Genomic DNA, 144179 nt, shown 5'->3' on the forward strand with positions numbered 1-144179 from the left:
TCTGGACAGACATGCCTCTTCTTCCTCTCATTTTTGACCTCAAGAAAACTCTGATTAGAATTCATGTGTGTTGTTGTTGTTGTTTTTTAATTAACACACTGACCCATCCCTAGGCTGTACAACTTGTGGCCCCCTCCTGGAAGGGAATACTGTAAAAGTTTGGAATGACCTTCCTTCTTTAATTAGAGTTCTCTCTCATCTACCCACTTTTCGTAAAGTACTGAAGACATATTTATTTCAGAATTTACTAATGATCCTTCTTTTTCTAATAATCAATCATAAATGATAAAATTCTGGTATAAATGATAAAGTTTTTGCTCTAATCTCCTGTATAATTTTATTAATATTTTGTTAACTGAGTCGAGCCCTCTTGTTAGGATGAATTGGTATAAAAAAAATAATCAAAGATTAGATAGTAAAATGTTTCAGTCCATTCTACATGCTCGACTATTCATATATGTGTCTTTGGCTAAGAGGAACACAGACCCCCCCATGATGCTTCCCAGTTATACTTCTTTAGTTAGGAGTTACAGAACCTATTAGAAAAAATGAGAAACACCTACCAAAGTCTCTACCTTATCCTCAGATGTTCTGCAAGCAATGTTTCCTTTAAGCTGCACAGGGGTCCACCATCTATGTTCTTACCATTGTGTGTGTTGCAAGAATTTGTGGTTTCAATTGCATAGTGCAGGCAGAACCTGCTTGCCATATGCAATCGAAACCAGAAGATTGCTGCTGCATGACTGGAGGTGAGGTAAGAAGCTCCTGAGCAGCATAGCAGGAACAATCCCTTCAAGTAAGATCATCACACCTCTTTTCTGGTCATTCTAATACCAACACTTTCAAATTCCCAGTTTGTACTCCTGATTTCTTGCTATCGTGTTATTATAAGCCTGCCATATGGATCCAGATCTACAGGACAGGGTTGATTCAGCCCTGGGCTTATCCCAGTGCTTGCTGGGTCTTGTAGTTTTGTTTTTCATAGGGAATGCAATGGGGAAATGCATGCAACGGGGCATGCAACAGGGCATACCCAGAACTGGATCAACCCTGTGCTGTGAATATGGATTCAGTTGGCAGCCTTATGTTAATATGAGATATGGATTGGTTTCTCTTATACTTTTAGGTTATAGAATGTATTATCTATGAAGCGTTTACTATTGGTTCATTTTGTAGAATCAAGTTGCATGTGGGGCAAAAATAATTACCTCAAAGGCCTGTTAAGATATTGCTAATCAAGCTCCCATGAAACTTAAGGCTTCTTTTACAAAGCTAAATTGAAGTGATTACCATAACAGCAGTCACTAGTGTAGCTTTGTAAAAAAGGGAGGGGGGGGGGTTATGTCATGTTTCACAGATGAGCAGCAATTGATCTAAATAACTTTTTTCTACTCCCTTTTTGATTACTCTATCCAATACTTGATAGAAAAAAAATTGAACTTCTCCAAGGTAGGACAGTATATCAAGTCCCAATAGATATAAACATAAAACAATATCAACCCTCTAAATCAGTCTATAAACTAAGATTAGAAGATTGTTTGAAAATGAGGCAACTAACATCTTAGGACTGCTTAGATTTCTAGGTTTTGCCAGCCTTCTGGAGGCCACAAGTGATTGCTTTATGCAGCAGCTGGTTCTAAGACTTATGAGAGGGGAAATTACTCTAGATCTATATCTCACTGTAGCACAGTATCTTGTGTAAAGGGTTTGGGAGGCCAGGGACTGTATGATAGCCATGATGGTCCCATAAGCAACCTTTGCGGTTTTAATGGTTGTGGGTCTGAGCACAGCACAGTGTAATTTAATATATTTTGTTAATTCATTTATTTCACCCTGTGTTTATTTTTGTTTGAACAAGTATTTGCCCAGGAAATTTTATAACTATACTCCCAATAATTTGGGGTCTCTTTTATCAAGCTGTGCTAGTGGCTTTTAGCACAGGCTGGCGAGGTAAGTGCTCCGACGCTCATAGGAATTCTATGAGAGTCGGAACATTTACCATGCTGGCTCATATTAAAAACCTATAGCACAGCTTAATATTATTAGGCAAGATAATAGTGCCAGAAACACACTTTGATGGTCATGTCTCAGAGGAACTGAAGCATATTTTGGGGAACCTGGAGCAAAATAACAAATTAAAGCATACCAAATCACCTTGAATAAGAAACATACACCCCAGAATTTTGATAGAACTGAAAAATAAAATTATAGACTTTTTACCAGCAATCTGTACTCCATCATTAAATTCAGTCTATGGTACCTGAGAATTGGAGGGTGACCAATGCAACATGAGTCTTTAAAATGTGTCAAGACAGAAGGTGGGGTGTGGACTGTGTCCCGGAAGATCATATTCCCACTGGTGTGGGAATGAATGCTGTAGTTATGTCTCTGCCTTCTTGCTGACACCGTCAGTGACCTAATTTGACCATTTATTTTCCAAAACACAAACTGCTCTCATCCTTCCCCTAATAGAGATTCTTAAGCAGAAACCAGGTTCATGTAGTTCCATTACTCTGATAAAACATTCCTAGGGGAGAATAGGAGATCTGGGTTGGTGCCTATACGAAGGAGTTGAAAATGGCTATGAGGCTTTCCTACAGGAGTTAGATGGTCGGTGAGAACCTGGAAAAACTGTGTGCCTGCCCCCAACATTGTCATCATCATCTGATGCCTTGGGAGAATGGAAGAAAATCTGTGCTGGTGACTATGTTAAGGGCTGAAAGCAGTTGTGAGGCTTTCATGGAGGAGTTATTGGTGAGAGCTCATAAGAATGGGTGACCACCCCCAATGGCTTTAATACCATTGCTGACTAGTGGCACACAGCCACAGGGGTAGTGGTTGGAGGTAACTGAGTGCCTTATGGGCAAAAGAAATATGAAGTCATGAACTGTAAATTCTATGTTTTCTACTCCCAATGTGGGCCCAGTGGATCCTCATATTCAAGCAGTAACCTGTACTCAACCTTTAAGTTCTCCTACAGTATTTGCCCAGAACTCTGGAGAAGAGAATGACACAGTGACAGAATTCATCATCATTCCCATCCCCACGGATAACCATGGAAAGCCATCCCATGTCATTCTTTAGTGTCTATCTCAACCTCAGTTCTTCTACACCAGCATTCTTCAATGCAAGGCTTGAAGATTAGTGGTTGTGCCCATTCATACACTGATTCTTCACTCTCTGCTTAAAGAATGATATGGGGATGGTTTCCAACAGTTATCCATGGGGACAAGAATGGTGATTAATTCTGTCACCGTGCCATTCTCTACTCTGGAGCTTCTTTGTCTCCAGTTTTGTGAACACCTCCACTTTTGTGAACACCTCCACTTTCACCAACTACAGGAGTCTCCATGCCTGAGTTGATTGCATGTGCTACTGTCCAGGATATTCCTGCTGATTCTTCAGTGGATAGTCTTAAAGTGGTACCTCTCCCTGAGATTACAGCTCCCATCTGGTTGGAGACAGCAGCAGAGGGTGTTAGATTTGAAGAGGATATAGAGGACTCTGTTGTTTTGATTGGTATCTAGAAGTCTGTAACTCACGCAGAAGCTTGTCTTCAAAGCTGTGGCTCTGAGACATGGAAAACCTCTCTTCTGAGACCATTGTAAAGTTAGAGGATCAAAATAAGAAGATATATTTGGTGGAATATCAGCTGATGGAAGCTGGAAATTTCAGTGGTGACTGAAAAATGTTAGTGTTTCTAGTATGAAATGGAAATGTCTGAAAACAGAGAGTTAGGAACCTTTGTTTTGTAAATTTTCATAAGTTTAGGTTACTTTGAGTTATACAATTGCTTAAAATATTTTTGAGGAGATTTTGCGTGTTTTGTCTAAAATCTTAACTAGATGCTTTTAGTGCCTGATGTAAATGTTCAAGATGTACAACCTGAGTGTTTGAAAAATAAAATTACAGACCTATTACTAGTCATCTGTACTCTTGTCATTAAATTTAGCTGTGGTACCTGAGAATTGAAGGTGACCAATGCAACAATGGCATTTGAAAAGTACTCAAGGCAGGAAGAGGAGTGTGGACTCAGTCACAGAAGAATGTATCCCTGAAACTCACTGGTATGAGAATGAATGCTGAATATTGTGTTTCTGGCATCATCAGTGAGTGACCTTTACCAACTATAAGTCATGACAGGTTCATGCCACACAGGTGAGAAAACCTTGCTTGTTTGAAGTGTTTGGAGTGTAAGAGCAGAAGAAGAAGTGTGCAGAGTGTCACAGAAGGACATATCCCTAATAAGTGCTTTTTGGGGAAAGAATGCTGATGTTGAGTCTCTGGGTCATCGATCGATGAGCAACTTACTAACTATATAAGTGCTACCAGTGGGAATGTGGCTACAGAGATATGGCCAAAGGGAATTATCTTTGGATATGGGGAAGAGAAGAATCAAAGCTAAATCTTTATATAAGTCATCTGTGGGCCCATTAGATAGGCATATTGTGATTCAACATTTGCCTATAATTGTAACAAGAGGCAATCAAACACATTGTAAGGAGTCTGAAGTGAAGTGATTTGGAGCTCAGAAGAATGAACTCTACAACCCACCTAACCTTTTGGCTTGAGTGTCAGAATGTATCTTCCATTTCTAGAGGGTGTGGGGTAGTGGTTAGTGTGGTAATTTCCCTTGGGGAGAATAGTTTTCTTGGGAGTTTGGGGATATCTGAATGCTCCTTTACCTGTGTCCCTACCAGCTTCTTGGCAAGGTCAGGGTCCTTTCTGAAATAGCCTGCTGAAGAGGCCACTGCTGGAGATTTGGGATATAGTCTTCAGGACAGAGTCTCTTCTCAAGGAAACTATCCCCAAATTATGTAATTTTACTTTATAGACCATTGAGAAGTAAATGAACAGGAAAAAATGCTTAACTCAATTTGAGTCAGGTGATGATCAAGTTGTAGTTGCAACTATTAAGGTCTCTCCGTTAAGATATAGAAAACTGGAAGCTTTGATGAATCTTGCTAGGACTTGCAATTTAAGGTTATTAAACTTCCCTCAATGTTGTTCACTGTCACCTTTGTGAATTGTTTAAAATGTACCTTAAGATGTTTTGAAATTATCTAACTGGGGATACTCGTATATCTAGAAATACCATTGTGGGGTCTGTGCAGGATAAAGGATCAGATGCATTGGCTCCTGGGGGTGATTTGCATTTATCTGAGGGTTTGTTTTTTTCATTCTTTTTCAATTACTTCATATTGCTACTCACTCCACCCTTCTTGGTTTTGTGACATCTATCAAAACTCCCTCCCAAATTAAAATCCATGACCTGATCCCTAACCAACCCTCCCCCAACCTCCAAGAGAAGCCCCAGGACCTACCCAGGAATGACATCCGTGGTGGGCTAATAGCTTGGGCAGGAGCAGTCCCCCTTTGCTCCTACCTGGTCTGGCTATGACTCCAAAATGGTGGTTGTTAACCCCTAACAGAAGTCTCACAGTTCTACTGCTAGGGGGGTCAACCTTCCATATAAGAATACTGTGTGTAGGTTTGGTTGCCCAGTTGGAAACAAAGATATATAATAAATGGACCAAATCCCAATGAGGAAAGGCTGAACTGATTAGAAGAGATTTGATAGGGGTCTAAAATTATGAGTCAGATGAAATGGGTAACTAATGAATAGCTCTTTACTTTTTCAATACTACTAACACTAGGGGACCTAACAAAAGGGAGTAGTCTAATGGTTAATGCAGTGTATTAAAAACCAGGGAAGCCAATGTTCAAAACCTACGTTTCCCAATAACATTCCATATGATCTTGGCCAGATCACATCACTAACTATTGCCTCAGGTGCATCTTAGATTTTAAATTCTTTTTGTGCAGGGAAGTGACTACAGTACTTGAACACAACACAACTTCAGCTTATTTTTAGGAAAGTACTAAAAATTCAGATTCAAAAGTTGGCATATTTAAAACAAATCAGAGAACGTATTTTTATCACAATTAAGCTGTGTAATTTGCTGGTAGAGATGGTGAAGGCAGTTAGTATTGGTAAGTTTACAAAGAGTTTAGACAATTTTGTGAAGGAAAATCCTAAACCATTAGTAGCCATGCATACTTGAGAAAACCCACCACTTATCTCTGAGTGTGAGCAACAGGGACCAGATCTACTCCCTTGGATCCTGGACAAGACCTTGTAAGTTTAAGTAGCCACCGTCCAAGACAGGATGCTGGGTTTGATGGACCTTTTTGCTTCCTTTTAAGCTGCTAAGATTAAAAAGTTAAAAATACAACCCAAAAAAAGCTATTTTGTGCTCTAAAATTCTCTGTCATAATTCAAGCAACAAAAATAACCCAGCAAATTACCAGATAAACAATGTAAAAAAATATCACTTTTTCAAAAATATCAGGCAAAGCACTTGAATCAAAAGCCAGAAAAATATCCCAGTTTGTATTGAGATACTCAAGATGAAAGCACATCATGCACATTTTGTAGAAATGGTTTATCAGCGTGTGCTATGTCCCTCTTTTTATTATTTTAAACTTTAAACAAACAAAAGGATGATTATGGTTAAAGATAACTCTATATAATATATTGACAGAAAAAAAGTGGCATTACTGCAAACCTGCTGGTATAACACAGTCCAACAGCATCTGAATACTGAGCATGCTTTCTGTGTATTTTCTGATGTGCTACTGCCATGAAAAGGTCTTTTATTTAATGTAGGACTTTAAGCGTCTATTCTCATGCATAAATGCATAAACCACATCACTTTTAGTGCAATGCTTATTTATAACAGTTATATAGTTCCATGTTGCTAACCATGAAATCGTAACAGAGTGGCGAGGATGAATTGAGGACGACAAGTCTGCAGGGCTTAAACATGGCAACACCCACTGAAAGGTGCACGGCAGTAGCTCAGTGGAATGTCAGAGTTTCACGAGACCAATACTGTAATGTTTTAAAGGCAAAACAGCACATTGAAGAGCATTCCTACTTTGTGATCAGTGAACAAACTGAACAATAAAACTAACATGTCAATGAGCTATGGCCATCAAATCAGCATTATGTACAACCTTTGGAAAGAAAGATTATCTGGAAAAAAAAAAAGAAATAATTACAAGTATTTTCATTGGAAAGCAGACAGACTACATTGGCTGACATTTACAATGGGAGTAGATATGTGCACATGTGCAAACCTATTAGGTAAATACCATGATGAAAGCATAAAGATGTTGTCCTCCCGGAAGTGGTCCCCAAATCCATCCTTGGGACCCGGCAGCCATTCGTGTTTCAGGCTATTCATGAGATTCTGTGCCTTTGCATATGTAAAGTCTCCAGCATATACAAACACATCTCATGCATATTCATTGTGCATATTCTGAACACCTCACTGGCTGCAGGCTCCCAAGGATAAATTTGTGAATTACCGCCAGCAGCATTAAGAAAGGAGTGTGCTTCATTGTATCTAACCACTGCTCAGCATCTTGTTTGCTTCGATATTGGCTTGTTCAATCCTGGTTGTGTTCGCCTCGGCCTGTAATAAAGAACAAGAGGACAGTGTAAATGATCACATCTGATGTCATCTTACCTGTCGAAAAAAAAAAACATGAGAGACTCAGTCTGTGTTGTTGTCAAAGTACATTATTGAGATGGCTTGAGGAAATTCATGGTTTATTCCTAGGATAAGCAGCATCAGTAAGGGAGGAATGGTACACCACGGGCACTGTTTTGGTGGTATACTGGCACCTGTCCTCACTCTCTGCCCCCTGCTCCTTCCCCGCCCCACTACTACATGCTCCCCTTCCCTCGCACCTCTTTAATGTTCGTGGCGTGAGCAGCAAACCCAACCTGCTGCTCGTGCCAGTACTGGCTCTTCTTGTGACATGACTTCCTGGACCTGCACTTAGGAAGTGGTGTCAGATGAAGAGCCAACTGCTGGCATAGACCAAAGCAGGATTTGAATTTTGTGGGAAATTCTATAACTTGGCATTTCCAGTGAGGTGTGCTAATTCCTTATACAGAGATCTCGATTCTATGGATGGCACCTGAAACTTAGGCACTGAGGCCCAGATAGGGCCAAATTAAAGGGTAGACTCGGTAGGCACGTACCTCAGGCCCAAAAACATCAGGGGGGCCCCAGGGCCAGCGTTAGGTGGAAGCAAAAAGGGCAGTTGCCCTGGGCCCCTTGGTTGCAGGGGGCCCCCCCGACTGCCTGGTGAAGTGAGGTCAGCTTCCTTCCCTTCCACTCCCTCACTGCCCTCTCACCCACTGTCCATAAATGAACTGAAACCAGGCTGCGAGCTACTTCCCTTCTCTTCCCTCCCCCTCATGACATAACTTCCTGTTTTGGAGGAGAAAGAAAGCCGGCACATGCAGTGTTAGAGCCCCTTGGCCTGGGTTCAGTTCGCTTACGGGAGGTGGGCGAGAGGGCAGCGAGGGAGTGGAAGAGAGGGAAGCTGATTTCACCTCAAAAGGCAGTCGGGGGCCCAGGAGGAAGAAAATAATTTGTGAGGGGAAAAGAGATGGGCCCAAAGGGGGCTCCTTACTATGGGCGGCTCCTTGAGCTCCGGGGCTTGCAGGCGGTCATGTTAGGAGCAGCCCATTCACTCCCGTAGCGACAGCTTCCAGCAGTGGCAACAGTCACAACTGGCTGCTCTAGCTGGCATTGGGCCTCCCTCTCTGCCAAGTTCCACCTACTTCCTGTTTCTGGCAGTGAGGAAGGCCCGAAGACAGCAAGAGCAGCGAGTTATGAAGGCTGTGCTGCTTTAGGGGGGAGGAAAAATGCTGCTGCACCCTATTGGGGAGAGAGAGAGAAGGAGGGAGAAGGAAGACCAGGGAAGGGAGAGGAGAAGAAAGAGAGATGCCAAAACCATAGGAGGGAAAGGAAAGAATGAAGATACCAGACTATGAAGGGAAAGGAAAGAGACAGATGCCAGACCAGAGGGAAAGGAGAATAGATAGGGAGTGAAGTTGAAATGAATCATGTACAAAGGAAAGAAGGGGCACAGAACAGACAGTTTATTGATGGATCATAGAAAGAGGGAAGATGCCATATGGAAGAGAGAGAGAGAGAGAGAGGGCAGACACTGGATGGAAAGGGCAGAGAGGAAAGACAGTAGATGGAAGGAGTAGAGAGAGGGGGACAGATGTTGAATGGAAGTGTGGGGAGGTGAGAGAGAGGGACAGATGCTGAATGGAAGTATGGTGGAGAGGAGGAGCAGACGCTGAATGGAAGTATGGGAGAGAGGGTGGGACAGACATTGAATGGAAGGGGATGAGAGAGAGGAGCAAATGCTGGAAGGAAGTGGGGAGGAGAAAGATAAAAGGGCACATGCTGGATTGGGGAAAGAGAATAGAGTTAGATACTGGAAGGGGTGAGGGAAAGAGATTTCAAGCTTTAGGAAGACACAATGAAAAAGGGAAATTGAGGACTGAATTGTAAGAAAGAATTTAGACAGAGGCAGAAAATAAATTGAGAAGGAAGACCAGGGAAGAACAGGAGGAAGGGAGAGAAGAGAGAGAGATTCCAGAGCAGGGGGGAAGGGGAAGAGACAGATACCAGACCAGGGAGGAGGAAAGGAGGAAGGAGACAGATATCAGATCTGAGAGGAGGAAAGGAGGAGAGAGAGAGATGCTAAAATCTGCTGGGAGGGAGGGAGAGATGGAACGGAAGAAGACAGATGCCATACCATGGGAGGAGCGGAGAGAAGTAGATGGATGCCTGACAGTTTAACTGTGCATTAACGTTGTGCCTTTGACTTTTTACTTTACATCATCACTTCAAGATTTGAATAAATAGTTCTGCATTTGCATATTTCATCAATACTTCCTTTTTGGACCCTTGATGAAGGCTTGTTTGCCGAAACATGGCCCATGTCGGGTCCGTTGAATCTGAATGTAATTAGTGTGGACAAGTTTTTATCATTGTTTGAAGATTTTTGCTAGAACACAGTATAGTTAGCCTACTGAAAAGTTCCTAAAACCTAGCCTAGAGTTGTGATCCCACATTAGACTTTGTTGGTGATCACCCATTTTGGATTTGTATCACCAATTTTGTGAGGATTTGTGTCCTGCTGACCACGGAGAACATCTGCAACAGGTAAGTAACTTGCTAATAACATGGGAAAAATTTCCCATGTCATTTCAAATAAATACACATCTGTAACTGAAACTTTTTGACTTATTTCTTCCTTTTACAAAAACTCATTAAGGCACTGTTGAGTTTAGTGTTTAGAATAGCAAGTTATAAATCAGGTTCAAATCCTGCTTCTCCTGACTGGGCAAGTCTCTTCATTTTTAATTGTCTTAGGCCCTTATTTACCAACCTGGAATAAAATCTGCACTGTTGTCTTGTGGAATTTACAAACCATATCTTAGCACAGCAGATTAGTGAATCCAACAGTTGCTGAAGCCATTAGTATCTCACACTTTCAATTACAACAATACCAAGATAGTGTGCCCCATGTGTGGTCTGCTATCTTTTTAAAGGCATCACAATTATATTACCATATAACTCCATTTCCATCCCACCCCTGCTTGATGCCTTGTAATAATAATGAATCCTCACAAATCCACGCATCACCTCCAATCACTTTTTAAAATTTTGAATCTCCTCAGATCCTATCCCCATCCTAGTGCCTTTTTAAAAAGCAAGCCCTCTCTCATGCCCACCTCCTATCCCTAATCCCTTTTATATATATTTCAGGTGTCACTGACTTTTCCACTTCTGTGGCACTTATGTTGGGATCTTGGGTTGTTGGGGGAGGGGGGAAGAGGGGAAGAGGGGAGAAGGCAAGAATGAATTCTGATCATGCCAGCCCCATTATCTGCATCTGAAAAAATGTCATCCTTCAGTCCCTAGTTAACAAGCATTTTCCCCATAGACACAAAGAGGAATACGGTATTTTCAGAGCACTTAGACTTACAAAGTTACATGAAGGGGCATGTATGATAAGACATTTAAGTCCAACTTTGGACATTTTTTCAAGGACATCCGAAAGTCAGGTCTATCTTCTTTTTTTGAAAATGACTTGTCTAGATGTTCTCGCCCTTAGAACGTCTATCTTTATTGGCCATCCAAAACAAGTCAATTTGGATGTAGAAGGGACCAACATTTTAATGGTCTGGCCACGTACATATGCCAGCAGAGCAATAAGGCACCTTAGGAGGCACTGCTGTGAACTTCACATAATGGGTGCCAGGTACACATTTCACCAGAACCCCTTTATAGTATATGGTGAGCTCTCCAAAACTCCCCCGAAACCTACTATACCAACCTGTCTACCATCCCAATAGCCCTTATAACTGCAGGTGTCACTTCTATGGCAGTACAGTAGGTTTTGAGTGGGTTTTGGTGGGCTCACACTTTCTAACATATATGTAGTGGGTAGGGTGGAATATTGGCCTGGGTCCTCCTTTCTATGATTCACTACACCAACCACCAGGCTATGCCAGACACCTGCTTACTGCTCTACTAGGATTTCCCATAATATCTACAGTTATTATAGAGGCTGGTATGTACTGTTTCTTTCAAATCTTTGGGGGTTGTGAGGGGGGTCAGTGACCACTGGGTCAGTGTGTGTGTGTGTGGGGGGGGGGGAGTCAGGCCTTCATAAATCTAGTGGTTATCTGGTCAGTTTGGGTACCTTTTTGACCTTATTCATTTTTAAAACAGGTCTAGCTCCGAACGTCTAAATGACACCCTGGAAAAATTTGTAAAGGTTTGATTATCGCTGTAAGACATCCAAGTCATAAGGCCACCCTAATCCTGCCCAAAACACACCTCTAACATGCCCCCTTAAGATTTAGAACAGGGCTGCCCAAGGCCGGTCCTCGAGATCTACTGGCAGGCCAGGTTTTCAGGATATCCACCATGAATATGCATGAGAGATTTGCCTGTACTGCCTTCTTGATATGCAAATCTCTCTCATGCATGTTCATCGTGGATATCCAGAAAACCTGGCCTGCCAGTAGATCTCGAGGACCAGATTTTGACAGCCCTGATTTAGACATACTGGAGGGAAAATGACCTGCAAGACATCCCCCCCCCAAAATCAGTATCGAAAATCAGCACTTGGACATTTTGGCGATTACAATGTCCAAGTGCCAGTTTATGTCATCTTTTGGATGTTTTTCTTTTTTCTTGAAAATGACCCCCATGGTAACCTATGGAACTTTGTATGTCTAATTGCTTTGAAAATAAGCCCCACAGTCTCCTATTGTTTCAGGAAGCCACTGTAGGGGTAGATATTCAAAGCAATTTAAACGGCCAGGAGAAGCTTCTTCTCATTTGAAACATTTGTCCAGAGTTAAGCAGGGATATTCAGTGGCATGTCATTGGACAGTGCTGCTGAAAGGTTTGCTAACTGGCCACCCCCTAACCAGCGAGGTTAGGGGCAGGCCTGGGGAGGCATAAGGGCAGACCAACAATTTAATCAGTTAGCAGCGATATTCGTTCATTAACTGGCTAACTGTATAAATTTATGACAGAACAAAATTGCCCTTATTTTATGTAGTGGGGTTAACCAGACACTGGTCTGAATTTTGGCCAGTGCCTGGTTAGCCTCCAGGTAGCAGCAGAGAAGACTTGAATCTGCCCATCTCCTATTACTACTATGAATCATTTCTATAGCGCTACTAGCCATACGCATCGCTGTACACACATTATATGCAGGTACTTTCTCTGTCTCTAGTGGGCTCAAAATCTTTTTTTTTTCACCAGGGGCAATGGAGGGTTAAGTGACTTGCCTAGGGTCACAAGAAGCTGCAGTGGGAATTGAACCCAATCTCCCAAGTTCACAGTCCCCTACACTAACCATTAGACTGCTCCTCCACTCCCTCCCTTCTTTCTGGAATAGCCCCCTCTTCTGATCCCCCCCTTCACAAGGTTATACCCCACCAGCCTACCTAAGATCCCTGATGGTGGTCCAGTGGAGATGATGGGGGCAAGAGCGAACTCTGCTTGCTCCTGCCTGTAGCAACTTCATCAGCAAAATGGCTGCCATGAAATCTCACAGCAGCTTCGCTTTACTACTGAGTACAGTGAGGCTGCCACAATAGGTCATCACAGACATCTGTCAGGGCAGCTGCTAAGGCCTGGAGTGAGTGGCATTCACTCCTGTTCCCATAGCCCCTGCTGGACCACAAGGGATCTTAGGCCCTGGGGGTTAATCCTTGCCAGGCGGGAGGGGGATTGGAAGGACATGATGTTTTGGGGAGTGGGAGATGGATCGGAGGGGCTAAGGACCCTCTTGAATTTTATATGGATCCTGGTCAATATTCAACCAGGGCTCACATAACTGTCATATGAAGGCCCTGGCTAGGGTTACCTTATGGCTCTAGAAAAAGGAGGATGGCTTGAGACATCCGGGTTTTACTTCCAATGCTTTCACTGTCTCAATCAGTCCTCCTTTTTCTTGAGCCATATGGTAACTCTAGCCCTGGCTGAATATTGCCCAAGACCTGAATATGGTCCAATGACTTGAAGGGGTCTGGTGAACCACTGTATTTAATGCTAGTGCCCAGACTTGGCAGTTAGATTGTAAATTTTCTAGGACAGCAATTTAAGATGCAATATAAATTTCAAAGCAAATAATTATATATCATAAAAAGGCATTCCATTTTAGCCTATTTCAATACTTGCATATATGTATGAAAATTGCTCACAACTTTATACCAAGTTCACTAGTGCAGGGCAGAATGTGATCTCCACAGTTCATTAACTAGTACAGACATTAGTGAAGGGCTTCTAAGGTAGCCTTTTGTACTACTGACACATATATTTTTCCCCATAGCTCTTACCATAAGCTGGATCCTGTCAATCTGGCGGTTTTGTGTGTCAATCTCATTGCCCATATCAACAGCCATGTGACGCAGATTTCCAATGATACTGCTGACTTGTTCAAGATTTTCATCCATTTCATTTTCTCGGGCATCATTTGTTACTCTAGGATCAATAACGGTAAAATGCTTTGAGCTTAGTGTCTACACTCTACATACAAGCTGAGTTTCAGACTGGGAAAAATGAAAGCTCTAGTTTTCTAGATAATCCCATAACTCGATATAAACTGGGAATAAGTATAATCAACCCAGCCAAAGAGGACATTCTTTAAGTCTATCTCCATACTCTTCATGACATAGGCCATTGGTAATGCTAGTAGCCTCCCTCTGGACCAACTCCATTCTATTTACATCTTTTTAAAAGTGTAGTCTCCAGAATTGTACATAATATTCTACATGAGGTCTCACCAGTCTCCTTTTTCCTACTGGCCATTCCTTTTTGTATGCACCAATGCATCCTTCTAGCCTTTACCTTTTCTACCTCTTTGGCCACTTCAATATCATCGCATACGATCACATCCAAATCTCGCTCTTCTTTTGTCTTGCTCCTCTTCACCCCTAAACTGTACTATTCCCTCTGGGTTTTGTAGCCCAAATGCACAACCCTTCCCTTTTTAGCATTAAATCTTAGCTGCCAAATTCCAAACCATTCTTCAAGCTTCCCTAAGTCTTTCCTACTTGTATGTTATATACCTCATAAAGGGTGAATAACAGGAGGACAACTGTGAACAACTATGCACTCCCCAGGTTAAGAACATATGACTTAGGTCGGACTCGTACTTATGAACCGGGGTCCTACCTATTCTTTCTTGTGCCAACGCATCCTCTCTTCCTCCTTTTTATGTGCCAACGTGCTCCTCATTGTCTTTCCCTCTGTTCTGCATCCCAAATTCGTTGCCTCCATCCCTCCTGCAGGTGTTTACCTCCTCTGGCTGGCTCCTTCCTCCCAGCCGCACTTTTTTTCACAAAGCTGCGAGCAGTGGCTTCTGCATGTGGCCTGTGGCTGACCCAGAAGCCTTCCCTCTGAAGTGAGAGGGAAGACTTCCAGGTCACCCACGGGCCGCATGTGGGTACTGTGGCCAAGGCTTTGCAAAGAGAAGTGTGGCTGGGAGGAGTGAGCCGATCAGAAGCATGTATATGGGACACAGCACAGAGGGATGGAAGGATGATGAAGGGCATGTTGGGACACAGAAGGGATGAAGAGGGGCACATTGGGACAGGAAGGGAGGAAGAGGGGTGCATTAGCACAGGAAGGAAGAAGCAGGGTTATGTTGGGACATAGAAGGAATGGAGGGAACACAAACTTTGGACACAATAATAATAATAATAATAACAGCTTATATACCGCAATACTGTGAAGTTCTATGCGGTTTACAAAGATTAAGCAAAGGTACAAATTGATTGACTTTAAGAGGGGAGGAAGAAAGAGGGTTAATAGGACAGGAAATCCATTTTTGAGGAGAGAGTGATCAATAGAACAAGTTAATCGCTATAGAGGGGAGAGAGAAGAGAGGATCAGTTGTCTAGATACTTTAGGAACAGGTGTGTTTTCAGACGTTTCCTAAATTCCTCATAAGTAGTGGGCGAAAGCAATTGTTCTAGGTCTTTACCCCATGATGCTGCTTGGTGCGAGAGAAGATGTTCATGGTGTTTTTTCAATTTACAACCTCTCACTGGGGGGGAAACAAAGTTGGAATGTGAGCTTCTCTTGTGTCTGTTGGCTGAGAAGACGAAAAGGTCAGTTATATATTTAGGGGCAAGTCCGTGTAGTGCTTTGAAGCAGAAGCAGGCAAATTTAAACTTTACGCGCGCCTCCATTGGCAGCCAATGCAGCTGCCGGTAGTAGGGTGTCACGTGGTCAAACTTCCTCAGCCCAAAGATCCAAGTTTCCAAGTTTATTAAATGTCTTGATTTATCGCCTATTCACATTTCTAGGCGATGTACAAATTGATTAATATATCATTTACAATAAATACAAATACAAAAAAGAAAAATTAAACCTTAAATGGGATTTAACTGACAATACTAAAACATAAGGAAAATTATTTAATTCGGGGGTTACATACAGTTATTATGTTTAAAAATTCAAGGAAAATACATTAGGATGGGTAAACAATAAATTCAAAGAATTAGCTTGACAAAGCAGAGAGATTTAGTCAGTAGTAGACTTAATCATTAAATGCATCTATAAATAAGAAGCTTTTAAGAAGAGCTTTAAATTTTCCTAAATTTTTTTCTAGTCTTAGGTAGAGTGGGAGGTTATTCCAGGACTGAGGGGCTGTTATAGAGAAGATTGTGGTACGTCTTGTATTGATGACTTTCAATGAGGGGATAGCTAAGAGATGTTGATCCTGTGATCTGAGAGATCTAGAAGAAGTATACGGTATTAATACTCTATAGATAAAGGCAGGAGTTTTAGATTCTAAAGTTTTATGTGTAAGTAGGCATTGTTTGTAAATGATACGGTGTACGACCGGAAGCCAATGTGCTTTCTTGAGTAAAGGTGACACATGGTCAAATTTTTTAGCATTATATATAATTTTAATGGAGGCGTTCTGTATTATCTGTAATCGTCTAATTTCTTTTTGTGGCAAACCAATAAATAGGGAATTACAATAGTCGAGTTTAGAAATTACAAGAGAATGAAGTAGGATATTCAGAGATTGAGTACATAAAAATTTTGATATAGATCGAATCTGACGGAGTCTGTAAAAGGTTGACTTGACCACTTGGCTTATATGGTCATGAAAAGATAATTTGTTGTCAAATATTACTCCTAGGATCCTAATGTTTTTGGCCATTTGCAAAGGAATACCCTTTATAGATATAGGAGAGGAAAGTGTTTCGTCTTCTTTCCATGGAAAGAACATAGTGTTAGTTTTCTGGATGTTTAAAGATAATTTATTATTTTCAAGCCAATATTGGATTTGATCCAGTTTGTCATTAATTATTACTATTTCATTTGGATTTTTGGTATTAATTGGGTGTAATAATTGTATATCATCTGCATACGCGAATACTGTAAATCCTATGGACTGACATAATGTCATCAGAGGAGCTAAGAAAATATTAAATAGAATAGGCGATAATATTGATCCTTGTGGGATTCCATAGGGAAGTGAATAGCTTTTTGATGTTGAATCGTTGAAGGAGACAGTTGAAGAACGGTTATTGAAGTACGATTGAAACCAGAGCAAAACTTGGTCGGTTAAACCGATTGTCTTAAGTCTATTTATTAAAAGACAGTGATCAATAGTGTCGAATGCAGATGATAAATCAAGGGAAATCAAGATTACAGATGAGTGGTGATCTAAGTGATAAATTAAAGACGTAGTCATACCAATTAGTGAGTGTTCCGTAGAATGATTTTGTCTAAAACCTGTTTGGTTTGGGTGCAAGATGTTGGTTTTTTCGATGTATTCTGTTAGTTGGTTAAATACAATTTTTTCAATTGTTTTAGCTAAAAATGGAATATTAGCAATTGGTCTGTAATTAGTTTTTATTTCTGATCCTATTTTTTGATCTTTGATAACTGGTCGTATCATAGATTTTTTCCAGTCTGAGGGCACTTTACTTTGTTGTAAACTGCATTTGATTAAAGTGTGTATATAGGGACCAAATATTGAAAAGTATTTCTTGAGAATGATGGGGGAAATTGATTCATTGAATGTTCCTTTATGATTAATGGTTTTGATGATCAATTCTAGTTCCTTAAGACTGGGAATTTTAAATTGAGAGCATTTTGAGGTGAGTGATAAACTAGATTCATGATCTAATGAGATTATAGATTGTTGTTGAGATGAAAAGCTATTTCTTATTTTTTTAATCTTATCCATGAAACTATCTGCTAATTCTTGCGCAGTTGGCTGAGATTTAATATCCTGTGAAAAATTTTTAGATTGATGATTAATTGATTTTAAAATATTATATAGAACTGATGTGTTTTTAGCCTGAGTGATTTGTTTAGAGTAATATTTCGATTTAGATCAGTTTGACCGCTGCATTTTGCATCAATTGTAAATGCTGCATGTTCTTTTGGGAAATTGCTAAATAGGCGATGGATGGAAGGAAAGAAAGAGAGGGAACATGAACTTGGGAAACAGAATGGAGGGAGGGAGGAAAGGGAGCATTAACCTGAGATATAGGATGGAAAGATGGAGAGAGTGAGGGAAAGAGATACTGAGGTTGGGGAGGGAATAGAAAGGGAGAATTGTTGGTCATGGGTGTCTGAGTGAGAGGGAAAGAGATGGTGCATATGGGGAAATGAAGAAAGAGGTGAATTGTTGGCCAAAGGGAGGGACAGAGAAATATTGGACATGGTGGTGGGAGAGGCATGAGGTACAGAAGCATGGGGAAGAGAGAGAGATGAGAGGGAGAAATGTTGGATGTGGTGGTGGAGAGGGAACAGTGGGATGGATGAAGAACAAAAGTAAGTGAAAACCTATCTTTTCTTTCCATTTAAAGTACAGTACTTTATTTTGAGAACTGTTTCTTTAATGTTTAATGTTCTTTAATGTTTTTATAGACTGTGTACTGTACAGGATCTAAGTTATATATAAATTCAACTTAAGAATGGTTTAAAAAACGGAACTCGTTCTTAACCTGGGGACTGCCTGTAATTACAAAAATGTAGCCAATAATAAACAAACTATAAAGAGCACTGAGATAAGTGGAGATGGGAGATCATTTCAGCAGCCAGAAGTCTAAAGATTTCATAATGCACTACAATGAATCTAGGAAAGGCATATCTAAATATGGAAGTAAAAGACAGGTAGAACTTATTTAGATTTTTATTGCCTTCTTGGAAATGTTTGACCAGGTATTTTACCAGACTTGGCTCCAGGATTTTGTTTTGGTAAAACTAATCTATATATATAAAATCGGAGGTATGTATGTGTGTATGTATGTATGTATGTATGTGTGTGTGTGTGTATGTGCCGCGATCACGCAAAAACGGCTTGACCGATTTGAACGAAACTTGGTATGCAGATCCCTCACTACCTGGGGTGATATGTTCTGGGGGTCTCGTGGCCCACCTGCACACATGGGCGGAGCTACAAACAGAAAATCAGATTTCACCCATTCATGTCAATGGAAAAAATGTTAAAAGCTGCCATTCTCACAGTAATTCAAAAACGGCTTGACCGATTTGACCGAAACTTGGTATGCTGATCCCTCACTACCTGGGCTGATATGTTCTGGGGGTCTCGTGGCCCACCTGCACACGTGGGCGGAGCTAAAAACAGAAAATCAGATTTCACCCATTCATGTCAATGGAAAAAATGTTAAAAGCTGCCATTCTCACAGTAATTCAAAAACGGCTTGACCGATTTGACCGAAACTTGGTATGCTGATCCCTCACTACCTGGGCTGATATGTTCTGGGGGTCTCGCGGCCCACCTGCACACGTGGGCGGAGCTAAAAACAGAAAATCAGATTTCACCCATTCATGTCAATGGAAATAATGTAAAAAGCTGCCATTCTCACTGTAATTCAAAAACGGCTTGACCGATTTGAACGAAACTTTGTATGCAGATCCCTCACTACCTGGGCTGATATGTTCTGGGGGTCTCGCGGCCGACCTGCACACATGGGCGGAGCTACAAACAGAAAATCAGATATCACCCATTCATGTCAATGGAAGAAATGTAAAAAGCTGCCATTCTCACAGTAATTCAAAAACGGCTTGACCGATTTGAACGAAACTTGGTATGCAGATCCCTCACTACCTGGGGTGATATGTTCTGGGGGTCTCGCGGCCCACCTGCACACGTGGGCAGAGCTACAAACAGAAAATCAGATTTCACCCATTCATGTCAATGGAAATAATGTAAAAAGCTGCCATTCTCACTGTAATTCAAAAACGGCTTGACCGATTTGAACGAAACTTTGTATGCAGATCCCTCACTACCTGGGCTGATATGTTCTGGGGGTCTCGCGGCCCACCTGCACACATGGGCGGAGCTACAAACAGAAAATCAGATATCACCCATTCATGTCAATGGAAAAAATGTAAAAAGCTGCCATTCTCACAGTAATTCAAAAACGGCTTGACCGATTTGAACGAAACTTGGTATGCAGATCCCTCACTATCTGGGGTGATATGTTCTGGGGGGTCTCTCGGCCCACAACTCTATGTTGCTTGCTCAAGGGTGGGTTCACCCAACAATTTATATGTTCTTGCTCCTGGAGGTGAAACTAAAAATGTTGTTTATAATCACGTTTTGCGTTAGTTGTATTGTATTCATTTTGTCAAATATTTCAGATTATAATTTGAATATTGTGCTTTTTATTAAGCTGTAAAAAAATAATTTCATTCACCACTATAAAGTATCTTTATTTGAATCCATTTACAGTGTTATTGCTATAATTAAATACCCGTGCAACGCCGGGGCATCAGCTAGTGCACTATAAAGAAGAGGAAACATAAAAGGCTAGAGATCTAGAGGGTGAGATAGGATAATCTTAAACTGATAGGACTCCGAAAGCCTATCTGCTAAACAATTTGAGGATAGTTTTGATGTTTAGTCCAAGTTTCAAGTTTCAAGTTTATTAGATGACTTGATTAACCGCTTAATCCAAGTTTCTAAGCGGTGTACACTTAAAATTTACATAAATTAGGGAACAAAACGGTCCATACAATTAATAAATAAGCTTAATATGCTAAAAGTTAACATTACTAAACATTAGGTAAGGAGGGATGAAATACAATTCGTAAAGAAAAGAAGAGACATCAAGGGAAAATACAAGAGGATAATAAGACATATGAGGGGAAAAAAATAAATCAAAGCAATAAGATAAAAGATTAACTTGCGAATGCAAGTAAAGTCCAAGAAATATCAGTGAATCTAGAAGATATACTGAGCCAAACTAACAAGTTTAAGAGTGATAAATCACCTGGACTGGATGGTAAACATCCCAGGGTATTAAAAGAACTCAAACATAAAATTGCTGATCTGTTAGTGATCTGTACTATCACCAAAATTGTCTATAGTACAGAAAGATTGGAGGGTGGCTAATGTTATACTGATTTTTAAAAAGGGATCCAGGGGTGATCCAGGAAATTACAGACCATTGAGTTGACTTCAATGCTGGGAAAATAGTTAAAACCATTATAGAAAATAAAATTATGGAACACAGACAAATATAGTTTAATGGGACAGAGTCAGCATGGGTTCAGCCAATGGAAGCCTTGCCTCACCAATTTGCTGCATTTCTTTGAAGGTGTGAATAAATGTGGATAAAGGAGAGCCAGTTAATATAGTATATCTAGATTTTCAGAAAGCTTTCGATAAAGTTCCTCAGGAGAGGCTCCTGAGAAAATTAAAGAATCGTGGGATAGGTGGCAATATTTTGTTGTGGCTTAGGACTTGGTTATTGGACAGAAAATAAAGGTTAGGGTTAAATAGCCATTTTTCTCAATGGAGAAGGGTAAATAGTGGAGCCCTGCAGGGATCTGAACTAGGACCGTTGCTATTTAACATATTTATAAATGATCTGGAAATTGAAATGACAAGTGAGGTGATTAAATTTGCAGATGACACTAAATTGTTCAAAGTGGTTAAAATACATGCACACAGACAAATTGCAGACAGACCTTAGGAAATTGGAAGGCGGCATCCAAATGGCAGATGAAATTTAATACAGACAAATGTAAAGTGATACACATTGGGAAGAATAATCCAAATCATAGTTACCGGACGCTAGGGTCCATCTTAGGGGTCAGTGCCTAAGAAAAAGATCTGGATGTCATCATAGACAATATGCTGAAACCTTCCACCCAATGTGCCGCAGCAGCCAAAAAAATCAAACAAGGTGCTAGGAATTATTAGATAAGGGATAGCGAATAAGACTATTATAATGCCTTTGTATCGCTCCATGGTTCGATCTCACCTTGATTATTACATTCAAATCTAGTCACCTTATCTCAAAAAAGATATAGTGTAATGAGAAAAGGTTCAAGGAAGAGCAACCAAGATGATAAAGGGGATAGAATTCCTCTCGTATGAGGAAAGACTAAAGAGGTTAGAGCTCTTCAGCTTGGAAAACTATGCCATCAGTAGTTTCACTACCAGCAGATTTCAGCAGAGATGTTAGACTAACGATGTACCACCCATCTGGGCCGCAGCAGATGGGCATTGTTAGAGGTGGAGAATCGCGTTTGATGCAACAACAGTGATAACATCGAATTTATACTGTCCAGAAGAAAGGCCCAGGAATCTACTTCTGTATTCTGCCATGAAAACTTGATATCATTATGAAGTCGCTAGGACTCGAACATGAGTCGATGGCACATAACAACAACAATAAAATCCTTAGTAGTACAAGTGAATCAATTTTTTTACTCCATTAAAACTGCAAAGACTAGAGGACACTCAATGAAGTTACAGGAAAATAGGAGGAAACATTTTTTTTACACAGAGGATAGTTAAGCCTTGGTTAACATAGATGGATTTAAAAAAGGTTTGGACAAGTTCCTGGAGGAAAAGTCCATAGTCTGCTATTGAAACAGACTGTTGGGGGGGGGGGGAGCCAATGCTTGCCCTAGGATCGGTAGCATAGAATATTGCCCTTTAACACCATCTTTCCCAGGGTAGTGGGGGCTGGGGGATACATTTCCCAAATTACAATTTGAAAAAATTGACATATTACAATTAGAAAAAAATACATTTATTGTCTGACTATTGCTTTGGTCCTAGTGTCTCTCTTCTGCATTTCTCAACTTGCTCCAGGGTCTCAACTCTCTCCAACAGAGCCTTTCTTCTGTGTATCATACCTCTTTGTTGCAACTTCCTGTGGGCAGGAAGCACAGAGAAAAGCTTTACTGGGCAGAGAGAAAGAGACAGCTTTCACCACTGCCTCTGCCAGTGACACACTGTAGCATTTGGAAGACCAGTAAGGGATGGGAGCTAGACACATGCTAGACCCAGGCACAGGGAGGATGGAGAGGAATAGTGGACCCTACCGTTGGGCATCCCTGGGCATTTTGCTGGGCTCATTCAATGGTAGTAAAGCCCATGGATCTAGACCAAAGAGGAGGGGGGAAATAAGAAGCAGTTGATGGACTGGAGGAGGAAACGAGGAAAGAGAGAGATATATGTTGGACCAACAGAGAGAGGAAGAGTGAGATGCCAGAACAGGGAGGCATGCCAAGGGTGGTAATGCAGAAGGAAAGGAAGACAGAGAAGAAAATCTGTTCATGTGGAGAGGCAAAGACACAGAAGAGATGCTAGCAGTGGATAGAACAAAGGAACACAGATGCAGAGGAGCAATAATGAACACAAAGAGGAGGGGCAGGGACACAGAGGCATATGCTGAACAGAGTAAGATAAGGACACATAGGATAGATGCTGAAAATGGGAGGGGGAGGGGGTGAAGATAAAGACAGGGACACAGAGGAAAGTCACTGGACAGGACAGATAGGGGCACAGGAAAGATGAATGGTGGACACAGAGAAGAAATTTCAAAAGGACAGGAGACCCTAGAGAGAGTTGAGAAAAAAAGAAGAGAGGCACTAGGACTAAGGTGATTGTTCATACAATAAAGGTAGGAGAAATGTATTTTTTCTCTAATTGTAATACATATATCAGGTTTGGAAATATATATATCATATATCTAATTGTATTACATATATATATATATATATATATCATATATCTAATTAAATACATAAATCAGGTTTGGGAAATATGCCCCGCCCCCTCCCCAGTTCCCACTACCTAGGGAATGATTGTGTTAAAAAAGGGGCCCATCTCAATTTTCTACCTACAACCCATTCATTCCTAGCCACACCACTGACTGGCTGGCCTGGGAAATAAAATTAAAATCACCTGGCTGCAGCTCTGACAACATGCACCCTGTTGTGTTTAATTGCTCAGGCATTACATTTTTGCAATTTGATAAAGAATGTCAATTATTTTTTTTTTAATGAAATCGTAATAACAAGTGTGTGAGAATAGCAGAAACTCACTTGCGGACAAAACCACCACTGATGGCCATCTGCTCACGTTCATCTACAACCCGGGCGGGCTGACTGGCTACGACTCCATCTTGATTATTGCCCCAGGTTTTTTTGTAAGCATCACTCGATTTAAATCTACGGAAAAAAAACAAAGTATAAGTGAAAGACACAACCCTGAAATAGCAACAGGAAATCACTTTCCTCAAGGTATGGATTGCATCAGGCAAATGAGATTCAAATGAGGACATTATCTTATACCGATATATCATACACCTGAACCACAGCAATAATTTTTCAGACTCATTATGAATTAGAGAGATCACAACTGGGAAGTCAGCAGCACTGTGCCCAAGGATTTGTTTAAGTTTTTCTGTTACTTTAAAGAGGAAACTGGACAACACTCAGTTTTATTTCAGTGACACTTTTGTATTTTCACATAAAACATAAATACGTAACATACTGTAAGACAGACATTAAACAAAACCACCAAGTATGGTGTGTACATCACATCACAGCAACACCCTAGCCAGATGTAAAATTTGGATTTAAAATAGTAGAAAGTGACTGTTTCTTACATGTGGCATAGACTACATCTCTGCCACCAGCATTTTGCAACTGCTATTTGCAGGATGCCATGTTTTTTTGTTTAAATAAAGTCATAGCTGTGGTCATTTTAGTAGATTTCAAAATAATATATCGGTACTTGAAAATAGTAGCCATACATTGAGAGCTGATGTACAAACCCTTGTCAGAGACAGAAAGTACAATAGGTGATAGTGAAATGAGTGCAGAAGAAAAAAAAAAGAAAGAAAGAATAGAAGCGACTTAGCATTAAAACAGGAATCCTATGCGCCTTCTTCATGCACCGGCTACAGGCATGAAAAAGAGAAGCATTCTCACCAAACACAACTGCTTCAGTGGTTCATCATTCCAGCAATTCATCAGCAGTAACAGCCTTCACAATGAGCTAAACACAGGTAAAATTGGATCATCTTCCTTGAGGTCCACCATGCCAAATGTTAAGAGAATATCTTGAGATGCTTAATTTGGCTAAACCAGTAGTGATCCAGTTTTGACTGAGTTATCATGGGGAAAAAAAAAAAAATTAAAATCCAGGCATGCCTGCAGATGCAGATGTTAACATGAGTGGCACAATTTTGTAGTTCTCTGATACCAGTATAGGTCAGTAGTGTAATGCTCTTAAATTTAAAAAAGAATGTGATATGCTTTTGAGTCTGCAGTAAAAGAATGTCACCATAGTCCATGACATTAAACCAGTTTCATGAGATTAACTACCCCTAGGTTATGTCATACATAGAACTGGTTTCCCCACTTCTTGGAGGACTAAGAAACACTGCAAACTACATTTTTGTCAGCTTATTTTTACATGAGGGTGAGTGTGCAAAGAAATAAATCTAGAACCCACAGTTGCATATATCTGAAGCCTTTGCAAATATCAGAACCTTTCATCTTCAATGATGCCAAAGGAAATGCAATAAATGTTCCTAAATAGTACAATGGAAGGTACTATTACTTTCTGTTGCTCTTCTTTCTTTTGGAAATTTAGGAAAACTTAACGCTGGCTTTTACTAAACCGTGATAGAGCTTCTTACCGCAGGCCGGCAAGATAAATCATCTATTATATGATATGTAATATGGTACTTAACGCAATGTAATAACTGAAATAGTGAATAGGAAGATATACACTCTGTACCATAAAGTATGTCATTTGGGGATAAGTTTGATTGTTATGGATAAATTTTGTTAATTGTTGTGTGTGTATGTACGTTTATTTGTTTTATTATGTATTTACATTTTGTAACCCATCTTGGATAAAGGCGGGCTAGAAATGATAATAAACTAAAATGAAACTAAAGGCTCCTTTTACAAAGCCATGCTAGCGGTTTTATCGCACGCACCAGAATAGCGCGTGCTATCCGGAAATCTACTGCCTGCTCAAAAGGAGATGGTAGCGGCTAGCACGTGTAGCAATTTAGTGCGCGCTATTCCACGCGTTAAGGCCCTAGCACGGCTTTGTAAAAGGAGCCCTAAATGCTGCGACACACAGAGGAATTGAATGAGCGTCGGAGCATTTACCTCACTGACCCACAGTAAGAAGCTGTACTACGGTTTAGTAATAGAAGCCTTAAAAGAGGGGGGGGGGACTGCAAGCCAGAAAATACACGAGACAAAATAATTCAATTATCCCCCCTTTTACTAAACCATGATAGCAGTTGATAACGCAGGGAGCCGCGCTGAATGCTCCGCACTGTTCCCAACGCTCATAGAGTAGTACAGCTCCCTGCACTAATAACCGCTAGCGGGGTTTAGTAAAAAAAAAAAAAAAAAAGGGGAGGGAGTTAGAGATTTCTAAGATGGATTAAGTGTCATGTCAAAAAGTGTTGAATGGCCTTTAGAAATTATTGGTGTCTTAGGGCTGATTTTACAAAGCTGAAGTAGCAGCTGCTGCTGTGGTAATTGCTCCAACTCCCCTAGGGATTTAATGGGCGTCGGAGTGTTTGCTGCGCAGCAGCTGCTGCCACGGCTTTGTAAAAGAGGGGAGGGGTTAGGGCATTTTTAGCGCTAGCTGAAAAATCACTGCCTGCTTAAAAGGAGGCAGTAGCGGCCAGCGCATGCGCGCACTAAAACCGCTAGCTAAGGGCTCCTTTGTAAAAGGAACCTGTGGTTTCCTGTTAGTATACTACTAAAATGATGGTCTGTAAGTAGCACCTCAGATATACTTTCACTACATCATCATCTCAAGATTTTTTTTGCAATACTGAAAGAAAGCAGGACATTTATATCCAAAAATGTTATTGATAATACATATTCGATAGGCTATTTTGAACAAATGAAAACATTATTCATGGGAAATTTTCATTTGCTTTGAATACTGGGGTCTGTAAATTCTCCATAGCAGGAAATAATAATAAAAAAAATACTTATTGAAATTTTTCTCAGTTCTTCTAGAAACTACTTGGGTTTTAAAATGTTGATTGCATTAGGCTGCCAATAACCATATTAGCTCTGGAGAAAGCTGGAGTCCCTATAGGTTGAAGTACCATTAAAATAATTAAGATGAAAGGTATAAGCTTTTGAGACTTCACAAACCTCTTCTTCATAACCCAAAGTCCTAAAAGCTCATATACTATACCACCTCTCTTTCTGGCCCATTAAAAAACACCACAGTACCATAGTAGATGATGGCAGATAAAGACATGCATGGTCCATCCAGTCTGCCTCGATCCAAGGCTTTTTAAAAATAATCTAGCACCTAATCTAATTTAAAGGCTTTTAAAATGCTCTTGAAGACATCATTTATTTGATACTTAATCACCTGTATCCCCTCCTTCCCCCTTCCCCCCTCTCCCTACCCCCTCCTACCCTCCTCTTCTCTTCTCCCTCCCCTCCCTTCTCCCTCCTCTCCCCTCCCTATAAGTCACCTTGAGCCTATCTAGGTATGAGCGACGCAGAAATAGATTAGATTAGATATTTTCTTTTTTAAATTAGCTTTTGGATGTGATATTCCCCCAAATGATCGTATTTATTGATCTTTTACTGTGACTTTCAAGGGTTGCCTGCAAATACGGCAAGTTACATATTTTATTGTCTTTATTTTTTAGTCAGGTTGCAAACTTTAAAAACATCATCAGCACCTTTTGTCATATCAGGTAGCATTATGGGGCAAGGATTTGGAAAATCTGATCGTGTCTTCGAGTTCTTATGTGAAATTTAGAAGAAACCTAAAGACATATTTGTTTCTTAAATATCTGAGTAATTAATTTCCATACTTACAGACATCATACTTTAGTAATTTATTCTGTTAGTTTTATTTTTTAAAGTTATATAATTTCCAATCTATTCCATTGTATATGCTATTACAATCTTTTGTTAACCGCATAGAACTTCACGGTCCTGCGGTATATAAGCTGACTGTTATGTTATGTCTTATTTTTTAATGGTGTTCTTTTAAGTATTTATTTTAGTATATGTCTTATTGTTAACTGTTGAGATCTATTATATGCTGCAGCGGTATATAAAATTTTAATAAATATAAATTCATAGCATAAGGTATGATGTGATACCACATATGCATACTTGATCTTTATATGTCGTTGCCATTTTTCATAGACCACAGAAGTCTTCCTGACTCTAGTCTTGTCCTCCAACTACTGAAGCTGTCATCAAAGCCCCACTCCAGCCCTTCCAAATCTCTCCAGGCATGGTCAGGGCACAGACCATAGGAGTCTGCCTGGCACTGGCCTTGTTCTCCAACTACTGAAGCTGAATCTGTCCAGCCATGATCAGGACACAGACCATAGAAGTCTTCCCAGCATTGTCTTTGCTTCGTAATTACTGGTGTTGCCATCTAAATCACCGCTACACTCAACAGACATTAATTAGTATAAGCAGCCCATGCTTTTTAAAAGGGAAATAACCATTTTCTCTAACTTGATGTTTCTTTTCTACCTCAAGAAGTTATCTGATCCTTGGTTTTATTATTCTTATTAGATTAGATCTATTAGCTCGATTAGATTAGATAAAAAGGACAAGAAGATTTTATAACTGGTTATAAACAAATCCTTTCAATATATTTAAAACAAATTATCTTGGGTTGGTGTTTACCTTAGTAGCTCACTCATGCATTAACATTAATCAATTCACAACTGTTCTAAATTAATGCAAAAACATGGCACATTTTAGTCCTAAATGAATAATCAGTTTTGAAGAATAAGGAGGACAGTTTTCTTTCTGTGATACTGATCCTATAAATATTAATTTCAACATTCTTGCTAGTGTACGAAGTACTTCATTTAAAGGCAACTACCACCAAGAGCCATCATCACTTAAAAATCTAATGAAACATTGGAAACTGTGACATGGTCAGACTGCATATGACTGATCAGATGATTTCTTTTGACATCTGGTCAAATGGAAATTCAATGAGCAAAATGTAAAGCTAGTCCTTATAAAGTTTTATCTGGATAATGGCAAGCCAACTTATTTGGACTATGCTTCCCAATAGACCGACTACTGGTTTCAGCCTCATTCTAAAATTACTTTTTTTCTGGAATTAGATAGTGAAGGACAAAACAAATGATTTTTGTTGTCTACACAATAGTAGGTTGCAGAACATGGTAAGCAAAATGTTGAAATATTGACCAGAATGGTGATTACCATGCAGCATGCACTGCGGTATGCCTGATTTTAATGTATATAGTTTCCACCTAGTTGTCTGCACTATGAAATGAATGCATTGGGACCAGTACTGAACTCTGCATGCCACATGCTCATCCTGCTCATATCATATTAAGGATGAGTTGCAACAAGGCTTAGATATCAGCCTTGGGTGCTCAAAGGTTCAGGCAGGCAGCACCTACTTGTTACAGGGACATGAACAAAGACCACAGAATTTTCCTAGGTCCGTCAAATTCTTTTCTGCTTCTTTCATATCCTTATTGATTTGTTCCAGTCCCTCCTCGATGCGTTCCAGTTGTTCTGATTAAACACAAGTATTTTATCCCCACAGAATGAAGCAGATGAAAAAAGGGGACAAAGAAGAAAGACAAAACTTCAGACATTCACTATGACAAAAACTGGACACCAGAGAGCAGTCGGCACCCAGTACCTACTTGTTACAAGGACATATGAAAAAGCCACAGCATTTCCCTAAATCTTTTAAATTTTTCTCGGCCTCCTTCATGTCTTGGTTGATATGGTTCATGCCTTCTTCAACACGATCGAGTTGTTCTGGTCAGGACAAAGGGATGACAGTATGGAATGAATTTTATTTGTCTTCAACAGAACGTGGAAAATGATCATGTCAGCTGAATTATATAAATATATGAAAAAAGATATATGACTGCATTATTCCAACTGAGGCATTGCAGCTGCGATGTATGCAGGCTCAGTGCTGAACTGGGATGCCTTCTATTAATATGGGTAGAGTAAAAAAAAAAAACCCAGAAAAAGATGTTCAAATATTGTAATTCAATGAAAATGTGATGAGTATTTGTAAGTCTCTTAATTGCCCATGTCTTGACCACAGCACATTAACTCAATACAACACAGAAGTTCAATACAAACAGTATAACACATTGTTCTCATGCCGACATATTTCACTAAAAATTTTCTGTTGCAAATCATAAAAATATGCTTTATAGTTCAATATGAAAAATTGTAATTTGTTTTAGAAAAAAAAAATAACTGTTGGAAAACATCAAATAGAGTTACTCTAGGATTTCCTACATATGCATAGAATAAGATTTTCCTTCCAGTGGGTTTAAAGTTATTCAGAGAAATATAAAATATATTTTGTTGCCTGAATAATTTTATGAAGATTTCAGCTACAGTTAAAATATGGTACACTGTAGTGACAGGAGTTTCTACCTTCTGCTTGTTACCCTAGACAACAGTTTAACCATCCTCTCTAACTGTAACCCCTACCCTGGTCTCCTGTTTGTTGTCTGTCTTCATTGTTTAGATTGTAAGCTCACTTGAACAGGGACAGTTTCCATTTTGACTCTATACAGTTTTGCGTACGTCTGGTAGTGCTCTAGGAATAATTAATAGTAGTAGTAGGATATACATACTACTTTTAATGGAAAATCATCAATTGACATTAGTCATTGGTGATCCAAAAGGGGCTAATTGTAAAACTTTAATCACATTTCTGCAGAATTTAGGACAGTAAAAATATATAAAATCAATCCTAACAATAAAAAAAAAAGATTTTAAAATGTGTTTTTGTTAATCATCTCTTAGAATTATATTGACTAAAAAGATCCAAGAGCTCAACAGAACTGACAGGAAAAAGAACTAGAAAACACAGAAATGGTAAATGGGGATAAAATGTAGAAATGGAATTAAACAACATAGTTCACAGTTAGAAAGACACACATTTTACAGGTTGTGGGTTTAGAAGTCTTCACGAGATTACTGCAACAGTTTTCTCGAGGTTTATTCATTGAGTTCATACTGATGAGTGTGGAAAACTGTAAAGAAACATTATCACCATTAAGGTAGCTAACACACTTTATATTATTATTGTGGTTTTATTTTACAAAAAAGAAAAGTGTGGAGTAATGAGGTAATTATTTAATCTCAAGTCCAATATGAAAGAGTCTTGGGCTCTGTGTGATTCCGCTGAGTTCTTACAAGGACCTTATGGACTTTCCTCTCCAACCAATGATGACATCTGGTTCAATATTTTTTCAGGCAGTACCAAAGTAGATGCTTTGTTCTGATGCTAACATATCCATTAGAACTTTTTTCTTCCTCCTTGATAGCATAATAAGCATAATTTTCTTTTATACATAACTAAGAGCCCCTTAATGCAGGAATTAATATACACTTATGGGCTGATTCTGTAAAGGGTGCCTAACTTAATTGGCAAAATACCCTTAACAGCCTCAATAATTGGCTTAAAAATGTAAATTGGGTGATAGGTGCCTATCTGATTCTATAAAAGATAGATGCCTATCGCAATGCGCTTAGCGGAGCCTAAGTGGGTGTTTCTATGGGCAGAGCGTGAGTTAGGCACAACTAAGCGCAATTTTCCAAAAACATAGGCACTTGAAATGTAGGCCTTTAAAACCCTTACCTACATTTCAGACACCCAAGCTTTTACATAGGCGCCGCTAGTCGTGATTCTGTAAACGACGCCTATGTGTGATTGATTCGCAACCGGTGCCATTTTTTTAAGACGCCGTTTATAGAATCAGCCCCTAACAGTTAAAGCAGCAAATTAAACTTAGAGCAAGCTAATTCCCGCATTAACTGTGACAGATAGGGAATAGGGTATGGACTGGGCAAGAACTGTATCCTATACCTACAGGGGAATGGTCCTTACAATTGAATGAGCCAATTAGCATCAATAATTGCCCATTAACAATCAATTATTGCTGATAATTGGAAACAATTGGCATGCATCAGTGCCTCTTCCTTGTCAGTATTTTACAGAAATGTGCATGTAAATATTTAAGCGTGGATTTGAAAAGTGGATTTGGCCGTGGGAGGGGCATGAACGGGTCAGGGGCATTCCTAGAATTCAGGTGTAGCATTAAAGAACATGGCAGATCTACGCCTGATTTAGGCACAAGGATTTATTTCAGGCTGGTGCAGATCTTTGTGCCCAAACTGGGCAAAGATCCCAGTGTTAACCACTATTCCATGAACAGCGCCCAACTAGGAGCACCAATTATAGGATAGCGCTTAATGCTAATTTTGTTGGGGCTACTCAGATCTGAGCACCATTTACGGAACTTAACCCTTAACATATAATACCTTATCATACTTTAAAGGCGGCAGAAAATGCAGAGCAGTTAATGCCACCTCAATAGGTTGCATTAAGGCAGTAATTCTACAGGGATCCGCCTAGTTTTAGGTGGCTGGAACACATGGCAATGGCGGTATTCTAGTCATTTGCATGCTTAAGTTGCCATATGCAAGGGAAAATACCTTTTATAGAATTCTAGCAGCAAAGTATGCATCATAATTTGCTGGTGTGTACTTTGCTGGTGTGCATCCAGGTGGATTTTGGGTGGAGTGCGGGCAGAGTGTAAAGGTACATGTTTAAAGTACAAAATATTATCATTTTCACATATGTGTGCCAACTCCAATCATAGGTATTTATACCAATTATAAAAACATACGAATTGCCATATTGGCCCAGCATCCTGCTTCCAACAGTGACTAATCCAGGCCACAAGTACCTGGCAGAATCCCGAAGAGTTACTAGATTTCATGCTACTGATACCTGATACTGACTTTCCATGTGTCAACCATGATAGCAGTTTATGAACTTTTCCTCCAAGAACTGTCCCAAACCTTTTCTGAAACTCAGACATGATAACTACCAGTATCACATCTTCTGGAAATGAGTTTCAAAGCTTAACTATTAGTGAAAAACTATTGCATCCTACTCATTTAAAAAGTATTACTATGTAACTTCATGGAGCGTCCTTTCATCTTTGTAATTTTTAAAAGAGTAAACAATTGATTGGCATCTACCTGCTCTACTCCACTCAGGATATTGTAGACCTCTATCATATCCTCCCTCAGCTGTCTCTTCTCCATGCTGAAGAGCCCTAACCTCTTAAGCCTTTCCTCATATATCTTTTTTGAGATACAACAGCCAGAATTGCATATAGTACTCAAGGTGAGGTTGAACTATGGAGAGATATAGATGCATTATAATGTTCCTTGTCACAATCTCTATACCTTTGCTAAAATTTCTAACATTCTATTTGGGGTTTTTTTTTGGCTGTTCCTGCACATCAAACATAAGATTTCAACGTACTGTCTGCCAGCTATAGGGCTGGTGTAAGAAATCATGCCTTAATGCCTCAATGTATGCATTTACATTTTCAGCCATTTGTGCTGAAAGAAAACTAGGAGCTTATGTTTCATTTTAGAATAGATGCCTTAACCAATGCCCATAGTGGATGCTCTGTTATCAAATTACCCTTTCAGGGTCCAATTCTATATATGTCACCTATAATATCAGCACTGACAGAATCATGTCTAGCGATGCCTAAGTGGTGTTAGGCACTGCTAGGCGTCAGAACGTTTAGGCACACCATATTTACGAGATCTGTTCAAAAATTTCCAGGACTTATTTTATAAAAATTTATTACCCCAACGGAAGAAAAAGCCTCAGGTTTGTTCTGGCAGAGCAAAAATGCTCAAACATCCTCCACCCACATCATCAGCGAAAAAACTTCCATAGAGAATATATCTTGGAAAATTGAAGTTGCCACTGTCCTTTAGAACCAATCTGGTATTACTATGGCTGAGTTGGTCAGCCAATGAGGAGAAACCAACACTCCCCATAGCAGTAACGTGGAGGTGAGTGATTGGTGAGTCTTCCTATAAGAAACACTGAGATGCCGCTATGAAAACAGGACGCTGGTGAGATCATGCGAGCAAACATTTCAGTGAGTAATATGGTTTAATTCCTTTTAAGAATACTATACTGTTTAAGAAAGATGAGAGATCTTTTCATGCAATTATTTTTATAGAACTGTGTGAAGAAAGTGGGAGTCTGGGAGCCCGGAAGCAACGGTCTGATACCGTGAAACGTTGGCTATTAATTAAGATGCCACTTAAAATCCTACAACGCAGTTTCCAGTATTGCTATTCAACATCTCAGTCTCACATTAAGATTAGCATAGTGGCAATTGTATATTTTCTACAGAAGTTTTTTCGCCGATGATGTGGGTGGAGGAGGTTTGAGCATTTATGCTCTGCCAGAACAAACCTGAGGCTTTTTCTTTCGTTGGGATAATACGCTTAGCCTAACAAGTGCAACAATTCTATTTATTGTTATTTATTTACCCACTTCCACCATTTTATATTGATTAGTAATAAAAATTTATTAAACAGTTTTACAACTTATTCCATTGGGTCCCCTTCAAAGTACTCCCATTCCCTACGTAAATACTTTTCCCAATGTCATTTCGACTTCTGGAAACAGTCCTTAAATACATCTTCAGGAATCGCCAAGAGTTGCTGCGTCAAATTTTGCTTTATGTCTTCAATGGTATCAAATCGCTTTCCTTTCAGCGTGGATTTAAATTTATGAAACAAGAATTTAGCAGGGGCCAAGTCAGGAGAGTAAGGTGGCTGGGGAAGAACTGTCACCTCATTTTTGCGCAAAATTCATGAATTTTGATGCATTTAAAACACCTTCCATGACTCATGTCATGTTCCCCATATGCTACTTTCAACATTTCATAAGTTTCTGTAGCAGTCTTATCCAATTTAAAACAGAACTTGAGCTGCTCACTGAGGTCGCACATGATGAAAAATAGCCAATCACAATAACACATTTTCACAAAAACTGCTATAGCTCAGAGACAAAAACAGATATCAACAAACAGACAAAAAGGAGATTATTCATGAGGTTTCAAGCTACTCAGCACCACCTAGCGCATCTCAAAAGAACTTCCCTTTGGTATGCAATTGAAACTGTCCTGGTGCTTTTTGAACAGACCTCGTATACCAGGGTTTTCTTCTCCTAAATGCCTGTGCCTTAATGTGTGTACAATGGCATCAAAATAAAAAACAGGCCCATAACCTGAAACCATGCCCAGAATCTGCCCCTAGCCAGACTCACTTTTAGGGCGCTTTCAACTAGGCACATACCATGTTGTACTATTTGCCTACCAAGTTGGGTGCCTAACTTTCAATTAAAGTCCAATTGATATCAATTTTGAGTTAATTGCCATTTATTGATGCCGATTAAGCCTATTAATTAAATTAGGCTCCTACATCGGCTAGGTGTGCCGATGTAGGCACTTAACTTTAGGTGGACTTTAGAGAATTTGGAGGTCAGTGTATTCATGCTATGTGTGTTGCAGTTAGTTGTGCTACGGTCTGAATTCTATAAATGGCACCTCAAAAACCAGCACCAAAAGAAATATCACTCAGCACTATTCTATAAATAGCGGCATTTATAGAATCAGAAAAACTGGAACAAATTTCTGTAGTACTGGAAGATGTATTGGGGTAATTTGACAAATTGAACAGTAGCAAATTGCCTGGACCTGACGGTATACATCCCAGAGTACTGGCACAATTGAATATTTTAAAATAGTACTATTGTCAGTGATTTGTAATTTATCTTCCAACATGGTACCAGAAGACTGGAGGGTGGGCAATGTAACACCAATTTTTAAAAAGGGTACCAGAGGTGATCAAGAAAATTGTAGACTGGCAAGTCTGACTTTGGTGCTGGGCAAAATGGTAGAGACTATTTTAAAGAACAAAATGACAGAACATATACTTAAGCATGGATTAATGTGACAAAGCCAATATGGATTTAGTTAAGGGAAATCTTGCCTCACCTATCTACTACATTTCTTTGAAAGGGGGAATGAACATGTGGATAAAGGTGTGTTGGTCGATAGCTACTTGATGCAGGGTTCCACGTTAGGAGTCACCGCCCAGGAAAAGGATCTAGGTGCTATCGTTGAGGATACGTTGAAACCCTGAATTCAGTGTGTGTGGCGGCTAAGAAAGCAAATTGAATGTTATGAATTATCAGGAAAGGAATGGAAATGAAAAATGTTATAATGACTTTGGATTGCTCTATGGTTCAGCCACACCTCAAATACTGTGTTCAATTCTGGTCACCGTGTCTCAAAAAAGTGGAATTAGAAAAGGTACAGCGAAGAGTAACAAAAATGATAAAAGATATGTGACGACTTCCCTATGAAGAAAGGCTAAGCTAGGGCTCTTCAGCCTGGATAAGGGATGGTTCGGGGAGATATGATAGAGATCTATAAAATACTGAATGAAGTGGAAAGAGTAAATGTGAATCACTTGTTTACTCTTTCCAAAAATACTAGGACTAGGGGGCATGTGATGAAGCTACTAAGCAGCAGAAAATATTTCTGGTAACTCAACTTGTAATTAAACTCTGTGATTTGTTGCTGAAGAATATGGTGAAAGCAGTTAGCTTAACAGGGTTTTTAAAAGTTTAGATAATTTCCTAAAATAAAAGTCCATAAGTCATTATTAAGATGGTTTGAGGAAATCCACTGCTTATTCCTAAAATAAGCAGCATAAAATCTGTTTTACTTCTTGGGATCTTTCCAGGTACTTGTGACCTAGATTGGCCAATGTTGAAAACAGGATACTGGGCTTGATGGTCCTTTGGTCTGTCCCAGCATGGCAACTCTTATATTCTTATGACACAGTAAGAAGTATTAACATATCCAGATTAAGACTGAAGAGTCAAAGATTCTGAGGAACTACAAAATAGGTGGCAGTCAGTGCACACATGCTTTAAAAAAAAAAAAAATAGCTGCACATTAATGGCAACATTAATGCAGGGTTACCAGACGTCCGGTTTTACATGGACATGTCCTCTTCTTAGAGGGCATGTCTGGGCGTCCGGATGGCTTTTCAAAACATGGGACTTTGTCTGGGTTTTGATAAGCAGATTATGTCGGGAGAGGCATCCGCGCATGTGTGGATGCCCGACCGAGATGAGCAAGTTGAGTGGGTGGGGCTTAGAACAGGTCTAGGGGTGAGGCTGGGGCATGGTGTGGGTGTAATGGGGCAGGGATGGGTGGAATTGGGCGGGTCTATGGGTCTGGATTTTACATACATAAAATCTGGTAACCCTACATTAATGTTTATAGTTTACAAATTATTTAAAGTTTGATATACTGCGTAGCCTATTAGGATACAGGTGCTTTACAAAATAAAACAAAATTCATATACAGGAAAGAGCACCATATGATAGAGTAGGAAAGACTTACATCATTCATGTTTTTAATATGAACGTACTGCTGTAATCTGCTTTGTATAAAGGTGGAATATTCAAGGGGCGTTCAATAATTTATCTACCTCAGTAATTTATCTACCTCAGGAAAGAAGAGTTTTCAAAAAGTTTTTGTTTTCCCAATATAGTCCCCTGATAACTCTATACACTTCATCCACTTTTCCTGCAATGACTTTAACCCTTTTGAAAATAATTCTTCTGTTTGACCTTCAAACCAGGACATCACAGCTTCCTTGATGTCTTCATAACTTTAAAACCGCTGTCTACGAAGAGGTTTCTTCAAAACTCAGAACAGGAAATAATCTGATGAACCCAGGTCTGGACTGTAGGGTGCATAGTTTAACTGCTGAAATCCACATTCTCAGATGGCAGCCTGTGATTGTCTTGAAGAAGCAGCATGCCTACTGTGAGTTTTACTTGTCTTTTCTCCTTGATTGACTCCCGCAAAGCGATCATTTTGTTGGCGTAACTCTCCTTGGTTATGGTTGTCAGTTGCCATGACTTTGCCTGCAGATTTTTCTGTATTGAACTTTTCGGGGGCAGGGGATGACTTGTGCTTCCCACTGCTTTGACTCCATTTTGAACTCAGGATCTCTGTGATAGACCCAAGTCTCAACTCTAGTCACCAAATGATGAAAATAAATTCACTAAGCTTTTGTGGTTAGGTTCAAGATTGGACTATCTTCCTCCTACTGTAGCTCTGGTATCTGGGTCCTCCTTACCAACTGAGTTCTCTGCTAAGATATTGGGAGTCCTTTTTGATTCCTCTCTTTCCTTTAAGGACCAAATTAATTCCTTGGTCAAGAAATGTTTCTTTGGTTTGCGAATGTTGAGGAAGGTTAGACATCTTTTTCATCACCGTCATTTTTCTATCTTAATTCAATCAATTATATTATCTCGTCTTGATTATTGTAACGCTATCTACCTCGGCATTACAAAAATTTGTCTTCATAGATTACAATTAATTCAGAATACTGCTGCGAAGCTGATCTTTGAAAAACGTAAATTTGACCATGTGACTCCTTTGCTTCAGAGTCTTAATTGACTCCCGGTTTATTTTAGAATTCAATTTAAATGCGCTTGTATTTCTTTTAAAATTCTACATGGTATCTTTAGTCCTCTTATTCCTTTATTTTGGAATGTTTATCGATTCTCCTTTGCAAGAGGTATCCAACAATTTAAACTCTCCCTTCCTTCTAAAAAAGGAATTAAAGGAGTCAAGATCTTCAGTCAATCTTTGGTCTTTAAATTCTCTCAACTCTGGAATGATCTCCCCTTTTTTTTAAGGAGTTCCAGTTCGTTTCAATTTTTCTGTAAATCTTTAAAAACTACTCTATTTGCCAAACATTTCGAAAACTAATTCTTTTGAAATTTTGCTATTATCTTCTATTTATCATTTGTAAATCATTCCCTGTTTATTTAATTGCTGTAAACCGAGTAGAACCTTCTTAGAATGATGACTCGGTATACAAAGTTAAGCTTTAGTTTAGTTTCAAGGGAGAAGAGGCCCAGTTTCTCTAGACTCTTGCTATATGGCAACTCCTCCAGCCCCTTAATCATTTTAGTCGCTTTTCTCTGGATCCTTTCGAGTAGTACCGTGTCCTTCTTCATGTACGGCGACCAGTGCTGGACGCAGTACTCCAGGTGAGGGCACACCATGGCCCGGTACAGCGGCATGATAACCTCCAATCTCCAATCTGTTCGTGATCCCCTTCTTTATCATTCCTAGCATTCTGTTCACCCTTTTCACCACTGCCGCACATTGCGTGGACGGCTTCATCAACTTGTCGATCAGAACTCCCAAGTCTCTTTCCTGCGAGGTCTCTCCAAGTACCGCCCCGGACATCCTGTATTTGTGCATGAGATTTTTGTTACCAACATGCATCACTTTACACTTATCCATTTTGAACCTCATTTGCCATGTTGATGCCCATTTCTCGAGCTTGTTTATGTCACGTTGCAGGTCTTCGCAATCCTCCTGTGTTTTCACTACTCTGAATAACTTCGTATCGTCCACAAATTTAATCACCTCACTCGTCGTACCAATGTCTAGATCGTTTATAAAGATGTTGAAGAGCACAGATCCAAGCACCGAGCCCTGGGGCACCCCACTGGTGATGCTCTTCCAGTCCGAATATTGTCCATTTACCCCCACTCTCTGTTTCCTATGCTCCAGACAGTTTTTAATCCACTTGAGTATTTCACCCTCGATTCCATGGCTTGCAATTTTGCAAAGTAGTCGTTTATGTGGAACCTTGTCGAACGCCTTCTGAAAATCCAGATATACAATGTCGACCGGGTCGCCCTTTTATATCTGCCTGCATTACCAATACAACAAACTATTGGGAAAATCAATTCAAATCAGCTCTCTCTACAGTATATTACTATATCTTACTAAAAAAAGCAATATAGAAAATATTTTCATTTATTTAACAAATCTTTATACATAATCATTACATCATACTCTTTAAATAATTCAAATATCCTCTTAACATTATTTATAAATACTTTTCTAAAGAACTAGAGTCCCCTTTCCAATTATAATGACTAAGATAAATGACCTATAAAATGTTCAATTCTCACTGTGTTCCAAACCACAATCTTCTTAAACTACGGCAGGAAATTTCATGGTATTATCTACAATGACACTTAGGGCTCTTTTTACAAAGGTGCGTTAGGGCCTTAACGTGCGGAATAGCGCGCGCTAGCTGCTACCGCCTCTTCTTGAGCAGGCGGTAGTTTTTCGGGTAGCATACACTATAGCGTGCGCTAAAAAAACGCTAGCGCACCTTTGTAAAAGGAGCCCTTAGACCTTTTCAATGGATGCTGACTAAAGAGTGACTAAAGATTCATCCCCATCCCCTCATCATCACCACATTTTCATCCCCATCCTCTCACTGTCTCAACAGTGAAGCACATTTTTCATCCACATCCACTCCCTGTCCTGGTTTTTTTTCATCCCCACCCCTGCACCCTTAATTTTCATCACCTCATCTCCCCGCTGAAAGCAGAAATACGATTTTATAGAACTATATGAGCCTAAGGCATTGCAAATAAACATTTTAAGCCTGTAGGGGGGGTTTTGTTTCTAATTTTTATTTTTATTTAAAGAATATCAATAAAAGTACAACTTGTGAGATATGCTGGGTTCTACATTGTGCACTGAAAGTCAATCAGCAGCTCAATACGAGTGATATTTTAGGGCTCCTTTTATCAAGCCGCGCTAGCGGGGTTAACGCATGCGATGTTTCATCACGTGCTAACCCTCGCGCTGGCCAAAAACCACCACCTGCTCAAGAGGAGGCGGTAGCGGCTAGCGCAGCCGGCGGTTTAAAGCGCGCTATTACGTGCGTTAAACTACTAGCGCGGCTTGATAAAAGGAACCCTTAGTCTTGATAATTTTAGTTCTAATTATTCATGCACAAAAACATATCAAGAACATCCCTCAATATCACTCAAAAATAACATTATACATTGTAAAAGCAAGCCAATATCACATGAGTTACCCCCTCTTTTACGAAGGTGCGCTAACCGTCCATAGACTAACATGCATGAGTTAACATTTAGCACGTGCTAATCGTTTAGTACACCTTAGTAAAAGAGGGCCTTAGTGATTTTCTCAGCGTGAAGGCAAACAAAAAAACACAAACAGGCAATGTCCATTCCTGAGCAACAAAAACAAAGCTACCAAATAAAGGGAAAAAAAAAATTAATCAAGTTCTCATACAACTCTCGGAATATCACATGTAAATAACTTAGGGGTCCTTTTACTAAGGCGCGCCAGCCTATTTAGTACGCGCTAAATTCGAACTCATCCATAGAATATAATGGGCGCGTTAGCACTTAGTGTGTGCTAAATCAGCTGGTGCGCCTTAGTAAAAGGACCCCTTAGTGCTTTTCTCTCATTCGTTTCCACGAACTCTGAAACCAATACAGGCAATCCTTAAAATTAACCATTAGCACATGGCTTATTGCCTTTTCAGTGAGAAGCCAAACAGGACGCATTTCAGAAAAGGAGGACGGATTGAGACATCTGGGTTTTACTTCCATTGCAAGCAATGGAGGTAAAAAACGGATGTCTCAATCCGTACTCCTTTTCTGGAGCCATATGGTAACCGTAGGACAGTGGTCTCTGCTAATTTTTAAGTGAGGGCCATTCTGGGTCCAAAAGAACTGAAGGAGCAGACAAACATCTTCCTACTTAGGGCCATGACACCAATAACGCTTTTCAATCTTCACTCCTACTAGAACACCTGGCCTCGGTCACACATACAGAACACAGATAAACCCTATGCAGAATCATGACTACAAACTGAACGTACTAATATACACAAATGAAACCCTATGATGCCAGACTCTGCATACAGTGCAACACCAGAGAAGTAGAAACAAATGCACTTCTTCCTGAACAGTATAAAATATAGACAGCAGAAGTAAATTCTCAAAACCACCATATTTCAATCACTAAACTGAAAATAAAATCATTTTTCCTACCTTTGTTGTCTGGTGATTTTATTTTTCAAATCATCTTTTCTGAGTCTCTGGTTGTACTTCCTTCTGTCTGTGCTCTTAACTCTGTTTTCAGGGCCTTCTTATCCACTGGCTGTTTTTCTCTCCTTCACTCTCTGCCCTACATTCATCATTTTCTAAGGTCTTCCTGCAATGTTTTACAGTCTGCATGCATTTTAAAAACTTTGCATCATCTGCAAATTTAGTCACCTCACTTGTCTCCCTGACCTAAGGAATATTGTTATATCTAACCATGCTCATTGTAGTGTGAAGATTTCTGATTTGTGAGTTGAAAAGAAGTAGACACTGGACTTTTAATAACTCTACTTCAGAACAATGTTATATGGCAGACTTATCTTGACAAGGATTTTTTAGAAATTAACTTAAACTCTTGCCTTACAATATATAGAAACATAGAAACATGATGGCAGATAAAGGCCAAATGGCCCTTCCAGTCTGCCCATCCACAGGAACCATTATCTCTTCCTCTCTCTAAGAGATCCCACGTGCCTATCCCTCGTTTTCTTGAATTCAGACACAGTCTCTGTCTTCACCATCTCTTCCAGGAGACTGTTCTACACATCTACCACCCTTTTTATATAAAAGTATTTCCTTGGAGTTCTCCTGAGCCTATCACCTCTTAACTTCATCCTTTGACCTCTCATTCTAGAGTTTCCTTTCAAATGAAAGAGACTCGACTCGTGCATTTATGCCATGTAGGTATTTAAATGTCTCTATCATATCTCCCCTCTCCCACCTTTCCTCTAAAGCAGGGGTGTCAAAGTCCCTCCTCGAGGGCCGCAATCCAGTCGGGTTTTCAGGATTTCCCCAATGAATATGCATGAGATCTGTTTGCATGCGCTGCTTTCATTGTATGCTAATAGATCTCATGCATATTCATTGGGGAAATCCTGAAAACCCGACTGGATTGCGGCCCTCGAGGAGGGACTTTGACACCCCTGCTCTAAAGTATACATTGAGATCTTTAAGTCTGTCCCCATACACCTTATAACAAAGACCACATGCCATTTTAATAGCCTTCCTCTAGACAGACAGCTTTACATGGATATTTTATTTTAAAAACTGCCTATGTTAAGCATCAAAAAGAGGATTCTGTACTTATAAGTATTTGGAAAAATATAATTTATGGTTTTAAACTATAACTTAAACAGACTGGGTCACTTCAGGTTTACAGCGAATTGCAGGGACCCAGGATAAATTTAAATGTGCTATATCATTGTCAACTGGACTTCATAAACTTGAAACTAAAATTGACCCATTTTGAAAAATGAAATAAAAAATAATTGACTTCTAGCTTGTAAGTTGTGGAAATTGCAAACTGAGAGTACAAGAGAAAAACCAGTGAGATACTTGAAAGAATCCGGGTCTATACATGAAAGTTTCTGTGAATTTTACAAAGACCTCAATATAAAAGACCCTCATATTCAAGAGAAGGAATTTTCAGTAAATTTGAAAAGGCAGAATTCACCTGTTCTGGCTAAATTGATGGCTCCAGTAACACTAACTGAGGTTGTAATAGCAAATGTGCTTTGCTGTTGAGCAAGACCCCTGGCCTTGACATCTTCACTAGTGAATTTTATGAGTTATGCTATCCAGTTGGCCCCTTTGTTATCAGAGATGCTGAATACTGTTCACACAGGGCAAGGGCTGCCACTTTCTATGAAAAAGGCTTGGATTGCTGTTATTCCCAAGCCTCAGAAGATTAGGTCAGAATGTCAGTACTATCACCCAATTTCAGTATTAAACATAGATCTAAAAATTCTGGTGAAGGTGCTAGCAGTGAAGCTGGTATGAAGCTCTATCATTTCTAATCCACCCTAAATCAAGAAGATGATTTTATTCCTAAGTGACAGGCTTCTGATGGCATACATAGAACCACTGATATTCTTTTTTTTTATACACTCTTGTAGTATACCATTATGTTTACTAAGTTTAGACAACTTAAAGGTATTTGATTGCGTGCACTGGGGGGTTTCCTGATCAGGTTTTGGATATATTTGCCATTGGTTCTAGTTTTAGGATTTGGGTCCATCAACTTTATACTAATTTCACGGCTTGTGTTTGTGTTTATGGGAGCTATATTACAATTTCTTTTCCTCTCTAGACCATGCTATGGAACAGGGCTGTTCCCTGTCTCCCCTGTTGTTCATATTAACCATTGAACCCTTAGCTTACACTGTTTAGGGTAATATAGACAGCTCTTTCCCTGGGAGGAATGGAATTCAAAGTGTCTCTCTTTGTCAAATGGCATTCTTTTATCACTAATGAGATCTAGGATTTCTGTTCCTTACTTGATTCTTGAAATTCAATAGTATTCTAAAGTTTCAGGATTTACATAAGAATAGCTTTACTGGGTCAGACCAATGGTCCATCTAGACCAGGGCTCTCAAAGTCCTTCCTTGAGGGCCGCAATCCAGTCGGGTTTTCAGGATTTCCCCAATGAATATGCATGAGATCTATGTGCATGCACTGCTTTCAATGCATATTCATTGGGGAAATCCTGAAAACCCAACCGGATTGCGGCCCTCAAGGAGGGACTTTGAGATCCCTGATCTAGACCATCTTCACTGTGACCAATCCAGGTCACAAGTACCTGGCAGAAACCCAAAAAGTAACAACATTCCATGCTACCGAGCCTAGGGCAGCATTGGCTTCCCCCATGTCTGTCTCAATAGCAGCAAATCTTTTTTAAGCTCATCTATGTTAACCACGGTTACCACATCCTCTGGCAACATGTTCTAGAGCAGGGGTCTCAAAGTCCCTCCTTGAGGGCCGCAATCCAGTCAGGTTTTTAGGATTTCCCCAATGAATATGCATGAGATCTATGTGCATGCACTGCTTTCAATGCATATTCATTGGGGAAATCCTGAAAACCCGACTGGATTGCGGCCCTCAAGGAGGGACTTTGAGATCCCTGTTCTAGAGCTTAATATTCTTTGAGTGAAAAAAAAAATATTTCCTTCTATTGGTTTTAAAAGTATTTCCCTGTAACTTTATCGAGTGTCCACCTAGTCTTTGTCATTTTTGATGGAGTAAAAAAATCAATTCACTTGTACCCATTCTATACCACTTAGGATTTTGTAGACTTCAATCTTATCTCCCCCTCAGCCATCTTTTTTTCAAGCTGAAGAGCCCCAACCTCTTTAGTCTTTCCTCATATGAGAGGAGTTCCATCCCCTTTATCATTTTGGTCACTCTTCTTTGAACCTTTTCTAGTTCTGCTATATCTTTTTTGAGATAAGGTTACCAGAATTGAATGCAAAACTCAAGGTGAGGTTGCACCATGGAGTGATACAGAGGCATTACAAAATTCTTGGAGCCCAATTCACTAAACTAACCGATCCTGTAATGATCGTCACTAAACCAGTTTGACTGTTTTTGCGATCGTTCATGTTCCCCAACCCAAATCACAAAACTGCTATCCGATGTTCTTTTCCGAGCACTCACCCAATCTCCGATCTGAGCATGCTAATGAGGGGAAATGCCAGGCAAAAGTAGGCAGTGATCAAATCATAAAGCAGAAGAAGAAATAGCGATCGGGTTTGCCGATCCGAAAAAGAGCGACTGCTGAGGACCAGTCGCTTGCTATCCTTGCCGGCTCTTCTGCCCTGAAATATCAGTATCGAGGTTACAATCCTGCATAAAACAACTAATAAAAATAACTATAAAATAACTTTAGATATGCACAAGAACTCATTCATGAGTTATATTCTGTATCATGCACATTGCGAGCACGTGTGTTTCAAGTGCAGGTTTAAAGCATATTGAAGTTCTGTTCGATACATGGCCATAGTCTGCCTACACAAAAAATATAAGGCACGACGGCGGTCACAAAGCTTTCCTTTTTAAAAATTACCAAGTAGTAGGACCAGTATTAATAAACTGAATTCACCCCTCCCCCTTCCTTATGGGAAAATAAACCACACCCACTAACTACATAGTAAAGCAAGAAGAACAAGCGCATGTGCATATTGCATCAAGAACCCATAAGAAAACTCGGCACATACATTTTGATTGCTCTTACACCGATCCATCGTATTGCTATAGGGCATGTGTTCAATCAGATCATATGCATGTAAACTCAGTTGTATATCGGTTGCTCGGCAAAAATCGTCCAGAGAATCAGCCAACAACTATCCCGTCGGTGAGTTTAGTGAATCAGGCCCTTAGTCTTGTTTACCTTCCCTTTTCTAATAATTCCTAGCATCTTGTTTGCTTTTTTAGCCGCTACCGCACATTTGGTTTAAGGTTTCAGCGTATTGTCTACTATCTGATTCATTGGATTTAGAATTAAAATTCTCTGATGGATAAATAAGCAACTTTAAAAATACGTGGGGTGTTCAATAATTTATCTACCTCAATAGGAAAGAAAAGTTTTCAAAAAATTTTTGTTTTATGTTTCAATATAGGCCCCTGATAGCTCCATACATTTCATCCACTTTTCCTGCAATGACTTTAGCCCCTTTGAAAAGAATTCTTCTGTTTGACCTTCAAACCAGGATGTCACAACTTCCTTTACGTCTTCATCACTTGAAGACTGCTGTCCACTGAGAGATTTCTTCAAAACTCAGAACAGGAAATAATCTAAGGGAGCCAGGTCAGAACTGTAGGATGGATGGTTCGGCTGCTGAAATCCACTTTCTCAGATGGCAGCCTGTGATTGTTGTGACATATACACCGGCGCATTATCATGAAGAAGCAGCAAACCTGCTGTGAGTTTTACTCATCTTTTCTCCTTGATTGACTCCCACAAAGAAATCATTGTGTTGGCGTAATTCTTCCCAGTTATGGTTGTCTTGTGTGGCTTGAACTCCAGAAGCATCCCAGAAGATGGCTGCCATGGCTTTGCCTGTAGATTTTTCTGTCTTGAACTTTTATGTGCTGGGTGATGACTTGTGCTTCCACTGCATTGACTCCATTTTGGACTCAAGATCTCTGTGATAGACCCAAGTCCCATCTCCAGTCACCAAATGATGAAAAATATTCACTTGGTCTTCACAGAGTATCTCCAACTTCTCCTGACAACACTGGAGCCTTGTGGCCTTCTGTTATGGCGTCACAGTATTCTTGGAACCCATCTTGAACTAACTTTGGACATGTACAACTTTTCATGAATTGTTTTCCACACTGTACCTGCCGAGATACTCATTTCTTCAACTATTCAGGAAATCTTAATTCGTCTGTCTGACAAAATTAAATCCTCAACTTTCTTGCACATCTGTGGAATTTGCTTCCACAGGCCATCCAGTGTGGGGATCATCATCAATAGATTCTCTACCCTCACTTAAACTGCTTGCTCCAAAATTTTACTTTGTAGGATGATGGGGCAGACTCACCATAAGCTGCAGTTATACATTCATGAATCTCCTTTTTTGTTTTTTTCCCTTCTTTTGTGAGAAATTTTATCACTGAACGGTGCTCCAAATCTAACAGTTTCTTACTTGATTCACATGAGGACTCTCCTGACATCCTGTCTCTTGGAATGTTAGACTTGCACTGAGCTGCAACTGTGCATGAGTAACTTTGCGATATGTCACAACATGCACAGACTTGTTTTGACATGCTTACTACTTTCTTTCATACTCAGGTAGAACACTCCTCGTACATCATACTAGTTATATACATGAAAAAAAGGATTACTATGTATAGTAATGCATATTTGTTATCGATAGTGGTAACACATTTGCATTCCTGCCAATGGAAACACATCTATCAAACCAGCTGTGGCAATGCCTGATTTTCATTCCATCCCATGAATAAAAATGTCTCTGCAGGCTGACAGTCTATATCCTGTGACCTGAATAGGGTTTTCATACCATACAAGGCAAAGGGGATAACTAGGTCAATGATCACCATTAGTTTAGATGTAAACAGAAGAGGAGTGATTGGTATCTTTCCTGCTAGATGGGTAGATGGGGTGTCAGGTCATGCAGCCTCTTGCTCAGTGGTGACATGATGAAGAGGTTGTAGGGTTGCAGTAGCCCCTTTGTTCACAAGGGAGGAGCAAATTAGACCATAAAGAGCCCTTCATGCAGACAGAGGGGAAAGACCGAGTCACTGTCAAGAAGGTTAGCGTGATGATGCTCTCAGCAAAAGCTAAGTACCTCTCTTGAGATGGTTTGCTTTTTAGGTTAATGCAAATTGTACAGCTCAGTATGATTTCCATTAAGCCATTTTTAAATGAGTGAAGTGTGAGGCATGAATTTATATGTGATGTAACTCATGAATAAAATGTTGAGTGCCACAGACTTTCTTTAATGCAAGCATGTGCCTTACAATTAACAAGAATTAATGCTATTTTAATGCACATTAAACACTGTATCAGGTAGTTAACATGTGTTAATGCATTATCCTACTTTGGCAAAATGGCCCCTTAGTCTTCTTTCTTAGTCACAAAATTCAGACTTGAAAAAAGAGGAGAATTTATTCAAAGAGAGACTGATATATGTCACTCATGTATGTGCAAGTCATTTTAGTAGAGAGGACAACCAGAAGGCATAATAAGGCGAGACTTTTGCACCTCTACAGTAATGAGAATGGCAGTTACTGATCTATCCAGAATAAACATTAGTTTCTCTAATTTATATTATTAACTCAAACATTGATGCCTACACCAATAGACAAACATGTTTCCCTTCAATCTATAACAGGTTGCCTAGGTTTAAGAGCCATTTGCGACTCAAATTTATAGAAATCAGCCATCTACCTAGTGGCGTAGTAAGTGGGGTGGGGAGGTGTTCCGCTCTGGGCACCATCTTGGTGGGGGCGCCGGCACCCATCCTCCTCTCTGCTTCTGCCCTCCAGTCCTTTCCGACCCCCCCCCCTGCCTTGCGCGTGTGTCCTTTCCCTTCCCTCGTAGCTCTTTAATTTTCCCGGCGCGAGCAGTATCACGAACTTGATGGCCGCGTCGGTGTCGGCTCTCTCTGACATCACTTCCAGGTGCCTGCCTGGGATGTGACATCAGAGGTTGAGTCGACATGACGTGGGCAGCAAGTTCGTGATGCTGCTTATGCTGGGAAAATTAAAGAGGTACGGGGAAAGGAAGGGGGTGCGTGCATGGCAGGGGGGTTGGGAAGGAGCAGGGGGGTGAAGAAGAGGGCAGGGAGGGGCACTACCACCCCAGGTGCCACTTACCCTCGCTACGCCATTGAATCCACCCACACATGCACACTTGTGTATGTAAATGGCAGTAGTGCACCTAAACATTGTTCTGTATTTTCATGCTCAAATGGCTTAGCGCATAAACGCAAAGGGGGTGTTTACAGACAGGGGCATGGGCGGGACATAGGTTGATATTGACATCTTAACCTGTAGAATACAGTACATTATGTATATAAATGTTGCATTTTAGAGCTAATATTTATGGTCGCCACAAACCTGGCATAAGTGTTAGTGTCTAAATGTAGGTGTATTGATGCTGACTTATACTAGTAATCTATAATGGCAATTAGACATTTAGGCCCGGATTCTCTAATCAATGCCAAGTTTTTAGGCATTGGTAGGCACCCAAGTTAAGTAATAAAACACCATTTAATCATTATTTTTAACTGAGTTTCAAGATGCCTACCAGTGCCTAAAAAATTGGTGCCAGGATCACGGCTCTGTAGGTGCTAAAGGCAGTCTAATGCCACTGTGGGCATGGATAATGCCAAACATGGTATTAGGCAGAGTTAAGGGAGAGTGTAGCATAGTGCTACAGCCTCAGCACCCTGGGGTTGTGGTTCAAACCCACGCTGCTCCTTGTGACCCTGGGCAAGTCACTTAATCCCCTCATTGCCCCAGGAACATTAGATAGATTATGAGCCCTCCGGGACAGACAGGGAAAAATGCTTGAGTACCTGAATAAACTAATGTAAACAGTTCTGAGCTCTCCTGGGAGAATGTTAAAGAAAATTAAATAAATAATACATAGGCACAATTTACAACAAAGATGCTGGCTTCTATCTTTCCCAGAGGCACAATTCTCTATACAGCACCATCGTGTGATTGACAGGCGATCGGCAGCCACATTTTAGGTGACCGCTAATATCGGCGCCATATAGAGAATCTGGGCCTTAAAGAATAGACAAACCGCCTGCTTAAATTTCTGCATGTATATGGTGACACCCTATTATAGAATTGCCTCTTTTACCCCAAGTAATACTCACATGTCTCTAATATAAATGTGGTTGCTGAATTCCAATAAAAGTCACAGAAAAATTCCTTCTAGTGTAATCCATCATAATTTCATAGACATTCAGTTATTCTGGAAGGCCCCCTTTCCTTTTTTTTTTAAATTTCCCTTCCCACCGACAACAACCAAGTGGGTGCTTACATTGCCACCAAAGAGTAACAAATACATACTGACAACTGACCATCAAAAATTGATTTCAATTTTTTTTTTCTTCCTGAAACAGTCTGAACTTACCTCCTTGCTCATCCAACATAACCAAAGTCTTGATACCAGCATCTTTACTCTAAATCCCAATAACGATTGCAAATATAGAAAAGAGACAAAGAGGAATCAGTGAAGGAACAATCAGTCCCGGGTACAGAAAATGCAGAAGAATATTTAAAAAAACAGGAATGCAACAAGTCTAGTAACCAGCTAGTCTAGTAGAGCTAAATGCGTTTTCAGACGGTTAGACTCAAATGGGCACAATCGCATGAACAGTAGAAATAGTGATAAGGTCACTGCAGATCTGTACACACAACCATCCATAACTCGTTATTTATAACCATCATGTCCTTAATGATTTCTCGTTGACTATTGTATGTTATACAACTAATCCAGGTGAAGAGAAGCCAAATAACCTCTAGGAAGACGACAAGAAAACAAATCCAGTCAGGAGAAACTGAGCAGTGACAATAAAGGAAACAAGTCCCAATATAGCAAACACAATGCTTTACTGAAATACAATTCAGACCCAACTCTGCTACATTTTGGCAAATTGCTGCATCAGGGGCATATTGAATGACCATACCTGCAGTGACTAATGAAATATCATAAGGAGACATCATAATACAACACAGACTCAATCTAAGATATTTGTTTTATTATGTTATTTTAATCAACAACCATAACATATTTCATTTTTAGGATAACACAATAAGTAATATTTCTTTTCTTTTAGGTGTACAAAAGCCAGATTTGTGCCGTGTTTATTCCTTTCAATCAGATTGACCTTTATTTTCTACGTTTCCTCGTGCATATCAATATTTTTTCATGACCAAGTGACTTTTTACTCAAAACACAGTCTACCAATTCATTTTTGAGCTTTACATCTTTTGTTTATATGTATTTGGGTTTAGATTTGTTTAGTTTATTGATTCTCCCCCCCCCCCTCCTTTTATAAAAGCATAGCATGGATTTTAGCGCTGGCCATGGTGGTAACAGCTCCGACACTCATAGAATTCCTATGAGCATCAGGGAGCTGTTACTGCTGCAGCTGACACTAAAAACCACGCTATGCTTTTGTAAAAGGGGTGGTGGTGGGGTTTAATATATTGCCTTTACATTATTTTTTTGTCATCTGTATGGCTTAATGTTATTGCATTTTATTCATGTTTTATGTTTTTTACAATTTTATTATTCATTACAATTTATTTATGTGTTTTTTTTAATTTATTTTTTATTTACTGAAATGTGGCTATACTGGTCCTGTTGTGTTTCAATAAAGTATGTTTGTCATACTGGTGCTTGCTTCCTATATTCTCACTTATCTGGTTTTTTAATGACCAAATTTTTTAAAAGCTTTTTATATATCCCCTCCTTTTTTGCTGGCATGCAGAGGGATAGTGGCAATTGCAAAACCGTACACATTCATCAAAACAATGTGGTCCACAGCTTTACATAAGTAAGAACTAGCAACTACATATGCAATTATGTACATTGTTTTCCTCTTTCCACCCATGTGCCAACCTGTGTATGGCCCTCTTGGAAATATGCGTTATGTAAGTTAAATAGGTATTTGCAGAATAATACTAAGGGTTCCTTTTATCAAGCCGTGCAGGCGGCAGTTTTTAGCCAGCACGGGGGTTAGCGCGTGATGAAAAGTTGCACACATTAACCCCACTAGCATGGCTTGATGAAAGGAGCCCTAAGGCACCCTGCTAGCACTTGTACGAGAATGCGTGCACAACTGCATGAAAGTACTAGATGGGAAGGGGAGATATGGCAGAGACATTTAAATACCTCTGTGGCATAAATGCAGAGGAGATATCTCTCTTTCAATTGAAAGAAAGCTCTGGCGTGAAGGGCACAGGATGACGGTGAAAGGAGACAGATTCATGAGCAACTTCTTCACGGAAAAAGTAGTGAATTTGCAGAATGGCCTTCTGCTGGAGGTGGTGGAGATGAAGACTGTATCTGAATTCAAACAAGCTTGGGGCAAGTACATATGATCTCTAAGGGAGAGGAAGGGAAAACAGATGGCTCTATCTTAGTCCTATCCATTAATTTTCAGCCAAACTACACCTTGCTTAAGTATATATGCCTTATGATAAATCAATAGAAAATTTACTCCACTTGATAGTCTGGAAGCTTTCAGTTTGGATAAAAATAATCTTGGGGTTTTAACAGCCCATAAAAAGTTAGACATAAGCCTTTCCGATATCACTTAAAATGAAGACAAAAATGGTATAGGAAACATATTGAAAAGGTATAGCAATTTTGGAACAATCATCATGACAAATGGACAGGTGTCCATGGGACAACAGCAGTCTTGACTTTATCAATAATATTGGTCATATTAATTATAAAGGAGAGGAGATCCTTATCAAAATAAACACCCAAATGTTCAATAGTTACAAAGATCCAAGTGAAAGGATAATCAGCTATAGTAAATTCATCATTTAAGGGAAATAACTCTGTTTTGTCTCAGTTTACTTTACACCTGAAAGCTAAGAAAACATGTGATGAGACAAATCCAGCAAAGAAGAAGAGGGATTAGAAAGATAAATTATAACATCATCTGCATAAGCAGAAAGCTGATATTCTGAATTTGCAACAAAAATACCATTAATATGAGGATTTTGTCCAATTGCACCTAAAAGGAGTTCAAGAGCTAAATTAAATAACAATGGGGACAAAGGACAACCCTGCCTAGTTCCTCTATACAATATAAAATGATCAGCCAACTCAAAAGTAGCCATAATCCTAGATAAAGGAGCTGTGTAGTGAATATGAACCATATGAATATAAAAAAATTGGAAAACTTTTTGAGCACACAAAAAAGATACTTCCATTCCACCTGGTCAAATACTTTTTCTGCATCAATAGAAACAGCATGATATGGATGATTATTTGACCGGGTGAAATGAAGTAGATGACAAAAAAAGTCTGGTATTGTCTGATCCATACTGACCTTTTAGAAACCCAACTTGATCTTGACGTATAAAGGGCCATATAACTTTAGTTAATCTATTAACTAATAGCTTTGCATAAATCTTGTGGTCTGAATTCAATAATGAAATTGAATGATAGTTCTTAACAAGTTGAGAATCTCTGTCAGGTCTAGGTAACACTGCAAGCTGAGCTTCTAAAAATCTACCTAGTGCAGTTGGATATGTTAAGAGATCAGCAAAGTATAAATGCAATTTTGGAGAAAGAAGGTCTGTGAAAACCTTAAAAAATTCTGCAGGAATTCCATCTGATTCAAGTGCTTTGGAGGAGGCTAGTGATTTTATGGTATCGGCCTATATGGCCTCCAAACTTCCACTCTATGAGCCAAATTGACTGCTTCGCTCGCATGTACCCTCAGGACGCGCCCTCCACCTTGAGAGTGCCCGAAAAAGATCTTACTCACACTACCTACCGCACCTCTGGAACAAACTACCTACCAGCATAGGATCATTAGAAGGCCTACTGAACTTCAGGAAAGCTATAAAAACACACCTCTTCCCCTGATCCTGTGCCAATCTAAATCCTCTGTACCCTCTGGCAAAGGGCTCCAAATGCTTCACTATCTTGAGTCTCACAAACTGATGAGCTCTGTCTTGTGTCTGACTTACCACATTCTATCATACAATGGTTCTACCACACTATGTCATACTGTACACCACTGTCCTCCTATACCATACTATATGCCATATTTACCATACTGTGCATACCACACTGTCTGCCTTACTACAATCTCTCATGCCATGGTTGCCGCACAATGTTTGCTGTTCCATGTCCTCCATGCTATGTTTGTCATGCACGTTTGCCTTACCACTTTGCCAAGTCATATCATACTATATTAACCATGCTTTGTATAACTATTTGCCATGCTGTTTTGCCGAACTGTACTCACCATGCTATGTCTCACCATTTCGTGGTTTTACCATATTATGTTTTACCATGCTGTTAGCTATGTTTTGGCATCTTGCCTAAGTTTACCATGCTACCTGTTACCATACTATGTCTGAGAATGCAGCACCGTGATTGGAACCACAACCTAGACACCCTGAAGTTGTGCTTACAGGCCCACACTGCTCCTTGCGACCCTGGGAGGGTCACCTGCTCCCCCATTGCCCCAGGTACATTAGATAGACTGGGAGCCACCAGGACAGTCAGGGAATTATGTTTGAGTACCTGAATAAATTCATGTAAACCATTATGAGATCCCCTGGGAGAACTGAATAGAAAATTGAATAAATAAATACATACATTCTACCATAATATGCTGATTTAATAAATCTCCAGATGAGGAAGACAACTTTGGTAACACCACAGAGTCCAAAAAAGAAATATGTCCTTTTCTAAAGGAGTAGGTTCAGATGGAGGAGAGTGTGGCACAGTAGTTGGAGCTACAGCCTCAGCACTTTGAGGTTGTGGGTTCAAACCCTCACTGCTTCGGGGGCGCTAGTGAGCACCGCACGATATGGACGCTTGATCCCTGTGCTCCAGCGTGATACGTACTACAGCCTCAAATTCATCAAACCCTACGAAGCAGAACTTAATCTCTGCGCTTGAAATACTGTCATGGCTACTGTTAAAACTGGGAAGCGGCACAATACGGACCCTGTATCACCAGCTAAATCGGCTCCGAAGGTGGATGACGACACGGCCTGCAACATCCTGGAGGAAATGCGCGCCATGCGCTCTCTAATGGTGGATATCAAATCTGAACTCTCAACTTACTGGCCTAAACCAACGAACGGAGACAGCTGAAACCAAAATTAAAATCAACGCCGAAAATATTACTACCTTACAGCGACAAGTAAAAAGAATCGAGCGTCTGGAACTTGATCTTGAGGATGCGAACAATCGCTCGCGTCGGAGTAATTTCCGGATCTTAGGCCTACCGGAGGCACGGGAAGGTCGTGATATGATCAGGTTCCTTGAGACTACGCTCCCCAAATTGTTGGGTCTCGAGTCCTCTCATCCGTTTGAGATCGAGAGGTCTCACAGGGTGCCGGCTCAGCAAAATCTCAACGATAAGTACCCCAGAGCTGTTGTGATCCGGCTACTGCGATACGCACAAGTTCTTGATATTATGCAAAAGGCCAGCTTAAACTCACCAATAAAATTTGAAGGGACACATCTAAATGCTCATGACTCTGATAGATTGTCTATATCATGATGTTTGTACCCGATCTCAGCAAGCAAACGGCTAAAAACCGTAAGCTTCTTCTGGAATATCGCATGAAGCTTAAATCTCTGGGTGCTAAATTTGGGATGTAATATCCTGCGAAGATGAGGGTCACTTACAACAACTGCACTAAGGATTTCAACAGACTCATGGACCTTGCTGACTATCTAGAGAAGCTGTCACCATCTCGTATTGACAACACCTGATAAGTATTTCTTCTTGGGTCTCATTTAAGCATCATACCTTTCTCTTTATTTTTTCAACACTACTTTTACAGTGCTTATTACTATTTGACACTAATCCACATTAGTCATGTTGTTGCTTGATGAATAAAAGGTCTCTTCCTTGCTCACGCTGTGCGCTCTGGGAACGCACCACCGGTGGTCTCACTGACCCGTGATTCACATCATATGTTGTTAACTATGTTCTGGTTTCATGTTGTTATCATTATAGGATGTCAATCAGGATGCATAGCTGTGCTTTTTTGCCATTTGCTTTTTCTGTATATCTTCTTTTTTCCTTCTGTCGTGGCCCTGTTAGCAGTCTCACACCATTCATTGCTATGCCATTAACATGTGTTACTTTTAATGTCAAAGGCCTAAATAATAGTATTAAAAAGAAGAAAATACTGACATACATCATTGAATTGCATTCTGACATTGTATTATTACAAGAGACACATCTAAATGCTTATGACTCTGATAGATTGTCTATATCATGGGCTTTTCCTAGTGTCTCTTCTCCCGCGTTGGATAGAAAAAATGGGGTATTGACTTTTATCAGAAAACGCACGGATATTACTATTGTTTCTCAGTCACATGATAATATGGGCAGATGGGCTTTAGTGATTCTAGATATTGGGGGATATACTATGCTGATAATGAATATTTATGGTCCTAATGTTGATGATTTGAATTTCTATGCCACTGTCGCAGAACAACTGTATAAACTTAAAGATATTCCCTGTATATTAGGTGGTGATTTTAATCTTGTCTGTAATCCTGACACTGATAGACAATCTTCTTGCACTTTTAAAAAATCTAAAATGTGGTTTCAGCTGCAGGAACTGATAGTTCCATCTCACAGACCCCTGGAGATTACTGCATCAGATGGATCGTGAATATACCTTCGTCTCCAATCCGCATAATTCATACTCCCGCATTGATTATTTTTTAGTTACTCAGTCACTCGTGGAACACATATATTCCTCAACTATACCAGGAATAACCATTTTCGATCATGCCCCAGTGCTATTAAACCTGACCAGAATTGGCAGACCTCCTTCTCGTACCCTGTGGAGGTTCAATAATAGTCTACTACAAGATGCTGACTTCAAATCATCTATCAAAAAAGCCATACTTGACTATTTTGACATTAACAAGCCTGAGGACACGAATTGGAGAAATCTTTGGGATGCTTTTAAAACATATATAAGAGGAATTATCATCTCCTTAGCTACCCACAAAAGAAAGAAACTCAATGAAGAGTTACGCTCCCTGGAGCAAGAAATAAAACACTTTGAAACTTTACACAGCAAAAATACTTCTGACATGAACATATTACGCCAGCTGCAGGCAGCCAAATACAAATATAATGTCATTCGTAGTAAATCGGTTTCTGATCAAATCCTTTCACAATCAGCCAACTATTACATGGAGACTAACACCTGTGGTCATTGATTAGCCACTTATCTAAAAGGTAGACGAGACAAAACCAATATCTCTGCTATTAGAGACGGCGACGACAATTTATTGACTGCACCTGCAGATATATTACATCAGTTTCAAATGTACTACCAACATCTTTATATTTCTGATGTGGATCTAGGAGTGGATGTTGATGGATTCCTGAACAACTTACCTCATCCCATCCTGACTGAGACAGAAAACACCACCTTGAACAACTCCATCACCTGCTCAGAGTTAAAATCAGCGCTTGACTCTATGGCGATGGCTAAAGCGCCTGGACCTGATGGATTAACGACAGAATTCTATCAGTCATTTCAGGACTTACTGCTTCCCTGCCTACTGTCCTTCTACACTTACCTCATTGAGTCTGGGGAGATCGGTGGTTCATTTACTGAAGCCACAATAATAGTGCTGCCTAAACCCAATAAGGACAAGATGAAGATACTGAACTATCGACCTCTCTCACTCATTAACATTGATGCATAGATTTTCGCTAAAGTCATTGCGGCAAGACTTCCCAGTATCATCTCGCAAGCACAAAATGGATTTATGACAGGGCGTCTCGCATCTGATAACACTAGACTATTTACACATATCATTGATCACGCCAACAACACTAATACGACCTTAGTGGCCATGGCTTTAGATACAGAGAAGACCACAAATTCCTGTTGGGATGCCCAACTCCTCCTGTCGGAACCCCGGAACCCCCTCCCCCCCAAACTCGTAATCGCCGACAGGAGGATGCCCAACTCCTCCTTCCGGAAAGCCCAACGACCCCCCGCCCCAACTAATCTCCCTCCCCCAACTAACCTTTCAATGTTGGTCAGCTGGACGGGTCTTGCTGCCGTCCAGCCGACGGGTCTGCCTCGTGGAAATGAGACGGCACGCCCCTTCCCGGCCCATCCCCGTTAAATCTAAGGCCTGATTGGCCCAGGCTGTAGAAGCCTGGACCAATCAGGCCTTAGGCATAGCGGGTCCCGCCCATCCCCACTAATCCTAAGGCCTGATTGGCCAAGGTGCCTAGCCTGGGCCAATCAGGCCTTAGATTTAGCGGGGATGGGCCGGGAAGGGGCGTGCCATCTCATTTCCACGAGGCAGACCCGTCGGCTGGACGGCAGCAAGACCCGTCCAGCTGACCAACATTGAAAGGTTAGTTGGGGGAGGGAGATTAGTTGGGGCGGGGGGTCGTTGGGCTTTCCGGCAGGAGGAGTTGGGCATCCTCCAGTCGGCGATTACGAGTTTGGGGGGAGGGGGTTCCGGGGTTCTGACAGGAGGAGTTGGGCATCCTCCTGTTGGCGATTACGAGTTTGGGGGGGGAGGGGGTTCCGGGGTTCCGACAGGAGGAGTTGGGCATCCTCCTGTCGGCGATTACGAGTTTGGGGGGGGAGGGGGTTCCGAGGTTCCGACAGGAGGAGTTGGGCATCCTCCTGTCGGCGATTACGAGTTTGGGGGGGGGGGGGGGGTCTGGGGTTCCGACAGGAGGAGTTGGGCATCCTCCTGTCGGTGATTACGAGTTTGGGGGGGAGGGGGCTCGGGGTTCCAACAGGAGGAGTTAGGCATTCTCCTGTCGGTGATGGGACAGGCGGCCGCAACAACCGCGGCCGCTATACATATTGCAGCAGGGAGATCCCTTGCTGCCATAAGTATAGCGGCCGCGTCTAATTTAACCCGATTCTCTAAAGACGCCGGTTACAGAATCGGCGTTTAGTATAGGACGCCTCTCCCGGGCGGCCTGCCTGGGGAGCATTTTTTTTTTTAAAACGTGCATCCCGATTGGCTGATTAGACAGCTGTAGGACGTCTACAGCTGCCTAAAATCGGGACGCACTTTTGGAGAATCAGGGCCTGTATGTTCCAGCATAAGAATTTGTATACTCAATATATGTATTTTATTTAATGTTCTTATAAAACTAATAAATATATTGGAACACAAACCCACGCTGCTTCTTATGACCCTGGGCAAGTCACTTAATCCTCCACTGCCCCAGGTATATTAGATAGATTGTGAGCCCATCAGGACAAATAGGGAAAGTACTTGAGTACCTGAATGTAAACCACTTAAGCCATAAGTGGTATACTGTATAAATACTTAAGGTAAGTAAGTAAATTTAGATACAGTAGTTCTTGATAATAATCCTTAAATAAACAGAGAATTTTCAAAAGTTAATGAACCAGAGGTTAATGAACCAGAAATGAAGTTATTCTGTACTTAGTGTGCCATCCTTTGAAATACGAGGCTATGTATTTCCTCTTTTGTTAACAGAAGCACAGTATACTGAACTTTGCTTAAAAAGAATAGCGTTATCAGATCAACTAAGAATATTGTTGTACTGGTATTTAAACTGGTGTTATTGAGAGAGATTGCTTATTATAAGCCTCATAAAGCTGAAGTAGTTCAACCCTATACTTCTTCTTTTGATGTGCATAAAACTAATAACTTCACCTCGAAGTCAGGCTTTGTAGGATTCCCAAATGGTTACATAAGGATGGAGTGGTGGTGTACAAGAAAAAGTCTTCAGAGAGAGAACAAATCCTAGTGAAAAATGAGTCTTTCATTAATAAGATTGTATTCAACCTCCAAGATAGCTTCCTTGGCTGAAAAGTTGACCAATTAATGAAACAGGAGACAGCAGTGTGATCTGATACAGTTATATCATGGATTTTAGACGAGTGCAATCAAGGTACAATGTCTTTTATACCCCAAAAAAATAATTGAGTTTAGAGTAGGTATGAAGTGGTGATGAATAAAAAGTAAAGTTCTTTCCAGAAGGATGTAATAGATGCTACACATCAGTCCACCAATATTCTTGCATGAGTGAGGAAAAGGCAGAACAAATTTGAAGCTTTGCAGGACGACAGGTAGAGAGGTTCTATCCAAAAATAGATCCCAAAGGAAAATTAAAATCATGCCCGATCAGAACTTCTGAGAAGCAATGAGAGAAGCCAGAATAGATGAAAAAATGAAGGATCATCTGAGTTTGATGCATAAACATTTAACAACTTTAATGGTTTACCCATATTAGTAGAATCACATTCCAAACCACAGAGATTATAAGCAAAAATAGCAAAACTAAATAAATAAATAATACATAAAATCAATCAATCCATATTACCCATATAAGTGTCTTTAATATAAGTTCATCAACCCCTTTGGTCAGAAACATGAGAAGAACACAGAAAACCAATATTTTTCGGGAAGGGGTAAAACGCGGACCTCACGGGCCTCACCGATCTAAAACCGCACGTCCTTAAAAATCCGAGGTCCGCGCCACTTTTGAGGTCCGTGCCACTTTTAGTCTCTGGCTCTGACAGAGCTCTATGACAATTTCACTCTGACGGATCCTAATGCTTTTCCCTCCCTATTCTAGGATCCGTCAGAGTTCAGAGTCAGAGACTAAAAGTGGCACGGACCTCAAAAGTGGCGCGGATCTCGGATTTTTAAGGACGTGCAGTTTTAGATCCGTGAGGTCCGTAAGGTCCGTGAGGTCCGCGTTTTACCCCTTCCCATATTTTTCTTTATATGAGAACTCCATTCATTTTTCCATAAGATAAAGCAGCAAAGCATTGATCAAAATAATTATAAATGAGCTTTTCTGCCTCCAAATCTAAGATATGAGACTCTTGTATAAAACCTATATACAATCTCAGATGTTTAAGATAGAGGAAAATTGTCTTCCTTTTGACAACGTTATTAATACCTTGCACATTCAGAGACAAAGCCATAAAAATGTTAAATATGAACTATGTGAAAACTGTAATAAGCACAAAAACACAATAAAGAACTGAAAAAAAATTCCACATTATCATTTGTGATAAAAAATATAAACAATAACAGGTAAAATAATAAGCAATATTATGAGTGTATTAAGAATTGGGATCTCTGGCCCCCTTTTTTACAAAGGTGCGCTAGCTGATTTAATGCGCACTAAACCCTAACGTGTCCATTATATTCTATGGACATGTTAGCATTTAGCGACCCTAATATTTAGCGTATGCTAAATCGGCTAGCACGCCTTAGTAAAAGGACCCCTGGGTTCCAAGAGGAGAGCAATAATGTTGTTATTGGCTCATCCAGATCCAAAAAGCTATATATCAGCTAGAAAGAATAGCATGCTTCAGGATTATCAAAAGTTCTGGTGATATTATGGTAAGTTACTTTCAATTTTGCTGGCTAATACCATCCATATTGAGCACCAAATGATTTTAACATGGGTCTCATTTTAAGAAAACTTTTATGAATGCAGGCTGTAGTCTTGGCTAGATCCAGTGTAAACAAAATCTTCATACCCTGAAATAACAGTGACTTCACAGATTTGGCAGACTGAAGTATTTGCAAGGCTTGGTTATACCTAAGTAACTTCATAACAGTGGGCCTCGGTTAAGTGGAACCTTTCACAAGCCTTGAAGGTGCCCTGTGAGCTCTTTCAATTTGTAATGATGGATAAAAATCAATTCCTACAATTTGAGGGATGGTATTTTGCAAAAAAATCTACCAAGTTTCTACCTTCAACATTTTCTGGAATACCAAGTGGATGGACGTTATTACTGTGCATCCGGTAAGACAAATTTGGTAGATCTGATTACAATACATCCTATTTAGCTAAGCATTCCTGCACCCCTAAAGCCTGAGAATCATGGGCCTCCATACACTCCTCCAGCAAATCTAATTGAGCATTACAACGTGAAAACTGCAGCAAAAATTCACAAAGATCAGCTTTAATTTCTGCTGTGACTGAAATATTTTGTTTTAACATATCCTCTAACATTTGTATATCAGCTACTATTGAGTCTTTGGAATCATTGGGAATCGATGAGTCTGGCAGGAGGGCATTTTTTTTCTGGCGTGTTGAATTTCTTCTTAGATCGTTTGGATGATGATTGCACTTTAAAAGCTGTATCTCTTTTAGCCAACTTTTAAGCCATGGTGACAGATCAGGTAAGAAGATATTTTAGCACCAAAACTAAACAAGATACCTGATTAAAACAATACTTAACTTCAAGCCGATAGGAGCAACTCAATTAAGCATTCATCTACAAAATAAGAGGCAGCTACTTTTCTTAATAGAATAGGCTTAAGGTAATAACCATAACGAGTTTCTGTAGTGAGCATCCTGTCACAGAATCACCCTCCATGTGTGTATTTATAAATCAGATGAAAAGTGAAAATGTAGACGTGTCAAATAGATTCTTAGGGTGTTATTGTAGAAGGTATTTGCATAGATAATAGTCTGTTACAAGTAGAAATTGCCTTTTCTAAACTAGACAGCAATCTTTATCATAAAGCATATGGGGACAAACTTTAAGATCCAAAACCCCCACATACCTCAAATACATGTATATAAATGCACAAGAAGGAGGCTTTTCTGAACAAGCTCTGGAGGGGGGGGGGGGGGGAAGGATCTTAAGATGGGGCTGAAGAATATAAATTCATGATTAATTTAAGGAAATATTTCTTTACAGAAAGTGTGGTGGGAGCATGGAACAGCTTTCCAGAAGAAATGGTGGGGTCAAGACAGTATCTGATTTTAAGAATGAACTGGAAAAGTTCAGGTGATCTCTCGAGGAAGAAGAAGGATATCTAAAGAATGACCATTTGATTTGGGTGGGCAGATTAGGCTGTATTGTCTTTTTCAACCATCATGCTCTGTTCCTGTGCCTGGATTATATGCAGATAACCTTATGCACATATAGCTGGTTTGCATATGTTTGATCTAACAGAGGTGTTCCTGAGAGAGGAGTTGGAGCAATCTGAATGACATCTTATGTCCAAATATGTTACGATCAGAGCAAGAGATGTTAAGCGTTAACCCTGGAGGACATTCCAAATATGGTCATTGCAGTATGTGTCCATTAATGATAGAAAAATGGGTATATGAACATTCTATAATACACAAATTTTAAGAATTAAGAACACAAACTACCTGCCTGACAAGAGGAGTTATTTATATTATACAGTATCCCTGTCCTTTAATTTATATAGTCAAAACACAAACAGGGAAATAGAAAAACTTCTTCAATAAAATGAGGAAGTGTTCCGGTTTTTGAAATCTTACAGCTTTATAAGAGATCAAAGCCCACTTTTCCACTTTAAAGAGATTGAAAGTTTTATAATTGGTTTCCTGAAGCAGGATCGAAACGTGGCACGTCGGGACCATAGAATAGAAAGAAATGTCTGTTTGACACTGGGACTCAGAGTGGTCAAGATGGTATAACAGTGGCAGCAGCTATCAGACATTTGCCCTCCAGCTAAGTTTAAACATTTATGCTTTCTTGATTTTGATTATCTGTATGAATGAGAACATTTTCACAAAATATGAAACAACCTAGGTCTTGGAACATATACCAGGAGGAGATGTTTGGATAATAGTAATAATAACAATAACAGCATATTTTAATATATCTTGAAGAAAAAGATGAATTCTTTATATTTAAGAGTTGGATAGAATCTGAAATACAATATTCTATATATATTTTTCATGGAGTTTTTTGACCCATGAAGCATATCTGAGGTCTTTTTTCTACATGTTTTTCCTTCTCTTTTGTTATTGATTTAGCATTTGTGATATCCTTTGTAATCTCATTCGAAAGATATGTATATGGACAAGGGTCTTCTCATAACATTACATTAGCACATTTTTTCTGAATATATGGATATAAGGAAGACAGCAGGTATATCTGGTATGAGATAACATTAACTGAGCTAGTCATTGTAAAGTAAAATTGATGGTTGGTATGATAGGGATGGGGGGGGGGGAGAAAATTTCCATAGGGAGTTGGGATTTACAAGGTTAAGAGGTGGATTGTGATAGGTTAGAAAGTAAGGTAGAGACAAGGAAAGAGCAGTTACTTGATTGGTCAGGTTTTGGCAGGTTGGAACTGAATTTTGTGAGGAGAGAGTAGGTCTGAAGTAGGGTGAAGTAGGGTCTGTCTGAGAAAATTTTTCCCTCCCTCCCTCCCTCCCTTATGTTGTGTTTTGGTTTCATGATTTTGTGTGGGATTGGTAGATATTTTTGGATGTATCAGGTTTGTAGGGTACTGAGTAGGGTGAAGTAGGGTCTGTCTGAGAAAATTTTTCCCTCCCTCCCTCCCTCCCTTATGTTGTGTTTTGGTTTCATGATTTTGTGTGGGATTGGTAGATATTTTTGGATGTATCAGGTTTGTAGGAGTTGTGTTTTGTGTTGCTGGGTTGGGGGCTGGGTGGGGATCACAGCTATAAAAAAAAATGTGACAAAAGTGTCTTGCACAGTTGTGACTTGAACATATGCAGTTAGAAACATAGAAACATAGAAATAGACAGCAGATAAGGGCCACGGCCCATCAAGTCTTCCCACTCCAATGACCCTCCCTATCTATCTTTGCGGATAGATCCCACATGTTTGTCCCATTTGGCCTTAAAATCTGGCACGCTTCTGGCCTCAATAACCTGAAGTGGAAGACTATTCCAGCGATCAACCACCCTTTCGGTGAAGAAGAACTTCCTAGTGTCACCGTGCAGTTTCCCGCCCCTGATTTTCCACTGATGTCCCCTTGTTGCCGCGGGACCCTTGAAAAAGAAGATATCCTCTTCCACTTCGATGCGACCCGTGAGGTACTTGAATGTCTCGATCATATCTCCCCTCTCTCTACGTTCCTCGAGTGAGTAGAGCTGCAACTTCCCTAACCGCTCCTCGTATGGGAGCTCCTTGAGTCCCGAGACCATCCTGGTGGCCATTCTCTGGACCGATTCCAGTCTCAGTACATCCTTGCAGAAATGTGGCTTCCAAAATTGCACACAGTACTCCAGGTGCGGTCTCACCATGGATCTATACAGTGGCATAATGACTTCAGGTTTATGGCTGACGAAACTCCTGCGTATGCAACCTATGATTTGCCTTGCTTTGGATGAAGCTTGCTCAACTTGATTTGCAGACTTCATGTCTTCCCTGACAATCACCCCTAAGTCTCTTTCTGCTTCAGTTTTTGTCAAGATCTCGCCATTTAGGGTGTAAATCTTGCATGGATTTCGGCTTCCCAGGTGCATGACTTTGCATTTTTTGGCATTGAAACTGAGTTGCCAGGACCTAGACCAGTGCTCCAGTAGAAGTAGGTCATGCATCATATCATCTGCCATTGAATTATTGTCTGTTGTGCTCTTGTTCACTACATTGCTTAGCTTGGCATCATCGGCGAATAATGTTATTCTTCCTCGGAGCCCTTCTGTCAAGTCTCTTATGTAGATGTTGAACAAGATCGGGCCCAGGACGGAGCCCTGTGGCACTCCACTTATCACCTCTGACATTTCGGAGGGGGTGCCATTCACCACTACCCTCTGAAGCCTACCTCCAAGCCAGTTCCCAACCCAATTTGTCAATGTGTCGCCCAAACCTAAAGAACTCATCTTGCTTAGCAACCTGCGGTGTGGTACGCTATCAAATGCTTTGCTGAAATCCAGGTAGACGATGTCCAGGGACTCACCAGCATCCAGCTTCCTCGTCACCCAGTCAAAGAAGCTGATCAGGTTGGATTGGCAGGATCTCCCCTTAGTAAATCCATGTTGGCGGGGATCCCGTAGTTTCTCCTCGTCCATGATTCTATCCAATTGGTGTTTGATTAGGGTTTCCATTAGTTTATGTATAGTAATGTAACCTGATTTATCTTCCATTGTTATTATGTCTACACACTCACTCTGTCATTAAGTCTATACCCTCAATCTGTATTCTCCAATGTCATGTACCCTCCTGGAAATGTCCAGCTCTCTTCTTATGTAATCCGCTTTGAACCGCAAGGCACAAGCGGAATAAAAATCACTAATGTAATGTAATGTAATGTAATGTTTACTCACTATCGATGTGAGACTCACTGGTCTGTAATTTGCCATCTCCATCTTGGAGCCTTTCTTGTGGAGTGGGATGACGTTAGCTGTCTTCCAGTCCATCGGGACGTTACCTGTACTAAGGGATAGATTGAAGAGCGCGGATAGCGGTTCCGCTAGGACATCACCCAACTCCCTGAGCACCCTAGGGTGTAGGTTGTCAGGCCCCATTCCCTTGTTGACCTTGATTTTTGACAGCTCGCAATAGACGCTGCTGGGTGTAAACTTGAAATTACTAAACGGGTCAACTGATTTAACCCTTGTCTGTGGCTGAGGGCCGATTCCCGGCGCCTTGCGGGTGAAGACTGAGCAGAAGTATTTATTTAACAGTTGGGCTTTTTCCGAGTCCGTTTCTACATAGTCTCCGTCTGGTTTTCTGAGACGTACTATCCCTCCCGAGTTCTTATTTCTGTCACTGATATACCTGAAGAAAGATTTATCTCCTTTCTGGATGTTCTTTGCTAGAGACTTCTCCATGCGGAATTTGGCCTCCCTAACTGCTGCTTTGACGGCCCTTGACTTGGCCAGATATTTTACTCTAGAGTCCTGTGCCCCTGATTGTTTGTAAGAGATGAATGCTTTTTTCTTCTCTTTGATGATGTCCGAGATCTCCGTAGAGAACCACTGTGGCTTGTTGTTCCTACTCCGTTTGCTTACTGATTTAACATAGCGGGTTGTTGCTTCCTGTATGGTGGCTTTCAGAGTTGACCACATTTTTTCCACGCTGTCGGTGTCTGCTTGGCTTTGTAGCGCCTGGTGAACGAAGTCTCCCATGTCTTGGAAGTTTGTGTCTTTGAATTTGAGAACCTTGGTCATTGAGGTAGATTTCGTGAAACCTTTCCTGAGATTGAACCATATCATATTGTGGTCACTGGAGGCCAAAGTTTCACCCACCGAGACCTCTGTGATACTTTCCCCATTGGTAAGTACTAGGTCCAGTATTGCCTGATCCCTTGTTGGTTCAGATACCAGTTGCCTGAGTCTTGCTCCATTCAAAGAGTTTAATAGCTTCCTGCTGTTGCCGGAAGCAGAGGAAAGTGTGACCCAATCCACATCAGGCATGTTGAAGTCACCTACCAATACTGTGTCACCCCGCAAGGTGATATTCTCTATATCTCCGATTAATTCCTTATCTAGGTCATCTTGATGTCTTGGGGGTCTGTATACTACGCCAAGATACAGGCATTTGTCCTTCCCTCTGGCCAAATTTACCCAAAGGGATTCCCCAGTGTACTGTACATCCGTGATTCTGGTGACCTTAATGTCATCTTTAGAATATAATGCTACATCACCTCCCATTTTACCCTCCCTGTCCCGGCGAAGCAAGTTGTAACCTGGTACGACCATGTCCCACCCGTGGGAGTCTGTGAGCCAGGTCTCAGATATCGCCACTACATCCAGGTCAGCATTCCTCATTTCTGTTTCCAAGTCTAGGATCTTATTTCCCAGACTGTGGGCGTTGACGTACATAGCCCTCCACGTTGTGTGTTTGTTGTATCTCAGTGGGGACGATCCCTCTTTATCAACTAGGACCCCATTAGCATTATTCGCATGTCTCTTACACTCCCTAGCATTATTCGCCTGTCTCTTACACTCCATAGACCCAAAGCTAAAGCTTGAACCTGTCTCGGACTCCCCATGACTATAGTGTGCTCCTATCTCAGACTCGGTAATGTGTGTACCCTGTGGGGGTATTCCCGTTTGGGCTACTCGAGCTCCTTTAGTGCAATTTGCAACGTGTGCACTCTCTCTGGTCCCAGAATTATAATGTGTACTCCCTCTAGACCCAGAATTGCTATGTATCCTCCCCCTAGACCCAAAATTGTAATGTGTCCCAGAAATATAGTATTTACTTAGCTCAGTCTCAAAAGAGTATTGGTAGCTTAGCTCGTCAGGTGGGTTGTTTGTGCCCGTACCCTCCCCCAACTTACCTAGTTTAAAGCCCTGTGTAGTAGGCGGGCTAGACGGTGTCCAAGGACGTTCTTCCCCCTCCTGGTCAGGTGTAACCCGTCTGGTCCCAGCAGTCCTTGCAGTGCCTCTCCGTGGTGTAGGAACCCAAAGTTCATCTCCTTGCACCATCCCTGCAGCTAGTCGTTCGCCCTCCGGACTCGATCCTCTCTGGCACTGCCCTTGCCCCTCACTGGGAGGATCGAGGAGAAGACCACCTGCGCATCCATCCTCTTCAGCTTCTCTCCCAGGGCTCTGAAGTCTTCGGGTATGCTCTCTGGGGTGCACCTGGCAGTGTCGTTGGTTCCGACGTGGATGAGGATCATAGGGAAGTGATCCTGGGGTTTGATGAGTCTGTCCAGGTTATCGGTTACATCCCGGATCCTGGCCCCCGGCAATCAGCAGACCTCTCTTGATTGCAGATCAGGTCTACAAATTGGTCCCTCGGTGCCCCTTAGCAGCGAATCCCCGATGACCACAACTCTGCGCTTTCTAGGGGCGGGCCGACCTGTTGACTCTGGAACTGGAACCGTCTGCTCAACCACTTCTTGTACCTCATTGTCAGGATCCTCCTGTAGCAGCTGGTATCTGTTCTTAAGGGGGATATGTGGTGTCGATGTAGAGCTGCCCTGTATGTGAGAGAGAGAAACAGAATGAGGTTTTCTGCGTTTTCCTGTGGAGGAAGTCACCAGCTGCCAGGAATCAGCGTCTCCAGTGACTTCCTGAATTCCGACGGTTGGATTCAAGTCTGAAGTTCTGGAAGCTTTGGGAGTCTCAAGGATGGTCTTGTCAGGCTCTCGTTCAGCGATCTGAGACAGTTCCTGGATTATTCCGTCGATGAAGGTCTCGTCATCACGGATGCTCCTTAAGCGTTGAATCTCCTCTCTCAGGCTCCTCAGCTCTAGCAGAAGGCTTTCATCTGGCTGTTCAATTGGTTCCGTCTGAGTGGAGACTGAAGACATCTTTGAGGGGATGGCCTCGGTCTGTACAGAGACCTCTGCCCTCTGTCCAGGCTCCCCCTCTGTCTGTATGAAGACCGTAGCCATCCCCTGGGTACTTTCAGCGACTGAGCTGCCTGACTTGACTGAAGCCTTGCTGCCTCTAGTTCTGCCTGCCATATATAAAGGTTTTTTATTATTATTATTTATTTATTTATTTATTTATTTTTTAGATTTTTGTCAGAATGGGGACTGTTAGGAGTTGGTCAGAATGTGTTGAGGTTGTTTGTTCTTGGTCAGAGGGATATAGTAATTGACAGTTAAGGTTGCCTGTTGTGAGCTAGAGAGGACAGACCAATTCAAATATTATTAAATATTAGAGGATAGATGGTAGTGTGTCTGCCTGTTAGAATAGAGGATAGATGGTAGTGTGTCTGCCTGTTAGAATAGAGTGGTTGGTGTGGTCCGCCTATTAAGTGTGCTTGTTGGTTAGGTAGGAGTAGAGAGTTGAAAGTTGAAAGACCTGGAAGAGGGAAAGATTGAAGAAAGGTTGAAGTTGATTGGTAATTTAGCTAGTTGTAGGATTTTAGAGACCAGCTGAAATTGAAAGCCCTTCCTTGATGCCCTTCTTGAGGCCCTTCGCAAAGGCGCTCTCGCTAAGGCGAGCGCCTTTGCCACTCGCCTTCGCCGCGCGCCGAACGGCCGCGAGAGGTTGGCTCGAGCCCTTATATGGGGTGGATCTGCAGTGACGTCGGGGGGGGGGGCGGAGTTATCACCGCGTCCTGTCCGCCTCCTCCTCTGACGATTTCAGCGCTCCTCTCCCCTGCTTAGCCTCCTCCGTCTCCTGTAAGCACCTCCGCTGCTTTTCCTCCCCTTTCTCTGCCTTCTCCGCTTCTCCGTAAGCTCTCCGCCCCTTTCTCCGCTTCCCTGCTCGCTCTCCGCCCCTTCCTCCGCCTCTTGGCAAGCACTCTGCTTCTCTCGCCGCTGATAAGTGCCTCCTTCCTCTCTCTCTAGTTCAGCCTGCCTGCCCGCTCTCACTCCCTGCAAGCACCCTCACGCTGCTACCACGTGCTTGCCTTGCCTGGCTGGCCTAGAGCTGAGGATTCCTTCATTGGCTTGAGCCCTTATATGGGGTGGATCTGCAGTGACGTCGGGGGGGTGGGCGGAGTTACCACCGCGTCCCGTCCGCCTCCTCCTCTGACGATTTCAGCGCTCCTCTCCCCTGCTTAGCCTCCTCCGTCTCCTGTAAGCACCTCCGCTGCTTTTCCTCCCCTTTCTCTGCCTTCTCCGCTTCTCCGTAAGCTCTCCGCTCCCTTTCTCCTCCTCCTCCGCCTCTCCGTGTGCTCTCCGCCCTTTTCTCCGCCTCCCTGCTCGCTCTCCGCCCCTTCCTCTGCCTCTTGGCAAGCACTCTGCTTCTCTCGCCGCTGCTAAGTGCCTCCTTCCTCTCTCTCTAGTTCAGCCTGCCTGCCCGCTCTTACTCCCTGCAAGCACCCTCACGCTGCTACCACGTGCTTGCCTTGCCTGGCTGATGATGAATTATAAATCTTGTAGACAACACCGCTGCAAGGGGAAGCATGGCCTGATGTTACCGTAGGTCATGTTTGGAGGCTGTGATTGTGGTTAAGGATTGAAGGGGGAGCTAGTTTCATCACTGAACAGCAACTCAGGGGCTGGAAATGGCTTGGGTGGTAATAGAATATGATATGGATTTGTATTGAGATTTTAACATGTTATTGTTTAGTAATAAAGCTGCGGCCAAATATTTGTTCCATAAATATGGTTGGTGTAATTTAGTATGGGTGAACAGTAGTATAGTATATGGGGAGGGGGAGGAGGCAGTCTACCTCAGGTGCAGTTTTCCTAAGGGCGCAGCACCCTACTTCCTCTTCACCCTCCCCTCTCCTTGCCACGTGTGTACCCCTTGCCTTCCCCATGCCTTTTTTACTTCCCTGGCATGAGGTTGCTGCCCTTATACGCATCGGCGTCCTCTCAGACATCACTTCTGGGACCCACACCTAGGAAGTGATGTCAACGGACGAACCAGTACCGAATTGGGCTTGCTGCTCATGCCGAAGAAGTTAAAAACGTATGGGGAAAGGGAAGGAGGCGTACGTTCTGCTGGGGGTGGGAGCAGAGAAGAATGTGGAGGAAGGGGTGCCACCACCTCAGGTGCCGGTCACCCTTATTATGCCGCTGTGGATGAGTTGTTCTGATAAAAGTGATGGAGTGCTAGTGTTAAACAAAACATCCACTGTTCCCAAGTCAATATTAAAAGACTTCAATTTTTCTTATAGCTCTTATTTTCTTATACACTTCGCCCTCCGTATTCGCGGGGGTTCGGGGCAGAGCTAGCCCGCGAATATTAAAAAACTGCAAATAATATTCAGGCCGGTTCTGCCCCTAACCCCCTCTTCCCTCGGCTATTTTAAGCCGTGAAAGCCCCCCCCCCCCCTATAAGCTTTACCTGGTGGTCTAGCGGGTTTTCAGGCAGGAGCGATCTTCCCACGCTCCTGCCCCATGCAGATCGCTCACAGGAAATGGCTGCCTTGAGCTCCCATAGTCTCTTGAGCCATTTCCTGTGAGCGATCTGCATGGGGCATGAGCGTGGGAAGATCGCTCCTGCCCCGAAAACCCACTAGACCCACTAGGCATAAGGGGGGGGCTTACAGGGCTTAAAATAGCCTGAAAATGAAAATGCATTTTTTAGTTTAAAATCATAAATAAGCGAATCCATAGATATGGAATTCAGGAATACAGTGGGGGAAGTGTTTAAGTTTTCACCTTACCTCAGACCTCAGAAACACAACTTGCTGCTCAAAGTGTAATCATAGCAGCTAGCTTAAGGTGTGCTTCTTCCCTGGTCTTAAATGAGGTTTTTTACTGGCACTCTAAGCACTTTGAAATGTGATGCCACTTTAAATATTGTGAAAATTGCAGGCAAAAAACTCATTTAAGACCAGGGAAGAAGCAACACGTTAAGCTAGCTTCTATGATTACACTTTGAGCAGCGAGTTGTGTTTCTGAGGTCTGAGTTAAGGTGAAAACTTATATAAGAAAATAAGAGCTATAAGAAAAATCGAAGTTTTTTTTTATATTGACATGGGAATGGTGGTTGTTTTCAGTGATTTCTGAAGACCCAAGTTTAACTACTCTAATTAAAACTTAAATACATCTGATTGGGACTCCTGGAGTGCAAGTATTATGCATATTACATTGTAAAATATGTGCATACACAATCAGCTAGGAAACTCATACAGCTACTTTCTAGGGATTAACTGATAAAAGATGACTTATTTTTCTTTTAAAAAGTGGGGTAACATTTATTTTCTACCTGTGGGGGAAAAAACCCCCAAAAACAAAACACAACAAGAAATGGAGATATCAGAAGGTCAAAAAAATGGCTATATTGGATGCATCTGCTTTACATTTTGCAGTGTCAGTTTTATGTAATGGACAAAAAAAAAAAAAAAAATTCCCAGACAATATTGGATTTCAAGTGTCAAGAGAATGCAGTCTGAAACATTTGAATGTAATCTTGAACAGAAAATATGTTCATGTGATTCTGACTGAATTTGGATCCATGTTATTAGATCACAACAATTTATACCCATATTGCTACATGAGAACAAGGTAGGCTGACATGCCTTTTTTTTTTTCCTATTGCAGGCTGTAAGTTTTGTTCACAAATATATATTGCTCAACAAATGTAAAGGGATCTGGTAATAAAGTAGAGCATATACCGTATTTTCACGCATATAACGCGCGCGTTATACACGATTTTACAAACCGTGTATAACCATGCGCGTTATACGCGTGAGCGCGTTGTACAAATTTTTTTTTATATAGTTTCCCCCCCCCGACGTCCGATTCATCACCCCGAAGGACCGCTCGCACCCCCACAGCCTACCCCCCTCCCCCTCCCGCATGGAGAAGCTGCCTACCGTTGTTTCCGGATGCCAGTGAACCCAGCTGCTTCTTCTGCCGGCGGTCCTGCCCCTTCTCTGATCCCTGCGCTGCGCTGTTCTGCTTCCTCTTCCGGCGGTCCCGCCCTTTCTCTGATGTCAGAGAAAGGGCGGGACCGCCGGAAGAGGAAGCAGCGTAGCGCAGGGCTCAGAGAAGGGGCGGGACCACCGGCAGAGGAAGCAGCTGGGCTCACTGGCATCCGGAAACAACGGTAGGCAGCTTCTCCATGCGGGAGGGGGAGGGGGGGAGGCTGTGGGAGTGCGAGCGGTCCTTCGGGTGGGGGTGCGAGTGGTCCTTCAGAAAGGAGAGTCGGGGCGGGCGAAAGGAGAGTTGGGGCGGCGAGAGGAGAGTCGGGGCGGCGAACGGAGAGTCAGGGCGGCGAGAGGAGAGTCGGGGCGGCATGCGTGGTATACGCATGTCGCGCTATAGTAAAAGTTTTTTACATAAATTTCTGTTCCCCGCGTGCTATACCCGTGTGCGGGTTTTACACGGGTGCGCGGTATATGGGTGAAAATACGGTAATTGTAATTTTGCAGAGAGACAGCCTGGTTGAATGTGTTTGAATTCAGATTTTTAAAATACCAAAAAAGCTGTCTGGAGGGAGGGATTTTAAAAGGTACCGGGGGGATGTTTAAAACACCAAGACACCAGATAATGAAGACAAAACTATATTAAATGGATTTTTCCGCTAGACCTCAAACACACAAGGTACTACTTTGCATTTCTATTTGGTTGATTTGATTGTATAAAAGTAATGGATAGCTCTGCTGCTCTGTGGCAGCTGTGAGGTATTTTCCTTTAGTTTATAATATGAGGGGCCGCTGAAAAGTTCTCAGCCCAATCTACAAAGCTGGACCAGTCTCCATCGAGGGCCATATACTTAGTCCAGCAGTTTTTCACTTTTTTTGTTCCACATTGTTTTGACAGAATGAAAAAAGTAGAAAATCACTGGACTAAGGTCTGGATTCAATACATGGCACCGGTATTGTCAGCCGCCAAAAAATGGCCGCCGATCACATGTCAATCACACATTGGCGCCATTTATAGAATTGCAGCTGTTTTTAAAACAGGGGCCTTAAATGTAGACCAGAATTTTACAGGCCTACATTTAAAAGTGCCTGTCTTATGCCTATGGTCACCTAAGGATGCCTATGGCCACTTCTGGCATAAGCCATATCCACCTCAGACCTTAGGTGTGCCTAGGTGCTTCTGTAGGCATTCGAACAATACCTTTCAAAATAGGTGCCATTGATTATTTTTTTAAAACATGCATCCCAATTGGTTAATTAGATGGCAGTAGGATGCCTACCACTGCCTAACTTTGGCACACCGTTACTAGATTCCAGGCCTAAGTGTATGACCCTTGATGGAGACTGCCCCAGCTTTGTTGGATGGGCTGAGAACTTTTCAAAGGCCCCTCATATGATAAACCAAAGCATTATACTGCTTCGGCACCTTAAGATCACCCATTCATCTCTCCCTGTTTCTCATAACTTCCCCCCCCAACCCTTATCTTTCCCCTTGAGTCTATCATTACAATGCTTTTAAGATTCATTTATATATATATATATATATATATATTCTGTCATCTTGTTGTCATACTGTCCTGACCTGAGGAAGAATGTTTTGATCTTCAAATGCTAGTCAAAAATATATTAAATTAGTCTAATATAAAAGAATTAGCTTATATGTGTCTTTCTTTTTTATTACTTCTATTTATTAACCTTTAAAGTGGAGTAACCTGGCAACCACACTACTTCCTTGGTTGTGCTGGCTCCCTATGATGAAAGAAGAAAAGCTGTGCTTTAGTGCCAAGGTTGGGGATGGAGATCGTCCAGAGGTTATACTATGGGCAGGAATAGATAAATAGGAATAAGGAATCCAGATAAAGCCAAATGGAAACTGCCATTGGGCTCTAAAATGAACCACTAGGAACTTTTCTAGTTAGGAGGAAGACATAACAACTTCTTAGAAGTTGTTATGTCTTCTTTCATTCAGTAGCCCTGTGAGAACTGCTAAGCATGTTACCCTGCTGTGCTCCGGGGTAGGGGGAGAAAACATTTCATGAGGTGTAATTAATGTTAATTTGTTGCCTACTCAGTTCATCTGACAAGGTCTTGCCCAGCTCAGCTGATATTCCAAAGCAGACCTTCTTTCCTACTTAGTAGGCCTGAAAGACAATTTTTTGACAACCATAAATCTGTCTTATTAATAACCAAAAATGTTTCTGGTGAATGGCCTTGGTTAACATATATTCTTATACAATGCAGATAGCAGTGCCTCAAAACGTGAGGTCATCATTGTAGAAGCCATGCAGAAGTCAGTTTAAGGGAAAGGAGTAATTAATTTAAAACAATGAATTCTAAAATTCTAAAACAGGACTTACCTCTTCTACAAGCTGCAGCATCCGACGAGTGCTTTCCAGCGACTGAAAAAGAAACCAATTCAGCGTCAGTCCAAACAGAATATCACCAATGGTAGCTCTCATCACAGTAGATTCAAGTTTACAAGTAACACTGGTCCTCTTCTTCCCTGGGCTTGGGAAGTTCGACCATGTCACCAAGGAAAGGAGAACAAGAGATGAGTTATAATCTAAGCACCTTCTCCAGGTCAACAAAGGCTGAAGGCTGATGGGATTAGTTACATGAAAGCTTTTTTTATTTTCCCCTCGACTAGAACTATAATATAGCACATTAAAAAAAGTAGATAGAATTTCAAACTGGTGGACCTCAGAACATTTTTCGGGGCACTGATTGGTTCCTCCTGCTTCTTTGTGCTTCCAGCTCATATGGAATGAGAGTTAGAAACGAGAGCTATAAGTCTTCATATGAAATTATTTTATATCTCCTCATAACTCACCTTACCCTGTCACTCTAATGAAAATCATTAGCCAGATTCCATGAAATCCCTGGCTTCTTCCCAAACCCTGCAAACTTAGGCCCTAAAATCAGGTCACTAGGTGTTACTGTTGTATAATGACTGTGATTCCTTCCCCCCCCTGAGTAAGCATTCCTAGCACTGACTGACCTGGGAAACAGAAGACCTATGAATAAATGAAGATAGACAGATAGATAGATTTTTCTCTATAATGTATTCCTATGAAAAGATGATCAATGCAGTTTACAATCAAAATAACTCAACTAAAACATAGCCAAAATAAAAATTACAAAATAAGCAAAAATTAAAACATCTAAAACAGTGAGCCCAATATTTAACACTATTTAGACGGCCAGGAATGGCTCCTGGCTGTCTAAATAGCACATAGCCAGCTATCCACTGTTATTCAGCATGGCTATCTCAAGCTGAATATCCTGGTCTCTGGATTGGCCAGTGATGAACTATGTCACATAATATAGCCAGTCATCGCCTACATTTAGCGGCTTAATGGCTAAGTTCGATGGCCAAAGACAACTGTCTAAAAATGTGGTATATCTTTGGCTATTGAGACTTAGATGGCTAGTCGATGAATACTGGCACAGCCAGCTATGTCTCTGCTGGCCAAAAATAGACCGGAAATTCAATGCCGGTCACCAGTGATCTCTCGTGGCCTGAGTGTTTTTGCTCCTAAAATAACTATCCCTATCTATCTACTGGAAAGAGAAAGGTATTATGTGCTTATGGAATTTTAAATATTGCTGTTCCAAACACAACTCCAGTGGGAGTGAATTCCATAATTCAATATCTACCACTGATAAAATCAAATCTAGACTTCACCACCAGAAGGGCCCATTGTGAATGTTTTTTTATTTCTATTTATGGTCAGGTGTTTACCAGGATCTTATGGTTGCAAACTTTATTTTGAGTATGTTCATGAGAGAGATTTGCATGCAGTGGAGGGAATACATGCAAATCTCTCATGAATATTCATTGTGGATATCCCCCAAAAGCTGGTTGGTACTGGAGCCCTAGGGCAAATTTGGGAGCCACTGCCTTAATTCAGGTGGCTTCTTTCCTTTCGCAACAAACTCAGGGATTTCTCCAATACTTGAGGGAGCTTCAGTGAAACACTTATCCAAGTTGGTGGGCAGTATTTCAGGTGTGAATTGATTTTTGACAACGTACAATTCCAGTGCAATATAAAGTGAAAACATTTAGGGCTAGATTCACAAATGGCACAGATCAGATCCGATCCGTGAGGGATCTGATCCGTGACTGGAGGGCTGATTTACGAATCGGAATCACGCCCCCATCCGACTTTCGGGATCGCTCTCTAGCGATCCCAACGCATGCCCAGACCATCTGTAGATGATCTGCACATGCTTAACAGCAGCGACCTTTTTTTAAGTTTTATTTTTTTGTTTTTACTCTTCACAAGCTCGTGGTTTTAACCCACTTTAAGCCATGGGTTAAAACCACGGGCTCGTAGTGCAGGGCAGGAGAGTTGGGGTGGCAGGAGAGATTCGGGGCAGGCAGGAGAGTAGATTCACTAGACAGGAGAGCAGATTCGGGAGCAGGAGAGCAGATTTGGGGAGTCGGGGCAAGGAGAAGGAGAGCAGATTCGGGGCAGAGTAGGGCGGCAGGAGAAAATTGGGGCAGAGAGTCGGGGCAGAGAGAGTAGGAGAGTCAGGGGCAGAGAGCTGGAAAGACAACAGGCAGAGCGGGAGATGGTAGTCGGAAAGCTGTGAACGACTGGTCTCCAGTAGTCTCTTGTTTGTAATCGGCCAGCAGGGTTTTGGTATGTGAATCGCTGCCTGCCATCATTTCAATGCCGTTCCCCCTCATTTGCATGCGCGGATTGGAGGATGATCGGGACAGAGGTTAGTGAATTGAGTCGGAGGGAAATTAGGTTGCAAACCGATTGGTACACGATCAGTTTGCTTAGTGAATCTAGCCCTAAGAAAGAGAACCTCAGCTTGGGTAATTGAAAAAGTATTTCAGCCTGAGTGGACAGCCACCGCATGGCGGTTTAAAAAATGTCAATGTTTCCATTGCAAATTTTAACAAACATATGGTTGTGACAAAGGTTACTGGTATGGTTTAAAGTTTGCAATATAACATTCATTATTAAATTTAGGTGCTAGCACATGCTATGAAGGCAATTGTAATAAAGGTATTATAAGTTGATTATTAATATTTTGTATTTTATCATGTTGCAGAGTTATATGAAAAATGAGAAATAATTGAAATGATGTTTGAACGTATTAGGTTTAAGACAGCTTTATTGTAAATTTGGGCAGAAATCATCAGAGACATAACGAGTTTATTAGTAATTGATGGAGAATTATGCCTAGACACCTTTCTCCTTTGGAAACTGTAAGGTCTATTGGTCATATACAGTAGTGGTTCCGGACCCAATGAGGCTGTCCATAGACTAGGGCAGTGCTTCTCAGTGGTGTAGTGAGGATATCAGGTGTCTGGGGCAGTAGCGCCCCTGCGCCCTCCTCCCCCACCCCCCAACTCCTTCCATGCTCCCACACCACACTTGCGCACTTCCTTCCCACCCCATACCTCTTTAAATCTTCACCAGCATGAGCAGCTTCTCCAGCCTGCTGCTTGAACTGGCGTTGGCTTTCCCTCTGATGTCACTTCCTGGCCCCATAACCCAGAAGTGATTTCAGAGGGAACCAGGCAATCAAGAGCCACAGGCCAGAGTAGTTGCTCGCATTGGCAAAGATTTTAAAGAGAAATGGGGGCAGGAAAGGGAGAGCGCAAGTGTGTGTGTGTGTGTGTGTGGGGGGGTGGATAAGTACCAGTGCTCTCACCAAGATGACACCCGGGGCGGTCCTCCCCCCTTACTACGCCACTGGTTCTTCTCAACTCAGTCATCAGGGTACACCCACCCAGGTTTTCAGGATATCCACAATGAATGTGAATGAGATAAATTTGAATACCAAGGAGACAGTGCATGCAAATATCTCATGCATATTTAATATGAATATCCTGGATACCCAACTGGCTAGGTGTGTACTGAGGACAGGATTCAGAAATACAGGACTAGGTTTTCTAAGTTTAAAAAGGTAGGATTCCAAAGCTGTGCAAACTTCATTTACTTCCCTTTGATTGACTCATAATGTGTGCCCTTACCAGGAGACTAAAGACCTTGTAACTTTAACTCATGCCCAGTTATAATGGGCTTTTATGTTGGGCTGACCAAAACATTTATGCTGGCTTCAGTTGTTACAAATTATTGCAACACACCTGCTAGGCATGATCATGAGATTCTGCAGTTGAGGAGTTTGTACTAACTGCCCATTGAAATTAGTTTCTTCAACATTTAGGGCCCCTTTTACAAAGTCACGGTAATGATTCTCCAGTGGAAAATGCACAGAAACCCATAGGAATTGAATGGGCTTTGGTGTATTTGCCATGGGAGAATTGCTACCACAGCTTTGTATAAGGGGCCCTTAGGCCTTTGCATGATTCCAACCCCAAATATTTCACTAATTTTCTGGTCGATCACCCCCTCTCTAGAATACTGCATTCTTTAACACAAATTTTATTACAGGTTTCTAATTTAAAACAAACATTAAAAAGTGTTGTTGTTGTTTTTAATTCTGCCCTGTTCAGCATACTGTAAGAGCCAGACTACAGGTATCTTGTATTTTGAGGGAAAAAAAAGTTATTTTATTTGGCTTTTGGCTTATGGTAGGATCAGTGGCGTACCAAGGGTGGGGTGGGGGTTGCACCCTAGGGGGGTGCACAGCCGGCTGGGTCAGGGTGGTATGGAAGGGTGGTGGAGGGAGAGAATGGGGCAGGGTGGTATGGAAGGGTAGTGGAAGGAGAGAAAGGGGGCAGATGCTGATGGAATTAGTGTGCAGGGAAAGGAGAGAGAGACATAAGTGGGAAGGATACTGGATGGAATTGGGTTGGAGGGAAAGAAAGGGAGCAGATGCTCATGGAATTGGTGTGTAGGGAAAGGGGAGAGAGACATAAGTGGAAAGGATACTGGATGAAATTGGGTTAGAGGAAAAGAAAGGGGGCAGATGCTGATGGAATTGGTGTGCGGAGAAAGGATGCTGGATGGAATTGGGTTGAAGGGAAAAAAAGGAGGCAGATGCTGATGGAAGTGGGGGGAAAGGGAGAGTTGAGAGTGAAATGCCAGACCATGGGGGTGTGGGAGAGAGAAGGGAAGAAGAGGAGAGAGATGCCAGACCACTGGAGGAGGGAAGGGAAGAAGATGGACGCCAGACCAATGGGGGTGAAGGGAGAGATGGAAGAGGAAGGAATTAAGTTTCTGGAAGGAGAACAGAAGGAGAGAAGATGCCATATAGAAGGGGAAGAGAGAGGGTAGACAGTGGATGAAAGGAAGAGAGTGACAAGAAGATGAACCAGAGAAAGCAGAAACCAGAGAAGACAAAGGTAGAAAAAATATTTCTATTTATTTATTTTTTGCTTTAGGGGACATGTATCACTGTTTCTGTGGTGTTGCATTGTAAGCAGAGTCCAGCTTCTTGGTGGTTCAGTTTAACCTTTTCTGCGTATTTCTATTTTATCCCCCCCTTTTACAAAACTGTAGAGCGTTTTTTAGCACCGGTGGTAACAGCTCTAATGCCCAGAATTCTATGAACATCTGAGCTGTTACCACCGTGGCAAAAACCACGCTACAGGTTTGTAAAAGGGGGAGGGGTTAGTTTGTGATTACATATTCTATACTAGGCGAAGGTGTTTTCTATGTTCTGTGTGTTTGAAAGACATGGTTTTCTGTTAGGATTGACTGTGCAGGAATGATCTGTACTAGTCTGGCTTGTTTAGTTTTACAATGGGTGTATTGATGTACTGCTCACTGCAGTAAGTAAGATGCTGCCTTTTCCTAGGTACACTCTTGTGTGACGTTTGGATTGTTACTAAAAATCATGTTTTTCCTACAGATGGGGGGGGTCAAAAAATGATGGGCCCCGGGTGTCACATATGCTAGGTACGCCACTGGGTAGAACATTCTACACATTATGTCATGTGTCATTTAGAAGGCAATTCAATAACTCCCCCCCCCCCCACACACACATTTTTATAAAGCCACGCTTTTGGCTTCCACTGCGGTAACTGCCTCAAAGCACAAGGCATCCACTAGTGCAGCTTTGTAAAAGGGGGTGGGATGGGGTGGTAAATGAGGTCACAACAAAAGAAGATGACCCGGATTTCCACAGAAGAAAAAAAGACAATCCAAACAAACAAGGCTGTGGAAATTCAATGTTCTTCTGTGTCCAGCGCTTAGTTGCTTTACTGTTTGGCAGTTACATTTGGTTCTTTTAAGGCTAGTCCAGCTTTTGATGTTATTCCACATTTGTAAAGTTCACATTATCAACATCTTGGATTTCTGAGGAAGGCATGTTTTGCCGAAACACAGCCTGTGTTGGGTCCTTCTGTCAAAAATGTGGACTTTGTATTTTAAAAGAATTTGTTGAATAAAATCAGTGGTAAATGAGGTGTCTGAATCTGCATGCTTCTTACATACATTAATATATCAAAATCAAAAGTTGTTGAAACCGATAATGTCAAGTAGATATGCTGAAACCAGAGCCGCTGCTTTTTCTATTGTAGGTATTAAGTTATGGAACGCATTGGTGGAACAGTTATGGCTATGCTCTGATTGGTTATGATTTAAAAAATAATTGAAAACACAATTGTTTCTTACAGTATTTTTGTGAAATGTTCAAGGTTTTCAGTAGCAAAGTGGTTATTTTACGAGTACAGTTCCCCTTTCGAATCTGTGGTTTCAGGACCCGCAGATTCGGTTATTCATGATTTTTTTTTTTAACAAAACTCTGCATCGGACCTTCCCCAGACCTTACCTGATGTTCTAGCGGCGACGCGGGGCAGGATTGATCATCCTATGCTCCTGCCCCATGCAGAGCCATCATTAAAATGGCTGCCATGAGTTGCCGTTGTAGTCTACAACGGGAACTCAAGGCAGACATTTTGATGATGGCTTTGCACGGGGCAGGAGCGTAGGACAATCGATCCTGCCCTGCGTCGCCACTAGACCACCAGGGAAGGTCTGGGACACAGGAGGGAGGTGGGGGTGGGTCAGAACCAGCCCTAAAAATTAACCGTGATTTTTCAATATTCGCGGGCCAGCTCTGCCCCTAACCCCCGCGAATATTGAGGTTCTGCTGTAGTTGTTATGGAGATTTTGCTTTGTGATGTTTATTCCTAGATTTTTATGGCTAAGCTCACAACACATTTTTGGCAGTGAAACTAACCAAAAGGTTTCTGAAGTATAGTAGTATAGCATATTGGGTGGTAAAACTTTGATTAATTATTTCCAGAAAAGCTGGCTCTATTTCCTACAATGACCAAAAAAGATCTCAAATGCCTCCAGCGTGTACAAAATGCAGCAATCTGCCTCCTACACAACCTCAACTACCATGACCCTATCTTCCCAGCCCTCCGCGCAGAGCACTGGCTCCCGATCAACCAATGCTGTGCTTTCAAGGCCCTGGTGATAGCACATAAAAGAATCTACACCACCACCCCAGCATACAGCGGATCCAAGCTAATCCTGTACACCCCCACCCGCCTCCTCCGCTCTGAAACGGAGAAATGCCTATGCATCCCCCCCAGGAAGGTCTCTTCTGTCAGAAACTGCCCGCAAACGCTCCTACAGCCACTTCATTCCCCATCTCTGGAACCAACTCCCCCCACAAATTAGACTACAGAACTCTCTGATGACCTTCCGGAAAGCAGGAAAGACCTTCCTCTTCAACTGATTTTCTAAATGCAAACTACCTCTTGACCCCCTTTTATTCCCCCTCCTTTCTGCACTCTCCTGTACAGTACTTAAGTTGCTGTATAGTCTTTGAACTATCCAAAATGTACTTAAGTTGCTGTATAGTCTTGTACTGTCCAAAATGTTTTCCATTGTGAATGTTGGCTTGTAATCCATTCTGAGCTACTGGGAGGACGGGATAGAAATCGAAATAAATAAATAAATACAATGGGCACCTATTAAGCATAAGTGGATACAGAACACATTCCTCTCACCTCATCAGCCAGCTGGTCAGCACGTCGCTGCATCTCCTCCAGCTCATTGCGCATATCTGCGTCGTCTGCCATGGCGGCTTTTGGATTATTTACAGCAGCTTCCAATCAAAAGATCTGCAACTGGTTTCCGTAAAAACCTGTAACACATCCAGTGTGAAAATTTACATTCTCATCATATTCTGTGCCATTGGGTATGATCAAATATTTACAAGAATCTTTTTTTCTTTGTAAAGGACCACAATGTGAAAAGTATATTAAAGTGTAGTTTAGTTTATTGTAATTTCTAGCCCGCCTTTATCCAAGGTAGATTACAAAATATACTGTACATACACAATAAACATAGCTCCAGTACAAAGAATTATGCCTCACTCTGCATATGGCGAAAGTGCTGAGCACATAAGCCCAACATGAAGGAAATGTAAATGTGTGTGTCAGCAGTTACATGCTATAGGGCAGGGATCTCAAAGTCCCTCCTTGAGGGCCGCAATCCAGTCTGGTTTTCAGGATTTCCCCAATGAATATGCATTGAAAGCAGTGCATGCACATAGATCTCATACATATTCATTGGGGAAATCCTGAAAACCCGACTGGATTGCAGCTCTCAAGGAGGGACTTTGAGATCCCTGGTATAGAGGCTGATTCTTTGTAAAGGCATCTAGCGCAGTGGTTCCCAACCAGCCAGTTGGGTTTTTGGGATAGCCCTAATGAATATGCATGAGAGAGATTTGCATACAATAGAAGTGACAGGTATGCAAATCTGCCCCATGCATATTCATTAGTGTTATCCTGAAAATCTGACTGGCTGGTAGTCCCCCCAGGATAGGGTTGAGAACCATTGATCTAGAGGCCTGATAGTCAGTGCTATTTAATCAGATAGGATAGGCTCCTATCTGGTCAAGCAGCACTGAAACCAAGTAGAAAAAGGATTCGGGCACCATAATCAAAATGGAAACAGAAATTTGGAAGTTGGAAGGGCTTATCTTTTACTTAGAAAAATATCCTGGCCTTTCAATTTGGATATGATATGATTGATTACAATAATTGAAGAAGGGTGGGCGGGTTGAGATATAATTTTTATGCTTTTATGAATATATGTGAAAGAATTTCAAGTGTTATATTGTAGATATTAATGACATATTCCTTTACACATGTTGTAAGATTTTAAAATGAATAAAGAATATAAAAAAAGAAAGAAATGCTCAGTTTTCTTTCAGTTAGAGAATTCAGACTGAGACACACAAAATGTGACTTTCTCTCTCTCTTTGAGAAACACACACATATTCTCTCTGTCTTTCTGCGAAGCACACTCACACTCTTTTTCTGCTTCTCTGACAAACATGTGCATAATCTCTCTCTCTCTTTTTTCTATATCTGAAATACACATACTTTCCCTCTGATTCTCTCCCTGAGGACCACACGCAGTCAGTTTCTCTGACTAACCATCAATAAAACCCGAGCAAAGTCACTTAAGGTAGTAACTATTAACCTAAAAAAACTTTTGCTTTTTTCATGGCCAACTCTATGCAACATGCTTATATCCTAATTCCTTTTAATCAAAATCTCATTGAATAGATTAGTTTATTTGACATTTACGTTTTTATAATATATCAACTATTAGACAATGGATTTCTGCATATCACTGAGAAAAATGATTAATTCCTGTCAGGTCAAAATTCATCAGAGCTTATCCAAATAGTAGGGCTTCTTAAATCATGTTGACCGGATTATACCAGCAGCACTTACCTGGACAGATCCAGGCAGATCACTAAGAGCTATCTGGTTATTGCCAAGGAGATCTGGGAGAACAGCTGGGGCAGATCAGAAGGCTATCTGGCAATGTACCACCGATATTCAATGCCAGTGCCGGATAGGTAAACAAGCAAGTAGGACCACACAAGAAGCAGTCCTATGTCTGATTAGTTATTTGAGAACTGCACTGAATATCCATTGTACCTGGGTAACTTCTAGAGAGCTGAAAACCTGGATATTCAGTGTCAGACTTGGATAAGGACCAGCACTCAATATTTCGGTCTAGTTCAGCCTATGATGCTCAGTGTTTAAAAAAAAAAAAACAACCAAAACCCTACTGATTTCCATGGCTGAAAATTGGCCTACATTACATTACATTACATTACATTAGTGATTTCTATTCCGCTTGTGCCTTGCGGTTCTAAGCGGATTACAAGTTAGAGGACTGGACATTTCCAGTAGTATTGCAGTACATGTAATCAGGAATGTGTCTAGTTACAATTGTTAGTCTGGACTTTTCCAGGAGAAATTGATAGCAGGTAGTAGATAGTGATAGGTTGTTTAGTCGAATAGAGATAATACTGTCTGGATTCAGGGTGTTGCTGGTGGTGGTGATGGAGGTGGTCATGTGAGCATTTTCTAATACTTTTGTGCTTGTTGCAGGTTTCTGGATCTTGCTGTGGCTTGTCAAGTAAAACTGACATTTCAGCCATCGTGCTGTGGCTTCTTTATTCAGGGTATGCTGTGAGGTTTGCAGTTTGCCTTTATATAGTTGGATACAAATTTGAATTTTAGTGGGAAAATCAATTGGTTTCTTTTTCCCATAGAGTGGAAAAGTCTCTGGTGAGTTTAAAGATGTTCTCCCTGTGAAGTTGGGTTATATGTTCTCTCAGAGTTTTCAGGTCTTGCTGCATCTTGTCAGGTAGAACCGGTGTTTCAGCCATCATGCTCTGGATTTCTTCAGGGTTTGCTATGAGGTCTGCAGGTGGAGGGCATAATAAAAAAAGGTCTAAGTCCCCTTTTTGGCCTAAGGCCTTAAACATTGAAAGTAGTGAAAGGAAAATGTCCATTATCAAAACAAACGTCCAAAAGGAGTTTAAAAAAAAAAAATAATGGCATGCCTCTACGTTCAGCTGTTTAAACGCCCAGACCACCACTATGTCTACACCAGGGGTGCCCACACTTTTTTGACTCGCGAGCTACTTTTAAAATGACCAAGTCAAAATGATCTACCAACAATAAAATAAAAAAAAAACACACAACGCACACTGTACGCATAGAATTGTTAATTATCATTCCTATTCCGGGGGTTTTTCAAAGAGGTCAAAGCAGATGACTCTATACACTGTCACCTCAGTAACAACCATACAAAAATAGACAAATACCCACCTCCTCCCTTTTTACTAAACCACAATAGCAGTTTTTAGCGCAGGGAGCTTCGCTGAATGCCCAGCGCTGCTCTCGACGCTCATAGGCTCCCTGCGCTAAAAACCACTATTGCAATTTAGTAAAAGGGGACCATATTGTAAAATATAGACAGCAGATATAAATTCAGACACATTTTGATCACTAAATTTAAAATAAAATCATTTTTCCTACCTTGTCTGGTGATTTCATGAGTCTCTGGTTGCACTTTCTTCTTCTGACTGTGCATCCAATCTTTCTTTCAGCCTGTATGCTTCCTCTCCTCCACACCTCATTCCCTCCCCCAACTTTTTCTTCCTCTCTCCCTGACCTTTCTTTCTTTCTCTCTTCATGCCCCCTTTCTTTTTTTCTGTTTCTCTTCTTTCCTTCTGTTTCCCTGCCTGCCCCCTTTCTTTCTTTCTCCCTGCCCTTCCCCAAGCCATTGCCACTGCCGCTGCCATCGGGGAACAGGACCCAATTTCTTCAGGGTTTGCTATGAGGTCAATTCTGCCATCGGAGAGGAAGTTCCGTCCAGCCAGGTAGCGATTGGCTGGCCCGAACTTCCTCTCCACGGCAGAATTGACGTCGGGGAGAGGAAGATTGATCGGCCCGATAGATCACCAAGGCAAAGTTAGTCCTGGATGATCGACTCACTTTGCCTTGGCGAGTTACCGGTTGATCGCGATCGACCTATTGGGCACCCCTGGTCTACACTAACAACATATAATCAACCAAAAATAGCCTAAGTCCCTCTTGCCCCGCGAGCCTCCCCGACAACATCAGGGCAAGAGGGAGCCCAATCCCTCTTGCCCCACGAGCCGTGAGCCTTCCCAACAACATTGGGGCAAGAGGGAGCCCAAGCCCTCTTGCCCGAGCCGCAACCCCCCTCCCCTACCAATGACGATCGGGCCAGGAGGAACCCCAAGCCCTCCTGGCCAGGCGACTCCCCCTTCCCCCCACCCTCACTAAGATACAGACAGGAGGGATCCCAGGCCCTCCTGCCCTCGACGCACCCCCTCCCACGATCGCCCCCCCTGAACCCCTGATAGGCCCCCCACCCTGCCGACCTGTCTTCTCTGTCCATTGAGGCTTGCAATAATTTTCATCAACATTCAAAATCAACACTCAAAATCAAACAGGGGCCCTCATCAGTGGTACTTATCTGGATAATAGGTACCAGACTAAATTAAATAATAAATTTATGGCCCATTATTCAAAGCCACTTATCTAGATAGCAAAATCTTTTTTCTATAGGTTTCCAGCCCCTGATCAATCAAATTTGTATTTAACTCTTTAATCTTATTGTCCTGAACCACGAGACCATGCCATTTTCATCCAGCTCCTTCATTAATATGCTGGACTAGTAAATGGGCTTAGTGTGTCCTTACACATGCTAAGCCTATTTCTAGCACAGCTGTCAAAATTGACTTTTCTATTTGTTGTATTTCTTGCCAAGCAGATGTTAGCATTAGCCCATTACCATTTTAAAAAATTAATGAAGGAGCATTCACCACCTCCTATTTAGGAGGTGCTAAGGGCTCCTGCATTATGGATGTGCTAAGCAGTTAATTCAGAGGTAATGTCAGCATGGCAGCTAATTAGTGCATCCATGCCCATTCTCTGCCTCTGACACACCCCTTCCCAAAAAAATAAATACCACATGTGTAGCATGCACAGATGGCAAAACTAAAACAGAACACTTTAGCACATCTTGCTTTCGGCCATATTTCCTGTGTTAGGCACATGCTAGCACCTGACACAGCTTAGATATAGGGACCCTAATTTGACAGTGACAGCAGTGGGTTTAGGCTATTAACAGTACCTCTTTAAATGAGAGAGTCAAGTTATTTTAGTTAACATAGTAACATAGTAGATGATGGCAGATAAAGACCTGAATGGCCCATCCAATCTACACAACAAGATAAACTCATAGTACAAGGGGAATTCAATAATTTATCTACCTCAGTAGGAAAGATAAGAGTTTTCAAAAAATGTTTGTTTTATTTTTTAATGTAGTCTCCTGATAGCACCATACACTTTATCCACTATTCCTGCAATGACTTGAACCCTTTTGAAAAGGATTCTTCTGTTTGACCTTCAAACCAGGGTGTCACAGCTTCCTTGACATCTTTATCACTTGAAAACTGCGGTCCATGGAGAGATTTCTTCAAAACTCGGAACAGAAACCAGGTCAGGACTATAGGGTAGATAGTTCAGCTGTTGAAACACACATTCTCGGATAGCAGCCTCTGATCATCGTGACATGTGCACCGGCGCATTGTCGTGAAGAAGCAGCATGTCTGCTGTGAGTTTTCCTAATTTTTTCTCCTTGATTGACTCCTGCAAAGTGATCATTGTGTTGGCTTATCTCTCCCTAGTTATGGTTGTCTTGTGTGGCATGAACTCCGGAAGCAAAAGTCCTTCATCACCCCAGAAGACTGTTGCAATGACTTTGATTTTTGTCTTGAACTTTTTTGGGATGGGAAATGACTTGTGCTTCCACTGCATTGACTCCATTTTGGACTCAGCATCTCTGTGATAGACCCATCTCCAAGCACCAAACAATGAAAACAATTCACTTGGTCGTCATGGAGCATTTCTAAGTTCTCCGGACAGCACTGGAGCCTTGTGACTTTCTGACATGACATCAGCATTCTTGAAACCCATCTTGCACTAACCTTGGACACGCCCAAGGACACACCAACCTTTTATGAATTATTTTCCAAATTGTACCTGCCAAGATATCCATTTCTTCAGCTATTTGGAAAACCTTAATGCGTCTTTCTTGCACATTTCCACAGGTCATCCAGTGTGAGGGATTGTACCGCCAACATGTTTCATCCAAATGGGTTTTCTCAAGGCTCATATCCCTTTGTTATGCTTACCGCTGCTACAACTGACCACTGAAATTTATTGATTTTTTAAAAAAATTTCAGTAGTCGGTTGTATCAGTGATAAGCTTAACAAAGGGATATGAGCCTTGAGAAAACCCTTCGGGTGAAACATGTTGGCGGTACAATCCCGGAAAATAAGACTACAATCATAAGTTAAGTAATTCAAACATCTATATACACCTAAGGTGGTTAAATAAATTTATTTAAAAATTTTGAATGGAGCTGGAAGATCCAGTGAGGAAGTAGTATATAAAGCCTAATACAATGAGTATTAGGTGGTAATTCTGAGGGTCTGTATATGAACATCTTCTGAAGTGAGGGGTCATTGAAAGTGTTGAGAATTATACACATTCAGGATAACAGTTGAATGAATTATATACTCTCACAAAAGATTCTTTATTAAATATAGTGCTGTTTTGAAATTCTCTAATTGAAAGCACAATATTGAAGCAAGCACATCCCACTGACTGCAATGCAGTTGGAGGACTTCTGCTCAGCTTTGAGGGAACAGCGGGTTCCCCATGGTAACTGTCTATCAGTAAATGTACAATGTCATTTCAAAACAGCTGAGGGGAGATATGATTGAAGTCTACAAAATCCTGAGTGGTATAGAACGGGTACCAGTGAATTGATTTTTTTACTTAATCAAAAATTACAAAGACTAGGGAACACTCGATGAAGTTACAGGGAATTACTTTTAAAACTAATAGAAGGAAATATTTTTTCACTCAGAGAATAGTTGAGCTTTGGAATGCATCACCAGGGAATGTGGTAAGAGCGGTTAATGTAGTTGGGCTTTTAAAAAGGATTGGACAAGTTCCTGGAGAAAAAGTCCATAGTCTGCTATGGAGACAGACATGGGGGAAGCCGATGCTGCCCTGGGCTCAGTAGCATGGAATATTGCTACGATTTAGGTTTCTGCCAGGTACTTGTGACCTGAACTGGCCACTGTGGAAGTAGGATACTGGGCTAGATGGACCACTGATCTGACCCAGTATGGCTATTCTTAAGTTTTTATGTTCTTAAACCAAAGAATGCTAGAAGCTTCTGTCTGTTCTATCAAATATTGTTCCAGCATCAAATAGCAGGAGTATTCTAGGTGTTTCATTTTACCATATGTTTTAAAATTTAAGTTATCCAGAATGATTAACTTGGCTTCCATTGCTCATTTTTATAACTGTTTGTTTCTGCCATCTGTTTGGATCATGTGTTTAACCAATAAACATTGCACCTTATTTATAATGGAGTTTTATTGCAGTTGCTGTCTTCCCATTCCCCTGCTCTGCCTTTCATTTTGTAATTAAAAATTTAAAATGATGCAGACCTAGACATTAAAATGAATTGCAAAAGAAAGGAAAAGGTTCTCTCTTTCTCTGGCACATTTACTTCAAACTTTTTAAAAAAGTTACCCCCTCCTTTACAAAGCCGCGATAGTGATTTTAGCACCGGCCAAGGCGGTAAGAACGCTGAGGGTCATAGAATTCTCCTATAAGCATTGTTCTTAACGCCATGGTCAGTGCTAAAAATGTTTTCTAAAGGAGGAGGTCATTTGCCTCCTTTGCCTCCCATGTAATATGGTCTGCCCCCTTATATTGTGGACTTAATTAGAGGGCCATTAAATTCTATTTTCTTCTTTTCATTTTTTTCTCCCTATCGTAGTTATTATGGAGCCCTTTTACTAGGAAGTGCTCAGAAATGGGCTTCGCAAATCCTTATGAAGGTCTTTCCCTTGAGCTAAATCCACTTATAGTGTGGCCATCAAAAATGCCTTTTTTCCACTTGTTGAAAATATGGCTGTGTCCTTATACATAGTAACATAGATGACGGCAGATAAAGACCTGAATGGTCCATCCAGTCTGCCTAACCTGATTCAATTTAAATTTTTTAATTTTTTCTTAGCTATTTCTGAGGAAAGAATCCAAAGCTCTACCTGGTTCTGTGCTTGGGTGCCAACTGCTGAAGTCTCTGTCAAAGCTCACTCCAGCCCATCTACACCATCCCAGCCATTGAAGCCCTTCCCAGCCCATCCTCAACCAAAAGGCCATATACAGACACTTACTGTGCAAGTCTGCCCAGTACTGGGCATGATTAAGAAGGGGATCACGAGTAGATCGGAGGACGTCATAATCCCACTTTACAGAGCAATGGTCAGACCACACTTGGAATATTGTGTCCAACACTGGTCTCCATACCTTAAGAAGTATATAACTTTGCTGGAGAGGGTGCATAGGCGAGCCACGAAACTGGTCAAAAGTATGGAGAATTTGAACTACAAAGAATGCCTCGGAAAACTAGGACTGTTCACCCTCGAAAAGAGAAGACTGCGAGGGGATATGATAGAGACTTTTAAAATATTAAAAGGATTTGACAAAATAGACCAGGAAGCAGCATTACTGACTTTTTCAGATGTGACACGGACAAGAGGTCATAGCCTGAAATTGAGTGGTAGTAGGTTCAGGACAAATGTCAGGAGGTTCTGTTTTGCACAGAGAGTGGTGGACGCTTGGAATGCTCTCCCGGAGGAGGTTGTGATGGAGACTACTGTTCTGGGTTTCAAACGCAAGTTGGATGCACACCTTCTTGCAAATCATATCGGGGGATTTGGGAAACCCTGGTCTCCATAGGGGAGCACCTAACTGGGCCTCCGCGTGTGAGGGTCGCCGGACTAGATGGACCTAGGTCTGATCCGGTGAAGGCTTTTCTTATGTTCTTATTATTTTCTGATTCTAGGTCCTCTGTGTTCATCCCACTCTTCTTTGAACTCTCCACCACCTCTCCACCACCTCTCTCGGAAGAGCATTCCAGACATCCACCACCCTCTCTGTAAAGTAGAATTTCCTAACATTGCTCTTGAATCTACCACCCCTCAACCTCAAATTATGCCCTCTGGTTTTACCATTTTCCTTTCTCTGGAAAAGATTTTATTCTACGTTAATACCCTTCAAGTATTTGAATGTCTGAATCATATGTCCCCTGTCCCTCTTTTCCTCTAGGGTATACATATTCAGGGCTTCCAGCTTCTCCTATGTCTTCAGGCGCAAACCTCCTATCATTTTCATCACCCTCCTCTGGATCGCTTCAAATTGTCTTACGTCCTTCGCCAGATAAGGTCTCCAAAACTGAACACAATACTCCAAATGGGGCCTCACCAACGATCTGTACAGGGGCATCAACACTTTCTTCCTTCTACTGGCTACGCCACTCTTTATACCACCAGCATCCTTTGGCAGCAGCCACTGCCTTGTCACACTGTTTTTTCACCTTTAGATCTTTGGACACTATCACCCCAAGGTCCCTCTCCCCATCCGTGCATATCAGCTTCTCACCTCCCAGCATATACAGTTCCTTCCAATTATTAATCCCCAAATGCATTACTCAGCATTTCTTTGCATTGAATTTTAGTTGCAAAACATTAGACCATTCCTCTAACTTTTGCAGAACCTTTTTCATATTTTCCACTCCCTCTTCAGTGTCTACTCTGTTACAAATCTTGGTATCATCCGCAAAAAGGCAAACTTTTCCTTCTAACCCTTCAGCAATGTCACTCACAAACATATTGAACAGGATTGACCCAGCACCGAACCTTGAGGAACTCCACTACTCACCTTTCCTTCCTCTGAGCGACTTCTACCCTCTGCCATCTGTCCGACAGCTAGTTTCTAACCCAGTTCACCACTTTGGGTCCTAACTTCAGTCCTTCTAGTATGTTCAAGAGCTTCCTATGAGGAACTGTATCAAAGATTTTGCTGAAATCTAAGTAAATTACATCTAGCATATGTCCTCGATCCAGTTCTTTGGTCACCCAATCAAAAAATTCAATCAGATTCGTTTGGTACAATTTACCTTTTGTAAAGCCATGTTGGCTCGGATCCTGTAACCCATTAGATTCTAGGAGTAAACAGGCAGATAGACAAGGGTGACCCGGTCGACATCGTATATCTGGATTTTCAAAAGGCGTTCGACGAGGTTCTGCATGAACGACTATTTCGAAAAATTGCAAGCCATGGAATTGAGGGTGAAATACTCACGTGGATTAAAACTGACTGGCGGATAGGAAACAGAGAGTGGGGGTAAATGGACAATACTTGGACTGGAAAAGCGTCATGAGTGGAGTGCCGCAGGGTTCAGTGCTTGGACCCGTGCTCTTCAACATATTTATAAACGACCTGGAAATTGGTACGATGAGTGAGGAGATTAAATTTGCAGACAATACGAAGTTATTCAGAGTAGTGAAGATGTAGGAGGATTGCGAAGACCTGCAATGGGACATAAACAAGCTCGAGAAATGGGCTGCGACATGGCAAATGAGGTTTAACATGGATAATTGTAAGGTGATGCATGTCGGTAACAAAAATCTTATATACGAATACAAGATGTCCGGTGCATTTCTTGGAGAGACCCCCCAGGAAAGAGACTTGGGAGTACTGGTCGACAAGTCAATGAAGCCATCCGCGCAATGCGCGGTGGTGGCGAAAAGGGCGAACAGAATGCTAGGAATGATTAAGAAGGGGATCACCAACAGATCAGAGAAGGTTATCATGCCACTGTACCGGGCCGTGGTACGCCCTCACCTGGAATACTGCGTCCAGCACTGGTCGCTGTACATGAGGAAGGACACAGTACTACTCGAAAGGGTCCAGAGAAGAGCAACTAAAATGGTTAAGGGGCTGGAGGAGTTGCTGTACAGTGAGAGATTAGAGAAACTGGGCCTCTTCTCTCTTGAAAAGAGGAGACTTAGAGGGGACATGATCGAAACATTCAAGATAATAAAGGGAATAGACTTAGTAGATAAAGACAGGTTCACCCTCTCCAAGGTAGAGAGAACGAGAGGGCACTCTCTAAAGTTAAATGGGGATAGATTCTGTACAAATGTAAGGAAGTTCTTCTTCACCCAGAGAGTGGTAGAAAACTGGAATGCTCTTCCGGAGGCTGTTATAGGGGAAAACACCCTCCAAGGATTCAAGACAAAGTTATACAAGATCCTGCTGAACCAGAACGTACGCAGGTAAGGCTAGTCTCTGACCCAGCAGCGGCAATTCTTATGTTCTTAAGTTCACTATCCTTTCTTTCAGCAACACTTCCATTATTTTTCCAACAACCGAAGTGAGGCTTACTGGCCTGTAGTTTCCTGCTTCATCTCTGTGACCACTTTTGTGAATAGGAACAACATCCACTTTCCTCCAATCCCCAGGAACCACTCCCATCTCCAGAGATTTGTAGAATAAGTTTTTAATAGGACCCGCCAGAACCTCTCTGAGCTCCTTCAGTATCCAGTTTTTCAAGTTGTTCATAAACACTTTCCTCCGTGAACAGCGCAGAATCTACTCCATTTTCTCGTGTTACTCTGCCAGACAATCTCGGTCCTTCTCCAGGATTTTCTTCCGTGAATACAGAACAGAAGTATTTGTTTAGCACGTTTGCTTTTTCCTTATGTTTCCCTTATGTTAAAGATATAGGCAAAGTTTATTTTTATTTTTTGAAATATTATTATTTTATTGTTGCAAATTAACCAGAAAATACACAGGCTGAATGCCAACAATCAAAATCAGCCCCCAAGAGAACAGCACCCCCCTTCCCCTTGAGTGATACAAAGGCAAGGAAAATTAGAAAACATGCCAAAGGACTAGGTAGGCAGTGAAACAAACATTGTTTCATAATTGTTAAGATATACCTCTGCACAACCCATAAAAATGCCAAGTTCGACAAAAAGAACCACAGGTATCAGTCCTCAAAGCTGTCAGTTTAGACATCAAATAAATATTGTCCACCTTGAGAAGATGATCAGTCTGTGTGGGGAGAGCGTTCCTTTTTCAAAACGAAGCCACACATAACCGGGTCACCATAGTGACCAGAGCCAGAAAGTGAGCCTGCTCGTGCTCCAAACCCACAACAGGCTTATTAAGAAGAAAAACATCCATTTAGAGCTGGACATGATGTGGCAACACAGTAGACACCAATTTGTGAACCATCCCCCAATCTTAGGACAGTCCCACCATATATGCCGAAAGGACCCCTCTGCCCCATAATTCCTCCAACATTTACCATCCCCATAGGAGAACAGATGATACAATTTTGCAGGAGTATAGTAAAAGTGAAATAACATCTTAGCAGTGGCGTACCTAGGGGGGGGCGGGGGGGGGGCGGGCCGCCCCGGGTACCAGCCCTAAGGGGGTGTTCCCGGCCTTGCCGTTCAGTCCCCCGCCACCCCCGAAGGACCGCTCGCCCCACTGACCTTCCTGCACCACCTGTGAAGCAGCCCGCAGCAGGATCGCGAAGTCAGCGTCAGCATCCCTGCGCTGCTTCCTGCGCCGCGATCCCGCCCCTCCTCTGATGTCAGAGGAGGGGCGGGACCGTGGCGCAGGAAGCAGAGCAGGGATCGCTGACGCTGACTTCGCGATCCTGCTGCGGCTGTTCATAGGTGGTGCGGGGAGGCCAGGGGGGCGAGCGGTCCTTCGGGGTGGGTCGGGGCATCAGGCCTTCAGGGTGGGGCGGGCGGGCAGGCAAGCAGGCTTTCAAGGGGGAGGGGGTGACAGGCAGGCAGGCAGGCCTTCAAGGGGGGACAGGCCTTCGTGGGGGGGTGCAGACCTTCAAGGGGTGCAGGCCTTCAAAGGGGGCAGGCAGGCCTTCAGGGGGGTGCAGGCCTTCGGGGGGGGGTGTAGGCCTTTGGGGGGGTGCAGACCTTCAAGGGGGTGCAGGCCTTCAAGGGGGGGAACAGGCCTTCAAGGGGGGAAAGGCAGGCAGGCCTTCAAGGGGGGGACAGGCCTACAAGGGGGGGGGACAGGCCTACAAGGGGGGGGGACAGGCCTTCAAGGGGGGGTGCAGGCCTTCAAGGGGGGTGCAGGCCTTCAAGGGGGAGACAGGCCTTCAAGGGGGGGAAAGGCAGGCAGGCAGGCCTTAAAGGGGGGACAGGCCTACAAGGGGGGGACAGGCCTACAAGGGGGTGGGACAGGCCTTCAAGGGGGGGACAGGCCTTCGGGGGGGTGCAGACCTTCAAGGGAGTGCAGGCCTTCGGGGGGGGGTGCAGTCCTTCAAGGGGGTGCAGGCCTTCAAGGGGGGGAAAGGCAGGCAGGCAGGCCTTCAAGGGGGGGACAGGCCTACAAGGGGGGGAGAAGCTACAAGGGGGTGGTACAAGCCTTCAAGTGGGGGACAGGCCTTCGGGGGGGGTGCAGACCTTCAAGGGAGTGCAGGCCTTCGAGGGGGGTGGTGCAGGCCTTCAAGGGGGTGCAGGCCTTCAAGGGGGGACAGGCCTTCAAGGGGGGAAAGGCAGGCAGGCAGGCCTTCAAGGAGGGACAGGCCTACAAGGGGGGGGGAGAAGCTACAAGGGGGTGGGACAGGCCTTCAAGTGGGGGACAGGCCTTCGGGGGGTGCAGGCCTTCGGGGGGTGCAGACCTTCAAGGGGGGGACAGGCAGGCAGGCCTTCAAGGGGGGGACAGGCCTACAAGGGGAAGGGACAGGCCTTCAAGGGGGGTGCAGGCCTTCAAGGTGGGACAGGCAGACCTTTAAGGGGGGACAGGCCTTTGGGGGGGACCATGATTTAGAAGTACACGGAGGGAAGGGGGTGTTCAAAGAGACATGCATATGCCAAACTTTGGGGGGGGGGAAGAAATAATGGGTCTGAAAATAGAGGAGAGGGAGAGAGATGATGGACCATGGGCTTTAGGGAGGGAAGGAACAGAAAGGGAGAGAAATTGGACACAAGGGATGGTGTGGAGGAGGGATAGAGATACTGGATAGGAGGGTAATTAGGAAAAGAAACGGAGAGATGGTGGACTCTGGGATGGTGGGGAAGGAGGGAGAGATGCCGGATGAAAGGGTATTTAAGAAAAGGTGGATCTGTGGAGGGAGATGAAAAAAAGGAAAGATACCAGACTTCCTGGGAAGGGAAGGGAAATGGAAAGGGAGGACAGAGTTGGCAGATGGATGGTTAGCATGCAGAAAGAAGGAGACCCTGGCAAGCAAGTTATCAGAAGAAAACCAGAGCCTTGGACCAACAAGATTTGAAATATAACCAGACAACAAAAGGTAGAAAAATTAATTTTATTTTCTGTTTTGTGATTATAACATGTCAGATTTGAAATGTGTATCCTGCCAGAGCTGGTGTTGGACTGCAAACGTGAGCTAGGATTTAACAGAAAGAGGAAAAGTCCTTTTTGTTTCTTTATTTTATTTACACCACAGCGCCAGTGTGGTTAGGAGAAGCCAAAGGGGGTGAAAAAGCTATAAAACCCACCAGGAGTTTTGAAAAAAATCACCCAACTGGGCAGGAAAATCGAATTGAAAAACCAATTCAATAGGGCTGAATCGAATCAAAATTTTTTTTTCCTGTATCTGGCAGCATTAGTTTGCGCTACTGTCTTAGACTTTAGGACCTGGGCTTGGGGAGAGATGGCATCCTCAGTACTTTATAATGCAAGTGAAACGAGGATTTGGTCAGACTTTTGAAGGGTCTGCAGAAAAAAAATATTGTATAGGCCGGGGACATGAGACAGCAGGAAATGGGAACTTTTCTTCCTTCTATTTTTGTGAATGGAAAGGCTGAGGATGTCAGAGAGGTCAGTTAAAATATGTGCTTTATAAGAAAATATAATAATGTGTTTTATAAAGTTTATAGCATAGCTGGCCTACCCAGTGAGGTGTTTCTAGTGGTGGTGGTGGCAGCGTGTCAATGTGTTGAGAGGAAGAGGTGGTCTGGGAAATTCTGCTGAGCAAACTCCGGGCCCATTTCCACCCCCCAGTTAGTCCACTCCACTCAACTGATTCACACACTGAGTGGGTCTTTGGGTGTTGTTTTGGGATCTCTTCCAGTGGTTTATCTCCTTCTGGTCCAAGGAAGGAAACTTTGTTATCCTTAGCATTGACCTACAGAATATGTTTGTAACAGCGCTGCTTGTGTGGCATTAGGCTATGTAGTGATCGAAAGAAAAAAACAGACCTTTGCACATTTTTGCACTATATGGTGGGTGTATGAGGAGATTCACATTTCCTGCACAGCTAAGTCCATGTGAAGTTACCTTGTGCTGTATTTGACATCTAGCAAGGTCTCTGTTTGAAAGGAAAGATCTAAACTTAAAAATGAAGTGGCCAGAAGTTATGGTAAAAGCAGATAGTGTAGCTGGTTTTAAGAAAGATTTGGACAAATTCCTGGAGGAAAAGTCCATAATCTGTTATTAAGACATGGGGGAAGTGTCTGCTTGCCCTGGATCGGTAGCATGGAATGTTGCTACTCTTTGGGTTTTGACTAGGTATTAGTGTCCTGGATTGGCTACCATGAGAATGGGCTACTGGGCATGATGGACCATTGGTCTGACCCAGTTAGGCTATTCTTATGTTATGTTCTCATCTGTAGGGGCCTTTGTTTTCACTTCTTATTTTAATGTATTTTTTTTCTGGGAACTTATCAGTGTTTTTTATAATGGGAACAAAAATGGAAGAGAATTAATGTGTGTGGAATGGGGGGTAACTAATTTCTTCAGCTAAATAATTCAATCCACTTCAAAAAGACATAGGAGAACTTGTGCACCATTCACACACCCTCCAACCAAAAACGTCAAAAGAAAAAAACTGTTCGACAACCTCCTAGCCATTCGAGCTGCAACACTCGACCCCCAACTCTACAACCAATTGATATCAACCACAGACTGCAAAACCTTCAAAAAGAAATAAAAACCCTTCTATTCAAAAAACACATAAAACCGAACTAACACAATCAGAACTGTCCCAAGCATCACCTGCAACTACTCCATATGTACTTCTAATGTCATGACAATTTAGACATAATTTATGTTATGTTATGTTTGGAATAATGGTTACATATATGAGGTTCAATAAAAGAAAATTTTCACTGCCTGTTTCTATTCTGACCATTTATTCCATTTCATGGTTATTGCAAAAAAAAATAAAAAAAAAATTTTTTACATGGGGGGGGGGGGGGTGTCAAAAAATGATGGGCCCCGGGTGCCACATACCCTAGGTACGCCACTGCATCTTAGGCAAAGTTTATTTTTAACAAACAAACAGATTGTTGCGTTCAAAATATGGGACCCACCACAGTCAGTGTTTCAATCAACACTTCTTCTTTAGGGGGTTCTATAAAATGATGGTATCAAAGGACACACAACAATTATGTATACTTTAGCAATCAAAATATGCTGCTGAAAAAACTAATGTGGCTTATTTTGATCGCTAAAGCATACAGCGTACAGATCAGGCATTGATACCACCATTTTATGGGACCCCTGAAGAAGACATGTTGATCAAAACATGGACCATGTTGGGTCCCATATTTTGTAAAAAGTGGTCTATCTTTACGTAACAATCTGTTTGTTTGTTAAAAATAAACTTTGCTTGTATCTTATACATCTGTCTGCAGTTCCTTCTTTTGTCCTTGGTTTACTGCATTTTCACTGCATATTTGTTGGATTTTCTTTTTTGTCTCTGTGTCGTTATGTTAGCATTAGTGCACGGCCTTTGAAAGTAATTACTGCAGGAGCACTTACTGTCACCTATTTAGGAGGCATTATGGGCTCCCGTGTTAGGGACATACTATCCAGTTAGCATGGCGGTAATGTTAGCACACTAGCTGATTACTGTCTCCACACCCATTCTCAGTCCCAGCACACCCCTTCCCAAAAACATTTGAAAAAAGAATACCGTACACTTAGGCCTTGATTCTATATAAGACACCTACAGTTAGGCACCTAAATGATCTAGGCGCCTAACTTAATTTTTTTAATTGCATTAATCAATGCTGATAATTAAGAACTCCATTAAAAAAACCAATTTTAAAAATGAATTTGCTGGAAGGCACCTACCACTTCAATGTAGGCATCTACACCGGGGCGTCTAATGGCAACTACTGGCAAGTAGGCTTGGTTAAGGGTAGAGTTGGGATGGAGTTTGGGTGTGGATTGAGTTAGGTGCCAGTAGGCATCTACCGTTGGCACACTCATTTAGGCCAAGAAAACACCGGCCTACATAGAGTGTGCCTAAGGATTTTAATGCCTACCAGTGGCTAAGAAAGCTTAGGCGCCACTGGATACAGTTCTAAAAAGGACACCTAGCGGTTGATTCTGTAAATAATTTTATAAAAAGTCAGGTCTTAGGGGTAACATGCTCCGATGCTCATAGAGTACCCAGCTTTTGTAAAAAAAAAAAAAAAAGGTAGGTGTGTGTGGGGGAGGGGTTATAATTTCTACACAATTCCCAAAATATTAAAGCTCTTCTAATCGTCATCGATATCCACAGCACTAATTCTTTAGTCACATGGAAGCATTCATAATTTGCACATTATGGGCTCCTTTTACAAAGCTGCGGTAGAGGTTTCTACCACAGACCGGTGAGATAAATGCTCTAAAGCTCATAGATATTCTATGAGCACCGGAGCATTTACCTCACCGGCCCATGGTAGAAACCTCTACCACAGCTTTGTAAAAGCCAGTGTATGAAAAGAATGACAACTTGAAAAAATTATTTTCCCTTTTTATTAAACCGCGGTAGAGGTTTTTGCAGCGAGCCAGCGAGGTAAATGCTCCAACGCTCATAGGAATTGAATGATTGTCAGAGCATTTACTTTGACAGCTCACGGTAAAAACCTCTGCCGCGGTTTGATAAAAGGAAACCTATGCTAGTTTTTTTATATTTGTTTACATCGTCTCCTAGTCTGATTCTTAAAGTCCTTTCAGTCATCCACACATCATTAAATTGAAAAAATTTAACCATTTTACCTCTGGCTCTAGAAAATAAAAACCTGTCTTCTATTTTCCCAGGCAGTACATTTTTATAAAAATAATATACCCCCTCTTTATCAAAGCCACACTAGCATTTTTAGCACCAGCCGCCATGGTAACAGCTCCGACGCTCATAGAATTCCTATGAGCGTCCAAGCTGTTACCACCATGGCCGGCGCTAAAAATGCTAGTGCGGGTTTGTGAAGGTGGGGGATAATAAAGTTTAATTTACAGATATTATTTTTCTTTAACGTGAACTGGAAAAAATAGGATGCCTGATGTTTTCTAAAGTGCAGTCACATCTGCCTTTTCCCCAGCACCTAAGACTCCATTAGTACTAAAACGCATGCATGTATTGTCAAAGAAATATATTGCATTGTAAAAAGAAACAATTACAATGTACCTAAGATAAATAACAAGGACAGTTATAGGGCTCCAGTGATGCAAATGGTCAGATTCTATTTCTGGCCTGGTGACTGTACAGCATGTTTCTCCTGCTTCCTATAAGCTTATGCCAAGTATTTCCTACTCAGTCTTTTGTGGAAAGTCTTATTTTTCTCTCATCTTTGGGATGTGTCCATCTCCTACCTTTGTGTTTTGTACAATACAAGAGAAAATACAATTTTGGTTTTAGTTTTGTATTTAATAAACTTTTATAATGTGTTACCAGCCCAAAGGAGTTCTTGCAAGGCGGTGTACAATCAATAAAAACATACAATTTCTGCTTAAATTTTCCCAGCATTGCACTGCATGCAGGATGCAATTAACCCCTTGTTGGGGAAACGAGCACATTAGACTCCCCATTGTAATATCAGTACATTCTAAATCTCCCACAGATGGGGTGCCATGTGATTCTGACTACAGAAGAAAATTGGCAGAGAAAGCAGGTAACTGCCACTTACCGACTCTCTGTGTGAGCTGCAGCACCATGATTAAACAATACAATAAATGGCTATACTGATGACTGGACTCAATCTATAATATCATAGCAAGAAGAAATTATTCCAGTTTTATATTAATCCCCAGATTCATAAGGAGAAATTATGATACTCGATCCTCAGAGGGTCAAATTACCCAATGGTTCCAATGAGCGAAAGCTCGCAGAACCCGATCTTCACAGGATCCAAATGTATCCTTTTTTTTATCTTTTATCCATATATATTTTTTCTTTTATCCATAGATTGTTGATCTATGGAAACGGGCATGCCCGTTTGGCATGAAATTTACTCTAATGGAGCGATTTCTACTTTGTGCATGAATATAATAGGGAGCCTCGACCCTGAGGAAAGCGTGTGAAACATGGACATGTTGGTGGAGGCGCTCCCCTTTAAAAACTAGATAAAAGCTAAGTAAAAACTATTTATATCAACAATCTATGGATAAAAGAAAAAATATATATGGATAAAAGATAAAAAAAAGGATACATTTGGATCCTGTGAAGATCGGGTTCTGCGAGCTTTCGCTCATTGGAACCATTGGGTAATTTGACCCTCTGAGGATCGAGTATCATAATTTCTCCTTATGAATCTGGGGATTAATATAAGACTGGAATAATTTCTTCTTGCTATGGCACTATGATTAAAGGCATTGAAAACCTTTCATACACTGAAAGATTGGAGAGACTGGGGCTCTTCTCCCTGGAAAAGCGGAGACTTAGAGGGGACATGATAGAAACCTACAAGATCATGAAGGGCATAGAGAGAGTAGAGAGGGACAGATTCTTCAAACTTTCAGAACATAAAAGAACAAGAGGGCATTCGGAAAAGCTGAAAGGGGACAGATTCTAAACGAATGCTAGGAAGTTTTTCTTTACCCAGCGTGTTGTGGACATCTGGAATGCACTTCCAGAGGGCGTAATAGGGCAGAGTACGGTGCAGGGGTTCAAGAAAGGATTGGACAATTTCCTACTGGAAAAAGGGATAGAGGGATATAGATAGAGGGCTACTGCACAGGTCCTAGACCTGTTGGGCCACCGCGTGGGCGGACTGCTGGGCACGATGAACCTCTGGTCTGACCCAGTGGAGGCATTTCTTATGTTCTTATGTTAAATATACTGACCATCAACGTGTATCTGGCCAGTTTACAAAGCTAAAAACATAATAGTTAATAAATTTTTTTAAAAAGGGGGTAAAAAAGAAATAGGTAAAACATGAAGTAGACGAAGACAATGACGTATATTCCCACGGACTGGGGAGAACAGAGAAACCTCTCTGCACAGTAGTGGTTCTGGTCCCTCTCCATCCTGTCCCCCTCCCCCACATACACTCCTTTCTCTACTATGTCTTACCTGGGCAAAAAAAAAAACACTTTTGGGGCCATTAAATTAGCACATCTGGCAGGGTTCCTCCTAAACTTTGGGGTCCTAGACAAGTGCCCTAATCCTGCCTTGATTCTAAGCACAGTCTGGCCTTTTGACATCGTTATGTCGGTTTTTGACATTTAAGTGGCACCTGCAGCCATAAGGGCTATTGGGGTGGTAGACAGGTGGGTGTAGTCAGTTCTGGGGGAGGGTGTTTTGGGGGGCTCACCATAACCTATAAGGTTGTTGTGGTGAGATGTGTATGTGGCACCCTTTTTGTGAAGTTCACAGCAGTGCTCTGTAAGGTACCCCACTACTCTGGTACATTTTTAGGTGTCCAGTCCATCACTATGCTGACCCCGCCCAGGTTCAAAAGGTCTTTTTCCAGGCGTTTTTGACTTGGATGAATTTTTGGACAAAAATGGGGTATAAAGATGGACGACTTAGCGGTCTGGATGATCAAATGGCTGGACATACAGTTAGACGATTTTCGGAGAAAAAAAAAAAAAGTTGGACATATTTTTCAAAAATGAACCTTTTCCCATGTCCAACTTTGGGTGACTTGCGACTTAGGCCCAAAACGGACTTAGATGTTTCTTTTGATTAGTGCCCTCTGCTTGCCTATGTTATTTTATTATGCAATCTGCCTTGAACTGAAAGGCAAAATGACATATAAATGTACATATTAAATTAATTTATTCTCTATGAATTTTAGAAAGAAATATATCTGCAATAGTAAATTCTGAATTAGTAGAGCTGAACATGTCATAATGGACTTCCTCTTTTAAGTACAATGGAAACCTGAAGTAAGAAAGTTCACTAACAGGTCAATCAGAAAGGTTTTTCCCTGTGTTTGTCAATGGTTTCAGGATTTGGGTGATGTATATTAATAAGAACTCTCAAATTAAGAGAAAATAAGGGGACAGAAGGAGTAGAACATTGTAGCCAAAATTCACCTAAAATTGAGGCTGGAACAGTGATAAAGTTCACCTATACCCTGTCCTGGAGGAACACCAGGCCGATTGGGTTTTCAGGCTAGCCCTAATGAATATGCATGAAGCAAATTTGCATGCCTATCACTTCCATCATATGCAAATCTCTCTCATGCATATTCATTAGGGCTAGCCTGAAAACCCGATTGGCCTGGTGTTCCTCCAGGACAGGGTTGGGAATCACTGACCTATACAACGAAGGGGGCATGACATAGAGACAGAATTCATCCCCGTCCCCGTGGTTAACTGCGGGAAGCCATCCCCGTGCCATTTTTTTAAGGAGAGAGGGAAGAATCAGAATATGAATGGGTACAACCACTGACCCTCAAGACTTGCATTGAAGAATGAGAAGTTACTATTCCTACAGGAAGTTTGTTAATGGGAGTGGTTTTCTTCCATTGATGAGTCTCATTTCCTAGGCCAGACTACCACAAGAAGATCACCTCTCCCTCTCCCCCCCAAAAAAAAAAGCTCTACACACCTTCTATAAAACTACTGCAGAAGCCAGAGGATCTCAGATCACAAACAAAAAGCTGAAGAAGTCTGAAGGATATGAACAGGAGAGATCACAATATAAAGATGAAGCCTGAAGAACATCCTGGAAAAGATCCAACAAGAAGCAGAAGAAGGAGCCTCAGCAATCTTTCCAAAAGACTGAGGGACTCCAAAAGGAACCAAGCAAGGCTGAGTGGGGAAATCTGGTATAGCAAGAGATGATTCATTTCTTTGGGCAATTTTGGAAGTAAAGTTGTTAAAGAAACACAGTGGCTGATATCTAGAATTGTAGTTATATACTCTTTAAAAAATTGCATGCACTTTATTAATTCTAAACTACTGCCTAATAAATTTATTATCCCAGGCAAATGCAATCCCTCTGTGATATATCCATACGAGTATAGGAAAGAACCCAGGAAATGTGAAGACAGATTTCCTCCTTTACACTCTTAGCAGCCTTCCTCTGGACTAACTCCAAACCTTTTATATCTTTTTGAAAGTGCAGTCTCCAGAATTGTGCACAATATTCTAAATGAGATCTCACCAGAGTCTTATACATGGAAGATCAGGTAGGGCACAAATACAGTAACGTAGTAACATAGTAAATGACGGCAGATAAAGACCTATGTGGTCCATCCAGTCTGCCGAACAGTCACATTCATTCTCAAGACAATGTTGAACCAACAAATCAGTAATTATTCATTTTACTTTCTAAGTTCCAGTATAAGATTTCTTCCCCTCCCCCCCTGAGATAGGTAAGACCTGTACTCAAATGATTTGAATGTGGTATATATATATGCATAATTGCTCCTGATTCATATGGGATGGAGACTATATATGTCTGTCTGGCATCAGCTACACTGCCCAACTGGAGTCACCAACAAAGCTAAATCCAGCCAATCCTGATTCATCTTGCCATATACAGGCCACAGACCATAAAAGTCCATTCAGCATCATCTTTACTTCCATACTGCTGGGACTTCCATTTAAGCACCACTCCTGCACATCATCAATGAAGTTATAGTTTTGATCTGTCAAGTTTGATGTCAATACTATCCTCTTTCTATTTAGGGATCCTTTGTTTCTATCCTACACATTTTTGAATGCCATCACTGTTTTTACCTCCACCATCTCTACAAGGATGGTATTCCAGGCATTCATCACCCTCTCCATGAAAAAATATTTCCTGACATTACTCCCGAGTCTACCAACCCACAATCTCATATTATGTTCTCTAGTTTTACTGCTTCTCTGTCTCTGAAATAGATTTGTTTGTAGATTTATATCCTTCAAACATTTAAACATCTGTATCATATCTCCTCTGTTCCTTCTTTCCTATAGGGCAGTGTTCTTCAGTGCAAGGCCTGAGGGCCAATGGCAGCCCCTGAAGGCCTCTGGGGCAGACCTCATAATCATTCTGGCTTTTTATCTGCTACTCTTTGCCTCTCTACCCAAGCTCATGGGAGAAAAAGCTGCCTGCATGGAGAACAAGGCATTTCTCAATAGATGAAAAGAATGCATTTTAAAATGCCTACCTCCATGAGGATACCCTCAGTAAAAAGTCTGAAAATGGGCTGGGGGCAGATATCAACACACACTGGTCAGCAGTATCACAGCCTTGCATGGGAAGATATTTGACAGCTCTCCTTCAGCTCCTTTGGGTCCAATTTGGCCCTGACTTAAAAATTAGTGAAGACTACTGCTCTAGGGCAGAGGTAGGGAACTCCGGTCCTCGAGAGCCATATTCCAGTCGTTTTTTCAGGATTTCCCCAAAGAATATGCATTGAAAGCAGTGCATGCAAATAGATCTCATGCATATTCATTGGGGAAATCCTGAAAACCCGACTGGAATACGGCTCTCGAGGACCGGAGTTCCCTAACCCTGCTCTAGGGTATACATATTCAGGTATTCAAGCCTTTTCCTCTCGACCGCAGTCATCCTATATCCTTAGCCAGGTTCAGCCTCCAGAACTGAATACAACATTCCAAGTGGGGCCTCATCAATGACTTGTACAGGAGCACTAACACCTTACTTTTTCTGCTGGCAATTCCTCTCTCTTTGCAGCCCAGCATCTTTCTGGCTAATTGAGAGGGGTTGAACCTAGGCTAGGGAAAGAGAGAAGATGAATGTAGGGTGAGGATGTTCTAAGTACAGTGAAAGAGAGCATACATATATTTATTTAGATGTGTGTGAGGGTAGGCATTTTGTGAGGCACAGTTTGAGTAAAGAAGAAACAATTGTTCAATCTTTTTGTGTGTCTTATAAAATTCACATTTATAAACACAGGCTATTTTACAAAAGCACACTAAATTGCCTTTATAAAACAGTCCTTTAAATAGACACATTTTTGGACTTCTCACATAGGTATCCTGTTATAAAATCACCCCTTCAATTTCTTAACGATACATTAAAAACCAAATGCATGCTAATTAATGCATATCACTACTGCCTGCCATTTGGTGCTCCACTTGAGCTTCATGGTTTACCAAATTAAAATTCCTGAAAACAAGATGCTCTAGAGCAGTGGTTCCCAACCCTGTCCTGGAGGAACACCAGGCCAATTGGGTTTTCAGGCTAGCCCTAATGAATATGCATGAGAGAGATTTGCATATGATGGAAGTGATAGGCATGCAAATTTGCTTCATGCATATTCATTAGGGCTAGCCTGAAAACCCAATTGGCCTGGTGTTCCTCCAGGACAGGGTTGGGAACCACTGCTCTAGAGATTATGTTCTATTTATAGTATGCCTGGAGGAAACATAAATTTGGACATCTTTATGTAAAATATTTTCCTTACTGCAGTTTTAAAAGTATTTTTTTTTTACTCAGAGCAATGGTTTATATTTTATTTTGACAAATAACCCCCCCCCCCCCATTACAAAACCGTAGTGTGGTTTTTAGCGCCAACCATGGTGGTAACAGCTCTGACGCTCATAGGAATTCTATGAGCATCAGAGCTGTTACCGCTGTGGCTGGTTCTAAAAATCGTGCTATGGTTTTGTAAAAGTGTGTGTGTGTTGTATGTGTGTGTGGCGGGGGGGGGGGGGGGTAATACATTTTCTAAAATTTAACAAAATTGTACATAGATCTTTAAAGAGCACGGGGAATTCCTCCAGGAGTATAAGATGTTTGGGTTTGGTTTTTTTTCTTATGATACAGCTTGAACTCTATAGGAAGCTTTCTAGTGGAAGTGCCCAATCTAGAGGTCTGCACGGGAATGGGGATCACGGGAATCCCGCGGGTCCTGCGGGGGTCCCGTGGGAATCCCCCCTAACCCAGGGGACTCCCACGGGGACCCCCCTCTGGCCCACAGGACTCCCACGGGGACCCCCCTCTAGCCAAAGGGACTCCCACGGGGATGGAAGGCTTTGGAAGCAGGATTCGTCCATATAATATAATGGACACGTCAGCCTTAGTAAAAGAGGGGGTTTATAAATTAATTACCTGAGTAGAAAACAAAAAAAGGGTTCCACCAAAGAGGTTCCACAAGGAAAACAGCAAAAGAAACTGTGGAATTGATGATCCTGTCAGAAGTAATTGCTGCTTTTTATGGGGACGGGCGGGGATGGAGGTAATTCCTTGCAGGGATGGGTGGGGACGGAGAGGATCCTGACGGGAACGGGTGGGGACGGAGAAGATCCTGGCAGGGACGGGAGGGGATGGGTGGGATTTCTGTCCCCGCGCAACTCTCTAGCCCAATCATCCTCTGTAGACTACAGTATCTGAGGTGATAGGAAGAGAATGCATTTGTACTTTACTAATCTGCACTTCCACTAAGCGAATATGCCTTTTGACTGCACAGCTGAGCCTCTTGCAGACAGAAGAGGTTTTCAGTGCTCAGTGTTAAAACATTTTATTTTAAATTTCAGGCCTCTATGCCTGTGCAAAAATACATTAAGGGCTCCTTTTACAAAAGTGCGTTAGGGCCTTAATGCGCGGAATAGTGCACGTTAAATTGCCCCGCGCGCTAGCCGCTAGCACTTCCTTTTAAGCAGGTAGTAATATTTTTGCTAGTGCGCGCTGTAGAGCACACTAACCCGGTGAGTGCGCTATATGCGCTAGTGCACCTTTGTAAAAGGAGCCCTAACAATTACAAGATACCCAATTTCAACATATTTTTGCATCTGGTTGGCAGTAATTTTGAAGGGTAAAAATATGCAAGTAGATGGCACTGGCAGCCTAAAGTTTTTTTTTTTAATTTTTTTATTATTTATTTATAGAATTTTATAATATTACCAAGCATATGCATCTTGTACAGTAAAGTGAGATCAAACAAACATACTGAACTAAATTTCCAAAATTAAGATATACCACAATCATAATTCAGTTTGAAAGTAAAAATAGATAAATAAAGTAATAATGATCTAGTTGATCACACACTAGTCCTCCATATATTTGGATCCAAGATTTAAAGAGTAGGACAAATATAAATCAAATTAATTAAAAGAAAATCCATGTCTTACTACAGTGCGGGGAGCTAACCTTCCATGGGCGCTGTTATTCCTTTCTCAAGACGTTTCGCTGAGAGAAAACTAATCAGTTGAGACGGCTCTGTAAAAATATACTTCAATGATAAATATCTAACCACACATTTACATGGATATCTCAGAAAGAAAATACCCCCTATTTGAGTCACTCCAGGTTTTAGAAGTAGAATTTTTTTCCTTCTCTTTTGAGTCTTTCTAGAGACATTGGGGAAAATCTGAATATGATGTCCCAGGAAGTCTTTGGACCTATTTTTAAAGAAAAGTTTTAATATCCAATCCTTGTCTGGAGCCAAAGCGACAGACAACAAGAGAGTGGCTGGGACAGCCAATTCTCTATCCGATTGTTCCAGTATTGCGGAAATGTCCAATGATCTCTCCCGGGATTCCTCAATTTTTCCTTCTTCTTTGAATTGGGGTTTGGCAGGAAGATAATACACTCTTGTAAGAGGAGGTAAAGAGCTTTCAGGAATTTCCAATATTTCCATAAAATACCTTTTCACCATTTCTCTAGGAGAAATTGACAAGATCTTTGGAAAATTTATAAATCTCAAATTGTTAATTCGACCATTATTCTCCTGAGCTTCTAGCTTCCTCCTGAGTATTATATTATCTTTAACCAGCAAGTCTTGATTTTGTTTTAGAGATATTAGCTCCTTACTTGTATTTTGTGACTCTGTTTTTAATTGAGATATGTCCTGCTTTAACACATTTATTTCTTCTTTTTGTTCTTTTAATTCCTTGTCCAAACTTTTTATTTGAGGATTAAAAGAATTCCCCAAATTCACTACCAAGTTCCATAATGCTTCAAGTGTAACTTTAGGGGGTTTTGTAGGTGAAAAAAGTTGTAATGGTGTAGTATCCAAATGTTCTGAAGTTAGCTTTACCTCTGTGGAGTCTTGTATTCCCCCAACCTCTGTTGTCCCGGTCGCGAGTCCTTGCAGAGAGAACATGTCACTCTGCGTTGTTATGTTCGGCAAACCCTCCATGCTAGCCTCTGGGAACAAAGAAGCTACCTCCTCGGGTGCATTCTGGTCCCGTGGAGAGCTAGCTGCTTGCGGTGTCGGTTGGAGGGGTGGCGTCCTGACGTCGGGGCTGAGAGTGACATCGAGCCCAGGGGATCTCACCACCACGCTACTCTCCGGCGGCGTCCCTAGCGAGCTGGCACCCGACACTTCTTGTTCCCGTTGTAGGCGTCGGAGAAAATCATCAATAGTGACCACTGGGGTTAAGGGTCGCCGAGAGGCTCCTCCGACGTTCTTTCCCCGTCTTTTCGGCATGGTTACAGGAAACTCTCGACGGCGTCCTCACTGCAGCAGATATGCAGCGGCCATCTTGGATCTCATCAGTCTTGGCAGCCTAAAGTTTAACACTATTCAGAAATAATTCATTGAATATCTTCTGTTTTTACACAGAACAAATAATAAGAGAGAAAAATAATAATCCTGCCTTATACAAAATAATAATAATAAGACAAGACAAAGAGACTAGTGGCACATTACAGACTAACCAGTAACTAACTACCTTGGGCAGTTTCACCTTTCTTTCCCTTCAGATGAAACAAAAAAATTATAGAACCTGATAAAAAAATGGGAGACTTAAATCGCTCAGCTCATTTTAAATTTGTTAACACTTCATGAGTTTAGATCATCTTAGGGGCTAAAGTGATTTTTATGTCTGACAATATTAACTAGATTCAGATGTAAAGCCAATTCGGTCAGTTTTTGTTAATTTCATAGCCACACTTTCTCTAGCCCCATTTTTAGGAAGAACCCCATACTTCTAGTTAGAAAGTAACCAGCAATCATGATTATGAAAATTCAGCACTTCCTACCTGCAAACTCACTTCACTCTACACCACCCCACATGAACAACCAGAAACAAAAACATCTTTGCATACCCAAAGATCACAGGCTGCAAATACAAATCCTTCCTAGACAGAACCTTTATGTTCCAAGCAAACAGATAATAATCCTGGCTGGGAACCCACATAAATAAAGCCAGACAGACCTACAACGCATTCCGAAAATCAATTAAAACCACTCTATTTGACAAATTCCTTGCCTAATCAGATGACCTCTCTCATGTATTCTTTCCCCATGTAACCCTAATATATTATGTAACATCTTTTTTCATGCATTCTGTAATTCGCTGATTGTCCAGCCGTCTTTCAATGTGAACCGCCTAGAAGTCATTTGACTATGGCGGTATAGAAAAATAAAGTTATTATTATTATTATATACATGATAATTTTTCAAGTTCTCCACTATACCAAGAAATGGTTAAAATCCACCTCCTTATACCTTGAAACATTCCTCCCACCCTTTTGAACTCCACAGCACAGCAGTTCCCTCCCCTTCACTCTCTCACCGCAACAGCAGTAACTACTAATGCCCAAGTACGTAAATCCAGCATCTCTACGGCCTTTCCTTTGACGCAACTACGCAGAGCTGGCTGGACGTGGAGCAGGATTGCCTCCTTGTCAAATTTCAACATTTCTAACTTTTGTTTTTGCCTTAATGCACCCTAAAATAACTGAAGCTTAAATCATTTTTCAACTAACTAAAATTGCAGACTTGGCAAACATCTCTGGTACCCTAGAAATCATGGCTGCATCTGCAATAATTTACCATGGCTTAGGCATGCACATAAATGCGTGGATGGCAATCTGAAAAAAAAAATACTGTAGCTATGATGGGGCATGTATATTCTTTCATCAAAGACATGAATATCACGTACATATATATAGAACATGATTTTGTAAAGCTGAAATTTCTCACATGGAGACAGATTCTACCCACCGTGTTCTAATTCAAAAGAGAACGCACCTCTGCTAAATATCAAAGAACATTATTCACTTTAATTTAAAATGACAAAGCATAAAATGTATTAAAGTGATGCGTTTTCATACTAAATTAATTTTTGGGAACCAGCGGCACGAACCCATGCCAGAAACATGTATATTTATAGTAACCAGAAAGACAGGCGCTTTCTCTCTGCACTAGCTTTGCAGACCAGCGCTGTCCAAGGTGCTGCTCCTGCTGAAACCGCCCACGAGCGCCTTGCTCAGGCTACACACTGCATACGTATCAATCCTACTATGCTGCTGTACCGAAAAAAAAGACAATCCCTCTTCTTTCCTCAAATATATACAAAGTCCTTCTATGTCACTATAAATAACAAATATTTTCCATATGCCAAAATACACGATTGTCACTGGAGTAGGGCCAAATAATGATTTGGTATAAAATTCCGCTGGACATGCAGATCAGCTTTAATGATTTCAATATGCATCACTGTTTCCTCATAAACTCAGTATTTTTTTTTTCCAGCTGACTGTACAAAGATTATGCACTCCTTACCTTGGTTTCAATGGAGTTCAATATATTAGAGGCTTTTCATGGAAACGAGACTGTTTAAGGCAACAGATTTGAGGAGGCAAGAACAGCCATGCTTGACCTCTTCGAGTTGTCTTCTTAAATAGAAGAGAACTGTGCCCTCATCAAAGATGGCCGTCGTTTTGACGTCAGCCGCTTTCAATACACATCTATCAAGAGGCGTAGGGGATGGGGGAAACAAAGCTAGCTCGGGGAGTTTGAGTCATTCACTGCTGCTGCACTCGACTGCAATCATTTTCTTATTGTTCTGCTTTATAAACTAAATTAATCAAACTATCTTCAAATGTTTCCTAAAGCATGGTACCAATTTAACACATTTGTGCAATTTATTTTAAAATGTCAGATTTTTGTCTGATGGGAGTTTTGAATTCTTAATTGAGAAAAAAATGCAGCATTGATTTTTTTTTTTTTGCCAGAGGAGTGGTCTGAATGGTATCCTGGTTGTCCTGCTGCTCAAAATACCCCATATTATACTCTTTTACACACTTGCTACAACTTTATTTTTATACCTATTTTTACACTTATGTTATTCTGATATCCAGACATTATCTCCATAATTCTTGTCTTGCTCACAATACCCTTTAGTTCACCCCCTATGCATCAGTGCTATTTCTTCACAATACATAGGACTTAACACATGCTCTTCCTTTTCTCCAATGTGAAATTAAAGAAGCACTGCTTCCAGACCCGTCTAGACATGTGTCTTTATGCTCTCTTACCAGCAGATGGAGACTGAGAACCACTGGTATGATGACATCATCCTGTAAGTTTTTTTTTGTCATTTGTTCTTATTTTTTAGTGTATAGTACACTGCAGAAATCTTTTTTTTCTTTACCCAGATACATTAACCATTGTTACCATATCCTCTGGATATGCGGGTTTAAGCCCTAAATTTAATCTGCCATTTGGATGCCCAGCCTTCCAATTTCCTGAGGTCTTCCTGTAATCTTCCACAGGCCACATGTGTTTCTAAAATTTTGCATAGATTTGTGCATCTGCAAATTTATTCATCTCACGCATTCTGGTTTTCAAATCATTTATAAATATCTAAATAGCATCAGTCCCAGTACAGATCCCTACAGCACTCCACTATCCACCCTTCTCTATTGAGAAAAATGGCCTTTTAACTTACCCTCTGTTTTCTGGATCAATTTGGAAAGAGGGGAATGGTAAATATATTTACATTGGTATGATATACAGGCCTACTTTACAAATGGAAGAAGTGGACAGAGATTTAATGGTAGACATTCAGAATATATCTAAAAAAGGGGAAGTTTTACTAATAGGTGATTTTAACATGCTGGATATTGATTGGGGAATCCCTATTGCAGAGTCTTCTAGAAGTAGGAAGATTCAGGATTTTCATCAAGAACTGTTCCAGCAGTTGGTAATGGAACCCATGTGGGATGGGGTCATATTGGACTTAGTGCTTACAAATGGAGAAAGTGTTTCTGATGTTACAGTGGGTGATCATCTGGCATCCAGTGATCACTGCATGGTACAGTTTAATATTGATGGATATAGAGAGGGTTCATGCAAAAGTAAATGTTCTAGACTTTAAAAAAAAAACAGTTTTGTTCGGATGGGGGATTACATCAAGGAATTGTCTGGATGGGAACATCTAGAAGGAATAGAAATGCAGTGGGCAAAACTGAAAGGAGTTATTGTAAGGGTAACAAACATTTTTTTTGAGGCAAGTAAGGAAAAGGAAAAGAAGGCTGCTTTGGTTTTCAAAAGTAGTATCTGAGAAGGTAAGGAATAAGAAGTTATCTTTCATAAACTACAAAAGGTTGCAGAAAGAGGAAGACAGGCAAAAATATCTGGAAAAGTTAAGAGAAGCTGCTCAAGTAGACAGGAAAGGAAAGATACAAATGGAAGAATAAATAGCTGACATGGTAAAACGGGGAGACAAGACATTTTTTAGATATATCAGTGATAGGAAGAAGTGAAAAAGTGGCATTGTGAGACTCAGAAGTGAAGGAGAGAAATATGTAGAAGCTGATAAAGAAAAGACTGAATTACTTAACAAATATTTCTGTTCTGTGTTTACAGCTGAAGCGCTGGCAGTGAGACCACAGAAGACAAATGTGAACAGTGATGGAATAGTGGTAGACCTTGATCGATTTTCAGAGGGTTGTGTTCACAAGGAGCTAGCTAAATTAAAGATAGACAAAGTGATGGGGCCAGATGGTGTACAATTGAGGGGGGCTGAAGTAACTTAGGGAAGTTCTGATGATTCCGCTGACTGACTTTTCAATGCTTCTCTAGAGTCGGGAGTGGTACCAGAGGACAGGAAAAGGGCGGATGTGTTCCCTCTACACAAAGTAAGAAAGAAGTAGGGAATTATAGGCCAGTAAGTCTGACTTCTGTGGTAAGCAAATTAATGGAAATGCTTTTAAAACAGAGAATGGTGAAGATTCTAGAATCCAGTGGATTACAGGACCAGAGGCAACATGGATTCACTAGAGGTAGGTCTTGTCAGACAAATCTGATCAATTTATTTGACTAGGTGACCAGAGAATTGGATTGAGGGAGTGCGCTAGATGTGGTGCATTCAGTGGCGTACCTAGCATATGTGGCACCCGGGGCCCATCATTTTTTGACACTCCCCCATCTGTATGAAAAACATGATTTTTAGTAACAATCCATACATCACACAAGAGTATACCTAGGAAAATGCAGCATCTTACATACTGCAGTGAGCATTACGTCAATAAACCCATTGTAAAACTAAACAAGCCAGACTAGTACAGATCAATCCTACACAGTCAATCCTAGCAGAAAACCATGTCTTTCGAACACACATAACACAGAAAAACACCTTCGCCTAGTATGTAATCACAAACTAACCCCTCCCCCCTTTACAAAACTGTAGTGTGGTTTTTAGCCATGGTGGTAACAGCTCAGATGCCAACGCTAAAAAAAATGCTCTACAGTTTTGTAAATGGGGAGATAGAATAAAAATATATAGACAAAGATTAAACTGAAGCACCAAGAAGCTGGATTCTGCATACAATGCAACACCACAGAAACATCAATGCACCTCCCCTAAAGCAAAAAAAAAATAAAAAAATTCTACCTTGTCTTCTCTGGTTTCTGCTTTCCTCATCTTCTTGTCACTCTCTTCCTTTCATCCACGGTCTACCCTCTCTCTGCCCCTTCTATATGGCATCTTCTCTCCTTCTATTCACTTTCCAGAAACTTTATGCCTCCCCCTTCCACCTCTCCCACAACCCCATGGTTTGGCATTTCACTCTCTCCTCTCCCTTCCCCCCACTTCCATCAGCATCTGTCCCGTTTCTCACCCTTCACCATGCTTCCATACCACCCTGACCCCCTTTCTCACCCTTCACCATGCTTCCATACCACCCTGACCCCCTTTCTTACCCTTCATCATGCTTCCATACCACCCTGACCCCCTTTCTCACCCTTCAACACGCTTCCATACCACCCTGACCCTCTTTCTCACCCTTCACCACACTTCCATACCACCCTGATCCCCTGTCTCACCCTTCACACTTCCATACCACCCTGACCCCCTTTCTCACCCTTCACACTTCCATACCACCCTGACCCCCTTTCTCACCCTTTACCATGCTTCCATACCACCCTGATCCCCTGTCTCACCCTTCACACTTCCATACCACCCTGATCCCCTGTCTCACCCTTCACACTTCCATACCACCTTGACCCCCTTTCTCACCCTTCACCACACTTCCATAGCACCCTGACCCCCTTTCTCACCCTTCACACTTTCATACCACCCTTACCCCCTTTCTCACCCTTCACACTTTCATACCACCCTTACCCCCTTTCTCACCCTTAACCATGCTTCCATACCACCATGACCCCCTTTCTCACCCTTCACCATGCTTCCATACCACCCTGACCCCCTTTTTCTCCTTCCACCACCCTGCTATGCTTCTTTCTTTTTCCATCAAAATCAGCAAGGTCCTGCGATGATTACTTTTGCTGCCACTGCTTCGGAAGAGGTAAGTGATGTCGGAGGGGGTCTGGGCGGGCAAAGGCAAGGTCCCGCGATGACTGTGGCTGCCAGTCCACCCCCCTCCGATGTCACTTACCTCTTCTGAAGCAGGGGCAGCAAAAGTAATCATCGCGGGACCTTCGTGCACTTCAGCGCGGCTGCCGACTCTGCTCTGGAATAAATACGGCAGCTGTGCTGAGGTTACGTTTTCAGCAGCGCGGGAGCTTCCAGACCTAGATGGCTGTGCACCCCCTTGGAGCATGCACCTGGGGCGGACCGCCCCCTCCCTTGGTACGCCACTGGGTGCATTTAGATTTTAGCAAAGCCTTTGACAGTGTTCCGCACAGACATCTAATAAATATATTGACTGCTCTCGGGATGTGCCCCATAGTGATGGGCTGGGTCAGGAACTGGTTAAGTGGAAGATGACAGAGGGTAGAGGAAATCACTCTGAGGAAAGAGATGTTACCTTTGGCGTGCCTCAAGATTTTGTTCTTGGGTCTGTTCTTTTTAACATTTTTATAAATGATATTGCTGAAAGGCTGTCAGGTAAGATTTGTCTCTTTGCAGATAATACTAAAATCTTGCAATAGAGTAGACACCCCGGATGGTGTGAATAACATGAAGAAAGACCTAGCAAAGCTTGAAGAATGGTTTGAAATTTGGCAGCTAAAATTTTATGCTAAGAAATGCAAGGTCATGCATTTGGGCTGCAAAAACCTGAAGGAATGGTATAGTTTAGGGGGTGAAGAACTTATGTGCTCAACAGAAGAGAGGGGTGTGATTGTATGTGATGATATTAAAGTGGCCAAACAGATTGAAAAGGTGATGGTGAAAGCTAGAAGGATGCTAGAGTGCATAGGAAGAGGTATGGCCAGTAGAAAAAAAGAGGTATTGATGCCCCTGTATAAGACTCTTGTGAGACCGCATTTAGAATATTGTGTAGAATTTTGGAGACCGCACCTTCAAAAAGATATAAAAAGGATGGAGTCAGTCCAGAAGAAGGCTATTAAAATGGTGCATGGTCGTCATCATGAAGTGTATGGGGACCAACTTAATATGTATACTTTGGAGGAAAGGCGGGAGAGGGGAGATATGATAGAGATGTTTAAATCTCAAAAATCAATCTACAAAAATATTACTCGCCAGAGATGGGCTACATACCCCCAATAAACATTTCATAACAAAGTGGAGAAAAAGCCTCAAAATTTTCATGCACAGCAGCAGACAACTCTCAATAATAGTTTAAAGTTCAAATCTGCTTAATTTACTATCACTGGCAATAAAAACTCCACCACCACTGAAATGTAATTATCAAAAGGGAAATATACCCATCACTGTGCACAGGAAAAGCAAAAACAAAAAGTTTTACTTAGCTTGTGATGTCATGCAAGGGGATATCCTGAAAACTTGACTGACCAAATGGTCCCTGAGGACTGAGTTGAAAACCACTGGTCTAGAGTGGTCATAGCCAGTCATAGAACAGTAAGGCAACCCACATTCAAACTCTGCTCCTAACCATGCCCACCTTTTGGGTAGGCACCTCAGTGTATTCACCTATATGGCACTTACCGAGTTGGTGCCTATTTGAAAATTAATTTTTAAGTGTTTTTTTCAGTGGTTTTTAAAGATGCACCAATTAAACCAATTAAGAAAAAATTAAGTTAGGCTCCTAACTTGGTAGACGTGCCAATCTAGCTGCCTACTGGCAGGTACCATTTATAAAATCAGGACCATTGAGCTTACATTGAAAATGAAGGTCAGCTTTACAATATATGATGTCTTTTATTCTTTATTTATTAGCTGTTGTTCCTGGAAGACTGAGCTTCGCTCGGGAAAGTGGGCAAATGGTTATGATGGTGTTGTTGGTTCAGTTATCTTGTGTAGGTTTTGGGATGCACATTCCTACACAGTGATTAAGAACACAAGAACTTAAGAATTGCCAACTGGGACAGACCAAAGGTCCATCAAGCCCAGTATCCTCTTTCCAACAGTGGCCAACCCAAGTCACAAGTACCTAGCTAGATCCTAAGTAGTAAAACAGATTTTATGCTGCTTATCCTAGGAAAAAAAACAGTGGATTTCCCCAACCATCTCAATAATGGCCTATGGACTTCTCTTTGAGGAAATTATCCAGACCTTCAGCAAACCCCGCTAAGCTAACTGATTTCACCACATTCTCTGGCAACCATTTCAAGAGTTTAGTTACACATTGTGTGAAGAAATATTTTCTCTGGTTTGTTTTAAATCTACTACTTAGTAGCTTCATCAAATGCCATGAGATCCATCTCTGGAAGACCCCACTTCTGAACTAGTAGATCGTACACCTGAGCGGAGAGTTCCCATTCTCCAAGATCTAGAAGATTTCTGCTGAGGAAGTCTGCCTGAACATTTGCCTGACCCGCAATGTGCGCTGCCGAGAGAAGAGGAACATGAACTTCCGTCCATTGAAACAGTACCTGTGCCTCGCTGGCTAATTGAGGACTTCGGGTACCTCCCTGCTGGTTTATGTATGCCACTGCCATGACACTGTCTGAGAAGACTCTCATCAGTCAGTCCTGAACCATGGACTGAAACGCTAGAAGCGCAAACCTGATTGCCCTCAACTCTAGCATATTGATCGACCACTGAGCCTTCTCCTGAGACCAAACTCTTTGCGCAGAAGATTGAAGGCATTGAGCCCCCCATCTCAGAAGACTGGCATCCGTCGTAACTACGACCCAGTCTGGTGTTGCAAGCGGCATGCCCTTGAATAGATTGGCCTCGTTGAGCCACCAATGCATGCTGAGGGAAGCTTGAGAATTCCATTGAAGACGCCGTTCGTAGTCCTGAGACACCAGGGACCACTGTGATAGAAGAGACTTCTACAATGGTCTCATGTGGACTCGAGCCCATGGCACCACCTCCAGAGCCACCACCATCGATCCCAGAACTTGCACATAATCCCAAACCCTCGGTCTGGGCGACTGGAGAAGTAGGCGAATCTGAGACTGCAACTTCTCTCCCCGGTCCTTGGGTAGAAACACCTTCCCCAGACAAGTGTTGAACCACACTCCCAGATGCTCCAATGATTGGGACAGGGTAAGAGAGCTCTTTGGAAAGTTGATGATCCACCCCAAAGACTGAAGAAGGGAAATCACCCTCTGGGTCACTGACACACTCTCCTGCCTGGAAGATGCACGGATCAACCAATCATCCAAGTAAGGATGCACCCGAATCCCCTCTTTGCGAAGAAATGCCCCCACCACTACCATCACATTCGAAAAGGTGCGTGGTGCCGTGGCTAGACCAAAAGGCATTGCCTGAAACTGATAATGTCGGCCAAGATCACAAACCGAAGAAATCTCTGATGCGGAGGCCAGATCGGAATATGCAAGTAAGCCTCCTTGAGATCGAGGGATGTAAGGAACTTCCCTGGTTGGACCGCTGCAATGTCTAAGCGCACCGTCTCCATATGGAAATGCCGGACCTTGAGATATTTGTTGACCCTTTTGAGATCCAGCATTGGCCTGACCGACCCCTCCTTCTTGGGTACCACGAAGTAAATGGAATATCTGCCGAGGTCCACCTCTACTGGGGGAACCGGAACCACAGCCTCCAGATCCAGAAGGACTTGAAGGGTGAGCTGTACCAAATCTCGCTTGGTGGCCCCATTGCAAGGGGATACCAAGAAAGAATCTGCGACGGGAGAGGAAAATTCTAATTTGTAACCTTCTCGAATAATGTCCAATACCCACTGATCGGACATAATCTTGGCCCACTCCGCCAGAAAGGAAGACAGCCGTCCTCCCAAAGAAATGTCGGAGGGAGCCGAGATCCCATCATTGCTGATTGCGAACTGCTGGAGCATGGGCTGGCTGAACTGTCGGGGGTTTTGCAGCACGAAAGGAATTCTTTTGCGGAAATTTAGGTCTAGAATTGTAGAAAGAACCGTAAGACGGCTGGAATGACGGCTTACCCGGCCTATATCGCTTAACATCACGGAAGCGAGCTCTGGCAGATGAGGATTTCAAAGGCGGTTTAGGCCTATCTTCTAGCAACCGCTGCGTTTTGGAATCACCAAAATCTTTCACTAGCTTATCCAAATCCTCACCAAACAACAGCCTACCTCTAAAAGGGAGTTTCACAAGCCTAAGCTTGGACGCTGCATCTGCCGCCCAGTTACGGAGCCACAAAGATCTGCGAGAAACTACTGAAAGTGACATTTGTTTTAAAAAGGGAAAAATAATATCATATAAGGCATCCGCCACATACGTTAAACCCGATTCCACATCTGCCAATTCGAATGGAACCGCAGTCCCTGACTCCATCATTCTATCTGCCATCTGTTGAGACTATTGAAGACATGCCCGCGCTGCATAGGAACTACACACCGCTGCTTGCTCAAACGCTGCTGCTTGCTCACCGCTGCTGCAACCTCACACGACATCTTAAGTGAAGATTCTATCTTCCTATCCTGGACATCCTTTAGAGCAATACCCCCCTCAACAGGCAAGGTAGTCTTCTTGGTGACCGCGGCCACTAATGCATCCACCTTAGGGAGCTTAAACCTCTCCAGCTCATTCTGAGCCAGTGAGTACAACTGCTGCATAGCTTTCGTCACCCGGAGACCTGCCTCAGGTGTCTCCCATTGAGCCGCAATAAGCTCCTGCATGGCCTCATGAACCGGAAAAGATCTAGGCAGCTTTTTTGTTCCCACCATAAAAGGGCTAGCAGATCCAGATACTAGTGGATCCTCCTGAGAGATGTTCAACCCTTGTAACACCTTAGATATCAACGAGGAAAGTTCCTCCCTGTGAAACAGACGGAGCGCAGTAGGATCATCCAAGTCCCTACCTAGCGCCTCCTCCGTGTCCAATTCCGTCACTTCCCCCTCTTCCAAAGACTCAGGAAGAGTCAGAGACAAGGGGGAGACTGAGTCAGGGTCCCCCTCATCCGCGGTAGCTAGCCTACGATTTTTGCTGCCTGAGACTGTACCGGAGGAATAAAGGCAGAAGGGAGCAAAGAGACGTTGAAATCCAGGTTTTGTGCAGGCTGAGAGCCCTGCAATAAAAAGGCATGGTGCATTAACATAAACTCTGGCGAAAAAGTGCCCTGAACTAACCCTGCCGACCCGGCCTGCACCACGTTCTGCAGTGAAATCGCGTCGTTCACAATCTCCCCAGAAGCACCTCCAGCCGCTGAACTCCTCCCAGACGCCAACATGCATTAAAGTGTGGTGGGCTCCACTGCGAGTGAAGAGATCGACCGTGCTTCCCCAGCATGGGAAAAACCAGCCTCGCTAGCCGGCAACAATAAATCTTCTGCCGCAGCATCTGCACACCCGGCGGAACAGAGCCCCAACGGTGTTCTGCGCTTCCCACAGCGTGAACACCGCTTAACCGCCTCGGCTGCCATGAAATTCAAATTTATTTTTTTTGCAAAGTAAAAACACCAAACCGGAAGGGAGCACGACGGAGAACGCCAACTGCACACCAAAACGCCTGTAAAACCCTCAATCAGCACCAGATACCCCAGAGAGAGGGAAAGACCAACTCACCAAACCTCCTACCAGACTTAACAGGACAGAAGTTATGGCTGTCAGTTGTAAGTTGACAATAAAGTACAGCACAGCTTCACACTGAGAGGCTCTTGTTGTTTTTTGTTTTTACTAAGGAAAGAAGAAAATTAAGAGCCTAAAATAAACCCCTCAATCCACTGGAGGGGAGGGTGGAGGGGAGGCCCAGGTGTAACTCCCAAAGCTGGCACCGCTCAGCCAGTTACCCCTTTCTACCTGAAGAGAAATAATCTCAACAGAAGAAACGATTATTCCTCAGAATTTCACCAGGCACAGCCAGAATCCAGGAGCTAGAAGGATAGCTACCAACCCCTGCTGGGAGATAGAGCATATTGGATATACAGGAGGAATGCCAACCTATAGGACCACCTGTTAATCAGTTTCTCTGTCTCCACCTGCTGGTCGATGTGTGCTATCCCACTGGTCTCTGGATTCATCTGCTGCTGTGCTAAGGAAAGTACCCATGTCTGTTGTATCAATCCCTCTGTAAGAAATTCCCTAACCCCTATTTGTTTTAATTAGATTGTAAGCTCTATTGAGCAGGGATTATCTCTTACAGTGCTGCATATATTTAGCAGTGCTAAAGAAATGAAAGGTAGTAGTATAGTGCATTGAAAAGAAGATTGAGGAAGGCAAAAACACATAGTAAAACTTTTTTGAGATATATTAAAAATAAGAAGCTAGTAAAAGAATCAGCTGGACTGCTAAATGACCAAGGGGTAAAAAGGGCACTCAGAGAAGACAAGACCATGACAGAGAGATTAAATGAATTCTTGATTCAATCCTCACTGATGAAGATTTGGGAGAGATACCAGTGCCAGAAATAGTATTCACTGCTGATGAGTCAGAGAAACTGAAACAAATCACTATAACACTGGAAGATGTAATGGGGCAATCTGACAAATTGAAGAGTAGCAAATCACCTGGACTGGATGCTATACATCCCAGATTATTGATAGAACTGAAAAATGAACCTGCAGAGCTACTGTTTGTAATATGTAATTTATCTTTAAAATCCAGCATAGTACTAGAAGATTGGATGATGGCCAAAATAAAGCCATCATTCCAGAGGTGATCTGGGAAATTATAGAACAATGAGTCTGACTGTGTTGGGCAAAATGGTAGAGACTATTATAAAGAACAAAATTACAGAGCATATATGAGAGTGGTTTGAAAAGTTTGGTAATAAAGCAAGTTAAACTATGTAGTCTCCATTTAGGACTATACACTTACCCCTTCCTTTACCGCGATGGTGAGAGCTCTGATGCTCATAGAATTCCTATGAAAGCCAGAGTTCTTACTGTCATGACTCATGCTAAAAATCTGCGGCTTTGTAAAGGAGGGCCTTAGTCCAGCGAGTTTCCTTTTTTTAATGAAACTTGTATCACATACATTCAGAGAAATGCATGAACAGTAATATGAAATAAGATCAAATATATTAAAGATGAAAAGAAAATATTAAACATTTTACTTTAGCCCACAATTGGAGAGTCAAGATTACACAAGAATAAATGGAAAAATATAGCCTTTATAAAGATGGTTTAGAACTAGAGAATGACACGGTGACAAAATTAATCACCGTTCCTGTCCTTGTGGATAACCGCAGGAAACCATCTTGATGTCATTATTCAAGGAGAGAGGGAAGAATCGAGATTATGAATGGGGCCCAATCAGAGACCCAGAAGCCTTGCAATAAAGAATGTTGGTGTAGAAGGACTGAGGTTGAGATAGACATGTAAGAATGGCACAGGATTGTTTCCCCCGGTTACCCGCGGGGACAGGAACGGTGATGAATTTTGTCACCGTGTCATTCTCTATTTAGAACAGCTAGTTAAGGTCCTATGATTAAACATTGGAAACTGCTGGACTTACATAACAATAAAAAAATCCAGAAGTTGTTTCAGCTCTAGAAAGAAATGTGAATTAGACTCAATAACTACAAAACAATATGAAGGACATTTCAAAATAAATTTTTCAGGTGAAGCCAAAACCCTTGGCTTCAAGGCCAAAAAGCTTCTTCTAACAGGGGTCACTTGTAACAAGTAAAGAAAAATTCTTATAACTGAGCCAAAATAAAACATCTGGTTCATATGCCTAAAGTATTATTTTAACACCAAGTTACGGTCAGGCTCCAACACAAAAGTGACCACAAGAGTTTACTTTCCTGATATCAGTTCCATAGATGATTCAGGAAACTCAGTTAAATTCATTTAGACGCATGCAAGCCCTGGTTCTGAGCTTGAGTCTCATAGTGTGTAAAAATAACTCTGCATTGCACTTAGAAATTGAAAAGACAGTACATAATACGTAGGACTTGTCTAGTCTCTAAAATGTTTCCCATATTAACTTCATTGTTACCTCTGCCGATAATCCATTACCGAGGTTCTTCCAGGAGGCATCAAAGATAACTCCCCTGCTCCGGGGGCCACAACAGAAGCTGCCCAAATAGTTGCCTCAACCAATCCACTTGGTGAAGAAACAGCAGCAGGAGTCCATCCAGCAGAAACAGCTAAATCAGAGGCAGATGCCTCCCGCTGCACCATGCTTCCTGATTGCATTTCACTTCTGGACCACGGAGGTGGCAGATGAATCTCAGTACTTAATGATACCTTTTCCAAGTTAAGCTCTGCGAAGTCCATGGAACTGCCCAAAGTCCCAGTTGATGTGCCCGGCTGTCCGAGGCTTCAATCTTCCAACGTTGACTGTCTCAGGTAGAGAGTGAAAGTCCAAACTGAAGGGTATTTTTCAGTCTTTCTCCTTCTCTTCTCCTTCGTAGTTAGTGCTGTTTGAGAGCAGCCATCATCCTGCTTTCCTCTACAAGTCACCATCCCCCTCCTTTACTAACACATAGTACGGGTTTTAGCGCCAGCAGTGCCGGAGGTAACTGCTCTGATGCTCATAGGAATTCTATGAGTGTCAGAGCAGTTGCCATGGCTGCCGGTGCAAAAACCCATGCTACACGTTAGTAAAGGAGGGGGGCATATCTTGACTCTCACAGGTCTGGGACACTCTTCGTCCGGTTTCTCCTCAGAGGCCTCTCTGATATGGGTGGCCCTACAGCATAGTCCTCCAAGTCATTGAAACACACAAGTCCCTCCATCACCTCAAGGTGGTATCCCTTTGGAGGAGGATCCAGTGTTTCCAGTTTTGTCATAAGCTATTTTTCCTACAACATGAAAAAACTGGAAACTTGCTGGACTAAGTATATCGCCCTCAATGGAGACTACATTGTTTTTAACTTGCTTTTTTACCAAACTTTTCAAACCACCCTCATACATAATCATGAATTAATGAGACAAAGCCAACATGGATAAAGGTGAGTCAGTCAATATTATATATCTGGATTTTCAAAAGGCATTTGACAAAGTACCTCATGAAAAACTTCTGAGGAAATTAGAAAGTAATGGTTTAGGAGGTAATGTCCTATTATGGACTGAGAACTGCTTAAAATATAGAAAACAGAGAGTAAGGTTAAATGGTCAATATTCTCAGTGGAGAAGGGTAACTATTGGGGTTCACCAAATTGTCAAAAACTCCTCAGTTTATACTTTTAAACATCCAAAACAAACAAATCAAACTGAAAATTGTAAATAGACACAAGCACACAGTATAAATGTTTTGGGGGCTTGGCCATCTATGAGCCGGCATATCTGCATTTTAAACATGAATAGCACTTCTAAAATGGCTGCCATATTGTTTTCATGCTCACAGTACCCCTTAGTAGGCCTCCACTCCCATGCAGCAATGCTATTTGTTCACAATACAAGTATATTTGGCTTAAGAACATAAGAATAGCCTTACTGGGTCAGACCAAATGTCCATCAAGCCCAGTAGCCCATTCTCACGGTGGCCAATCCAGGTCACTAGTACCTGGTCAAAACTTTACATGTGTCCTTTACACATGCCCTTCCTTTTCTTCAGTGTGAAAGAAGGGCTTATTCAGGATCTTTTTTTTTTTTTTACCTTTTTAATATATTACAGAGACCATAAGTCCAAGTCCCTTTTCCCTCTTCTTTTTTTTTTTTTTACTGATCACATTGTTACTTTTAGAGCTCTGGTCATTGCTTATAGTATCTCCTTGATCATCCTCTTTAGGAAGCCAGCATTGGCTTCGAATATAGGCCTGCCTTGGTCTCCTTAGTTGAAAGTACAAGCATATTGCTTCTCTCAGATATACTCATATTAATCTTCTTTACATTTTTAACATTATGTTAAGAGGGGAAGGTTTCTAAGTTTATGAAAAAAGATCTCTCTCTTTTTGAGTACAATTCTAGATGTTGTTAGTTTTGTTATTATGGATTAGGTAAGACCCTGCACCTTTCCTTAAGAATATTTATGAGTAGAGGACATTGTTTCATATATAGTTAATATGTCAGAATTTGAAGTATTTTTATGCAGTAGCTTTTGCAGTTCTAGCTTTAACTAATTGAGAATTAGAGTTTTAGTTTTAGATAAAGGGTTGGTGACAGGTGTTAGTTTCATGGGACATATAAAATTCCTTTTACAATAATTTATATATATAGTTGCCATATATTTTCAATGACTTAGGGCCCCTTTTACAAAACCGTGGTAGTGATTCACACATGGCAAATGCAACGGAGCCCATTCAATTCCTACTGGCTGTGACGCATTTCCCACGCAGGACTCACTACTGCAGCTTTGTAAAAGGAAGCCTTACGGCCTCTTTTACAAAGCCGCGCTAGTGGTTGCGCTGCACTAACAGAGATTTAAAGGGCTTCGGGGCTGTTGCTGCAACCGCTAGTGCGACTTCGTAAAAGAGGCCATTAGTGTAGCAGGATTTTTTTTTTTTATATAGAGCAGTAATGATAGCATTATTCATTAAGCAGATAAATATTTATTTTGTTCTGGTTTCTTCTAGTGAAACCTTTCTGTTTCAACACTGTTTTGAAAGGTGTAGTGGCATCTTTGTTGAATCAATTGACTGTAAGCTTACATTTTGTTAACTAACCCCCTCTTCTACAAAGCCGTGTTGGCGGCTGTCGCGTGGCAACAGCCCCGAAGCCCTTTAAATCTCTATGGGCTTCTGGGCCATTACCGCGGCTTTTTAGAAAAGGGGGGTAAGACTCAGGTATTTTTAAATTGTGTTTTTATATACAGTATATATTTTTTATTTTGTTCTTTCTTAATTGCCAATGCCCTAAAAGTATAGAAAATGGCTATCATTCCCCTTAAACTGGCCATCTTTTAGGCCCCCTTTTATCAAGCTGTGTTAGGGTTTTTTATCGCGGCCACTGTGGTAAAAGCTCCAACGCTCATAGAATTCCTATGCCACAGTAGAGGTTTCTACCATGGCCTGGGGCACAAAATGTCCTGATGCTCATGGAATTTTATAAGCGTCGGAGCATCTAGTGCCCTGGGCCACGGTAGAAACTACTAATGCAGCTTAATAAAAGAGGGCTTTTTCACTTTTGTGACCAGGCCATTGATATTTTGAAATTTACCTTTTTTGCAGAACATTCCAGATTGATTCCAAACTGAGTAAACTTAGGGACCTTTTTACTAAGGTGTGGTATGGTATTGCTGCATGGAAAACAATACTGTAGGCAGATGATACAAAGGTATTCAAAGTAGTGAAGACACAGAAGGATTGCGAAGACCTGCAATGTGACATAAACACGCTCGAGAAATGGGCTGCGACATGGCAAATTAGGTTTAATGTGGCTAAGTGTAAGGTGATGCATGTCAATAACAAAAATCTTATGCACGAATACAGAATGTCCGGTGCAGTACTCGGAGAGACCCCCCAGGAAAGAGACTTGGGAGTACTGGTCGACAAGTCGATGAAGCCGTCTGGTGGAGAAAAGGGCAAACAGAATGCTAGTAATGATTAAGGGGATCACAAACAGATCAGAGAAGGTTATCATGCCGCTGTACCGGGCCATAGTACGCCTCCACCTGGAATACTGTGTCCAGCACTGGTTGCCGTACTTGAAGAAGGACTCAATACTACTAGAAAGGCTCCAGAGAAGAGCAACTAAAATGGTTAAGGGGCTGGAGGAGTTGTTGTACAGTGAGAGATCAGAGAAACTGGACTAGAGAGTTGCGCGGGGACAGAAATCCCACCCGTCCCCACCCGTCCCCGCCAAAGTCCCACCCGTCCCCACCCGTCCCCGTGAGGAATCCCTCCGTCCCCACCCGTCCCCGCGAGGAATCCCTCCATCCCCACCCGTCCCCGCGAGGAATCCCCTCCGTCCCCACCCGACCCCGCGAGGAATCCCCTCCGTCCCCGCCCGTCCCCGCGAGGAATCCCCTATGTCCCCGCGAGGAATCCCCTACGTCCCCGCCCGTCACTATAAACTACAGAAATAGTTATTTCATTTAATTATGCTACTGAATTAAAGGCTCTGGTAGAAACCCATTTAAAAATAAGCAAAAAGACTTTATTAATTTGGAAATATTAATTGGGAAGAATACATACTTTGTAAACGGGTTTCTACCAGAGCCTCTAATGTTTATAAATTTTTATCAACACAACTAATATACTACTTTATCCTTAAGCAAAAAAAAAAAAAAAAAAAAAAATTTTTTCCTACCTTTATTGCCTGGTTTCTGCTTTCCTCATGTTCTCATTCAGTTCCTTCCATCCACTGTCTCTCTTCCTTCTGCGTCTTCCATTTGCTCTGTTACTGTGCCTCTCCCTTTCTCCCCCCTCCCAAATTGGTCTGGCACCCATCTTTTTCCCTCCGCTCCCCCCATAGTCTGGCACCTCTGTCTTCTTCCCTGCCAGCGTCTTCTTCCCATTCCCTCTTCCCCATTTCCTTTCAGTGTCCTTCTCCCCCACCATCTTTCCCATGTCCTGTCAGGCAGCATCCTTCTCCCCTCTCTGCCTTCCCCATGTCCTTTCAGCGGCCTTCTCCCCCCTCTGTCTTCCCCATGTCCTTTCAGTGGCATTCTCCACCCCTTTGTCTTCCCCAGTGCTTTCAGGGTCCTTCCCCCCCCCCCTTCCTCCCGTTTACCCCATGTCCTTTCAGCGTTCTTTTCCACCCCTTTGTCTTCCCCAGTACTTTCAGCAGCCTTCTCCCCCCTTAAGCGTCTTTTCTTTTCCACTCCACCTTTCCTCCCTCCCTGCCTCCACCTTTGTGGCGCTTTTGCACCGACCGACAACAGAACAGGCCCGGTCGGACAAATCTCCCTGTCCTGTAGCCGCGATCTAAATTACCTTCTTACAGCAGCTGGAGTAGTGAAGCTGCTGTAAGAGGTAATTTAGATTCGCGGCTACAGGGCAGGGAGGTTTGTCAGCCGGGCCTGTTGTCGGTCGATCGGGGGACCTGACCGGCTGTGCACATTCTTCGGGGCGGACCGCCCCCTCCCCCCTCTTTCGTTCGCCATTGCCTTCTTCCTACCTGCCCTGCCGCAGCCGCACACAGCCGACCGGAAGTCTTCCTGATGTCAGCGCTGACGTCGGAGGAAGGGAGGGCTTTGCTTAAGCCCTCCCTCCGACGTCAGCGCTGACATCGGGAAGATTTCCGTTCGGATGTGTGCTGCGACAGGACAGGTAAGGAGAAGGAGACTACCCTCGCGGCTCGACCAACCCCGCTGCGATCCAACCCCGCAGGAACCCCGCTACCCTCGGAGGCGTCCCCACGGGATCCCCGCGACCCTAGGGGGCGTCCCCACGGGATCCCCGCGACCCTAGGGGGCGTCCCCACGGGATCCCCGTGACCCAAAGGGGGAACCCGCGGGATCCCCGCGGGTCCCGCGGGATTCCCGTCATCCCCGTTCCCGTGCAGCTCTCTAAACTGGACCTCCTCTCCCTTGAAAAGAGGAGACTGAGAGGGGACATGATCAAAACATTCAAGATAATGAAGGGAATAGACTCAGTAGATAAAGACAGGTTGTTCACCTTCTCCAAGGTAGAGAGAACGAGAGCGCACTCTTTAAAGTTAAAAGGGGATAGATTCTGTACAAATGTAAGGAAATTCTTCTTCACCTATTGAGCGGTGGAAAACTGGAACGCTCTTCCAGAGGCTGTTATAGGGGAAAACACCCTCCAGGGATTCAAGACAAAGTTATGCAAGTTCCTGCTGAACCAGAATGTACGCAGGTAAGGCTAGACTCAGTTAGGGCACTGGTCTTTGACCTAAGGGCCGCCATGGGAGCAGACTGCTGGGCACGATGGACCACTGGTCTGACCCAGCAGTAGCAATTCTTATGTTCTTACAGTACTCCCATATTTTTGTAGCTTTGAAGGAGAAAAAGAAACATATAAAATTGGCTTTACACCTGGATCTGGTTAATGTTACTAGATTTTCAGTAGAGAAATGTGATAAAAAGAAAGAGTCCTACAAGAAAACAGAAGCAACATAAAGTGGAAATGGTTAGAGGGATTCATTATTTCACTGGAGCCAGGTTAATGATTTATTGATGGTTGTACATGTCCGTGTTTTGGCAAGTGCCTGTGTCAAATAAATTTATATAAATTATTGCAAGAGCTTTAAAACAGAATATTTAAATATAAACAAAACATACATATAAAAGCATCAACAACAGAAATATAAGAAAAGTCTTAAAATATTTTTTTTAAAAGAGTACAGCCTTCAAATTTCTCTAGTCCCATTTTAGAGACTCCCATACTTTTAACTGAATTTTTAGAACGTAGCCAGTGATCTTGATTATGAAAATTTAGCATTTATTTAAAATCATTAAAAAATGCAAATTTTTCCAGTTCGCCAAAGAATGGTTAAAATCCACTTCCTTAAACCTTGAAACATTCTTCCCAACCTTTCAAACCCCACTGCAGAGCAATTCACTCTCCCTCACTATCACTACAACAGCACCTAAATGTGGCAGCCCTCTTGCCTTTCCTTTGACGCAACTACGCAGAGTTGTCTGGACGTGGGGCAGGATTGCCTCCTTGTCAAGTTTCAATATATTTTTACTTTCCTTTTTGAACTATATAGCTGAAGTTTATATAATTTTTCAACTTACAAAAATTGCAGAGTTGGCATATATCTCTGGTACCATGGATCATGGTAGCATTCTGCAATAAATAACTATGATTTAAGCATGCACATAATGCGTGGATGACAATTTGGAAAGAATAATATCCACAGTAGCTATAATGGGGCGTGCATATTCTTACATCATAGACCGATATATACATGAATATCACGATTGTTGCAAATCGAAAATTTGTCACATCGAGACAGATTCAGTCGTCTCCTTATTTAAAATAGAAGGTGCACCATTTATGAACTTTCATCTGCTAAATATCAAAGTGTATTATGCATTTTAGTTTAAAAAGACAAAGCATAAAATGCATAAAACGATGGGTTTTCATATTAAATTGATTTGGGGGTACCAGCGGTACCTGTACGTGAAACTGCGTATAATAACTGTACAAATCCATGCCAGAAACCCGTACATTTACAATTACTAGAAAGACAAGCGGTTCTCGCTACGACAGCACTGCAGTCCAGCGCTGTCCAAGGTGCTGATCGGGCTGAAACCGCCCACTAGCGCCTGCTCAGGCTTCATTCATACTACGTATATGATGCTGTACAGAAAAAAAGACAGCCTCTCTCCCTTCCTCAAATTTAAACAAATCCCTTCTATATTAACACTCATGTTTCCATATGTTAAAAGTGCAATGTATAATTGTAACTGACTAGAAGATTTGGTTTTTAAAATTCCACTAAACATGCAGCTCAGCTTATGTGGTTTCGGTCTTAATCACTCTTAATAAAAGCAGTCTTTCTTCCAACTGACTGTACAAAAAATATGCGTCCCTTACCTTGGTTTCTATGGCGTTCAATTCATTAGAGGCTCTTCATGGAAACTAGACTGTTTAAGACAACAGATTTGAGGAGGCAAGAACAGCCGTGCTTGACCTCTTCAAGTCTTCTTCTCCAATGGAAAAGAACTGTGCCCTCATCAAAGATGGCCGTCCTTTTGACGTCAGCCGCCTTCAATACACTTCTATCAAGGGACTTAGGGGGTGGGGATTCAAAGCAAGCTCGGGGAGTTTGAGTCATTCACTGCTGCACTAGACTGCAATCGTTTTCATTTTCCTCCGCTGTATAAAACCAGATCGATTAAAATATCCTGAAACTGTTCTAAAGAATGGTACTAATTTAACACATTTGAGCAGTTTATTTTAAAATGTCAGATTTTTGTCTGAGGGGAGCTTTGGATTCCGAATTTGACGATAATGCAAGCAGTGATTTGTTTTCGCCACAGAGCTGATCTGAAGGGATATTCCTCTACCGCCTATACTCCATATATGGCAAATCTATGTGGGCGGCTGTTTTTGTGCAACTGCTTCCATCAGCAGCAAGCTCAAATTTTCAGATGGGTTCTATGAGCATTTCAGAAAAAAATAAGGAGCATAAAAAGGAAGGAAAATATGAAACACTAGTGTAGAAACTATCATTTAAATATGCTTAATTTAAGGTTAAATGAAACGATAAAGCTTAGAAATATAAACTTGCATATCTTAGAGCTGATGTAAGATGATTAATTGTCTTAATGTTTCTGTTTCTTCTTACAATCTCTGTTAGTAGAAAATAGAAAGACTTGTCTACTGATTTTGTGAATCGATTCACAGAAACATTAGAACAAAGTGGCCCACAAATCATTTCTCAGAACTAAAGTCTCTCTGTCACAAAAGCTCATACATCTGTTTAGTAAGACGTGTTGGATCAGTGGTTCCCAACCCTGTCCTGGGGACCCCCCAGCCAGTGGGGTTTTCAAGATATCCCTAATGAATATGCATGAGAGAGATTTGCATATAATGGAAGTGACAGGTATGCAAATCTCTCTTATGCATATTCATTAGGAATATCTTGAAAATCCGACTGGCTGGGGGTCCCCAGGGCAGGGTTTGGAACCACTGATCCAACACGTCTTACTAAACAGATGTATGAGCTTTTGTGACAGAGAGACTTTAGTTCTGAGAAATGATAGGGTTGAGAACCACTGTATTAGATGATAATGGCTCAGTGCTATTATTAATATCACCTCAATAGGTATAACTAAATGTATTGCATTTCTGCAATACGTTAAATCCATGGTAATGACATTTCCTCTGTGCTAACTGAATGGGATATTGCTAGGGATCCCTTAAATTTTAAAGTATAGGTTTGGCAATTAATGTATGATTACTACAAAATCTTACCATACTGTTGAAAATTGTTCTTTTAAGTGCTATTTATTTACTTGCTAATGGGCTGGGCTAGGGAAGAGAAGGTCCGATGTTGGGCAGCTGGAAGGGGTGGGCCTTAAGCCTTGAACCACCACTGGAACTGGAGAAAGAGCATGGCTCAGGGTTCACCTAGAGCAGGGGTGTCAAAGTCAGTCCTCAAGGACCGCAATCCAGTTGGGTTTTCAGGACTTCCCTAATGAATATGCATGAGATCTATTAGCATACAATGAAAGCAGTGCATGCAAATAGATCTCATGCATATTCATTAGGGAAGTCCTGAAAACCCAACTGGATTGCGGTCCTTGAGGACTGACTTTGACACCCCTGCTTCAACTACCCCGGGATAGACTGGAGTCTTGGAAACTCAAAATGCGCTAGGGAAACAGAATTCCTGGAGGCTACACAAGATTGCTTCATGGAGCAGCTTGTTAGAGAACCGACGAGAGGAAATGCCACTTTGGATCTAATCCTAAATGGGTTAATGGGACCTGCAAAGGAAGTGGAAATAGTGGCACCGTTGGAAAACAGTGACCATAACATGATCAAGTTCAAGGTTGAAGCAGGAATACCAAAAGGAAAGAGAACCATGGCGACAACTTTCAACTTCAGAAAAGGAAACTATGAAGCAATGAGGAAAATGGTAAGGAAGAAACTTAGGAACACTTCCAAGAAATGGAGGATGGTAGAACATGCCTGGTCTTTTTTCAAGGACACGGTGAGTGAGGCGCAAAATCTGTACATCCCCAGATTCAGAAAGGGGAGCAAAAAGAGTCGAATAAAGGACCCGATATGGATGACTAAAATAGTGAAGGAAGTGATAAGTAATAAGAAAAATTCATTCAGGAGATGGAAAAAGGACAAAACTGAAGGAAACTGGATAGAGCACAGGAAGTATCAAAAAGAATGTCACCGTGTGGTTCGAAAAGCCAAAAGAGAGTATGAAGAGAAGTTAGCCAGGGAGACTCAAAATTTTAAACCGTTCTTCAGATATGTTAAAGGGAAACAGCCAGCTAGGGAGGAGGTGGGACCGCTGAATGATGGAGTCAGGAAGGGAGTAGTGAAGGAGGAGAAAGAAGTCGCGGAAAGACTGAACATGTTCTTTTCGTCTGTATTTACAAACGAAGACACAACCAACATACCGGAACCTGAACAATTCTTCAATGGAAATCAAGCAGAAAAATTAGCATTCATGGAAGTGAGCCTTGAAGATGTGCGCAGGCAGATAGATAAACTAAAAATTGACAAATCTCCAGGTCCAGACGGAATCCATCCAAGGGTTCTGAAGGAACTAAAGGAGGAGATAGCAGAACTACTGCAGCAAATATGCAATCTATCCCTGAAAACAGGCGTGATCCCGGAGGATTGGAAGACGGCCAACATCACGCCCATCTTTAAAAAGGGATCAAGAGGTGACCCGGGAAACTACAGACCGGTGAGTCTGACCTCGGTTCCTGGAAAAATGGCGGAAGCACTGATAAAAGAAAACATCGATGAACACTTTGAAAGAAACAAACTTCTGATAACCAGCCAAAATGGATTCTGCAGGGGGAGATCGTGCCTAACCAACTTACTACACTTCTTCAAAGGAATTAACAAACAGATGGACAGAGGTGACCCCATAGACATCATATACCTTGATTTTCAAAAAGCCTTTGACAAGGTGCCTCATGAACGATTACTCCGGAAACTGAAGAACCATGGGGTGGACGGAGACGTACATAGATGGATCAGAAACTGGTTGGCAGGTAGGAAACAAAGGGTAGGGTTGAAGGGACACTACTCTGACTGGAGGAGGGTCACGAGTGGTGTTCGCAGGGCTCGGTGCTCGGGCCGCTGTTATTTAATATATTCATAAATGATCTAGAAACAGGGACGAAGTGTGAGATAATAAAATTTGCAGATGACACCAAACTATTTAGGGTAGCTCGGACTAAAGAGGACTGTGAGGAATTGCAAAGGAACTTGAACAAACTAGGAGAATGGGCGACAAAATGGCAAATGAAGTTCAACGTTGAGAAATGTAAAGTATTGCATGTGGGAAGCAGAAACCCGAGGTACAACTATACGATGGGAGGGATGTTATTGAATGAGAGTACCCAAGAGAGGGACTTGGGGGTAATGGTGGACAGGTCAATGAAGCCGACGGCACAGTGCGCAGCGGCCGCTAAGAGAGCGAATAGAATGCTAGGTATAATCAAGAAGGGTATTACAGCCAGGACGAAAGAAGTTATCCTGCCGCTGTATCGGGCGATGGTGCGCCCACACCTGGAATACTGTGTCCAGTTTTGGTCGCCATACCTTAAGAAGGATATGGCCAGGAACATCTTGGATCTCAAATTTTGGGACTTTAATTTTGATTAATTTCATTATATAAATGTTACTTCATTTGTTTTATGTTATGCTGACTTAATCATATTCTGTACAAGAAGTTTATTCTTGATAATATATTCAAAATATAAATAAAGAATTAAAAAAAAAAAAAAAAAGAAGGATATGGCGTTACTCGAGAGAGTTCAGAGAAGAGCGACACGTCTGATAAAAGGGATGGAAAACCTTTCATACGCTGAGAGATTGGAGAAACTGGGTCTCTTTTCCCTGGAGAAGAGGAGACTTAGAGGGGATATGAGAGAGACTTATAAGATCATGAGGGGCATAGAGAGAATAGAGAGGGACAGATTCTTCAAACTTTCAAAAAATAAAAGAACAAGAGGCCATTCGGAAAAGTTGAAAGGGGACAGATTCAATACAAATGCCAGGAAGTTCTTCTTTACCCAACGTGTGGTGGACACTTGGAATGCGCTTCCAGAGGACGTTATAGGGCAGAATACAGTACTGGGATTTAAGAGAGGATTGGACATTTTCCTGCTGGAAAAGGGAATAGAAGGGTATAAATAGAGGATTACTGCTCAGGTCCTGGAGCGGACTGCTGGGCAAGATGGACCTCAGGTCTGACCCAGCAGAGGCATTGCTTATGTTCTTTTGTTCTTATGTTCCAATATAGCATTGTTACTTTCTAAGAATACTGATGCTTAAAAAGTAACAATCTTTTAAAAAAATAATAATTTTTGGACAATCGGAAGTGTCTTATTTTTTCATGAATGCATCAAACATAACCACTCATGGCTTATCAGAAATCATCATAAGTCCAGTTGTTTTAGTTTTTTTCCAGTTGTTTTAGATTTTTTCTTTATCTTGCATTTAAAATGTGTCAAAACAATCTTCATAAAACTCTGTAAATAGCTGGTCCCTGGATTTTTAAGATAAATGTTCTGTAATCCTATAATGAGTTTTATGCAGATTTAAAAAGTTCTGTAAAGATTTTTTGACAATTCAAACTCAGCATAATCATTAACCTTCATTGATGAGAAAGTAAATGTATTATAGCAGGGTTTCTCAACCTGTAGTCCGCGTACCCTAGAGGGTATGCAGATCGCCTGTTGGGGGTACGCAGGCTGACCGCTGCCCACCCCTCGCCACTGCTCCCTGCCTGCCCGCCGCTGCCGCTGCTCACCACAACTCAGGGAAGGGAAGGGCCTGGTGCATGCAGCGATTGCATGCCACCGGCCCACAAGCCTTCCCCTGTCAATTCTGATTTCAGAGAGCAGGTCCGGGCCAGTCACTCTTCTCTTCCTGGAGTTGTGTGAGCAGCGGTGGTAGACCAGGAGGGCAGGAGGAATCGGCAGCAGGTAGGCAGGCTTTTGGGTGGTAGGGAGGTAGGCAGGCTTTGGTGCAGCAGGGAAAGAGGCAGGCAGGTGTTGGTGCGGGAAGAAGGGAGGAAGGACAAAGGCTGGAAGGCAGTGAGGGGGAGGGGGCACAAACTTGGGACATAGGAAGGAGGGAGGAAGGGGGCACTAACTTGGGACATAGGAAGAAGGGAGGAAGGGAATAGAAAGGGACAATTGTTGGGCCTCAGTGTGTGAGTGAGAGGGAAAGAGATGATGCACATGGGGAAAAAGGAAGAGGAAAATTGGGCATAGAGAGGAGTGAGGTAGAGATGCATGGGCAATAGAAGGATGAGAGAAAGAAATGTTGGATATGGTGTTGGAGAGGGAACAGAGGGATGCAATGGGGGAGGAATGCTGGGCATAGTGATGGAGGGAGAGATGTGGCATGGTGTTGGAGAGGGGTGAAAGAAGGAGAAATGTTGCTGGGGCTGGTGGTCCATGATGAAAAATAATCTGGGGGATGAGAGAGGAAGAAAAGTTGGACTCATGTAGGGATAGAGAGAGATGCTGGTTGGGGAATGGAGTGAAGTCTTGAGGAGAGGAAGTATGCAGGAGGCAGAAAGAAAAGAAAGAAAGATTGGATGCAAAGTCAGAAGGAAGTGCAACCAGAGACTAGTGAAATCACCAGACAACAAAGGTAGGAAAAATGATTTTATTATCAATTTAGTGATCAAAATGTGTCAGTTTTGAGAATTTATATCTGCTGTCTGTATTTTGCACTATATTTGTCTATTTTTCTATAGTTGTTACGGAGGTGACATTGGATATTTTAAAGTCATCTGCCTTGACATCTTTGAAAAAATACCGAATATAAATGATAATTAACATTTTCTCTGCGTACAGTGTGCTTTGTGGTTTTTTTTAATTTTGTGGTTACTATTATGTATTAATAAGATTATATTGTGTGTATATGAAAAATGGATGGAAGAAATTGCATTACAATTAGCATTATTATTATCGGGATGTAGTCCGGGACAGAATTGAGCAGGTCTGGTGCGGAGTTTGGCCGGGGGTACTCGGTTGGTATTTCTTAAGCTTAGGGGGTACTTGGCTTGAAAAGGTCGAGAAACACTGTATTATGACATAAGCAAAGTGTGTAAAGCAAAAATGCACAATAATGAAAGAAAAAAAAAACACCCTACCCTCAAAAGCTTTTCAAAACCTTGCTTTTGTTGTTCTATTCATCTTTAGGACAGTCAAATTTGTAGTTTCCTTTTGTTTGGTGAAAGCTGAGTGGATGCTGTTGATGCTTCAAACAACAAATGACCTTGGGTATAAAAAAAAGGACAAAATGGTCCAAAGAAAAGTGACAAAAATGATATGGGATTGGCCCTAAAGACATAAAAGAGACTCAAGGAACTGAATAGTATACCCTAAAAGAAAGGAGGGATAGGGTGGTATGATACAGATGTTTAAATATTTGAAAGGTATTATTGTGCAAACAAATCTTAACCAGAGAAGGAGAAGCAGAAGAAGTAGAGGACATGAATTGAAGTTGAGGGGGGTTGACTTAGGAGTAATGTCAGGAAGTACTTAGGAGTAACGTCAGGAAGAGGGTGATGAATGCCTGGAATGCCCTCCCACAGGCAAAGCAGGATTAAAGCATAGGCAAACTAGGCATGTGCCTCAGCTCCAAATGATTAGGTGGATCCTGTCAGATGTACTCAGGATTCAGGAGGCTAGGATTGCCAAAAGTCTGGATTTTCTCAGGATTCTAAAAAGTTGTAAATTACCTTATCCCAAAGCCACAAGGATGGCTAAGAGGTTCATAATCGAAACGGAAATACGTCTAAAAACCCACCTAAATCAGCGGGACGATTAAAAAGGCAGGTCGTTCAAGTGCCAATAATGGAAATGGGTTTTAGACGTATCTAAAAGCAGCTTAGGCATTTTCAGACTTAATCTTTTTTTTTTATTATGACTATCCACGTGTCTTTATAATTTTTCAAAGTTTAGCCCACTACTGCTCTTCATATTCCTCCCCCTGCTCTAGTCACATGAAGGAGGGGCTGAGTTGCATGAGTTGTGGGGAAGCAGATCTCTGCACAGTGTCTTTGGAGAGAAAAAGAGAACTAGAGATTGTTTACAGGCAGTCCCCATTTTATGAACATCCAACTTACATCAGACTCACATTTATGAATAGGAGTCCTCGTTACACCTTTGGTGTTCCAACACGCCCCTCTACCTCCTTCCTAAGTCCCAATGCACCCCTCCCCTTCCTCCCCCCATGTCCTAACACACCCCTCTCTCCCTCCCTCCATTCTGTGTCCCAGGTTCACACACCCCTCCCGCAGGTGTGTACCTTCTTCTGGCCCGCTCCCTCCTCCTTCCAGCCGCAGTCATTTCAATTGACAAAAGCCTCAGGCAGCAGCTCCTACAGTTGACCTGGAAGCCTTCCCTCTGACATCAGAGGGAAAGCTTCCAGATCAAACCTAGGAGAGTCAGCCGTAGGAGCAATGCATAGGAGCCGCTGCCCGTGGCTTTTGTCAAGAGAAACAACTATGGCTGGAAGGAGGAGGGAGCCAGCCAGAAGAAGATAAACACCAGTGGGAAGGGGGTGCAAATCTGGGACTGAGAATGGAGGGAGGGTGGTTGAGAGAGGAGTGCGTTGGGACACAGGGGGGAGGGGCGCATTGGGACTCAGGGGGAGGGAGCACAATCTTGGACAAAGGTTGAAAAGAAGGAGGGAGGGGACATGAACTTGGGCCATAGGATTGAAGAATGGAGTGAGGGAAAGAGATGCTGAAGTGAAGGAGGGAATAAAAAGGGAGGATTGGGTGTCTGAGTGAGAAGGAAAGAGAAAGTGCAGATAAGCAACTTTACTAACTTATCATCAGTTAGATCAGGAGTGTCCAACCTGCGGTTCAAGGGCTGCATGCAGCCCCGTGAAGTATTTTGTGCGGCCCCAGTCGAGGCGATGCAGTGTTTTCCTCTGCTGCCCCCAGGTGTTTACCTTCTTGCCGGCTCCCTCCTCTGTCTTGCTGCAGCATTTGCGTAGCCCCAGAAACATTTTTCTCGGCCAATGCGGCCCAGGGAAGCCAAAAGGTTGAACAACCCTGAGTTAGATTGTACAGTAATTTAAAAAGAAGGGGGTCAATTACATAATGCTAGCACTTCCAATATACCCTGTCCTATCCCATTACTCTTTCCCTATTCCTCAATTCTCCTCCATATCCCCCCCCCCCCCCACACACACCCGCACACACCCACACACCCACACACCCACACTCACATAATTCCTCACTGTTTCTGATCCTGGATCAGTTCCTCTTCTCCTAGGGCCAGAGTTGCATTGATTTTGTATTGCACTAAATATTAAGGGGAAGAGGAGGCAGCCCAAGGATTCCCTACTGCTGTTTCTAGATTGCCCAATCCATATTGAGATTGTCAGCCAAGTAGGAATGACAGATGTGTGGGTGTTTCCTAGGGCTTCTCACCCTGGCTCTTAATCACCTGCAGCAATTCTGCAGGGAGAACCTCATTGTGCAGTGAGGGCTGGATTCTGCAGTCCTTCCTGTAGCTACAGGAGACTGAAGACCTGCATATATCCATTTTAAAGCAGCAATGTTTTGTACACTCTGAAAAATATCCACTTTTCTCTTGTCTCTGTTTCTGTCTAATCCTGTTTGTAGATGTCAGATATTTTTAGATTTAATATACATACTTAAACATGCATTTTTTTAATTTTAATATAAATTAGGCAGTTAAGGAAACTGCATGCTCTCTGAGCAATGAGCTAAATTTATTGCTGACATTTCAATCCCATATGTCAGCACTAAATTTCCTTGTTTACCTTGTCTGAGGTGCAGTTTCCTTAACAACTACATTGTTTGTAGACTGCCAAAATGGCTTCACTTGCTGATGTCAGTAAGCCTAGTAACCAGGTTTAAGAAAGGGAATGGAAGCCTTTCTCCTGAGTGTCAGGTGGAAATCTATCGACCTTTTATTGTAGCAAATCTTTGCTTAAAAGAAAGAAAGAAAATCTTATCTGAGTCTATTCTTTCTGCACAGTACTTATCTCTGCCTGAGTTATTATCCTCTGGTTTTCAGCATATATCAGCAGGCCTGAGTCAAGAAAACTGCAGGTCAAGGACAGCCAAGTCACTCTTTAACAGCAAAGCTGTGAAGATAAAAATCTTCGTTACTTTTACTTTCGTTCCCCTGTTTACCACTTTCTGGCACTTATTTAAATAAGCTGACTCCTATTTGGTGTCTACAGGAAAAATGCTATAAATCATGTCCACTGTGTGAATTGAATAAATCCTGTAACTTTTCCATTCTTGTGCCAAGGCACTCTGATGCTGTTGAGCACTCCTAGGAGTTTGAGGCAGCATTTATCCTCTGAGATAAGTGAGCTGGGATTGAGGATTGATGCAGGGGAGCAGTAGCATAGTAAAGGAGGGGTGGGGGCGGTCCGCCCCAGGCACCATCTTGGTGGGGGCGCTGGAACCTATTCTCCTTTCCACCCCCCGCTCCTTACCGACCTCCCCCCCTCCTGCTGCACGAATGTGTCCCTTCCCTCGTACCTCTTTAATTTTTCCAGCGCAAGCGGCATCATGAACTTGCTGCCTGCATCGGTGTTGGCTCTCTCTGACATCACTTCCAGTCCTGCGCCTAGGAAGTGATGTCAGAGGGAGGGCAGACATAACATGGGCAGCAGGTTTGTGATGCTGCTTGCACCAGGAAAATTAAATAGATATGGGGGAAGGGGCGCCACCCCACCCCCCGGGTGTCACCCACTCTCACTATTCTACTGCAGGGGAGGGGGAGAACATGGCAGCACCTCTCTGCCGATGCTTCATGAAGAAAGGTAACACCTCTTTCCTCCATCCTGCTAGGGAGATCTAGTCCTGACTCCTACCTACTGTTAAAGTAGGTTGGGATCCAGAATTTGGAAGCCATGTAACTTATCAAGAAGAAGTCTCTTTGGCACTTCTGCTCTGTGTTCACCGGCGCTGCAGAGATGAACACAGAACAGCGCAGTGCCGGTGAACACAGAGCAGAAGTGCCAAAGGGAATTCTTCTTGATAAAGTCTTTGGTGAAATATTTCGGAGCAGACAGGTCCCTACCCGACGCTTTAGGATCAACAAAGATTTTTGCATATGACACGCATGAAGCGAAGTACAAAGTTTCTTTGAATATCATGTATCAAAGTTTTTAGAATTTGAAAAGACTATTTATTGCACTATTTATGCACTTTATAAGCACAAGCACAATTTTTTTTATTTAAACAAGTCTGATGAGGATGAACTTGCCATGAAATGTCTCAGCCAGGAATCAATTGGCTGGTGGATGGCACATTCTGAAGATATAACAAAAATTTTTGAAAAAATTAGGTTGTATTGAATATTTGATAGAATCTAAATGGTGCTTTATGTGGACATTGTCACTTTAAGGCGAACAGGTATAGGGTTATTCCTACAAGTGCGGGCCTGTAGGAGGGGGTAGAGTTGCATGCAGAGATCCTGGATGGTGGCCTTATCAAAGCGGTATCTTTCTGGACACTACTGATCGGTCAGGCCTAGAAAGCAGGAGCGAGGCCTGAATACCCTTCTGCGGTGGGGTCTCCGGTGCAGCCTTTCATCCTCTCTCTCCACTTCTTGCAACATGATTTCAGCTTCAATCAGAGCATTGAGGTCTGCTATTGTCCAGTGGTGCAGGGCACTACACCTACCAAACAAAGCAGAGCAAATTAGAATCTCCACACTCCCCAGGCAGCCACTCACCTGACTCCCTCCTCCCCCTCCCCAGCGGCAAATACAGGTGGGAAACTGATCACTCAGTACTGTGCAGCTCTTGTCACAGGATACAGAGACTAAGGTGAATGAGTAAGATGAAATGGAAGGAAGATAAAAAGCTAGAGATGCTGATAGGAGGTAGGTGGGGTGGGAAAGAGGCTGTTGCGGGGGTTTGTGAAACGTGGGGAGACAAACGGGTCTACAAAAGAAGTAGGGAAGGTAGGGTACAGATGGCCAGAGGAAGGAGGACACAAATGCTGCCAAACTCTCTTCCATTACCTGTACAGACAGAAGACAGCTTTTGCTAGTAGCACACAAGTGGGACCAGTTTAGACGAGTTCTAAGTAGGTCTAAGTGTATATAGCACTTAGAACGCACAGAGCAAACTGATTTCATTTTGGTTATCGTATTTATACGTTTCCGCCATAAACCCATCCTCGGAATGCCCACGGAACGCCTCCATTTAGTACGACTTACGTTGGACGTATTATGCCATTGGACGTAGTTTTGGTCGCCTTTTGATTATCACTACTTGGACAACTTGAGCGGTAAATTGTCCAAGTGCTGCTTTAGGCTGATTTTTGGATGTCTTTCTTTTTTTATGAGCCCCTTAGTTTATAGGTGGTCTAAAATTTCAGAAATAATAAATAAAGCGCATCTCTGGCGTGTGTTTTGACTGTGGCTAATGCAACAAAATAATAATGACATAATTCACATAAATTATAGCTTTTATTGGGGGGGTGGGATGGACAAAATCACACTTCTTGGGCACATGTATTATAGTTGTGTCTTATGTGTTTTTGGCTATGGTTCATGATAAAATTTGATATTAAAAACAAATTACAAGATTTACATGAATTATAGTAGCTTTGGGGAGAGAAAAGGCATGTCTTATGTGCGCTTGTTGAAAGCCGATGTTGCATCTCTTCTCCCTTCCCTTCGTCCAATAGCCGTGGCACGCATGTGATAAGTGTGCTTAGGGCAGGGGTGCCCACACTTTTTTGACTCGCGAGCTACTTTTAAAATGATCAAGTCAAAATGATCTACCAACAATAAAATTTAAAAAAAACACAACGCACACTGTACGCATAGAATTGTTAATTATCATTCCTATTCCGGGGTTTTTTCAAAGAGGTCAAAGCAGATGACTCTATGCACTGTCACCTCAGTAACAACCATACAAAAATAGACAAATACCCACCCCTTCCCTTTTTACTAAACCACAATAGCAGTTTTTAGCGCAGGGAGCTGCACTGAATGCCCAGCGCTGCTCTTGACGCTCATAGGCTCCCTGCGCTAAAAACCACTATTGCAGTTTAGTAAAAGGGGACCATATTGTAAAATATAGACAGCAGATATAAATTCAGACACATTTTGATCACTAAATTTAAAATAAAATCATTTTTCCTACCTTGTCTGGTGATTTCATGAATCTCTGGTTGCACTTTCTTCTTCTGACTGTGCAACCAATCTTTCTTTCAGTCTGTATGCTTCCTTTCCTCCACACCTCATTCCCTCCCCCAACTTTTTCTTCCTCTCTCCCTGACCTTTCTTTCTTTCTCTCTTCATGCCCCCTTTCTTTTTTTCTGTTTCTCTTATTTCCTTCTGTCTCCCTGCCTGCCCTCTTTCTTTCTTTCTCCCTGCCCTTCCCCAAGCCACTGCCACTGCCGCTGCCATCGGGGAACAGGACCCAAACCGCCACCAATGGATAACAGGCCCTAAAGCCGACGCCGACTCCGCCCCATGCTCTCCCTGCTTCGGGCCGACCAGCATTCCTCTCAGCCAGGCAGCGATTGGCTAGCCCGAACTTCCTCTCCGACAGCAGAATTGACGTCGGGGAGAGGAAGACTGATCGGCCCGATAGATCGCCAAGGCAAAGTGAGTCCTGGGTGATCGACTCACTTTGCCTTGGTGAGCTACATGTTGATCGCGATCAACCTATTGGGCACCCCTGGCTTAGGGCATTGCTTTTCCTGGCACATGTGTACATTTATGCCTCTGTCATAGTGTATTCTGCGCATGTGCCGATCACTATCACCAGCGACTCATCTCACGTAAATTTAGTGAACCTTCGCTACTCTCTGCCAGCCTCCTTTGCATGCGTGTTTTTTTTAGAATGACTTGCGTTTTTGA

General features: G+C 42.1%; 1 protein-coding gene and 1 long non-coding RNA gene across 2 annotated transcripts; one reads left to right on the forward strand and one right to left on the reverse strand.

Moving 5' to 3' along the window:
- Positions 1-3978: 3978 nt before the first annotated feature.
- Positions 3979-29738, forward strand: LOC117357658. The gene is made up of 2 exons (XR_004538847.1): positions 3979-4158; positions 29278-29738. It is a non-coding gene; the product is annotated as an uncharacterized LOC117357658 (long non-coding RNA).
- On the reverse strand, positions 7122-105647 carry LOC117357657 (synaptosomal-associated protein 25). The gene is made up of 8 exons (XM_033938540.1): positions 105529-105647; positions 82435-82571; positions 74900-74941; positions 49979-50027; positions 29129-29246; positions 23757-23882; positions 13748-13892; positions 7122-7481 (listed from the first exon to the last, which is right to left on the reverse strand). Exons 2-8 carry the CDS (start codon positions 82504-82506, stop codon positions 7413-7415), a joined length of 621 nt encoding a protein of 206 aa, XP_033794431.1. The 5' UTR covers positions 82507-82571; positions 105529-105647; the 3' UTR covers positions 7122-7412.
- Between the last annotated feature and the right edge of the window lie 38532 nt (positions 105648-144179).

The sequence above is a fragment of the Geotrypetes seraphini genome, chromosome 3 (assembly GCF_902459505.1).
Source record: "Geotrypetes seraphini chromosome 3, aGeoSer1.1, whole genome shotgun sequence".
In the NCBI taxonomy this organism is placed as follows: domain Eukaryota; kingdom Metazoa; phylum Chordata; class Amphibia; order Gymnophiona; family Dermophiidae; genus Geotrypetes; species Geotrypetes seraphini.

Bases quoted from the DNA above. Each gene is read 5' to 3' on its own strand.
- LOC117357657 (XM_033938540.1), bottom strand. From the start codon at position 82,506: ATGGCAGACGACGCAGATATGCGCAATGAGCTGGAGGAGATGCAGCGA. The intron at 50,028-74,899 runs GTAAGTCCTGTT...ATTGGGATTTAG, and splicing joins TGCTGCAGCTTGTAGAAGAG to AGTAAAGATGCTGGTATCAA. The intron at 23,883-29,128 runs GTAGGTGCTGCC...TTTTTTCCGTAG, and splicing joins TGTTCATGTCCCTGTAACAA to ATTTAAATCGAGTGATGCTT.